We start from the raw sequence: 111,999 nt of genomic DNA, 5'->3' as shown, positions 1-111,999 counted from the left end.
TAGGAGACCACACGAAAGTATCTTCAAATTCTCCAAACAGTTCTATTCTCATCAAGAGTCCCCGTCAGCCACTGCTTTGTGTCAATTCCCTACTAGTCACTTACATCTGGTTTCACTGGACAGTACCATTCTAGCTCAGAAAAAATGAACTTTTGAACCATCCATATTTCTATATGAACCGTGGATGGCTTTGCCTTTCATAGACTTAGGTTTTTGGTTTTAAAATTGTCATCCTAGGGTCCTATCTTTTAATTTCACCAACACTGAGGAAAAAAGGAATGATTAAGAATATGACCTAAAAATAAAAATGAATCATCTATGGGCATTTTTCCTTATATCAGGCAGTGGATGTTACTGAAAATGTAAAGAATTCCAGCGACGTTTCAGGCCAACAGCACTGTAGGGAAGGAGACCTGCATGCTGCAACCCGGTGAAGTTAACTGATGTCTTGAAGAGGAAGAGATCCCTCAGCCAGGTCAGTTTATGACTGTGCCACAGGGTCCTGTATTGAGCACTGAAAAATAGACTTTGGATATCTCTTGTTTCAGTGGAAGTATGCATGGGAACAGAATGCCAGCTCTGTTTGTTGTCCTATTCTTGACAAGCTAACAAGTCCAGCCACCGGTACAGGATTTTCTGATTTAACTGAAAGTAAATTAAAAAATAGTGAAGAAAGAAACCTCTGGAGTCCATGAACAAATAGGGTTTTGCTACTGAAAGGGCTGAAGTATCAACCAAATGCTCCTTTAAAAGGTCAGTTATAGCGGCCAGTATAGATATTATGGCATGGAATTCAGATACAAAAAATAAGTGTATTTATAATTGCCTGTATAATATATACAACCTGTACATTAGATATCTATACATCCATCCCACTAATTTCATAGAAAGTTTACTTTATCAGTTTAATTTGTTACCATCTCACCCTTCAAGGGTGACCAAAATCCACTCCCCATGCAAATAGCTACTGATGCTGAACTCAACCTGGCTGAGAATTTCCTGGTTATTGTAACCTTAAAAGGAGAAATTCTAAGCAATAGAACAAATTTACTGTCACTTCCTGTCTGAATTCACCGCCATCTGTTGGAGTCAATTCTGCTAGATGCTCAGAGCCCTGAACTCCCTAACAGTGTCAGTCCTGCAGGAGGTGCCCAAGCACCTTGCATGGACAAATGCTACGGGTGTTGGGGAGGTATATATGCACCACAGCGATCTCTGGGGAGCAGCAGGAAACCTGTCACATCTACTTGTGCTGGACTGGGATTGAGATCGGGTTTTACTGAGTGAACAGTTGTGCTTGTGAAGGTCAAGGGGCTAGCAGCACTGGGAACGTGAATCCACACAGCCCCAGGCCAGAGAGCACAAAGAGCCACAACAGGAGTTCTCACCACACACATGCACACGCACATACACACTAGCCCAATCAATAACTTTGCTAGAGGTAAAAATGTGGTTCCATCTCCTATTTCCCTCAGGTCCTAGGTTTTTCCTGAGCAAAGACTGCCAGCCATGCTGAATGGCAGGATTGGTTTTAGACCTAGAGACTGTCCACTAGGACAGCGCTAAATGCACCAACACTCATGCCCCACTCTGCACTATAGGCTGAATTTGAACCAGAGTGCTAGAGGCAAAAGGCCAAGGTTACCCACACCAAGCAACTCCCCTCCTGCAAGAGGACAGCCCAGAGGTCACATCTGCAGAGTTCCCTCTGTGACCAATGAAGAGCAGCCCACGTTGGCCTTCGCTACAAAACAATCACGTCAGTATCGCAGCAGACAGCCTTCAGGTTCGGATTAGAAATGTTTTGACAACACCAACAATAGGTTTAAATTATTCACATTGTGGTAAACTTCATTTAAAAAAAGTCTGAGTTACAATAGGAATATCATGTGCAAAACTGTAAACCCGCCATCGGGTCCCAGTGAGCTGTTACTGCTCAATGCAAGTTTCTTGCCCCAGCTTCGTTGCATCACTCCAGAGCGACGACAGCAAAGAAAACACAAAACCAAAGAAAGTTCTAAGAAGTCAGAGGAAGGGACTTCGGTTCCATCACCCAACCCGGGTTTCCTCTCACACAGCACGCTCACCTGCACGAAGACACACGCATGCCTTCACAGTAAGAGGGCACCAGCCACCATCACAAAATGGGCACCAGTGAAGCCATTGACAAGGCGGGAAAAATAATCACATCCCAGTTCATCCTTGGAGCCTCTTTCAGACTGGAAGGTCAGGAAGACAGCAGCAAATGTTGCTGCAATTAGTACACGGGGGTGAAAGAGAACAATAAGCCCCTTTGAAAGGAGCTATCTTCTCATCCTCCCTCCCACAGCTGTGTCTCATGATGAATCCTGGTCCATGCTGCAGCCAAGAGCTTCAATGTCGTTGCTTATGTCAGAGATCATTCGGTCCCACTCGTCTCCCTCGGAAGGGGCAGACTGGTCATCCGAGCTCCCCGCAGCTCCATTCCCATTGCTCGTTGAATTGGAGGTAGTGCTCAGAGTCCGTCTGTACCTCCCGAAACTGTCTGTGATAATTCCCCGGCCATCCTTCACCCCGATGGTTTCTAGGAAGTTCTCAAAGTGTTGGCTGTCCTTTTCAGGAATGAACGGTCTAAGGCCTTCCCCAGAAAATAAACAAAGGAGGAAAAATTAGTCATTTGATACAGTTAGCATGACAACGTTACACTGATCAAGACTATATTTGTGATGTTCTTATCAGGGAGAGCTTTGCCCAAGTAAAGGCTTCAGGATTTGGTTGTAGGACACCAAGAAAGTCAAGATGCAGCAACTGAACTCATCCTGTCTCCTCTCCCCCCAATATTTGAGGCTCCAATAGCTGAGGTTTTTTTTGTTTAAACTAAAACTGAAGTCACCCAAACTGCTAGTGACTGTGTGTGACAGTGTCACGTCACCTCCTGCACTACAGCAGCTTCCCCATCTCTAAAACAGGGTCACTGGCTACACGTAATTAGTTCACATTAGTAAAGCTCAAGGAGATCTTCGGATGCCAGGGACCAGAGGAGTGTAGAGAACTACTGAGTTTAAAAAAGTCAAGAACAACTGCTCCGTATCTCTGAGACAACATACTCTCAAGCTCACACTCTTCAGTTCTGCACAGTCTGCAGGAGAAGATTCCCCTTTCAGTGCTGCCACCTTCTGCGGGTTCAGAGAGAGGTACTCCAGCGCCAATTATTTCCACTTTTGTCCCCATGCAGTATTAACCATCTCTCCTGGCCTGACCAGCAGGATTTGGGGTATCCAGAGCAGCTCTGACCCCTGGCCAGCTGAAGAACACTTAACAGCATACCCCTGGTTATTGTTTAGACTGTATAGAGCCAGCCCCAAAGACCATACAATCTAATTTGAAACCAGACAACAAGCAAATGCAAGAAACAGGAGATAGGGAGAGGGAGGAGAATACTAATGAGATTCGACAGACAAGGTGAGTGAGGTAGTATCTTTTACTGGACCTACTTCTGGCTTTCACCAACAGAAGTTGGTCCAGTAAGAGATACTACCTCACCAACCATGTCTGTATAATATCCTGGGACTAACATTGTAAACTAATGAGATCATGCAGTTACATGCTGTAGGCTCATTAGGGGACAAACTTAATTGTTTTAAAGCAAAAATCAATGGTCTGTGACTGCCATTCAGCCTCTCCAGCAGAGCCGATTTCTTGGTGGGTCTTCCAACCTGAGCTCATGGCAATATATTCCTTCTGTATAAAAGGAGGTCCCACCCTTTGACAGGGTTCAGTATTGAGTCCAACCATGACTCCATCCTAAGAGCCCTTCTACAACCACAGCTAGAGGACCTGAGACAAATAGGAACCAAAAGGCTGTTTAAAAGAGGACACAGAAAGCCAAGATCCCCCAAATCACTAACCGAACAGCCCAATTCAGCACTGACACAGAGGCACTCCCAGTGCCTCTAGTGGAGTTGCAATGGGGTGGAAGTCAGCACTGAACCAGGTCTATGCATTTTAAGACCATTTCCAAAGCAGTCTCCCCAGCCAGGACCAGAGTCTGGGGTTGTTTACAGGCGAGTCTCATCTTACGCTGGGGTTAGGTTCCGCTGTCAGCACGTAAAGTGAAAATTGTGTAGAGTCAAAATTACATTGAGTGTAATGGCGGGCAGAATTGCCTGCACTACAGGTACAGTATTTAAAATTGTTTTTTTTTTGTTTTTGCTGACTCACAAAGCTGAATTTGTGCATGTTAAGTGTGCGTAAGATGAGACTCGCCTGCATTTCACAGACAAGAGTTAACAGCATCAGCCTGATCAGTGTGGGGGTTGCTCTTCTGTAGGTACTGGTGGAAGCAAATCTTGCAAGGAGGAACATATTGCTGAACTCCTGGGTCCTGGCAAGAGAAAACCCATTTTGTTCACCTATGAGTCACGATCCTGCAGTAAACCACCCAAGGAGCAGGCTCAGGGCCTTAAGGCATCTCTGTAATTTGCAAGACTACTTGTGGATCCTGTGTAATGATTACAGGCCTCTCTGAATTTTGTCTCACTGTTGGAGGGGAATCTGGCAGGTTACACAGAAAACTGCGGGGGGGGGGGGGGAAGAAGAGGTAGACCTACTCATTACATACAGCCTCCCCACTCCCTCCAAAAAACTGCATTGTGCTTCTGAAGACTATTCACAGGAAAGAGATTTCATATTTTAGATGATTGCTGTGATTATGGTCAGGAGCAGAGAGGTTATTTTACCTCTGTATTTGGCACTGGTGCGACTGCAGCTGGAACACAGTGTCCAGATCTGGTGTCCACAATTCAAGAAGGATGTTGACAAATTGGAGAGGGGTCAGAGAAGAGTCACAAGACTGATTAAAGGTTTGGAAAACCTGCCTTATATAGCGTTGGACTCAAAGAGTTCAATCTATTTAGCTTCACAAGGAGAAGGTTGAGGGGTGACTTGATCACAATCTGTAAGTATCTACATGGGGAACAAACATTGAATAATGGGCTCTTCTAACAGAGAAACTTATAATAGTCCAATGGCTGGAACTTAAACCTAGACAAATTCACACCGGAGAGTAATTAACCACTGGAACATTTTACCAAAGGTCATGGTAGATTCGCCACCACTGATCAGACTGGATATATTTCTAAAAGCTCTGCTCCAGGAATATCATGGAGAAGTTCTCTGGCCTGTGTTCTACAGAACATCAGACTAGATGCCAGTGATCTCTTCTGGCCCTGGAATCTAGGAATCTATTAATTATCCTGCATTGATCCTTCTGGTAGAATCTGACTGTCAAGGCTAGGATCAAGAATCATACCCAAACTTCTCATGAAGAGTTAAGAACATAAGAATGGCCACACTGGGTCAAACCAATGGGCCATCTAGTCCAGTATCTTGTCTTCTGACAGTAGCCAGTACCAGAAGCTTCAGAGATGATGAACACAACAGGGCAATAATTGAGTGATCCATCTCGTCATCCAGTCCCAACATTCTGGCAGTCAGATTTACAGATATCCAAAGTATGAGGTTGCATCCCTGGCCATGCTAATGGCCACTGGTGGACCTATCTGACATGAACTTATCTAAACCTTTTCTCAACCAAGTTATACACAACATTTCCTGGCAACGAGTTCCACAGGTTTACTGTGTTGTATGAAGTACTTCCTTTTATTTTAAACCTGCTGCCTATTAATTTCATTGGGTAATTCTGGTTCTTGTATTACTGGAACGGTTAAACAACACTGCCCTATTCACTTTTTCCACACTGCTCATGATTTTATATGCCTCTATCATATCCCCCCCTTAATTGTCTCTTTTCTAAGTTGAATAGTCCCAGTCTTATTAATCTCTCCTAATATGGAAGCTGTTCCACACCCCTAATCATTTCTCTCCATCATAGCAGCAGATACATGGCATGACAGGACTTCACCTAAAATATCTCCTCCTTAACACTTTGGTAGGCTTGGGGTTTAACTACCTTATTTCACAGAATATTAGGATTGGAAGAGACCTCAGGAGGTCATCTAGTCCAACCCACCGTTCAAAGCAGGACCAACGCCAACTAAATCATTGCAGGAGGGCTTTGTCAAGCCTTAAAACCCTCTAAGGATGGAGATTCCACCACCTCCCTAGGTAACTCATTCTAGTGCTTCACCACCCTCCTACTGAAATAGTGTTTCCTAATATCCAACCTAGACCTCCCCCACTGCAGCTTGAGACCACTGCTCCTTGTTCTGTCATCCGCCACCACTGAGAACAACCAAGCTCCATCCTCTCAATCTATTAACGTAATCAATTAAACTATCTTTAATAAATATCTAATTTATGGAGCTAGTTATATCCAAACTGTAGGAAGCTTCTTGTTCTCCTTCACTTTGGCAGAGCAACACCACACAGTAGAGCTGTCCAATTTCTGGAGGGTTTTTCCCACTGATGTTGGCATGCACTGCCATGGAATACATGCCCTTCTCCTTAACTATTAATGTTTTCCTTGCAGTTCTCAATGAGGCAATATTGCACAGAGGAAATAACATGGGCTCCCTCTGATGGCTAACATAACACATTTGCAGTCCCATGGATGTGGAAGGAACACGTGTCACATGTTTGCTAATGAGAATTCATTAAAAAGAGAGTGGAGATAAAGCCCAAAAGATGATTCAGCACTGAGACACCCGGTGCAGCTTTACAGATCTTAATACATTAACAGCATCAACATGTAGATTAAAAACACATTGAGGAAAAGGCTCCGAGCTGCTTCTAGGAACATCTGTCACCATTCACTTCCCCATTCCATGAGAGGGGGCTGTTGTCTTGCAGTGGGACTACAAATACAACATTATGCTTCCCACCAGGAAGCTAAGTATCACTGCCCGTAAGACTGAGGCTGCAGATGTCATTTTAAAGCAATGAAAATCAAGACTTGCAGAGGTGCTGCGCTATATGTTAGGAACAGGAGTTGTTTTTTTCCTTTTAATAGCTCATTTAATCCAGGTAAAATTAAACCCATTCTAAAAACAGAACTTTCCTTACAATTCCCACTGGTCAGTGGGAGCAGAGTCCAATGGTGCATTGTTCAAATGGCAGGGTGGCAGCTTCCTGTCTGATTGTTAATTATTCTTTAAAACACTTCTTTGTAAGTGTTAGTATATAAGCTTATTTGCCAGCTTGAGATAGAATTTTGGGTTTGACGTTTTGATACTCTTCTATCTTATACTAATAAGTGTGAAGATCAATGAACAAAGACTGTGTTTGCATTTCCCACAACCAGATCAGGCTTTTAGTACAATGGGAAAAGATAAAGGGATACAGCTGAAGTGTTGCTGGGCATGGTGGGAATGTAATATATGAGCACACACTTGAAGACCGCCTCAACTCCTTATCTTTGTCTGTGTGATGAGAACCAGGGGAGAAGGTGAAGGGAAAGCCCTCTAACAGTAATTAGATGTAGGCATTAGAAACTTGACAGACATTGAAGGGTTCATTTAAAAACTAAGTCTGTTTAACCTAGAAGATAAAGGTCCTGCCTCCTAGCTCTGAGCAAAAGGGCCCAGCCCTGATCCTTTTCAAGTCAATGGGGACAGCAGTAGGCCTGTTGAGTTCCAATCCTACTGGTGTTGTACCCTGTTGCAGGACTGTCTCTCTCCCTAACCCTGCTGTCATACCATAGGAAAGATGATCTAGAGGACTGGGCAGTAGTAGTTGGTGACATAGGTTCCATTCCCTGCTCTGACACAGACTTCTTAAGTGACCGTGGGCAAGCCACTTAGGCCCAGATTCTCAAAAGGTATTTAGGTGCCTAACGCCCATTGATTTCAACACAAGTCAGGGGCCTAAGTATCAGTGAGGATCTGGCCTTTAGCAGCTCTGTTCTCAGTTCCCCGTGTGAACAACAGGGGGCAGTAGTACTGCCCTGCCTCATGGGGGATGTGAGGGTAAGTAGGTTAAACACTGTAAGGCTCAGATACCATGGTCATGCGGGCCATACAAGAACCTCAGGTAGATCAATCAATACATTTTCAGCACAGGGCTCAGACCTGCAGCCCATACTCATCTTAGGCCCACTGATATTAAATTAATCCACAAGGGGATATTATACCCTCTTCAGCAGCTGACCTGTTTCGAAACAACCCATAGACCACTTCTGGCAATATGTTCCCAGACTGTCTGGAACTCCTCAGGAATCTTTACTGCCTTTATCCATAGGCGCATTTATGCTACATTCAAGGAATTGAGTGGAATATATAGTGGTCTGCCAGTCCCCACCCACTCCCATTTTCATGGGTGCTGGGTATTCATACCATATCTAGTAATTTGTAATCATGGTGATAGAGTAATTCTTGCCTTTTTTCTGGTGCAAAGAAAAGACAGACCTCCAAAACAAAGACAGGCCTCCAACTGAATATTTCCCACGGGGGATTGGACTGGTAATGAGCTACAGAGCATTTCACTAATTTGACTCTGACCTAGATCAGTAGTAGCTTAAGTCATTACCATCCAGGGCTGTTCAGTGGGCTGCATGAGGGGTAACAGTCCAGAAAATGGGCATCCACATCACAACCACCACCACCACTTCGTCCTCTTGCTGGGCACGTTTCAGAGAAACCAAAATGGCTTTTGGAGACCAAACTACCCCATCTCTAGAGATCAGAGCTGAGGCACTTTGGTGGGAAGCTGCCACTTCCTGTGCTGTACTGGTTCTGTGGTTTGATCTACCAGACAGACACTTTTTGTGATCTCTAAATTCATTCATAAAACATACATCTCACGCACACTAAGACACAACTAAGGAGAGCTCAGCCACATAACGATGGGGTATCTAGTAAAGGCGATGGTGAAGGGAGTCTTCAACGATCAAAGTGGTAGCTATTTGTCTCGCTATCACATATTTATGTGGCCAAACTGTTCCCTTCAACTCCTTGTTTGCACTACAAAAATGTTTTATAAAACATTCAGACCACAGGAGCATTCAGACAGCAAAAGCAAGCAGGATCTGCCCTACAGTGATGCTGTCCAAACAATATCACTCCCAAAGTTGTAGAGGAGTCAATAGGTTTGCTAACATCCAAGTTAAATGCAGATGAGTTGCAAAACATTGATTAAACAGAGGCAGAGGTGCTGGGGAATAGGAGTCAAACCATTTTTTTTCCTAATTGGTTTCACTTCTGGGCACGTTACGGACAAAGGTAACAGAAGCCACTTGAAATGAGGTTGGAACCCAGCATATAACGCAATCATAAGTTGGCTCCCCTTTAAGGCCTAATGCCAGTGGTCCCTGATGCCATGGCGCCTGCCGGGACATTGATGTGCACCTACCTAGTGCCCAGCAGGGGAGAGAAGCTGCGGCCCCCCGCCTGCCGGGGACACAGAACTCCGAGGCTGCAGGCACCAGTGCTCACTGTCCCCAGCAGGCGCGGGGCCACGGCTTCTCTCCCCTGCTGAGCACTAGGGGCACTATGTGGCGCACATCAATGCACCGCATTGGGGACCACTGACTTAAACTGACCGGCTTGAAACCCCGCTATACCACGACCTCGCATTTATCACAATGGAATTTTTTGGACCCCAAACATCACTTTATAGCAGGGTTTCACTGTAGTTGAAAGCAGTTATCAACTCCCTGCTCATTCTTCTCTTCTGCAGACTAAATAATCCCAGTTCCCTCAGCCTCTCCTCATAAGTCATGTGCTCCAGCCCCCTAATCACTTTTGTTGCCCTCCACTGGACTTTCCAATTTTTCCACATCCTTCTTGTAGTGTGGGGGCCCCCAAAACTGGACACAGTACTCCAGATGAGGCCTCACCAATGCCAAATAGAGGGGAACTATCACGTCCCTCGATCTGCTGGCAATGCCCCTACTTATACAGCCCAAAATGCCGTTAGCCTTCTTGGCAACAAGGGCACACTGACTCATATCCAGCTTCCCGTCAACTGTAACCCGAGGTCCTTTTCTGCAGAACTGCTGCCTAGCCACTCAGTCCCTAGTCTGAAGCAGTGCATGGGATTCTTCCGTCCTAAGTGCAGGACTCTGCACTTGTCCTTGTTGAATCTCAGATTTCTTTTGGCCTATTTTGCTAATTTCTCTAGGTCCCTCTGTATCTTATCCCTACCTTCCAGCATATCTACCACTCCTCCCAGTTTAGTGTCATCTGCAAACTTCCCGAGGGTGCAATCCACACCATCCTACAGATCATTAATGAAGATATCTAACAAAAATGGCCCCAGGACCGACCCTTGGGGCGCATCGCTTCATACCGGCTGCCAACTAGACATGGAGCCGTTGATCACTACCCATTGAGCCCGACAATCTAACCAGCTTTCTATCCACCTTATAGTCCATTCATCCAGCCCATACTACTTTAACTTGCTGGCAAGAATACTATGGGAGACGGTATCAAAAGCTTTGCTAAAGTCAAGGAACAACATGTCCACTGCTTTCCCCTCATCCACGGAGCCAGTTATCTCCTCAAAGAAGGCAATTAGGTTAGTCAGCCATGATTTGCCCTTGGTGAATCTATGCTGCCTGTTCCTGATCACTTTCCTCAAAGCGCTTCAAAGACTGATTCCTTGAGGACCTGCTCCATGATTTTTCCAGGGACCAAGGTGAGGCTGACTAGCCTATAGTTCCCCAGATTCTCCTCCTTCCCTTTTTTTAAAAGATGGGCACTACATTAGCCTTTTTCCAGTCATCCAGGACCTCGTCTGATTGCCATGAGTTTTTAAAGATACTGGCCAACAGCTCTGCAATCACATCCACCAACTCCTTTAGCACCCTCGGACACAGTGCATCTGGCCCCATGGACTTGTGCTCTTCCAGCTTTTCTAAATAGTCCTGAACCACTTTTCTTCACAGAGGACTGGTCACCTCCCCTTCATACTGGGCTGCCAGTCTGGGACCAACCGACACTGCTTTCAAAATTCTCCAGCCTTGGGTGCATGCAGCAAATGCGTACTCACCCTGGAGTATGTGTAGGGACCAGCACTTGAAAAAGGGAGCGTTCATCTACATAGAGTTTAGAGGCAGAAGGGACTGCCTGATCATCTAGTCTGACCTCCTGTATTGACTGCCCCTCACACAGCTCTGCCAGCAGCTCGTATATCAAGCGGATCCCACCTCTGTACCTCCACTGACAGCAGCTGGGACAGTATCCATCTCAACAGACATGACCCAGCCTGCTCAGGGCTTTATGGGTCAAAAACTCTTTCCCCATCTGTGACGTTATTGACATGAACTGGGACCATATAGATCATTGTTGCAACCAAGGTCCCATTGTGGTACCAAATCTGTTATAAAGGGGGTCAAATAAGGTGTCTAAGACAAGATTATGGTTTGCTGGTTATGATTATGCTATCATTTTTGTAGTTGAACTTATGAATATTGGATCTATACTGTCTATTTCAAATTTGTGCTGTGCTTCTGGGTGACACCCCTGACAAGTTGGTGTCAGCACTGCCTAGCCTGCTTGATGGCCCATTAAGGACCATCAGCTGTACAACTGACCCACTGAGAGAAGGCAGATACCTTGGGACTCAAGATATGCAGGGACATGCCTACGGACAGAACTCTGAGGTTTTTCCATGCCACGTGATGGACAGCTTGTCTTTGGGACAAAGAAAGCAGAGACCACATGGCAAGAGAGACTATAAAAAGCTGCTCAGCTCCTCCATCTGGTCTTCAGTCCTGCTTCTTACCTCTGGAGGAACTTTGCTACAAACGAAAACTCTACACAAAGGACTGATGACCCATCCCAGCTGTGGATGTTCCAGAGTCTTGATTTGAACCTCCAGTTTATTCTATCACTGCTACAAGACTGAACCAAGAACTCTGGACTCAATTACATACAGTAATGGCATTTAACCAATTCTAGCTCTCATCTATATCTTTTTTCTTTTATGAATAATCCTTTAGATTCTAGAGGATTGGCAACAGTGTTATTTGTGGGTAAGATCTGATCTATATATTGACCTGAGTCTGGGGCTTGGTCCTCTGGGATTGAGAGAACATTTTTTCTTTTACTGAGGTATTGATTTTCATAACCATTCATCCCCACAACAATTGGCACTGGTGGTGATACTGGGAAACTGGAGTGTCTAAGGGAATTGCTTGTATGACGTGTAGTTAGCCAGTGGGGTAAAAACGAAGTCCTCTGTGTCTGGCTGGTCTGGTTTGCCTTAGAGGTGGAAAAACCCCAGCCTTGGGCTATAACTGCCCTGCTTTAAGCAAGTTGTCCTAAATTGGCACTCTCAGTTGGGTCTCACCAGAACCAGCATTGTTACACCATCAGCCTCCACCTGGAACTCAGCAGGCAGCCACTGTGGATCCCAGAGCACTGGTGTCATGGGCTCTCCAAAGATACACAGCTGGATAAGCTGCTGCTGAACTCTGCGCCAGCTTCAGTTTCCAGATGGATTTAAAGGCACAGACCCATATAGAGGCAGGGCAAAGTCCTTGGATTCTAAATATCTAGCTTTAAAAAAATATCTCCTTCACACTACCAAGACATTTTTAGATGCTATTTCTGTTGGACCAATGGGAAGGAGGTTATGTTCTCTCACTTCCCCTGTTTGTTCATTAGCAGAACCAATGTTATTCCTAGAGCTACGCAGACATTAGTGAAAACGATGCACCCTAACGTGACAAGGGCATGACATGGCCCAGACAGGCTCAAAATGGCTCTGTCAGGTTAAAAAGGCATTTTTAAAAACAAGGAGACAGATCTTCAGCTGTCGTCACTGGAGCCTTACTTCACTGATTTTAATGATGCTAAAGCGGGGGTTCTCAAACTGGGGGTTCGGACCCCTCGGGGGTCATGAGGTTATTACATGGGGGGGGGTCGCGAGCTGTCAGCCTCCACTACAAATCCCACTTTGCCTCCAACATTTATAATGGTGTTAAATACATTAAGAAGTGTTTTTCATTTATAAAAGGTGGGGGGGGGGGGGGGAAGAGTTGCATTCAGAGACTTGCTGTGTGGAAGGGGTCACCAGTGCAAAAGTTTGAGAACCACTGTGCTAAGCCAATCTACAGCAGCTGAGGAAGGACTTTAAATGTCTGATTATTAACAGTCTTGGACTATTAACATTGAAAAAAATTGACAATGCCGTTTGCTATTCATTATTTTTGCATTTCTTTTAGCTTGGATAATGAATTAAGCAGTCCGTTCACTTTCCAGTGAAGGATGGTGCAGTGTTTCGGTTGAAGACAATGCAAGGGGAGGTCTGAACGTAAACCACTTTTCCAATGGAATTTTAAAAACATTTCACAGAAATGTTGCTCTAGAGCTATTCCCAAGGCATCATTTTAATAGGGACAGGCTCATCTGCATGTGGCCCTGCTGCCCTCGACAGAATCGCATCAGAACTGTCCAAATGTGTCACAGGCCCTGTACTGCTACCAGCAAAACATCCCACCCATAGTTCACATGGTGGAGACCCGTACTTTGGAGCAGGAGGAACTAAGCTTGATCACCACTTTTTCCAGAGAACTGCTGGGGAGCCAGCGTGTACAGCATGGGATCATCACCAGCTGCCTACAGACTTCTCCCATTGCACTTCTGATCAATGGGGAAAGCAAGAGAAAGACAAGTTCACATTGAACTTTGAAGAGTACTGATGTCAGTGAACATTACTCAACCAAAGTGGGCAAGAACCACAGAGCATTTGCAGCTTTACTGCACAGTTTGACATATCAAACCCGAGTCTTGGGAGAAGGAAGGTTGCATCCTCCAGAATCCGCCCCCTTAGGATCCTGCATCAGTTCAAACTGTACTTCTCAGAAGGTCTGAGCATGATTTCCTTGGGCTTGACAGCAACACGCCCCAAGGGGTTCAGGATGAGAGAGTCTGATCCCCCACAGGCCATCTTTCCTCTCCCTCCCAGGTCTGTTATCTTTATGTTAGTCCAGCTTAGCTGAAACTTACCTAGTAACAGGAATTTCCTACTGTCCCCATAGAGCTGTCTCAGGTTGATGCAGAATTCGTGTATTGAAGCCCCATTGCGATATTCATGCAGGAGCATTGCAAACTGCTGGATCTCTTGGGAAGAGAGTTTGGTTCTTAGCTAAGGAGAAGAAGCACAACGCATGATTTGACCTCATTTCTAATAGTGGAGAAGCCACGGCTAGTGAGGAACAAAACATTCAATGGGCTCTGTTAAAAACAGCAAGTAAGGGTCACTCAGTGGCAGACAAAGCAGGGACTGACATTCTCCTAACATAAACTGACTGTTTAATCACATTAATGACTCAGCCCATGTCGTTGTTGGCAAAAGGGAGACAACATTGTAAGAAATCCACCCTCAAGCAGCACGGGGGTTAACCTAGAAATGCCGTTCCATCTTAGGGAGCTCAAGCTAATCAGTGTCTATGCTGACTATAAGTAGGTGTTTAGGAAACAGGAGCTAAGGCCCAAGTAGCAGGGTGGGGTCTTGAGCCTTTGCCCATCTGTCTTTGCAAAGCCACCAATATCCCTCTGACATCACCAAAACCCAGCAGAAACAGCCCTCGTGCACCCACCTTCCCAAACACACACCAAAGTCCTCTGGCTGACAGCAGAGTTCTCCTACAGGCTCCACGCAGTACTGCTCAATGCATCCACCAGAAAGGATGTGGCAGCTGCAGGCCATGGTGATAGCCAGATGCACTCCAGAGGAATCAGCTTGAGAGCAACACCATAGGCAACTGCAGCCAGGAGCTACACTCTGAGCATCAATCACCTGGTGTGCACAGGTACTAACAGCAACAGCAATTCATATTTTGCAAACTGTACCTAGTTCGTAGGCGAAAAACCCATTGCTCACAAAGGGACTCTCAGAAAGGAGGCAACCGATTAATATGCTTTATTTAAATCCTTCTTAGGTTATTTCTAACCCTATTAATTCAGTGACCAACTTCAGTGATTGCTCCTACAATTGTGCGCCAAATGTCAGTTTAATAGCATGCTCTATGGTCCTACCCATTCTGGCAGCATCACCACTTAAGCATTGTGCATCACAGGAATCAGGGAGCTTTTATCAAGACTGTTCTCATTCACAAGAGCCTTTGCTAGAAGGAGGGAGGGAGTAGCCCTGGGAAACTGTGCTCAAATCATTTGCTCCCAGAGCCAGCTTATGTTCAAACCCCATTTAGGTCCAAGTGGAAATTAGCTTGATGGCATCTAGCCAGAATCCCTACAATTCCTAAGTGACCATGAAGCAATGTTATACTAGAGAATAAAACAAACCAAGGTCGTTTATAGGACTGATGCCATCAGAGCTTGCCATGGGGGTCTGACTCCATGCTACGGGCACAAATGCATTCCCAAGAATGCTGGCCTGGCTGACACTACCGTAAAGAGATCACGTCACCCTGCACGCACAGCCACTCTTTGCTACGAACAGACAGCGCCTGGCCTCTGATGCAGGCATTCCTACCGTCATCATGTAGTCCTGGAGCAGCTCCGTTGCTGTGGTGCTCAGCTCACTTTCACTGACCGTCTTAACGTGTGGAGACTGAGGCGTCGAGAAGGAAGAAGGCGAGTTGCCGCCTGTATCCGAGGATTCCGGAAAGGAGCTGAAATGCAATGGATCTGTGAGCCACCTTGAGAGCGCCATTACTGTCTAGCAGAGACACACTGGAAGAGTGTCCTGGGGAAACTCATTTTAGCTGAGGCTGTCTTCCTATATCGGAAGGATCCTGGGGACTTGGATAAGGTGTTAGACCCCCACCAGATTTAGCCAGCTCGGAGGGAAGAGTTATGAGACAACTCTTGTACCCAACTGCTACGTGGGAGGGAAGCATATTCCATGGCAGAGGTGGCCAAACTATGGCTCGCGGGACCATCCTGCCTAGCCTTTGAGCTCCCAGCCGGAGAGGCTAGCCCCTGGCCTCTCCTGCACAGCCTCAGCTTGCCATGCCACCAGTGCTCTGGGCAGCAGGGCTGCAAGCTGCTGCCGGGCAGTGCAGCCGTGAGAGCCGCCAGGGTGTTAAACTGCTCCCTGTAGGAATGTGCTACTTACGGAGCACCAGGACTAGCTGCTGTAAGTAGTACACAGTGAGTATGGGGAGCAATACAATACACTACATCTGGCTAGGGAAGGCTGTGCCTCCCCCAACAGCCTGGCCCCTGCCCCCCTCAGAACCACCGACCCATCCAAACACCCCCTGCTCCTTGTCCCCTGACCACCTCTGCCCCAGAACCCCACCCCCATCCAACCCCCCTGCTCCTGTCCTCTGACCCCCCCATCTCCTCGCCACACCCCTGCCCCACCCCTGCCCCCTGACAGGCGCCCCCAGGGCCCTACCCCCAGCCAGCCGCCCCTGTTCCCTGCCCACCGGAAACCCTGCCCCTTATCCAACCCCCCCACTCCCTGCCCCCTTACCATGCCGTTCAGAGCACCTGGACTGGCATCCGTAAGTAGTACACTGTAAGTAGCACATTCCTACAGGGAGCAATTTGATACACTACACCTGCCCTCCATACACTTTCAAAACCACGATGTGGCCCTCAGGCCAAAGTTTGCCCACCCCGTTCTATGGACTTCTCTGGAATACTGTACTAAATGTAGCTCCAAAGCAAGGGAATTTGAGCAGGGACAGAGGGCTATATAGACAGCTGTATCACTGTCAAGTATTCCAGCTGTAATTATCAAAAGACATTCAGTGTGTGGTATCATAAAATTTCTCCCTTTTAGACTGTAAACCCGATGTCAGAGCTATATAAATAAGCTATCATCCATCTAAACCAAAGCACTGCCTTCCAGAACATGTACGATCAACTTACAAAGTGCTTGCTTCTGTTTCGTAAGATTCTTTAATGTCCACTTTTGTTGAAGAATCATCTGCAAGGAAGATATTCCGGTCAAGAGATTTACAGTCCCGAACGCTGTCTATTTCCTAACCCGCTAGTCATGGACATGGGTAGTCCCAATCTGAGCGTCCAGGGCTAGAGTCTGAAAAATAAGACCTACAGAACAGGAGTCGAGTGGGGGAGGGAGTCTTCTGTCACTTAAACAGTATCAGGCGGCCAAGAGCAGGACAATGCTGAATTGCAAAGCACCACTTTATTAAACTGCCTCCACTGATTAAAAAGGAAACAAAAATACAGAACGTCTGTGAAAAGGTGCAGGATAGCTACCATGTTTCAATCTCCTACGGCCCTGCATGCCCCGCAGCTATGGGAAAGCGACAGATCCAACTGATGATGATCAGGGAGGTGATAGTTCTTTGGGCCATTCAACTCCACACAAAGCTTAGATCAGGGCCGCAGCTGTCATGAAGCTGGTGGCATCTGAGATGCATTGCCCACTCGCAGTTCACAATACATTTAGTAGTAAGACAGGGCCCCAGGAAGCCCTATGGTTATTAAGGTCTCTGTTTGGATCCAGTTTCTCCGTCACAGAACCAGGAGTGTGAACAGGGAAGGGAAGCAAAGGGTATTGCTACACCAAGTGCTGTGGTTCATATGACAGCCTGAGGCAGAGCAAGCCTGGGTTGTAAGGGGGAGGGCGGAGGGGTGGATTCTCTCTAAAAGTGAAAGGAAATAGCATTTGACATACCACTGTGTAGGGACATATGGCGCGTTGGTGTGGAGGCCCCATCAAATATTGCTCTATCTAAGAAGTCTATTGTGGACTCAGTGTAAACAATCTGGAAGACTTGGCTGAGAAGTGAGCAGAGTTCCTCTGCAGTTACCTGGGAATGGAGAGAGAGAGAGAGAGAAAGAAGGGTCAGTCTGGGAGGTTATGGTGCAAGATGCCCTCAAAAGAGACAGCACTTGCTTCTGTTCATCCCCCAAAGGAGCTGCACCACAGGGCACACTCAGATGTATTCTCACCTGTATTTATAAGGGCACTACATCACCATTAAATAGAGAGAACCCCATGGTTCCAGAATTGGGGGCACCTCCTACTGCAGCCACCGGACAGTTTCCTCAGGACACTGCAGACCGGAGGAGCCTGTTCAGGGGGTTTCAGTACCTGTGCTAGTAAAAAGGCTTGGTAAAGAAGAAACCCTGGAATGTGAGCACAGTCGTGTGTGCTCAATTCTGTTATTTTATACCCCAGGATGGTCTCCAGTTTTTGAAGACTGACAGATTTCATGCAACCCAGATACACTCATCTGTTTCACAGATCTAACCTGAGGCCATATGATGGTAGGAATGTGGCGCATATTGAAAAACTGAATATTCAAGTATCCCTGACTAAGTACCTCATGGTCTTATTTCTATAACCTTGTCCTACTCTCCCACTCAGCCCACTGGGTCTGCAGCTACCGTCCCACATCTGTCACACGTTATCTTAGACTGTAAATGTTTTAGGACAGCAACCTGTGCCCCTCTGCACAGCCCTAGCACCCCTCTGGGAGCTGTACAAATAACAGAGTTTAAGACAAAGGAGGGCAAAACCTCTGCCCTTTAGGCAGTGGATTTATGCTGTGGCTGTTGCTCACCCTCTCTTTTTCCTGGGCAAGAGGAGATTATGAGAGAACCTTGCGGCGTATCATTACGCCCTCTTAGTGGCAAGCTCAGCAGCACTGTACGGGTGCAGCGGCCAAGCAGCTGCTTTCCCAGACTCCTGACTGCAGACGTGTGAGCTGGGCAGCAGACAGCAGCTGCAAGAAAGAGCTGTTCTCCAGTGCCTTTGAATTAGACTGTGAAGCTTGAGATGGGGACCACATTTCCTTATTTGTACAGTGCCTAATACACCACTGAAGCCTTAGCAATTCACTGAATAAATAGGTTATATACTATTCTTGCCTGCCAAGCTTACCCATCACAAGTTACTACAGGAGCAACTTATAGTTCACATCGGGATGGATTCTGATCTCATCTTACACAACTCCTGTGAAGTCAGTGGAGTAACTATAGCTTTGTGTGTAGTAACTGAGGGCCGGAGCAAGCGATTTATTGACACAGAATAATCCCATGCAGCCTTCCTGCTATTCGATTGGACAGGTAGCAGCAGCAATGCAAACCAAAGAGCTATTGTTCCATGGAATCTTGACTGAAATTACAATATCAGGACCCAAAATTAAGACCACCTGGATCTACAAGGTAATTAAGTCTCACTTTGTTCTCTGTAGCCAGGACCACCAAACAACAAGCTTCGACAGGTACCACTCCACTCTCAGACAACGATCCTGAAGTAAGTGCTTTGGAGCTTTCTGCACAAAGACTCTGGCTTGGGGAAATCCCAGGGTCCTGAGCTGAGAAACAGAGAAGCTATTAATGAATAGTGAGAGGAAAGGAGAGGAGGGGATATGGAAGTGATTAGCTCACTGATGAAGACTGAGGCATTGCACGTGGCCAACTGCCGTCCTGATTGGATTCCCATTGTTTGGGACAGAAGGAGTTTGTTTTTCAAATGCACTATCCCCTCACGTGTGTGGCCTGTGATTCGCCAGCATTTCCTCCATCTTTAGGAATAGGTTTGAGATGGCGACATAGTTCTGTTTCCCGCTCTCATTCTGGAGTTTGGCAACCAACTTGTCAGTTTGGCAATTCAATCCATTCAGAGCAAATCAGATTTTGCCAGTTGAAAAGTGTAAATTGACCCAGTTTTGCCACTGTAGTTGCCATTCCTGTATTTTGTAAGAAATTTCAATTAGGATCAGCCAAGTACGGTACATGGGCTAAGCTGCTTTGACTATTTTTCATGTCAGCTACAGCTGAGCTTAACTGGCCCATTATACTGTGAGAACGAAGGAATAATTCCATGTCTTCCTAAGCCCCTCTATATCATGTGCTTACAGTAAAGTGTCCTGTAAGAGTGCAAGGAAGGCTGAGTGAATTAAACCTGGAGTCAGCTCAGTCAGGCTATGGGAACTGCAAAGCTGCCAGAGAAGGAAGGCAATAGTCAGTGGCAAGCAGCAGTAGCTCGTGTAGAACATGGATCCAGGCCTCAGATCCACGCATTGTATAAAACAGAAAAATGTTCAGATTATGAGGCTCTCATTCAGTGAAGGGTTCCGACAACTTCATGTATCACTAGCTTCACAGTTGTGGTTTAAGCAGCTGCAAGAACCCACCAGTAGAGTTACAGCCTCATCATTGAGATATTCATTTATTCTCTCTATTGTCCATCTCGGTCAAAACAACAAATCGCTGCCATTAGATTCACCAGGAAGAAAAGTATCAGCTCCCAGAAACAACTACACCAAAAGATGCATTTAAATGTAGTAACCAGACCTGACGGAGAGATTCCTGAGCAGTTCCTGACTTTTACAGCAGTCTTGCATGCGAATTCAGGATGAACATGCAATGCACGCATTTCTCCTTAATGCTAAATGAGACCTGGGATGTCGATTCTAACTGAAGTGCACTATATAGAGCACATTTGCCACATCAGCGAGGTGAGCACTTCTAGGGAGCGACATCTGCAGGGAGTTTGGACACACTGCTGTAGTAGTTATTAGAAGCAAAAATCTTTCAAAACAGCCTTCTAATAGGAGGAGTGAGGGGGGAGGGAAACAATTTAACTCGTTTATGAATGGGATTATATGGCAGGGTTGGCTGTGACAGCAGGAAATCCCTTCCAGCCTTATGTTCCTATGTTAAAGGAAACCACAAACAAACACGCACCAGTTCTAGCCAAACTTACTGGTGCTTCTGAATGGATGAAATATCTTGTTCACATGCACTAGGAAAATTAACGGCTGTTCCCATTCACTAAGCCGATCTGAGCGCGAAGAGCCTTAAATTGGGTGTAAGCATGACGTATGTCCACTGTAAGGTTCCTTTACGCCACCAGAGAGGTGTAAGAAGGCCTCAGTGTAAATGAGACTCAGGCCCTTAGACTCCAAAATTGGAGAACAGATGCAACCTGCATTGCAATCCCTGTTCTGGCCACAACTTACCTGTTTTCAGCACTACCAGGTGTGAGGAGTCATCGCGGATGTATGACACAGATGCGATGTCATGGATGGGGACCCTGAGTATGATATCCTCTCCATCCCGCCACACCAGCTTGACGTTGTAGGCAGACAGACTAATCACAGCATCATGTTCCTGGGTCAGCTGCCCTGGAAGCTGATGTGCCCTCTACAAACAAAAAAAGGTAGAGTCATTTCTTGTTTCATTACCCTCAGGCGATCACAATGGCAGTACATCTCCCTGAGGAGGGGAACACCCACACACCACCCATCTGCAGTTCACATTTCCTGGGCACCTGGTAACTGGTCACGTACAAATCACCTTCATAGTAAAATACAAGGACTAAGATCATTTGAGAATAGGAACCAACACGATATGCATTTCAAACAATCCCACAATAACCCTCTTTGCTTAAGCTTAGTAGCAATGGGGCTAGCTTAGTGGTTTGAGCATTGACCTGCTAAACCCAGGGTTGTGAGTTCAATCCTTGAGGAGGCCAGTCAGGGATCTGGGGCAAAAATCTGTCTGGGGACAGGTCCTGCTTTGTGCAGGGGGTTGGACTAGATGATCTCCTGAGGCCCCTTCCAACCCTGACATTCTATGATCTACCCCTGCATTACATCGCATCCTAGTTCTTGGGCTGCAAGACTTCTCAGAAAAGGATCAGGACTTTAACCTCACTGCCCAGCAGCATCCATATCTATGTGCAAATATTGACTAAGAACAGTAGCAACTGTAGAGCTAGTATAGTTCATTCAGCAAGGGCTCGGGATACAGCTCTGGAATGGACTGGTACCCACCTTTGCATTGTCTATTAAATGCAATATTTCAGTACGACTGGAGGGATTCAGGTACCCTGGGATGGATGTTAGTTGGCCTAAATACTGGGAAGAAAAAACAGAAAAGAAAAAGGTTGATTACCATGTGATACGTAAACCGACACATTGAAATCCTTCCATCTGTACTCACAGAAATTGGGATAAACTGAAAGAAAAACACATAGTTGGAAATAACTTCTTGAGCCTGGTCTGGAGAGAAATATTGCCTGGTTGTTGCCTCAATGCCACCTTTAGTAGTCACCTGAAACCTACTCACGACAGAAGACAATGATGAAGCTACTCGAGGTGGTCACGATTTATACAGCTGACTTCTAGGAGCTGAAATTCTGCCTCTTTCTGCTGGTCAAAAGGTGAGCATCTAAGTCTAGTGGACAGCGGTTTTCAAACTTTTTAGTTTTCATACCCCTTCCTGAATAACGTAGTCTGCCACATACCCCTACTAGAGATAGGTATAGTTTGACCCTATGATTAGACTGCCAAGTCTTACTAAATAAAATAGGTTGTCTGCCATTATAGGCTTTTTCTCACATACCTCCCAATGACAGCTCATGTACCCCAGTTTGAAAAACAAAAAACCATTACTGACAGCTGTTATTCTCCAGCAAGCATCAACTTCCTTCCAACTAGATTTCTGTATGGTCAGAATATACAATATTCTATTTAGCATCTTTCATACAGGCTGTATCCCAAAGGCTTTACATGAGTTAAATATAGTTACAGAATTAACGAGTGACCAGAAATAGATCATTTTCAGCTGAAATGTCAGAGCAGACAGTCAATGAGGGGGAAAATACACAAGAGGGCTGTTCCAGATGGCAGGAGCTGCAGAGAAAATAGTCTTGTATTATGAGTGCTGAGATCATGTAAAGGGACGCTGACACACAGTTCATTAGGTCAGCCAGAGGAAGCCCCCTAGGGATTTGAAATTTTGAACTTGACCCTAAAATGAAGGGGGAGCCACTGGAGCGAGGCTGCTGTGCTCCTTCGTGTTTCCTGTGTCCACTGCACCCATTGCTGAGGAGCTAGAACACACATGGAGACAGACGTCGATCACCACAATTCACGGATACACTGGCATCTCCATATCAGCAGCTTTCCCCCTTGAAGAGATGCACAGAGAGAAGAGCGGAGAGCTGTGCGAGTGAATTCACGTAGGATTTCAAATGCAATTTAATGCCCAGGATCCCATTCTGCAATGTGCATTGCAGCAACGTAATCGACCAAACCATTTACTGAACCTGGCCACGAATTCGACAGGAGGAGGCAGGTGAAAGGTGAAAGAAAGACGGCTCCCCCTCCGGCCCAAAAGAGTTACCTTGACTTCCTTTTCAATGTAGTCATTCAACAATATGTCTGGTTCAACTCGATCAGGCAAGGACAGCAGTACTGTATGAAGAGGTCGTCTTTCCGTAACCTTTTCCTGGGCCTTTTTATCCCGACCCTTTTCGCCTTTCAGGAAGACACGTTTGAAAGGGGACACTATTCCAGGCTGCTGGCAGAGACAGAAAGGAGTGGCTAGTTAGGGTTATGTTCGGCATGATGTAGAATTAATGCACGTGACTGAGTCTTGTTAAAAGCTAGGCAGAGAGTTTGAGTGAATCAACTACCGGGCAACGAAAGGGAGTCAGAATCCACGAGCAGTACAACCGTGGACTGTGCGAGCTCTGTTGCAGTGTGCCAAGCAGTGAGTATGAGCATCCCAGCTCCTGGTGCCACTGTCTCTCTCCTGAAAGGGCTTATTATTCGCCTGATGGGCTGCATGGGATTATTCTGTGTAAATAACGAGCGTTCCCCGGCCCTCTGTTACTTACGCATAAAGCTCTAGTTACTCCACTGACTTCACAGTGTTGCATGAAGCCCATGATAATTCCACCCTCAAACCGTGAACACTTCTCAAGTGGCCTGGTCCACGTCAAGGCTAGTGTTCCACTTTTGCAAGAAGCTTCTCCCAAGAGTGCAGTTTCCCGAGTTTCCACCTTTTTCTCTCTCCCACACACCTTACTGACCACCACAGTTCTGTGCGGTGATACCCATCAACTCCACAACAGCCAAAAAAAAATGGATCAGGATAAATGTTTACTGAACTGCCCAGAACATAACCATCAGCAAAATGAATATAAGACAGACCAAATTACAGTGTGGCTTTAAAGCTCTGGATCAAATCTAAGACTTTATTGCCAATCATAGAACCACAGCGTTAGAAGGGTCCGCAAGGGTCATCTAGTCCAGGGGTTCTCAAACTTCATTGCACCATGATCCCTCTCTGAATTTTAGTTCTATCCTCCAAAGTACTGGCAACTCCCCCACCCCACCCCAGCTTTGTCTCATCTGCAAACTTGATCAGTACGCTCTGTGCCTACATCCAGGTCATTAATAAAGATGTTAAACACCGGACCCAGAACAGATCCCTGTGGAACCTCATTTGAAATCTCCCTCCAATCTGGTAACATTCCATTAACAGTTACTCTGTTTGTGGTTGTTTAACCAATTATGTATCCATTTAATGGTAGTTCTGTCCAGACTGCATTTCTCCAGCTTATTTATCAGAATGTCAAGTGGGACTATGTCAAAAGCCTTCCTGAAGTCCAGGTATACGTGTCCACTGCATTCCCCTCATTCACCAAATCAGTTACTCTTGTCAAAGAGTCAAATCTGGGAGAAATTATCTTTCCAATGACAGATGGCAACCTCAGAGTCAGAGTCGATCATTCATTCTGAATCGGGCTACATACAATATGACAAACAAAACCTTATAGTTTTATAAATGGTAACATAATGGTATATAACATTTATGGAACAGCCAAAGGGGGATTGTGTTCTCAAACACAACCAGAGCCTCATGTGTGTCTGGCTTTCACAGCCAAACTATTTCATTAATGCATTTTGAAGCAAGTCAGACAGACTTGGAACGTACTTTCCTCCTAACCCATTTCTTCCAAGAATCCTTCCTGCTTTACACTTCTCAATCTCCACACCTTATATTGTTGTCCATGTCCTTCCCATCCTAGCTTTAAATGTATTTATTTTTTGGTCTTGCCCTTCATTTGTAAAGTACAATATAAATTTACAGTGCTGGATATCAGTAAGCCGTTTATCACGACTGACCACCTTTCTTCAAAATGATAAACTACTACTGTATTCCCCTTTCAAGTATCTAAATATGTACACATAATTATAGAAGCAATTGTCCAACAGAAAAAAAGGACGTGCCTTCACATTTTTATTAGGAAGTATGCAACTTTATGATTCAACCCAACATCAACAGTGACAAATTAGTCCTAATGAGATCAGAGAATTAACATTGCTAGTTTCAATATTTATCTGCTCTCGGTGGTTTCCTTATGAAACTGAAGGTTTGAAAAATCAAAAGGAATTTCTGCAAGTTCAGCCTAGGGTCTGGAAGGAATAAAAACCTAGCTGAGTTCTTTCTGTTTTTTGACGTCACTAATGATAATGGCGACTCTGTGATCAGAGCTTAGCTGAATTATCCTGAAGATGTGCAAGGCAGAACAGAATCCAGCGTGTTCTTCCAACGCTGTACATGCACTGCAGGGCTAATGAGTGGTTTGTGTCAATAAAGTAAACAGCTCCGCCTCAGAGATGCAGCGAGAAGATAAGCAAGTGCTATTTTACAAAATAGCTTTGCAGACTCGGATGGCACTTTAACTTGCTGCCATCTGTTAGCAACACGCTTTTATGATCAAATGTAGTTTTATTCCTTGTTGTGTTCTGAGTTAGCACTATTAACATATGAATGTGCCAGCCAACAATTCAGATGAATAGTTTGAGAAGGAACCCAGTTGAAAAACAAACTGCACAAAGACTGTGAAAGTTACTGCTTTAGGAAAGAAAAAAATATCTAACACTCATCAGGACATGAATATAGTTAATACACTGGTAGGAACAAACAGTCTCACCCCATGTTCCGTAATTTCACCCATATTGTAATCTTCTCAGCAGCAAAACACACACACACACACACACACACACACACACACACACGTGTCAAATTTAGTAATCTCAGTTAATACCAACAAAGGCTTTAATCTAGCAAAAAAGGAAGGGAAGCAGCAGCGCCTTCAAAGTTAATACCGCTCTAATTTAAGGAGTCAGATAGAACCTTGAATTCATGCTTGAAAATGGGACTTGGGCTCCTATGTCACTGAGGCGCTTTTGAAAGTCTCATTGAACATACAGCCCAGCAGCTGAGTTTTCAATACTGACACCACAACAGGCCAGATAGCAAGGCACTGCCTGCGCACACACTTCCAGTGGGAGGACTGCCACCACCATTTGTGTGGCACAGTACATGAAACTGCACCACCAAACCACAAACAAATGCACTGCAGAGCCCATACTCACATAAGCATACATCCCTGCCAATGTCAGAGAGCAAGAGACACACAGAAGCTCTGAGTAAGCTGCCTTACTGTAAAATGGCCAGGTAGAGACACAAAAATGTGTTAACTAAAATGTTTAGCAAATGGTGCTGGAGTTTATAAATGCAGCACTTCCTGTCTGCACCAGCACAAGTGTCCATTTCTGTAGTTTGTACTAGAAGGGAAGAATTTTGGAACTGTGACCTCTCTCAGAGTAGGGCTACACTGCAAACCTTACAGCCACACAGCTGCAGTTGCTCTGCTATGACACTTCAGTGTAGACGCTACCTATGCCAATGGGAGGGGTTCTTCCATTGGTGTAGGCAATCCACTTCCTTGAGAGGCCATAGCTAGGTTAACTGAAGAATTCCTCTGTGGACCCAGCACTGTCTACACCAGGGGTTGGGTGGGCAAAGCTACATTCTCAGGAATGTGGATTTTTCAAATCCCTGAGAGAGACCGCTATGCTAAGGTAAGTTCCTAGCATAGACCAGCCCCCAGAAAAGTTATTTAGTTAGGTCTGCAGTTCAGGGCATGTCTATACTATACTCTTAAATCGACCTACTTTAGGTCAACTTTCAGTCACCACAGTAATTATCCCTCTACCCTGATATAACACAAATTCGGATATAACGTGGTAAAGCAGCACTCCGGAAGGGCATGGCTGTGCACTCTGGCAGATCAAAGCAAGTTCGATATAACACGGTTTCATCTATAACGCGGTAAGATTTTTTGGCTCCCAAAGACAGCGTTATATCGGGGTAGAGGTGTAGTGTGCTGGCTGATGTGATGTGTCCCTCCTTCTACCCTCCTTCTGTCAGTGATGTGTCCTCACCAAGAGCGCTTCCACCCACTGAAGAGGGGAAAAGTGGGGGGGCTGACAGCCACGGCTCTCAGCTCTGTGCAGCTCCCCAACAGGAGTCGGGGGAGGACAGCTGCCCAAGGCATCTCGCCTCCAGTGGGGAGATCCACACCTGGAGTCTGGCTGCCATGCTCATGGTAGGGAGCCAGGACCCTGGGGGGAGCAAGGCTCCAAGTGGGGAGTCCAGGTGGCAGCCCAAGGCAGGAGCCTGGGTGGCAGCCTGGCTTGGAGGAGAGACCAGGCAGCTGCCTGGCTGGGAGCCACGAGCTGACTTTCTTGTCTTGACAAGAATGAGAGCCAACAGCCAGAGGAAGGAACCATGTCTACAAAGACTCTGTGTCACCCTAACTACCTTGGCATAAGCCCGACCCTCTCGTGGAGATGGAGTTATGATGTTGGCGTAGTATGGCACTTACATGGCCGGGACCAAGGCTGTAGCATAGACACTGACATAGTTAGGTTGACATAAGGCGGTTTATGTTGAACTAACTCTGTAGTGTAGACCAAGCCTCGGAAACAGCACATGCTTCCCACTCTGGCTTCCCCCTCTCCTCTGGCTAAAGTGCAGGTCAGACAAGCTCCAGCTGGCTCAGCAAGCTCAGGTTTCAGTTTTCTTGTATAGTAGTCAGCCAGGAAGCTTTGTTTCCCCAATAGTAGACCTCTGAGTGCTTGGCCTTCCTGGGAGACCTAGGGCAGGTCAATTCATTTCTGATTCTTCACCTTTAAAAGGGGAAATACAAGCGGGGGAGGGCTTGGGTTTTTTTCCTTATTTTTCTGTCAAGCTCTATGCACCCCTAAGTGGGTGTAGAAGTTATTAGCTCAAATAGCAATGCTTAGCTACCTCCCAGGAGTGTGGTAAAGCACTGCCAGCATCTGAGACAGGGCAAAATATTATACAGCACTTTACATCTTGCTTCAGTAACATTAGCTAGTTCATTCCTCCACTTGTCTAATGCAAGCAGTGTCCGCTTCATAGCCTCTTTTCTAAGGAACCATGCTCATTAGGGTTGTATGCTACAGATCTTGTCTCTGATTTCCTTTGACCCTTGTGGTAATGTGTCATGTTTACTGTATATAATCAGTCTGTCATGTTTTCCTGATGTGCAGTCTGTGGTTAAGATTACTAAACAGTGCTGCAAGTTAGCGTCTGTAGACTTCATTATATTCCTTTTTTCATTTTAGACAGATATCTACTAAAAACAAGTTTGTCTTTCCTAAAACAACCACATGCAGATCCAAAATCATTAAAAAGAACATCCTCCAGATCAGTTCTAGAAAGTCCATGTTTAATAATATTTCCCAACCTCCAAACTGTGCTAGGCGCTATCCAGACATAAGATAGGATTTAGTCCCTGACCTGAAGAGCTTATATTCTCCATGAGCATGCCATGGAAAGGTAAATCTAAGAGAGGGGACAGGAGGAATGGGGACAAAGGTTACGAATACAAGATCATGTGTCTGCTTCAATGGATTCACACAAGCCTGTTCTTTCTTCCCAACAGTAGAAAACATGTGGGTGAATGTGAGAGACTGGTTGGATCCCTTAAGGTGCCACCTGACGTGCTGAGATACCACTGAGCCCGCCCGTTCTGCCTGCCAGGGCCCCCTTTTTACCTCTCTGGCTGAGCCAGGCTATTAAGCCTCCTCCAACACACACACAGTCAGGGCCACACTCAACTGCAGAATGACACAGACATGGAGATCAGCTCTGGGGACTTGCTCTAGCACTCGGTGTCCATCTCCCTGCGAGTGCAGACCCAAAAGGTATATTATGCCCAGTGCTTGTTGGTGGCCTGTGGTGCGGTGTGAGGCGTGGATTGCCAGGCACAGAGTTGGAAGGGTATGATTGAGGCAGAGGCAGCAGGTAGAGACACACTGAGGATGACCAGATGCGGTAGCTGTGGCATGTACATGGTCCTGGAGGGGACACCTGAAAGGAGTTTCGTCTGCATGAAGTGCCGCCTGATAGAGCTGCTGGAAGAAAAGATAAGAGGACTGGAGATGCAGGTGGAAACTCTGGCTGAGTTTAGAAGGGGGTTTGAGCAGATGATGGAACACAGACATGATGAGGCACAGGGGATAAGCTCAGACGAGCGGATAGAAGCAGGACCAAAGAACTCTGAGGAGGGGCTGCTGGGTGAGGAAAGTGGACAGTGGAAGCATGTGACTAGGAGAACCAGGCAGAGGAAAAGATGGACCAGCGATGGAGAAATAGAACTCAGGAACAGGTTTGCTGAGTTGGAAAATGAAGATGGAGCACAGCAGGCTGCTGAAGGAGAGAGGGCAAGGAAAAAGAGACGAGCAGCTAGTCCTGCAGAAGGAGGGGAGGAGTCAATGGAGGCGACACCAAGTATGAGCCCTAGGAGGATTGTAAGGGCGAATACAAATCGAGAGGACTTGCGGCCAGCTGGTGTGGGGGATAGACCGGAGAATCACACTGTCGCCAGGAAAAGGCAAGTCATGTGATTGGAGACTCTTTACTGAGAAGAATAGACAGGCCTGTAACTAGACCTGATCGGGAGAACAGAAGGGTGTGCTGTCTGCCAGGGGCTAAGATACAGGATGTGGACCTGAGGCTGAATAGGATCCTAGCGGGAGCGGGAAAGAATCCGTTGATTGTCCTTCACGTGGGAACGAATGATACGGCTAGTTACTTGCTGGACTGTATCAAGGAGGACTATGCCAGACTGGGGAAGACTCTCAAAGAAATCGAGGCTCAGGTGATCTTCAGCGGGATTCTGCCGGTTCCTAGAGCAGGGCGACAAAGGAGTGACAAGATTATGGCGATCAACAGATGGCTCAGGCATTAGTGTTATAAGGAGGGCTTTGGGATGTACGGTCATTGGGAAGCATTTACGGATAGACAACTGTTCGCTCAGGATGGACTTCATCTAAGTAAGGAGGGAAATAGAATTCTAGGATGGAGGCTCGCCGACCTCATCAAGAGAGCTTTAAACTAGGAAGTTGGGGGAGATGGTTGGGAGATGTTCAGGAGATCTCCACGCCGGAATATAACCTGGAGAGGGAAGTAAACAAAGTGAGAGGGGATACCCTTGCGGACCAAAGAATTGATCCAAGGAGGAATAGTGGAGTAGAAACCAGATTAACGGGTGATGCTGGTGGTAGAAGGTCTGTGCACGACGGGGGAAAGAACGTCACTGATGCCAAACGCCAAAAATTAAAATGTCTGTACACTAATGCAAGGAGCCTAGGTAACAAGATGGAGGAACTGGAGCTACTGGTGCAGGAAGTGAAACCGGATATTATAGGGATAACAGAAACCTGGTGGAATAGTACTCATGACTGGAGTGCAAGTATTGAAGGCTATGTGCTGTTTAGAAAAGACAGGAAGAAAGGCAAAGGTGGTGGAGTAGCCTTGTACATCAATTATGAGATTAACTGTAATGAAATAAGAAGCGATGGAATGGATAAGACAGAGTCTGTCTGGGCAAAAATTACACTGGGTAAAAAAGCAACTAGAGCTTCCCCTGAGATAGTGCTTGGGGTGTGCTATAGACCACCGGGATCCGATTTGGATATGGATAGAGACCTCTTTAATGTCTTTAATGAAGTAAACACAAAGGGGAAATGTGTGATTATGGGAGACTTCAACTTCCCGGATATAGACTGGAGGACGAGTGCTTGCAAGAACAACAGGGGTCAGATTTTTCTGGATGTAATAACAGATGGATTTCTTCATCAAGTAGTTGAAGTACCTACGAGAGGGGATGCCATTTTAGATTTGGTGTTGGTGAGCAGTGAGGACCTCACAGAAGAAATGGTGGTAGGGGACAACCTTGGTTCGAGTGATCATGAGCTGATTCAGTTCAAACTAGATGGAAGGATAAACGAATGTAGATCTGGGATTAGGGTTTTTGACTTCGAGGGCTAATTTTAAAGAGTTAAGGAAATTAGTTAGGGAAGTGGATTGGACGGAGGAACTTGTGGATTTAAATGCGGAGGAGGCCTGGAATTACTTTAAGTCGCAGCTGCGGAAATTGTCGGAAGCCTGCATCCCAAGAAAGGGGAAAAAAAACATGGGCAGGAGTTGTAGGCCAAGCTGGATGAGCAAGCAACTCAGAGAGGGGATTAGGAAAAAGCAGAAGGCTTACAGGGAGTGGAAGAAAGGCGGGATTAGCAAGGGAAGCTACCTTGGTGAGGTCAGAACATGTAGGGATAAAGTGAGGAAGGCTAAAAGCCGCATTGAACTGGACCTTGCAAAGGGAATCAAAACCAATAGTAAAAGGTTCTACAGCCACATAAATAAGAAGAAAACAAAGAAAGAAGAAGTGGGGCCGCTATACACTGAGGATGGAATGGAGGTTAAGGATAACCTAGGCATGGCCCAATATCTAAATAAGTACTTTGCCTCAGTTTTTAATAAGACTAGTGAGGAGTTTAGGGATGATAAACGGGAATGTGGATATGGAGGTGGATATTACCGCAACTGAGGTAGTGGCCAAACTTGAACAGTTTAATGGGACAAAATCAGAGGGCCCGGACAATCTCCATCCGAGGATATTAAAGGAACTGGCGCGTGAAATTGCGAGCCCGTTAGCGAGAATTTTTAAGCAATCGATAAACTCGGGGGTTGTGCCGTACGACTGGAGAATTGCTAACGTAGTTCCTATTTTTAAGAAAGGGAATAAAAGTGATCCGGGTAATTAAAGGCCTGTTAGCTTGACGTCTGTAGTATGTAAAGTCTTGGAAAAAATTTTAAGGGAGAAAGTAGTTAAGGACATAGAGGTCAGTGGTAATTGGGATGAATTGCAACATGGATTTACTAAAGGTAGATCGTGCCAAACCAATCTGATCTCCTTCTTTGAGAAGGTGACGGATTACTTAGATAAAGGAAATGCGGTAGATCTAATTTACCTCGATTTCAGTAAGGCGTTTGACACGGTTCCACATGGGGAACTGTTAGTTAAATTGGAAAAGATGGGGGTGAATATGAAAGTTGTAAGGTGGATAAGGAACTGGTTAAAGGGGAGACTCCAGCGGGTCGTATTGAAGGGTGAACTGTCAGGCTGGAAGGAGGTTACTAGTGGAGTCCCTCAAGGATCGGTTTTGGGACCGATCTTATTTAACCTTTTTATTACTGACCTTGGCACAAAGAGCGGGAATGTGCTAATAAATTTTGCGGATGACACAAAGCTGGGGGGTATTGCTAACACGGAGAAGGACAGGGATACTATTCAGGAAGATCTGGACCACCTTGTAAACTGGAGTAATAGTAATAGGATGAAATTTAATAGTGAAAAGTGCAAGGTCATGCACTTAGGGATTAATAATAAGAATTTTAGATATACGTTGGGGACGCATCAGTTGGAAGCGACAGAGGAGGAGAAGGACCTTGGGGTATTGGTTGATAGCAGGATGACTATGAGCCGCCAATGTGATACGGCTGTTAAAAAAGCAAATGCGATTTTAGGATGCATCAGGCGAGGTATTTCCAGCAAGGATAAGGAGGTGTTAGTACCGTTATATAAGGCACTGGTGAGACCCCATCTGGAATATTGTGTGCAGTTCTGGTGTCCCATGTTCAAGAAGGATGAATTCAAACTGGAAAAGGTCCAGAGACGGGCTACTAGGATGATCCGAGGAATGGAAAACCTGCCTTACGAAAGGAGACTCAAAGAGCTTGGCTTGTTTAGCCTGGCCAAAAGAAGGCTGTGGGGGGATATGCTTGCTCTATATAAATATATCAGGGGGGTTAAAGTTAAGTAGGGAGAGGAATTATTTAAGTTTAGTACTAATGTAGGCACGAGGACGAATGGGTACAAACTGGATATTAGGAAGTTTAGACTTGAAATTAGACGAAGGTTTCTAACCATTAGGGGAGTGAAGTTCTGGAACAGCCTTCCGAGGGAAGTAGTGGGGGCAAAAGACTTATCTGGCTTTAAAACTAAGCTTGATAAGTATATGGAGGGGATGTTATGATAGGATAGTTTAATTTGGGCAATTGATCTTGGATTATCACCAGAAAAGTCTGCTCAGTGGTCTGCGGGGAGATGTTGGATGGGATGGGAACTGAGTTACTGCAGAGAATTCCTTCTTGGGTGCTGACTGGTGAGTCTTGCCCACATGCTCAGGGTTTAGCTGATCGCCATATTTGGGGTCGGGAAGGAATTTTCCTCCAGGGCAGATTGGCAGGGGCCCTAGAGGTTTTTCGCCTTCCCCTGCAGCATGGGGCATGGGTCGCTTGCTGGTGGATTCTCTGCAGCTTGAGGTCTTCAAACCAATTTTGAGGATTTCAATAACTCAGTCCTGGGTTAGGGGTTGTTATAAAAGTGGACGGGTAGGGTTCTGTGGCCTGCCTTGTGCAGGAGGTCAGACTAGATGATCATATTGGTTCCTTCTGACCTATGAGTCTATGAAACCCACCTTCTCCCTCAATGTGGAGGAAGGTATGCACAGCCTCTCCTCCCCCGCCCCTCATTATGAATTGCATAAATGGGTTATATTATAAATAAGAAATAAGTTTATTAACTATAAAAGGCAGGTTTTAAGTGGTTAAGGTAGCAAACAGAGCAAAGCAGATTACTAAGCAAATAAAACAAAAAACAGACTAAATTTGATTCACTAAAGAAACAGGTTATAAAATGTAATTGCTCACCCTAAATATTGTCACAGGTAGATTACTGAGTCTTGAAAAGCAGCTGCACTGGCCTGCAGCCTGAGACTTCAGGTAATTCCACTCCCAGCCTGGACACCCTCCCAGCCTGGGTTCAATCTTCTCCCCCTCAGTTCAGTTCTTACTTCCCACCCAAAGAGACACCAAAACACCTGGGAGGCAGAGGAGAACCACAATGAAGTCACTCCCTGCCATATATAGCTCTTGTGTATGGTGGGAATCGCTCACCTCCCAATGGAAGAACACTAGCACTCCAAGGGGTGGGTCCAGTACCAGGTGACTTAGATCCACGTCTCTGCAGGGCTGGGGCAGCCATTATTCGTAGCTCTCTGGAGTGTCCACAGGAAGACTAAAGCTCTTTCACAGTCTATAGTCTTTGCTAATGGGCCATTAGCCCTGTTTGGCTTTTCCACTGTTACATCTGAAGGGCTAGTTCGGGGTGACACCCAAAGTAACACATTTGAAATACAGATACATAGTCAATATTCTTAACTCCAGATACAGATATGATACAGGCATACAGATTGGATAACCACATTCAGTAAATCATAACCTTTCCAATGATATCTTACACGAGCCATCTTGCATAAAGTACATTTTAGGTCATATCCATATCATAAGCATATTTCATAAAGAATATGGAGTGTAATGTCACAATGTGATCAAGCCAGTCCTGACTTTTAAAAAAGAACTATTACCCACCCCCTCTTTTCTACTGACTAAACTCCGAGAGAGGAACAGCAACCTCTGCAGCAAGTAGCAGCGCAGAGCCCAGCAGAAGGAACCAGCTACGCTTTCTCAGTCTGAGCGGTTTAAAGACCTGAAGTCAGCAGTTTCGCCTGAGTATGGACTGCAGCATTTAGCACTTCGATTCTATTAAATTATATAAAACACCAGAAATAGAGTAGCTGGCCTCTATAGCTTACTTCTGGTGAAATGAGAAAAAAAATCCCCAAGATTACTTTAGAGAAATCCAACTACACCTGCATCTTTAGAAATAACAGTTGAAAGTAAATTTAAGGGAAGAGAAATAAAAATCCGCAAGTCATTTTCAATATGGCACCCAAAGTGATCTCTCAGACTAACATGGATTCCCCCCGTCCCCATGTCCCCCTGCTCCATGCAGGGCTCTGGTGGCTTTGAAAATATTAGAGCTCCTATGTGACACGTACAACTATTTGACCTAAAACTACATCTAAACACCCCAGAAAAGATTTTTGGTTCTATCTTCACAACTTCCTCCAGGCTACAGAGAAGTATGAGGACACACAAGAAACACGCTTGTTCCCAAATAACCTGCACAACCTAATGCAATGAACTGATCTCCCTCTTTTAAGTTCAGAGCTCCACAAAATTCATTATCAGCAGAGAGTTTGGATTTTGCTTTCCGAAAACTTCAGAGAAACGGAAGTAAGACAGCAACCTACAATGCAGAACTGAGAACTACTGAACTCTGAAGGCCATTTCTGTTAAGAGTCAATACAAAACCTACACCTACCTCGTTCTCCATTTATGAACCCAGCTAGGAAGAGAAGAAGCAAAACGTGTTGTGGTGCTACTTTTGCAGCTCCAAAAAAGGCCTGTTTCACCTGCAGTGCAGCTAGTTATTGTAATCTTACAGGCTTTCCACTTGCTGTTGGATCACGTGGAGGAGCAAGAAATAACTGTTAGTTTTCACTCTTCAACAATAAAATGAGCAGGAAGTGGAGTAACCACAGTTTCCTCCTGCTAAACACACTTGTACTGAAAAACAGTGAAAAATCTAGTTGATGTGAACAAAAAAAGGTCCCAGTGGGGTGGGGGGGGGGAAGTCAGATGAAAATTTAACAGTAGCATCTTCAGTGCTGCCACTGATCAAAGGGAATTCTCTTGGGGAAGTTCTATGGGCGGTGTTCTGGAGGTCAGGCTAGATTATCACAAAGGTCCCCTCTGGCCTTGGAATCTATGAATCAGCAAAGCACTGCTTTCCACTTAGCAGGTACTCATTAGTCTGAGGGACTCCAAAGTCTAGCATGGAGTAAGGCGATACTAGAAATACCAAAGAAACCACATTGTACTAACTGCTCAGGATCCATTTCCAGCACTATCAGTCACCTGTGGCTTTCCTTGATCTGCGCCACCAAGACAGTGGAAATCAGCTGGGGAACTCTTGCTAGTAGTCCCTACGTTTGTAGATAGATACTTATGCAAGGAGTTGTAAATGGAGATACCCCCCAAATATGAGACTTTTAAAAAACCAGCTCCCCTCCCTGCTTTCACCTGTGTTACAGCCACTTAATACTTTAAGACCCTACACCAAGCTTTTTAAAATCAAGACTTGGAAAGTTCTGACAGGGATTAATTCATAATTTATGGCAAGAGAACTTTTAAATAAGGCCCATGTAGATATGACAAAAAATTGCCAGCCCTTGAAAACCAGGTCAGGAAGAGTGTGCCAGACAAGGCATTCCAGAAGACAGTCCTGCAAAGAAGACCATGAAAGGAGAGTTCAAATAAGCTTTGCAAGGCTTGGACATAAACTGCAGAATATGGGATCAAAAGAGTAATTAGAATTAGCTGCAAGCAATTTCACATACAGCAATAAAATTAAAAAGCCCAACATGATTATTCCCTAATGTGACAGACTTGTTAAACAGGGACAACACAATTTATAATTTAAGGGGAAAGTATTTTATAATTTAATCAGACAAATTTGTTAAGCTTCAGAACTCTATACTCCCTTAAGTGTTTATGTGTATCATGTACCATTGACCGTTTACACATAAACACCTCGGGCTGGCTTCTTAACTGGGTGTATCTTGGGTGATGGATAACTGGCTGCCAGCAGCAGTACTATGATAGGTGTAGCCAGGTACAGAAGGAAACTGATGAGGACTAGGACCCCGGGGGGTCACCTTTACAGCTGGACTCAGGTCAAGTTGCCCCTTGCAGCCAGTACAGGACATGAATGAAGACAATTCTCCATTCTTGCTGGATACAATTAGCAATTTCTAAGTATTAGATGCAATACTTCTCGTGTGTCAGGCTAGATATAGCAGAAACATACACACTTTGGGGCAGCAGGACACAATTTTTCCTTGAGATTTGTAAAGCAGCCAATGTGGCCAGTCTTCATTACAAAATGAACGCTCCTTTGTCATCATCTGCTATTAGAATCTCCAGAGGTGTCACTTCCTAGTCCTCCTCCCTTTGTTCCTTCCTGATCATTGTGGTGCCATAGCCTAGGATAAGTCAGCGTGCAGCAACAGAAAGGAATTCAAATAAATGGCTGTTACAAAAGGCATTGGACTGGGACCAAGAGATCTGCTGAGAAGACTCAACTGTAGAGATGACAATAGTTTTGAAAGGCTGCGTTTACTTTTGGAAAAATTAAAACTGCCACTGGCACTAATAAGAAAAAACACACATACACACGCGCACCCAGGAATTTAAGGTTCAGACAATTAGTAATACAAAATATTGAACATTTTACTCCTAGGTAATTAGTTTTAGTGTGGAACTAGGTTAGAAGGCAAACACCAAAAGCGAGCTGGTGGTTTGTGTGAAAGAAATGGTTGTCTTAATCCAACTCCTAACAGTAGTCAGGTATTCCCACTGAAAACATCTCAGTCCAGATCCTTAGAAGTATTTAAGCACCTAACTCCCAATATCTTTGGGGATCTGGGCCTTTACTTAAAGTGGCAACTAGGATGTAAAGTGGAGAGGCCATGGGAGATTGAACTATATCCTCTTGTCCTAGGCCTGTCCTGCCAGCTCACACTGAAGGCCCATGAGTGGGCTTGCACGTTTGGGCAAGTAGGCAGGAAGGAAGTGCTCCCTGCCAGTAGCCGATGCTGTAGGGACTCTGGATAAAGTGAGTGTCTCTTCTCCAGAGAGTTCAAGCCATTTCATGGCTCCTTTTTTAAAAACATTCCCATTTTAAACCAAGATCATGACAGACAGGGAAACAGTCAGACAAGTGGCACCGTGCGTTTCAGACTTTGCACACTGCAGAGATCTGCAGTTACTGGTAACGAAAGGATGGGATGGACTGTATTTAGAGCTGCCCCCTAGCAATCCGAGAACTGTTTTCAGGCCAATTCTTCACACTGAGCAACTGGTAGTACAACACTGACACTGTTAAAGGGGTGATGGAAGAGTTGCTAGTGGAAAAAGTAACTCACCCAACCACAATGAAATCAGTGATCATGGCAAAATTGTAATTGATATTTGCATTCTACCCATCTAGAATTCCCCCTGCAGCTTGAAGTGGAAAAGCCTCTTTCACTTCCTGATCCAAAGTGCTGCATCTATCATTGCTGTGCTGTTAAACAGTGGCTGACATCACCCCACATAGGGCTGCACTTTAGTGATGGTGAAGGGAGACAAGGGTTTAAAGCTGGAGGGATTCTTTGGGATGAAAGACACCACACAAATGCCCCTCTTTCCAAATGTCTAGGCCGTTTATCCAAGCCTCGTGGATTTGGCACATTCTGCCCCTTCCCCCTAGTTTTAGCACGTTCCAATTCAGTTTGTTGTATCTGGGTGGTTTGCAACAGTAAATCCATCTACCAGATGGATAGTTTAGACTCAACCGCAATCTGTTCTTAATGGATAGAGAAGAGAACATTTTATTTTTGGAGTTAGCACACGAAGCCAGATCCATTCAGAAATATTCATGGGGCACACATCCAATGATGCTGCTTTTCAAATAGTTGTGGTTGGTTTGTTTTTTTTTTTAAAAAAAATGCAAGCAGTCAGCTCGCTGGATAATGTATATATGCAAACAAGTTTTGCCAAGGGAAACAGCGGGAGGTTGGCGAGCAATCAGTATGTGCATCAGAAATAGCCTGTATTAGTGAACATTGGGAATACATTAAAAACAGTCTACATTGATTTTGAGAGCACTGCTTGGCATTACCTAACATCAGAAAGATATCCAGTCTGGCTGATTTAGCACAGACAGAACTCAAACTAGCTAAGGAAAATTGCACTTTTGTCAACGTCCTATAGCAGCTACAGAGAAAATCCCTAACTGATGAACATTTCTATGATCAGCCTCAAAGGCTGCTGAAGTAAAACTTTCCTATTGTTTATACTGCAGCTGTGCCTGGAAGCCCCCAGTAGAATTAAGACACCCCCTCCCCTTTAGGCACAATAACATGAACACAAAAGAAAACAAACCATCTCGTGCCCTATGAATTTACCATCCATTTTAAAAACACAAAGCACATTCCTCTGCCCTGTGCATCCTCTCCCCTCCCTTCAGTGGAAGGCAGTCAGTTCAGAAACTAAACAGACAACATATTTCTGTAGCATCTCTCATTTAAAGTCTCCACACACTTCGCGAAAGGTAGTTATGTTTCATTCCCATTTTACAGCGGGGGCGGACTGAAGCACAGATATTAGGTTGAATTATGATGAATGCTCTCATTGAGGAATTCATGACTTATACAAGAACAACAACACAGTTTGGGTTAAATAAGGAAAATTATCCTTCAGCTGACTACAGCAACATCACCAGTAATGTACAGAAATACTTCTTGGATTTGCCCTCTAGAACTATTCAATATAAAATAACCCATAAGATTTACTGAACCCAACATGATTTCAATTCCTGGAGTGCTGGAGGTTTGGTACAGACAATGCAACATTCATACACTTGCTTCAAGTACAGCCTCATAACCATGCAGGGCTTTACCAAGAGGCAGCAGCATGGACATAATTGCAGTCACTTTCACACAGCTTTCCACAAGGGTCCAATTGGCACAGTGGCTCAAACTTTTTTACTGGTGACCCCTGTCACATAGCAAGGCTGAGTGTGACCCCCCTTATAAATTAAACACTTTTTTACCATATTTAACACCATTATAAATGCTGAAGACAAAGAGGGGCTTGGGGTGGAGGTTGACAGCTCGTGACCACCCCCCCCATGTAATAACCTCATGACCCCCTAAGGGGTCCCTAACCCCCAGTTTGAGAACCCCTGAATTAGCAGCAGTGAAGTGAACCAAGTCTTGTCAAACTCACTCTGCGGCTGGAGAAAAACAGGGAACACCATCTGACTGCAGACTCAGGGTGACAGCAATGAAATGCTTCATATACAGTAGATCTCTTCACTCCCAATTAAATACAAGCTGACATTCCGCAATAACAGAGCGGGATCCCCTCTCATGAAAGAAAGCTTCCTATGTACCATTGGTGAGGGGATTTTTAAGCCACAATCTGTTACATAAAGCACTCCTTGTACACTAAACTGCAATTTATCTTCAATTAAAATCCCAGGTAGACTACTAGGCAAACTAGGTACAGCCATCAGTACAAAAAAGAGTTTACATTCACGAATTTAGATTCTCCAGTCAAGCACACAGACTTTACGTACAAGCAAGCGTAACACGCCATTTTCACCTAAAAACAAAAAAAAAAAACAAGACCAGAAGATTGAACTCTTGCCAACTGCAGTGTCTGTCTCCCGTCAAGCTGACCCCAAAGTACTTGTCAAAAATATTAGCAGCATATAAAAGGCTTATGAGAGGCTCATGAAAAATCATTACTGATTGTTCAGAGGCCAAAACCATCAAGACAAACACAAAAGTTAGACCCTTCTAACAATAAACTCCTTAAGTGACCCAGTTTAGACTAGATAACAAGGAAAGAGACTCCAGGCAAAATACTGGAATGGGTCTATTGGGGAGCAAAGCGGGGAATGAAAGCCACAAACCCCAGGAACTCATGAAATGAACTATCCATGGCACCATAGGCACCAACTCTGTGGGTGCTCTGGCGCTGGAGCATCCACAGAGAAAAATTGGTGGGTGCTCTGCACTCACGGGCAGCTCCCTGCCAAGCTCACTTCTGCCTCCGCCTCCTCCCCTGGGCGCACTGTGTGCCCACTTTTTCCCCTGGCTCCCAGCACTTGCGCTGCGAAACAGCTGATTCGCAAGGCAAGCACGGGGGGGGGGGGCACACGGTGCGCTGGGGGAAGAGGCAGGGCCAGGGCAGGGATTTGGAGAAGGGGTCGAATAGGGGCAGAGTTGGGGTGGGGACTATGGGGAAGGGGTTGGAATTGGATCAGGGAAAGGGTGGAGTTGGGGCAGGGTAGGGCACGAGCACCCACCGGCACCAGGGAAAGTTGGCACCTATGCATGGCATATTTGTCCAGGGACTGGCAAACCATCAATGGGGGCTGAATGGGAACACTGGATCCTCATGTGAAATGGCTGCCTGTAGAACCTCTACATACCACAATCTACACCAGGACAGAACTACAGTCACTGAACAATAGAAGTTGCATCCAACACTTCCGAAGTACTGTTCTCTCAGATTAGAGGAGGAACGCACCATAAAAACTACAAAAGAACATTATTTTGACACCTCCCTGAAGCTGAAGGACAAGTATGCAACACCCAGCACCAAGACTACCACAGCAGTATTAAGGAGTGGCAGCTCCTCTATTCCATTCAACAAGCTTGACACAGATGTTAGTTCTAAGGCCTACTCTGCCCACATATTCTTTTGTACCCATAAAACTAATCTGTCACAGGTGGGGTGTGTTCCCCCCTCACCCCATACAGTCATACTGATATAAAGGTGCCTTATGCCAGCATAGTTATACCCCCTGCCATACAGAAATAAGCAATACTGGTATAAGACACTCTTATGTATCAGAGTAACTGCATCCAGACTAGGTGGGTCCTCTCACTTTAACTTATGTGTTTAAACAATCCTTAGGCCAGTTTGTTTTTTATGGCAGCAACTGAGGAGTTAAATCCTCCCAGCTGTTTCCTTCTGATGAAGTTGGGCGGTGACTTGTGTGTGATGACCTTTTACACTTTGCAGCGGAAATAAAATCTTACCAGAGAAACACTTTTCCTTTTTCTCCTTTAAGTGATTCTAAGCAAACACTACGCCCTCTGCTGGAAGAATCAGCTATGGACTATTAAAACGGCAACAGCTGGGTAGAGAATATTTCTTGAATGTGTTACCTATGAGCTTCTTTGGCATAGCTGACCTGCAAGGGTAAAGATATTGGCACAGCACTGGAAAGCTGCTAGTGGTTTGCTAACATAGCCTGCTCCATCAGCCTGTGTCACTTCTATGGGTCCCTGTACAGGAAGATCAGAGATGTGCTAGCCCAACTGTATTCTAGACCAGAAGTTCTCAAACTAGGGTAGGGGGTGAAATGTATTCTGGGGTGGGGGGGGGGGGAGAAAGAAACCTTACTGCACACATTTTACCCACAGCAATGAATAACTAGCAAAAGCTGATTCCTCCAGACATATCAGGCCCTCAGATGATGCTGTGCATTTGACTCTAGATGGCACTGAGCATTTTGATGGATTTCTGCATAGTATTATACAAAGTCATAGAATCTCAAGGTTGGAAGGGACCTTAGGAGGTCATCCAGTCCAACCCCCTGCTCAAAGTAGGACCAACCCCCAACTGTTGTTGCCATCTGTACGTCAATCCGTTTGCTATGACAGGCAGTGCACATTTAATTGTGAGCATTGACCACAATCGCAGTTTTGCTCTTATTACAATGGATCATTGGCTCATTCATGCAACAGAAAAAAAATAAAAGTGAAAAACAAAGAAGCTGAAACTGATTCAAGTGACGCACCGCTGCCACATATATATCAGACTTTAAAGGTCAGAAAGCACCATTATGATCATCTAGTCTGATCTCTTGCACAACACAGGCCACAGAATCTCACTCACCCACTCACTCCTGTATCAAACCTGTGTCTGAGCCAGTGAAGTCCTCAAATCATGGTTTAAAAGACTTCAGGATGCAGAGAACCTTCCAGCAAGTGACCCATGCCCCACGCTGCAGAGGAAGGCAAAAAAACATGGCCTCTACCAATCTGCCCTGGAGGAAAATTCCTTCCTGACCCCAAATATGGCGATTAGCTAAACCCTGAGCGTGTGGGCAAGACTCACGAGCCAGACACTCAGGAAAGAATTCTCTGTAGTAACTCAGCTCCCATCCCCATCTAACATCCGTATAAGCACTTGTGGGGCATGAAGGGGAGAGGCTATAGACTATCCAGTACACATAGGCTTACCAAGACTTGTCAGACCCAAAAAAACCCACGTTCACCCTAGTGACGGAAACTGTGCTAGAGACACTTTTGTGATGAACAACTCTCTGTCCTGATTTTTCTCTATTCAGTAATAGAACTGCACTTCTGTCTGGCTCAGAGGAGAGATCTGATGCTCTGTCTGAGAAATAGTGCAACACCACAAGCATCACTGACCTATATGAATATTCAGTTCAGACCTTTACTACACTGGGGTATTTGCACCAGTACAGCCACACTAGTGGCTGGACACCAACGGTTGCAACCAGGGTAAACTCCAAGTGAAAACAAGCAAAACTGTACAAAATCATGGTTTGCATCAGTGCAGATAACCGTGGCTTGAAATCAGCCTAAAGCTGCAATAGGGCCAAACTGTGGCTGTGTGTCTACACCAGGGGCTTGCACCAGTGGCTGCCATCCCCACCCCATCCCCTAATGGCTGAAAATCCTCAGTACAGATAAACCCCTAGAGGTGGAGGAGGAGATGGAGGGTGAGTATAAGCAAATATGTGACCATGCAGTAAACTGATCACAAACTATTTTCCAAGTTAGAACATAATCACACAGAATTGAACAGATAACCGAGCCAGAAAGTTCTGTGCTTTCCTCCCCTCCATGGGTTGCAGAGATACATGGTAACTGCAGGAGTTAAGCCAACATGGTTTGCAGTGTCATCGGAACTCAGAAGTATTTACAGCTTTCACTGCTTTCCCAGCATTTCAGATCACATAAGAGTTTTATTTTCAATCCCATAGGAAGTGTCCCCCACCCTTTACCCAGTTTATTTTAGGGAGATTTGACTTAGTTACAGAAGAAAAACCGTTACAGACCGGATTTGTGGGTTTCATGAAGAGCTCATTGTTTGTGTTGTGATGAGCAGGCGACTGCCAATTACAGTCTGCACACCACAGACCTCAGCCCTAATCCTGTAATCACATCCGTGTGGTAGACTCCCCAACTGGGCCGAGGCCCACTGACTTCAGTGGCCTCCACATGGGTGTAAGGGTCTGTCTGTGTTCTGGTTGCAAGATCAAGGCTCTAATCGCATAAGAAAAGCGGTCCGGTTTCCTTACACAAGAGTTAAACTTTAGTTAGTTGGTAATTCCATACCAGGCAGACTCCGTTACTCTCCAGATCCAATCAGTAGAAAACATGTGCCTTCCGTTTATCATCACACGGACAGCAAACAAGAGACCCCAGCACTGTTCTGTAATCCTTCCTCTGGATCTGGACATTGTCCCACTCCGACCTCCCTCGTGCCTTCCCCTCCCAACCTCCACCAGTCAGACTTCTGGCTAATGTCACCTATTAGCTTCACTGTGCCACCTCCTACCCCGTCTGCCTGTAGGCCCCGTCTCCCACTGCCTTTTATCTGGACATACTGGACAAAATATCCATAGGAAGAGAAGGTATTAACCCTTCCTTTTCTCCTGATTATTCACATGGTAACATTAAGTTATTTATTCAAACAAGTGTAATGCCAAACTTTAAAAAGCATCAGCTGAAGCGACAGCCCCTCACCTGTTTGCAGCAGGGTTAACAATATAAACAAAGCAGAAGGGGTCGGTTCGATTTTCAGTCAGAAGGTGATTTGTAAAGCATTGATAGGGTACATCTAGACCAGGACTTTGCAGTGCTTTGCTCACCATTGGTCTAGCACCAGTGCAAATGCTAGGGGCTGATCCACATGCTGTTTTTGTACCAGTATCACTATTTTGGTTATAAATGTCACACCTAACGAACAAGGCTGAGATCACACCCCAGCACTGCCTGGACCAACAAAGTTATGCAGGCAGAAGCCTGTAATGTAGATCTGACCGGTGGCAGGGGTGAGATACAATGTGTCTAGGTGAACCCTTGACAAGGTGCAGGTGTCATTACCACCATGTTGCTAATGCTGACTGGGGTCAAGCACTGTGGTGAAGATGCCTGTGCCCTATCTCCACTAGCACATCCCCAGTCCAACACTGGGAAGAGTGCTAGCAAAGTGCCAGCGTAAACAAGATTTAAGATGCAGACACAGGTAAGACAAGATGCTCCAGGAAAGCCAGAGGAACATGCAAGGTCAGAGGGGTTGTTTCTTTTTCTACTCTTGCGCTTCTATTCCAAGATAAGCTAGTAGGGGGACTGTGGTCTCAGTATATTGGTGGCAGAGCTCGGAATTAAAGCCAGATCTCCCAAATCCCATATTTAACCATAAGACCATCCTTCCATTCATTGGAAGAGCTACACAAAAGTCTTGATCTTTTATTATTTGTATTACTATAGAGCCTAATAGCCTCAGTCATGGACCAGGACCCGAAAATATCAGAGGGGTAGCTGTGTTAGTCTGTATCCACAAAAACAAGGAGTCCGGTGGCACATTAGAGACTAATAGATTTATTTGGGCATAAACTTGTGGGTAAAACCCACACTTCTTCAGATATGTATTTGGGGAGAGGATGCTATTGCTAGCATCTAGGCCCAACTACTCGACACAGCAGTTAGGGCATTGCCATAGTGGATGAAACCATTTCTATCATGGCATCTGTGGGCTCTGAACACAGTTGTTATGGTTGCATACTGCTCGCCTATTGCAAGCCTGTTCTCACACACACTTAGCTACCAGTCTCCTTTGTGATTTCTGTCAGTCACAGAGTGAATACTGTTTTGGACAGCCTGATAAAAGGCCATTCAGCCCTTTGAGTGAAGTGTGGGGGAAAAATGCAGCCCAACTGAAAAGCAGTGCAGGTTGGTTTTGTATATGAACAAGAATTAGATTAACTTGAATGCAAACTAATGGGACTAATTCTCATTTACTGCATTATAAAGCATGGGCCTGTCAGTGTTCTGAATGTGAATTATCTAAGCTATACAGTGCCATTGATACCCAGCATCCTGCTTTTTTCCTCTTCTCACATCATATCTCAAGTACATGTATCCTGGTTCTCAGGGTAGGATGTGCCAGTATGACCAGCATCTAAGGGCTTGTCTACAATAGCCATTTATATCACTGCAACTTCCTGGCTCAGGGGGTGTGAAAAACACAGTTCTGTAAAGTGCCAGGGTAGACAGTGCCCCAGCTCTGGTAGCCACACCCCTCGTGGAGGTGGGTTTTTTAGAGCTGTGCCGTGACCACACAAGCCGTGTTAAAGCATTGCCAGTATAGACTAGCCATAAAACCAGCATGTTTATGTTCGCTATATGGAGGTTGCTTCCATAATTCTGGACATGATTGCTGGGCAGATGCAGAGTCAGAGTCATTCTTGAATATGTTGAAGTAACTTAATGGGTAACGTGTTATCTCGGTGAATGCAAATATTTGCGGTAGCAAAGTTTTCGAATCAGTTACCAAGTACATGACAGCAGCAGTGCAACAGGTAAAAAACTGAACAGTTAAAAGAAATGCTAAAGTAGCTCCAAGCATCTTATGGTCAATGTGAGAATCAGGTAAATGCAATCAAGAGAGGGCAGCCAGATTTACTCTGAGACGTTAAACCAACCCAGCTACACTGGATTTTTCATCCCAAGCTTACTCCTGCATATGTAGTTAACCTGACCTAACCCCAGCATACACAGCGCTAGATGGACGGAAGAATTCTTCTGTAGACCTACTACGGTGACAGGAGATGCCTCCCATCATTGTAGTGAATAGCTACACAGATCAGCGCTACAGCTGTGCCACTGCAGCATTTCAAACAAACTAGCCGACTGTCACTTGGAGGTGGTCTTCTTGCAGTGATCAAGAAGACCTTCAGACTATACTACGGATAATACCAGTGTAGACATACCCTATGACAAAACTAGGGCTAGTTTAGAGCCCTTAGAATAAGTGGGTGTCAAACAGTAAGCTAGTCTCACTAACTATATTGGTACTGCTGCCCCACTATAATCTGGAGAAATGCAGTCGTTACGGATTTGGTTTTGCATAGATGCAGTGTGAGAAGAGCTGTTGCCGCTACCTTGGAAAAGCTTGTTCTATCTCCAGGAGCAAACTCAGAAGCAGGAAGAGTCAGCATATGAGCATGTAGAACCTTCGCTGCCGTGAATCGTCAGGGACTGAAGTTAGCAACAACTGCTGTGGGCAAGTGTGACGTACTGTAGGAAGGAGACATGCCTGGCCAGTATATAATCAGAACAATTTTGTATCTCAAAGTGTGAATGTGTATCACGGGACAAAAGCAGGAACTGACTTTGTTCTCTTCTGTTTGCTCCAGACTCAGGAACACACACCAAACTCTTGGACCACAGAGCAGCAGTTTCATTGCTCAGTTACAGAGAAACCCACATAGAAAAGGCAATCAAAAAGATGTACCTGCTTTACATCAATCCTTGTACTGGATTCTGACAGATTTATGCACATATCAAATTGTAAACATAGAAGGCAAACATCAGAATTTTGATGCCAAATGTAGATCTGTTTGAGTTACTGCCTATACGTATTCTGCTGATACAGTGAAATCAAAATGGCCTTGTTTTGCGGCCAGTAGTCACAATTTACACCATCTAGTAGAATCTTTCACGGTTAGAGGTCGGTTTCTCAAACTGTCTTCAGCAGTTTTCACTAGTCTCAAAATATTAAACTAGGAGGAGAACTGATGCTTTAAGACATGTCCTCATTCAGATGGTGGCTGTTTAAAAACACTCTGCATCGAAGAGCCTGATGCACCCGAGCAAAAGTCTAGCTCAGCACAGAACATGCTGCAGTGCAATCCCCTTTACAACCTGCTGCTCCTGTATTTTCTAGCTCTCCAGCCTTTACTGGTTATATTTGTGAAGCAGCAGTAAAAGTTAACATGCAATGGAATGAGAGACTCAAGCATTAGCTCCTACCATATGTTTCACATTCCTATTAGAATGTGCTGTCATCACAAGCAGATGGGCGTAGATGCTCTGAAGACAGAAATGTTTCCTTCCCCTTCCCTGGGAAGTGCTGAACACTGCACTGGGTGACAAAGGCAGAGTCACCCTCCCATCAGAGATCCATGTCTAATTCGGTTGAGCTCCATACAGAGGATCGTCTTTAATCAATTTTAATATGATTATGCAAATCAGAACCATAAGTAGGTTTTGTGACTCAAGTGTACGCTGACTAACCAATCAAATGAAATCAATACTACCTGACAGAAGACATGGTAAACAGTAGCTCTGGCAGCATGAAAGGTAATGTGTATGTAGTCAGCCAAGGAACTCCCAAATTCTAGAACTCCTCTACAAGGGGACTGTCTGTAAAATGAGGCAACATGTCTAACTCCCAGGGGTGCGAGTGATCAGTCAGTGTTTGAAGGAGCACTGTGAGCAGGGTGGATTGATTTAAACGAAGTGGAAAGCCTTGACTAAGATCAACTTTTCCATTTGTATTTCAATTATTTTCGAAAGATAGATGCAGTCTCACTGGTTGATACCACCTCTAAAATGTTGATTTACAAACTAAAGCCTTTAGAGTAGGTTTGGTACATCTTTTTGCTACCTAGGAGGGTACAATATACATTTAAGCAATCAAATTTCATATTTTGAGATTTTTATGAATTGTGCATATGTAGTATGTCAGAAACTGGTGAACGATGGGTGGAGTTATATTCGTAATTTGAGAACTGAGCCAGCCAGAGTTGAAGTAGGGAGAAGCTATAAAATAGGAGTCTGAGACCTTAACAGAGGTGCTCAGTGGATGACCCTGATGAGTTATGTGAGGGTGTGTCATGGAGTGTAGGGGAGTCAGGGCCCTGCACCCCCCACTTCCTGCGATTCACCATGACTCTCAGCCAGCCAATAAAAACAGAAGGTTTATCAGACGACAGGAACACAGTCCCAAGCAGGGCTTGTAAGTAAAACCAGGACCACTCAGCCAGGTCCCTCTGGGGGGCAAGGATCTTAGACCCCAGACTTGGGGTTCCCTGCCTCTTCCCAGCCAGCACCAAAATGAAACCAAAAACTCCTCCAGCAGGCTCTCTCCTTCCTCTGTCCAGTTTCCCGGGCAAAGGTGTCGACTCACCCCACCCACCTTCCTGGCTCAGGTTACAGGCTCAAAAAGAACAGGAGTACTTGTGGCATCTTCGGGCTTGGCTACACTCACACTTTACAGCGGTGCAACTGGGGTGTGAAAAAACACCCCCCTGAGCGCTGCAAGATACAGCGCTGTAAAGCGTCAGTGTAATCAGGGCAGCAGCGCTGGGAGCGCGGCTCCCAGCGCTGCACGCTACACCCATAAGGGATGTGGTTTACATGCAGCGCTGGGAGAGCTCTCTCCCAGCGCTGCCACTCTGACTACACTCACACGTCGCAGCGCTGCCGCGGCAGCGCTTTGAAATTCCAAATGTAGCCATACCGTCAGAGACTAACTAATTTATTTGAGCATAAGCTTTCGTGGGCTATAGCCCACTTTTTTGGATGCATAGAGTGGAACATATAGTGAGGAGATATACACACACACACAGATCATGAAAAGGTGAGAATTGTCTTACTAACTGAGAGGCCAAATTAAGTAAGAGAAAAAACTTTTGAAGTGATAATCAAGATAGCCCAGTACAGACAGTTTGATTAGAAGTGTGAGAATACTTACATGGGGAGACAGATTCAATGTTTGTAATGGCTCAGCCATTCCCAGTCTCTATTCAAGCCTAAACTGATTGTATCTAATTTGCATATCAATTAGAGTTCAGCGGTTTCTCATCGCAGTCTATTTTTGAAGCTTTTCTGTTGTGAAATTGCCACCCTCAGGTCTGTTACTGAGTGACCAGACAGGTTAAAGTGTTCTCCTACTGGTTTCTGAATGTTATGATTCCTGATGTCAGATTTGTGTCCATTTATTCTTTTGCGTAGAGACTGTCCGGTTTGGCCAATGTATATGGCAGAAGGGCATTGCTGGCACATAATGGCATATATCACATTGGTAGATGTGCAGGTGAATGAGCCCCTGATGGCATGGCTGATGTGATTAGGTCCTATGATGATATCACTTGAATAGAGGTAGACAGAGCTGGCATCAGGCTTTGACCCAGGAACCTATCCTTGCAACAGTGTTCTGGTACCTTCCCTCACCTAAAGTCATCCCCTGCTCTCCCCTCCCCCATGCAGACAGTCCCAGTAAAACTAAACAACATTCCCAGGTCAATCCACCCTGCTCCATACTGCATCACATGGTGTCCCCTGGGGCTAAAAGCCAGGCTCCAATAAAATATAGGGCTAAATATAAGTCTCTGAAGTTTGAACATGTCCTGAAACAAATACTGTAAACAGAGCATCGTACAGGCGCCTGGGGTACACTGAACTAAGGATGGCCTTAGTATTTGCAGGATCCCAAGCTATCATGCCATTCACAATCCACTTCACCCACAGTTTCCTCTTTCAGGCCTACTGAGCAGCAGATCAACAGTACAGCTAAGGCCAGCCTGCAACCTGCAGAGCATATTCAGGACCCCAGAACCTGGGCTGCAGCTTGGTTTTAATTGTGCCCTGACCACTAAAGCTGACTTTGCTCTGCTTATCACAACCACTGACTTGCACCAGCAAGACAGAGCCTTCTTGAATCACAGCACATTGCAACGTCTCCTAGGGAAAAAGTGAAATCAGTGGAACAGAGAGGCCTTTTCCACACTCAACTTGGTGTGCAGAAAGGCTGCTCTTTACAGAGATTCCATCAATTTGTTTTTTAATAAAAAATTAAAATCAGGTTTTTTGATAGAGTGATACTTCAGTAGCACAGTACATCCAGAAATTTTTCAAAATCGTAGCATAAGGAGTTTCTTTTGGGCAACCAAGGTGCAACATGAAACTCAGGTTCACCCTCCTACCTCTTTCATTCCTCCATGTATGTATCTCCCTGTTGCCTCTTCAGTTTTGCTGCTGCAGTCACTAATAAACCTCGAATACTACAGGAGATTCCCACTAGTGCAGGAGACAAGAACAATTCCAACTTGAATGGTTACTTGTAACAGCAGGTTCAAAGTTTTCAAATGGAAGTGTGACTTCAAATTTATGATTTATTTTGGTGATCTGCAGATACCTGGAGAATCAAAGGTTGTTCTGTATTTAAACTCCCCAGGGCGGGGGAGAGGACCATAGATTAACAAAGTTTCAGACCAGAGGATTTGGGGTATAATCTGGAGATGTAAGGAACACGGCCTTGTCTAGGTTAATTACAGGTGTTTCAGGTAGTGAAAGCATCACTATAAAAGTGCTATTTGCTGCACTACTGTGCACTGAAAGCCTGGGGGGGGGGGTTTTAAGCATTTTCAGAAACAGTCTTTAAGAACAGAACTTCACAGTCCTTCCCATATCCTATATGTACTTGAGAACGTCACACATCACAGCTATCCGAAAACCCTGGTGGAGAACCAGGCAGTTTTAGAAGATCTCAAGCAAGATATTTAAAGCTTATAAACACACAGCACACACTTAACGGAAAACTATATCCACTAAAAGAACGCCATTTACCTTCACCCCCACTGGCTTCCTTGATTTTCAAACCAAAGTTTGCTGGTAGCAGTGATGTGTCAGCAAAACCAGAATGCAAAATTTTGCATGAACTGAACTTTAAGACAGTTTATTTGACAAGCCCCTTCTATTTTGGTTAGCAGGCAGCAATCAGCAAACAACCTGGATTGAAAGGCATTTATTTGTATGCTCAGTTTGCTTTTTTCACTTATACCAGAGCATACAGCCAGTTCTAGATAAGGGTGTGTCAGTATTTGCTTCAAACTATGTGTTTGAGAAAAACTTATAACTAAGTGAGCTTGGGCTGAAGGCTGAAATTTGGCAGTTAACCACAAAAAACCAACTCCCAGACTGAGATGTTAACTTGCTCTCCTTCCCCAAAATTTTCCCTTTTAAAAAATTGGATGTCAGTAAAAGCAAAAAGGGAAACACAGGATTTATAAGCCAGAGGAGTGAAAAATGCTCAACCAGGTTTTTATCAAGTTGATAAAACTGCTATAAAAAGGTTTTAGAAACATGGTTCCAAAGAATGACGTTGCCATGCAAAAGTTCTGAAGTAATTAAGAACAAAGCTCTAGGCACCACACCAAAGATGTGTGGGGTAAGTTCAGTGCTTTGAAGCTCTTGATAAACACCAGGAGAATAGCCAGTGTTTGGCCCTTCTGCAAACCCAATAAGAACAAGCAGAAGTTAACCCTTCCTAGGCATATGGGTGGGGTACACAGGCTCTTCTTTGGGGGAAGGGGTTTAATTAACATAGTAGTGCAAACATAGGACACAACTGTCTATATTTAAGGCTACGTTTTAGTCCTGGGTATTTTTAGTACAAGTCATGGGCAGTAAACAAAAATTTACAGCCAATGACCGGTCCATGACTTACTATAGATCCTTAACTAAAACTTGGCCAATGGGAGCTGCGGGTGTGGCACCTGCAGGCAGCCCACGGAGGCCCCTGGCCTCTCTGCCTGGGAGCTGCAGGGACATGCCAGTGGGAACTGAGCAGGCCTTGTCTACACTAGAGAGTTGCAGCGCTGGTGAGGGGGTTACAGCATTGCAACTTAGGATGTGTACACACTTGCACAGCACGGGCAGCGCTGCAACTCCCTGGTTGCAGCGCTGGCTGTACACCCGGTCGAGCCTTGGGTGTAGAGGATCCAGCGCTGGTCAGCAAGTGTAGACACCCACCAGCGTTTTTATTGACCTCCGTGGCATAAGCAGGTATCCCAGCATACCTTAGAAGCCTCTCTGGTAATCATGCAAACTCCACTGCCCTGGGCTCACCTGACCCCTCCTTTAAATGCCCCGGGAATTTAAAAAATCCCCTTCCTGGTTGCTCAGCCAGGTGTGGAGTGCAATCAATCACTCAGCGACCATGCCTCCACGCACCAAACAAGCCCCAGCATGGACCAATGCAGAGCTGCAGGACCTCATAAGTGTTTGGGGAGAGGAGGCTGTGCAAGCACAGCTGCGCTCCAGAAGGAGAAATTATGATACCTATGGGCAGATATCGCAGTCCTTGATGAGAAGGGGCCATGAACGGGACACGTTGCAGTGCAGGGTCAAAATTAAAGAGCTGAGGAGTGCTTACTGCAAAGCTCGTGAGGGAAATTGCCGCTCAGGAGCTGCCCCCACGACCTGCCGTTTTTACCAGGAGCTGGATGCCATTCTTGGGTGTGACCCCACTGCCAATCCTACAAGCACGATGGAGAGTTCAGAGCAGGGAGAAGTGGGGGATGTTGTAGAGGACGGTGACAGTGAGGCTACTGGTGTGGAGGGAGACACCCCGGAGTCCCAGTACACAGGCAGCCAGGAGCTCTTCTCAAGCCAGGAGGAGGCTAGCCAGTCGCAGCAGCAGGAAGTTGATGGTGAGGAAGAAACTAAGGATCGTGCTCGGGGTAAGTAGATTTTTATGTTTTGGGAGAGGAGGGTTTTGGGTATGGCTGCCTGCATGCATGCCTAAACGTGGAATAGCCCATTGATTTGCTCTATCACGTCCCTGTAATCTGCCTCGGTAATCTCTTGAAAAGTTGCAGCAAGAGCGTTTGCAATTTGCTTTCTCAAGTTGATCGGGAGAGCCACCGTGGTCCCTGTCCCGGTCAGGCTAACTCGTCCGATCCACTGTGCAGCGAGGGGTGGGGGGACCATGGCTGCACACAGGCAAGCTGCATAGGGGCCAGGGCGGTATCCACATTCCTGTAGAAGACCCTCCCTCTCTTCCCAGGTAACACGCAGCAATGATATGTCTGGCAGTAGGAAACCCTGTTGAGAATTTAGGGATACTTGAGTGCAGGGCGCCAGATTCGCGTTTCCCCAGCCCATTGCACTCTGTTATTAACCCCTCCCCCCCCCAGCACGTAGCCAGCCACGCGGTGTGCTCTGGTGTTCCCCCCACCACCCCCCCAGCACATAGGCATCCACGCGGTGTGCTCCGGTGTTATGCACCCCCCTCCAGGCAGGCATCCAGCACTGCGGTGTGCTCCCGTATTCCCCACCCCCCCGCCAAGCAAGCATGCAGCACCGCGGTGCTTCTCCGCCCCCCCCCCCACCAGCAGGACGGCGTGAACGCGGACCAAAGCCCAACCCCCCTCCCCCAGCAGCTCACCACCTTCCTGTTCACTACTGTCCCCTTTTCAGGACACCAGCTACCTCCTGTACCCATTGCAAATAAACTCCAGTGACCCATTGGTCAATTCCCACTCCCAAGGGGAAATCAGGGGAAAACCACTCACCCCATTGCTCGCCATGACTTAGCTTCCCTGCCCTCTCTGTGTTATGTGAGGTATCTGAGAAGGATGCTACCAAAAGTCTAAAAAGTCCTTCACTGTGTGATAAACAATGTAGCCTCTGTGTATTACATGGTTCTCTCTCTCTTTTTTCTAGTGACCTTGACTACTGCAGCCGGATCACCGGCCTCACGTAGGTTGCAGAACTTGAGAAGGAATCCCAGAAAATCAAAAGAGGAATTGATCAAATCAGTTATGAGTCACTACAACAGAGAAAGTAGGAAGACACAGGAATGGAGAGAGAAAATGTATGAATGGAGACAGAGTGTACATGAATGGAGGCAAACAGAAAGCAGGAGAAAGGAATTGTCTGCCAAAAAAAACACAAAGCAGATGATAAGCCTCCTGGCTCGCCAAACTGAGTCTTTCAAGTCTCTCGTAGCCATGCAGACAAATACGTACCGTTGTAACCCACAGCCCTCCCAAAGCTCTTTCTTGTTCCCCAGTGTTTCCACAAAACAACTTTCTCCAGCAGCCAGTTTCTTATTATCCCCAGCTGCCCCCACACCTGTATGATCACCTACCAGCCCTGATAACTATAATTCTTACCCTGTTCACTCCACCCCCATTATCCTGCAGCATAGTAATCCTGAAGTGCAGCAGACATTGAATAGTGATCAAAATAGGACATATTCAAACCTGTGAATGTACGGTCCACCACCCAAACCCCCTTGCCTTTTATGTACTGTATGTTGAGTAAAGGATTTTTTTTCTTTTTCACTATGTTATATTATTGCTGGAAGTGGTAAATATTGTACACCAAGGTAAAGCAAAGCACACCAAATGCATCAAACATTACTGTTGGCCTCTCAGCATCAAATTGCTCCCTTAAAGCATCCCTAATCCTTGAAGCCCTTTCCTGGGCCTCCCTATTAGCCCTGCTCTCTGGCTGAGCAAACTCATCCTCTAGGCGTCGAACCTCGGAGGTCCATTCCTCACTGAATCTTTCACCCTTCCCTTCACAATTATGATGGAGGGTACAGCACGCGGATATAACAGCGGAGATGCTGCTTTCCCCCAAATCTAGCTTCCCATAAAGACACCTCCAGCGGGCTTTCAAACAGCCAAAAGCACACTCCACAGTCATTCTGCACCGGCTCAGCCTGTAGTTGAACCGGTCCTTGCTCCTGTCAAGCTTCCCTGTATATGGTTTCATGAGCCAGGGCATTAAGGGGTAAGCGGGGTCTCCAAGGATCACAGTGGGCATTTCGACGTCCCCTACTGTGATCTTGCGGTCTGGGAAAAAAGTCCCAGCCCTCAGCCTCCTGAACAGCGAACTGTTCCTAAAGATGCGTGCATTGTACACCTTTCCAGGCCATCCTGAGTAAATGTCAGTGAAACGCCCACGGTGATCCACAAGAGCTTGCAGAACCACGGAGAAATACCCCTTGCGATTAACGTACTCTGATGCCAGTTGGGGTGGTGACAGAATAGGAATATGTGTCCCATCTATTGCCCCTCCACAGTTAGGGAAACCCATTTCTGCAAAGCCATCCACAATGTCCTGCACGTTCCCAAGAGTCACGGTTCTTCTTAGCAGGGTGCCATTGATGGCTGTGCAAACTTGCATGAGCACCATTCCAACAGTGGACTTTCCCACTCCAAACTGGTTCGCCACTGATCTGAAGCAGTCTGGAGTTGCCAGCTTCCAGACTGCAATAGCCACCTGCTTCTCCACTGGCAGGGCAGCTCTCAATCTCGTGTCCCTGCGCCGCAGGGTAGGGGCGAGCTCAGCACACAGTGCCATGAAAGTGGCTTTTCTCATCCGAAAGTTCTGCAGCCACTGCTCGTCGTCCCAGGATTGCAGGACAATGTGATCCCACCACTGAGTGCTGGCTTCCCGAGCCCAAACGCACCGTTCCACGGAGCTGAGCACGTCTGTTACTGCCACAAGCAATTTACTGTCTTCACAGTGAGGCGATTCAATATCATCGTCTGACTCCTCACTGTCACTCTCACTTTGCAGCTGAAGGAATAGCTCCACTGCCATGCGTGATGTGCTGGCAACATTCATCAGCAAGGTCGTCAGCAGCTCAGGCTCCATTTATAACAAAAACCGCAGAAATCGCGCTGCAGAATCACAATGCCACCGAACTGCTCGAAATGTGTAGCAAAGCACCACGGGGCGTTGGAACAGGAAGCAGAAAGACCCTCACACTTCCTTCCCCTTCCCACAAGCCACAGCGCCGAAATGGGACGAGGTGATCTGTGCGATAGCTGCCCACAATGCACCACTCCCAACAGCGCTGCAAGTGCTGTAAATGTGGCCACTCTGCAGTGCTGGCCCTACACAGCTGTACTAACACAGCTGTAACTACCAGCGCTGCAAAACTGTAAGTGTAGACAAGCCCTGAGGAGTCCCCCTTCCCCCCTCACCCAAGGTAAGCACCGACTCACACCCCAAACCCACTGCCCCAGCCCTGAACACCCCCCCCCCCAAACACCCAAACTGCTGCTGTTGGCCAGCACCATAGGCAGCTTGGGCAGGCCCTGAGCCAGCATCAGCTGCTGCAGAAGTCACAGAATCTGTGACAGACACACAGCCTTATCTGTATTTGGTCTGTCTCTGGTGCCAAAGATCATTCAGCTGAAATAGCTATTCCTTTGTAAAATTCCTTAGTACAGACATTATCAAAGATGGCGCCAAACCAAGTCTGGTGAGAGTTTGTTTGGTTTTTTTTTTTCCTGGGGGGGGGGGGAAGAATGGGAACTAGAGGCTAAAAGTTACCATTCTGAATTTAATCTACACATGAATTTGATTAGTCTCAAACCTGAAGTCCCTCCTGAGGTGTTGGTGATAAGGGGGAGCATATGGCACCAATAAGAGCCTCGTTCCCACATAAGCTTTAACACATCTATCACTGCCAGAGTAGGGAGAAGACTTCATGCCACTGCATATTCACAGAAGGTTCTGCACAAGAACTGAATGGAGCAGCATTCCTGGCAAGTTTTCCAAACCCTGTGTTTGAAGCAATCCGACTTCATGTTTGAGAGAAAAGGAACGGGGAAGAGATGTCCATGTGTATAACAACAACTCTGTTTAGAACAGAGGTTCTCAAACGGTGATCTGTGGACCACCAGAGCTCCACAAGCTCCATTCAGGTGGTCTGTGGATAGTTTCCTCTAAGGTGTGGACCTGGGAGGCCGCATACTAGAGAATGAAGGGCCACCCATGTAATTAGAGGAGCCACACATGCGTGGCTCCATGAATTAGGTGCCTGGACCTCGGAGAAGATGCACATGTAAATAGGGGGTAGGTGGGAGGGGACGGTGGGGGGAATTTGAGACATGCAGGGCTGCGGGTGGCCAGAGAAAGGTGACTTTTCCGAGCTCCAGGGCTGCGGCTGCCGGGGAGAGACCCCCGCATCCTTCCAAGCTCCAGGGCTGCTGTGGCAGGGGAGGGGGGCACAATCCATCGCATTAGAAAGGTAAGACTTCCAATATTAAAAAAAATGAGCTGTGTGCTTTTATTTGTAGAACAAAAAAACCTTATCTTCTTTTGATATAGTGCTTTTATCCAAAGTGCTTTACAATAGTTAACAAATGGTACAAAACATTTGGAAAGATCATTAAGTGGCCTGCTGAGACCCTCAGTAATTTTCAAGTGGGCTGCAATAAAAAAAAAAGTTTGAGAACCACTGGTTTAGAAGATGAAACAAAGAAGGGTGCAGTAGAAACAGAAGGCAGAGACTGGATCATTTGCCTCCTTCCAAATGAGTGCCTTTGTTTGCATCACGGGCCTGTTGATGCTGGGCCTGCCATTAGAAGTTGAGGGAGTCCTACTAGATTAGAAGAAGGCTGGTAAAGCCCCTGTGATTTTAGGATTATGCTGGAGCTTTTCAGTGTCTGTTCTTTCACCTGAAAGCAGAGCAGAGAGCAGCAGCTGCTGGCTGGGTGCCCAGCTCTGAAGGCAGCACAGAAGCAAAGGTGGCATTGCTGTAGGTAAAACATGCACACTACATTCCCCCCACCCCTCTAAAGCTTCTCACACATACCCAAAATATATTCCCCTCCCCCTCAGTTTGAGAACCTCTGCATATAAGCCACAAAGCCCGCTAAAGGATTTGGCTGCAGGTGCTGGAAGAATTCAAATCAATCTAAGGGACCGTGTCATCCTGTCCACCTCTATGTTCATAGGAAGGCAGAAGACGTCAGTATCTGTCAAGTCCGCTGCTGGTTCTATAAGGCTTTCCTTCATGGGTACTCCAACCCAGACACCTGTAACTGAATTGGCTACTCATTATGCCTAGGTAGTGGCCCATTACCTGCATCCTTCTCACTTTAACCTGCTTCTAACAGACTGTCTGTAGAATCAGCAAAAAATCCTGTGGCACCTTATAGACTAACAGACGTTTTGGAGCATGAGCTTTCGTGGGTGAATACCCACTTCTTCAGATGCATGTGGTGGAAATATCCAGGCGCAGGTATATATATATGCTAGCAAGCAAGCTAGAGATAACAAGGTCAAGTTCAATCAGGGAGGATGAGGCCCTGTTCTAGCAGTTGAGGTGTGAAAACCAAGGGAACAGAAACTGGTTTTGTAGTTGGTACACACTGTATTGTCTATTGCCATTCAGATATTAGGAAAGGCAATATACAAAAACCTGTAGGACAACACTTCAACATCCCTGGCCACACTATAGCAGACCTTAAGGTGGCCATCCTACAGCAAAAAAACTTCAGGACCAGGCTTCAAAGAGAAACTGCTGAGCTTCAGTTCATCTGCAAATTTGACACCATCAGCTCAGGATTGAACAAAGACTGTGAATGGCTTGCCAACTACAGAACCAGTTTCTCCTCTCTTGGTTTTCACACCTCAACTGCTAGAACAGGGCCTCATCCTCCCTGATTGAACTTGACCTCGTTATCTCTAGCTTGCTTGCTAGCATATTATATACATATATACACACACACACACACACACACACACACACACACCTGCCCCTGGATATTTCCACCACATGCATCTGAAGAAGTGGGTATTCACCCACGAAAGCTCATGCTCCAAAACGTCTGTTAGTCTATAAGGTGCCACAGGATTCTTTGCTGCTTTTACAGATCCAGACTAACAAGGCTACCCCTCTGATACTTGTCTGCAGAATCTACATCTGTGTTGTCGACACTCTATGGTGTTTAATATATAGATATCAACAGACTGAGTTATTCACAGGTGACTCCCAGAAGTAGGCTACATTTTATTTTAAAGCTATTTCTGTACACAATACAACAGGGGTAGGCAACCTATGGCACGGGTGCCGAAGGTGGCATGCGAGCTGATTTTCAGGGGCACTCACACTGCCCGGGTCCTGGCCACTGGTCTGGGGGGCTCTGCATTTTAATTTAGTTTAAAATGTTTAAGAAGCTTCATTTAAAAAACCTTATTTACTTTACATACAACAATAGTTTAGTTATATATTATAGACTTAGAGAAACAGACCTTCTAAAACATTAAAATGTATTACTGACATGCGAAACCTTAACTTAGAGTGAATAAATGAAGACTCGGCACAGCACTGCTGAGAGGTTGCCGACCCCTGCAATAGAGCTTCATTAATGTAAATGATGCAGAAAAGCTTCGTTTGCCAGCTCCCTAAAACCGATCTTATGGCCAAATCCCAGGTCTCAAAAGAAACATTCCAAGACTAACAAAGCAAAAAAGCTACATGGAAGAGCCAAGCGCAGAACAGGACAAAGCCCAGCCCTCCTGTGCTTCAGTCTTATCTGCTGAATGCTCTCCAGGGCCCAGTAAGTGGAAACCAACAGAACAACAGGCTGAAGTTTTCAGTTCACATAGGATACCTGGACCAGGGCACACAACGTCTCCAAGTTCAGTGTTGCAGAATGCATAGTACCAGCCCATTGGTGTTAAAACATTGTTTTGATGTTGCCTGAATAACTGGGACCAAGCCACATTCTAACAGGACTACGGAGCTGCACTACAGCCTTGAGTTGGTTCTGGAAGACTGCTAAATACCATAGGAGTTACACAGCCTAGCAGTAAGATAACTAGCACATATCCTGAACTTTGTCCTGGCCCTCTGAACATCCAGGCCTAATTATGCCTGGTGGTTTTGAAATGGGAGTTTCTATGGGGAACTAACTCAAGCAATGCACCCAAGGCCATGTCTACACTACAGGATGCATAGCAGAACAGCTGTGGCATCATAGCTATGCCAGCACAACACCATAGCATAGACAAACAGGGATGGAAGAGGGGGTTCCCGTCACTGTTGGAACACCTCCTCCTCGAGCAACAGTTGCTAGAAGAATGCTTCTGTCAACCTGTTCATATAGTCTACACAGTGGATTAGCTCAGCATAGTTATGTCGCTCCTGGGTGCGGATTTTTCACACCCCTGAGCAATATAGCAACACCACTCTAATTTTTAAGTGAACATAAGAACAGCCATACTGGGTCAGACTAATGGTCCACACCGCTCACGATTTTATAGATCTATAATATCCCCCCCTTAGTCATCTCTTCTCCAAGCTGAAAAGTTCATCTTTTTAATCTCTCCTCATATGGAGATTGTCCCATATGCCTAATCATTTCAGTTGCCCTTCTCTGTACCTTTTCCCATTCTAATCTTTTGTGACTGGGTGACCAGTACTGTGTGCAGTTCTGAAGGTGTAACCAGGCCTAAGACATCAGGCTGGATTTCAACATGAATCACTGATAAGTCTGTTAGCCAAAAAGCTACAAGCTACATTTTAGAGCTAGGAAGTATATAGACGCGTTTACCAATTTTACCTCCACAAAGTGTCCTGTATTGCACGTCGATTTTAAAAAAGTGCCATCTGACAATGGCTAAAGCAACTGGTATATAGATTTCTCTTATTAGGCAAAAAACATGCTAGTTTTCCTCATACCACCCCCCTCAGGCTGGCTGTTTCCCCCATCTGGTTTATCTATCAACTCTAAATTGTAAGCTCTCTGGGACAGGAACTGTCCTTCGACAAGCATAGACAAGCACCAAGCATAAAGGGCCTCAATCCCAGAAAGGGGTTGTCTAGGTGTTATTGTAATAGAACTAACAGCCTTAGATTTTAATCTTTACCTTTTAAAGCTATTCCTGAAAAGTTTCAGTACTATTAAACTAGAGTCTTACTAACTCCAGAATGTGCTCAAGTGCCAATTCCTGAAAGCCTAAGTGTACTGAGGCTTCTGCAACAATGCCAGTGGGTGTTGCCATCTTTTAGAAATCAAGGGTCCCTGGTTAACAGTACGAGTTTTTGAAACCAAGACTAGAAAGTGTTAAATAGACTAGTGAAACAAAATATTAAATCACATCTTCTGGAACTATATTTTCCATTTACCTTTGGGGAGCAGGCAAGCAACACTAATTTCTTTCCTTGCATTTCACGCTGACTGTAGATTCCAAACTCCAGAGACTCTGTAGGATACCATGATAACTGCCAAGTGCAAGGACTCGAGACAGCATCTGTGACAAAGACTGCGATAGAGATTGCAAGTGGAAAACAGTTTCTTCTTCTCCCCACCACCATACAGGTTTCAGTGGCAAGTGTAATGTGAGATCTAACATCCTATCACTGGAATAGCTAAATTTTAATTTTAATAAACACTTCTCAAAATTAGCAATTTAAATGACACATTATGTAAATCACCAAGGACTGGAGGCTTGTCATAGGGATTTATAAGGAGTCCTTTACTGTCTTATTTATAAAGCATGTACACAGATAGTCTTTCCAACCTCAAGTGTTCAAAAATCAGAGTCAGCCCCATACCCCCACCCCCACTCTGATTTTTAAGTTTGAGGGCTTGTCATCATTGAATTTGGAGGGGACACTTCACTTGCTTAAAGCTGGTAGTATTTTTAAAAAATGAAAGCTGAGTTGTTTGTGCAATCTCTTGATTTCAGCAGCTGGAGCTTTAAGAAAAAAACAAATATTGCAAGACGCTCAAACGTGAGAGTTGGCAACAAAGACAGCTCCACTTCTCCCTTAATTTACCAGGGCAGTGAATGGAAGAATCTTGCCATGCCCCAAAAGTCAGACTCAAGCTATTCATCTGTTTTGAAATTTAACAAAATTAAAATCCTGAACAGACTTAAATCTAAGGAAAGTAGCTCAGATTTAAGTCCCAAAATCTTGTGAGCTTTACACACTACAGTTACATTTAACCAAGTGCCAATTTCTTTGCTTCTGCATAAGAATATGCAAGAACCAATAATGCAATGTTACAGCAAAAGTTTTCCAGCATAAAGCACTGTCTGAAAGCAGTGAAACAAACTTAAGTACAACTATACATACCATGGTGGAGATGACAAATGCTCCTAAAGTGGTCCCATGCCAGAGCAGCCTTCAGCCATTGCTAGGCTCCTAATCATCTGGAAATCAGTGAAACACCAAGGGCTTGGTTTGCTCCAGCCTATAGCAAGCATCTGAAATATCAGACCCTCCCAGTGCTTGTTTAATGGAAAAAGCCATTCCCAGGAACTGTCCATTCTATTCACCGTTTCAAATTCCCCATCTCAGACAGGATTTGGAGAAAGTTTTTTTTTCTTCCAAAAAGGACTGACTCCACCCCGACAGGGTGTGGTTTTCCTTTCTTACAGGCAGGAAGTCTTAGCAATAAAAGCAGAAGATGACAGAACAGAGTGAGGCTAGATGTTTCTTGCACATGAATATTTGAAATGGCAGGTGTTAGACTTGCCATTTGCTTTAGGTAAATCTTACTTCAGTAATGGCAGCATTGGTACCTCTCATTGTAAAAAATATTGATTTAACTAGCTATTTATGGCATCCACTCAAAATCCAGTTCACAGAGCTCTAAGGTTATGTCTCCATAGCCTGCTAATGCAGATTCAGCACACAGCTGACAGGATATGTGCGTGCCTAGAGAGGTCTGCAGTAGAAACACTGCAGCTGCGCTGCTGTATTACTGTCTAGATACTTACTACAGCTATGGAAGGGTTCTTCCATTGCTGTAGTAGATCCACCTCTCCAAGGAGGTGGTAGCTAGGTCGATAGAAGGATTTTTCCAATCCACCTAGTGCTGTCTACTCTGGGGCAGCAAAGAATCCTGTGGCACCTTATAGACTAACAGACGTTTTGGAGCATGAGCTTTTGTGGGTGAATACCCACTTCCTCAGATGCATGCATACTCTGGGGCGTACGCCAGTTTAGTCTCTCAGGCTGTGAATTTTTCACATCCCTGAACATCGTTGCTAGACTGATCTTACTTTCCAGTGGCAGCAAGCCTGATGTTCTGCAGGTATAAGAACTCCGCTACATCAAAGAAGCCCTTTTCTGCCAGCACAGCTGTGTCTACACAGGGGGTTGTGTTGGCATAGCCATGTCACAAGAGGGCATGTTTTTTTCACACCACTGACTGACAAAACTTGGATGGGAAGAGCTATAAATATAGACCAGGCCTTAATGTTCAAACTGGGGTTGAGTTTATAGTTAAAGTTGATTGCATTCTCTTATGCTATGTGACTGAAGGCAGGGTTGTGCCCCCAACGAGGTCAGTCTAAGGCCATCCAGCCACCCCCACACCAAGACCAACAATCAGAATTGAACCAAAAAAGCATTGCAGCCCTCCAGATTAAACTACTGTGTGCCACAGGCAGGGATCAGGAGGTATCAAAGGGTACAATGCCCGTGGCCCCTGCAATGGTAGGAAATTGAATTAGTGAGATACAAGATGATCACAGCAAGTGACCCACGTGGCCATGCCCCATGCTGCAGAGGAAGGTGGAAAATCTCCCTACGGCCATCACAGATCCCTGCCAATCTCACCTCGGGGAAAATTCTTTCAACACAGAATATGGTTAGATCAGTTAGACCCTGACCAAGGCAACAGCTAAGCACTTGAGAATTCTCAGTACCACCTTAGAGCACCAACCAACCCCCGTGTTGGATCTCTGCTTCCAAAGCAGGGGGAAAAAAACCCAGAATCTACCATCTAAATTCAGCTGACCCTAGTAAAATGACAGCACCATTTGTTTTGTGGAGATAACTCAATGGATTAACCTCAGTCAGTGGCATTATGCAAGCCATCTTAATTAGTGAACCTGTGTATTTATTGGATCTGTTATGTTAAGGGAAAATCTGCTTTGTGGATTTTTAGTTAAGAACATCTGGAAGATTTTGCTGTTGTGCTAGCGCTTGGCTAACTAATGGTTAAGCTAAAAATACCCAGCAGATAACACATAAAAAGGCTTTGACTGCAAGTCTGAACATACATGTCAGACTAAGCAAAGAATCTGAAGTGTCTTCCCGTGCCAGTCTCTTTACTAGATTATCCAACAGCCAAAAAACAGACTATGGGCAGAGCTACCAAAGGGATCTTTTAAACTACAGGATCACCTGAGTTTGAGATCTGCACATTTCAGCTTTCCCAAAGACACTTCAAAATGCACCCTAGTTTTTCTGAAGAAAGAGAGCATATTGTTATTGCTGTTAAAGTTCTGACCTAGACAATGAGATCTCCAAGGAACACTTTGGTGAAGCACAAGCAATGTTATGATTCAGCAGGTTGAACCCTTCCGTGTAAGTCAGCATTGGCCAACTGGAGCTGCTTTCAGATGAGTGGGAGGAGAGGGGTCCTGTTTCTGTGCTCATCACAAGAGGCCAGATCTCAGGGGTATCATCACAATCATAGAAGTTAGGTCTTCGTGTACAGTCCACCCTACAAATGCAGGGATTAGGGGGAGGGAGTGTTTTAATGCTTAATATTCCAAGGCACCTTCTGCCAAAGATGGGACATTAGGTCTGATGCACTAGCTAAATTCCAACTCTGCTAGTTTCATTCTGCATCCTAGAGTTAAAACTTTACCTTTTCAAATGGATACAGCATTCTCCTCCTGCCCTAAACTGTGGTGCTAGTCTATGCCAGAACATAAGATCGCCCAGCATGTCTCAGGGTGTGAAACAGCCACATATCCGAGACACTGCTAAGTCCCCTGCATAAACGATGCTAGATCAATAGAAGAATTCTTCTGCCAACCTATCTACCAACTCTCATGGAGGTGGGTTACCTGCAAATGATGGGAAAGCCCCTCCCATTGCTCAAGTGTCTATGCTGAAGTGCTGCAGCAGTGCAGCTGTAGCAGTTTAAGTGTAGACATGGCCGGTTTAGTTCTACCCTGGAATCCCAGAGTTATTACAGAGGTGGCCAATGTAATCTTTAAATGAAGTATTATACCTCAGGTACTATGAGGTTCAATCCCCTTGACACTAGGATAATAGGTACTCTGCAGCATTTCTGGAGTAGCTTCTTCTGTCAGGTCAAGGTCCTATGACAGCCACCACTTGGCAGCAATATCAAGGTCAATCTGAGTTACAAAGCAACCACTGGAGCTTATTTTTGTACTTGAAAGCCTCTCCCCAAGTTAGAGAAACCCGTTATTTTGGTTTGTTTGGAAATCTTTCTACCATCAGTGTTCCTGTGCCAGTTCATTCAATTCTGAGGAGATACAAGAGAATCGATCTCCCTTATTACACCCTGTCTAAGGATGGGTCCATTACACTTTGACCTTTGTTCTTCACATATTTTAACTGTTGGAATATACTTGGCAGTCTTACTAGCGTTCATGAATCCTTTCACTTCCTTTCACTGTTTTACAGCCAAAGTACATTTCAGAAGTTTTGCAGCTTTCTGCTTACAGAAATACAGAGTCAGGCTTAGCAGAAATGCTGGCTACCTCCAAAGAAGCACAACTGAGAGCTCACCAGCCACAGTCATGCAGATCTACAGAATGTTCCAAGCGACACTGATCACAATCCTACTAGTCACGTCCAAACTCAGATTTTATGTACTTTGGTACCTCTAACAATACTTTCTGGGACTATCCCATAGCCGTCAGAGTGATGCTTTTTACTGCATGAACTCTTCTTGGGTCCACGATGGAAGAAAATTCCAGCCATGTTCGAGGGCTTGGCTATGAAGAAACTAACTTGCATCTTCAGTTCTGATTGTAAATCTGTGCAAGGACACTTTTTTGACTGACTGTCCTATTTACCAAAGCAGGACGCTTGTATTCAGAAATAAGTGTCTTTACACAAACTGGCAAAGAGTTCTGTGGCACCTTAGGGTACATCCAGACTACCCGCCAGATCGACAGGTAGCAATCGATTTATTGGGGATCAATATCACGTCTCGTCTAGACGCGATATATCGATCCCTGAACGTGCTCCCATCGACTCCAGAATTCCCCCAGGGCGAGCAGCAGTAGCAGAGTCAACAGGGGGAGCCATGGCCATCGATCCTGTGCTGTGAGGATGGGAGGTAAGTCAAAATAAGATAGCACAGCTGAAGTAGACATATTCCCGTAGCTGAAGTTGCGCATCTTACAATTGACACCTTCCCCCCCCCACACACACACACTGTGTACACCAGGCCTTATAGACTAACGAACATATTGAAGCATGAGCTTTCACGGGTGAATACCCACTTCATCAGATGCAGCATCCGAGAAAGTGGGTATTCACCCACAAAAGCTCATGCTCCAATACGTCTGTTAGTCTATAAGGTGCCACAGGACTCTGCTGCTTTTACAGATCCAGACTTACAGGGCTACCCCTCTGATACTTCACATAAACTGGCCCTGACATAACTGAAGGTGTGAATTACAAGTGATGTAGTTATTTTAGTTCCAGTTGCAATGCGGTTAAGACTATACAGGTAACATAGGCATTGCCATTCCTTGGTCAGACCCAAGGTCTATCCAGCACAGTATCCTGTCTAACCGGGGCCAGAACCAGAAGCTTTAGAAAAAGCTTTAAGAACCCGGCAGTAAGCAGATGTGGGATCTGTACCACCACCCCACCCATCGTCTGATTCTGATCTAACAGGTTAAAAATAAATAAATTGGATATATACCTATCTCCTAGAACTGGAAGTGACCTTTCAAGGTCACTGAGTCCTGCCCCCTGCCTTCACTAGCAGGACCAAGTACCCCCCTCAAGGACTGAGCTCACAACCCTGGGTTTAGCAGGCCAATGCTCAAGTCACTGAGCTATCCCTCCTCCTGCTGAAGATTGGCTGGTCTGTGTTAAGCTGTGAAGAATGAGGTTTAATATACCTTCAGAAAAACCCATTCCTAGCTCTATACTGAAGCCTTCATCTAACTCACATCCTGCAGCTTTTCAGCAGTCTCTTGGAGGAGCCCTGTCAGTGTGCCAGACCCGCAAAGGGGGTCTCACTCTTTTACAAGGGGGATAGACTTTTACACAGCTGCAACATCTAAGCCTTAGCATCTAGGCTCTATACCATGAGCTCTGCCCAGTGAGTTCAACAGAGAGAGAGAGAGACTCTGTTCAGAGACTTTTTGCCCTCTTCAGAGATCAAAGCACCTCAGCAAATATTTACAGTGACACCAGGCAGCCTTTTCTAAACAGAGTAGGATTTGCTAGTCAACAGGAACATAACACTGGGGATTCCTCAGGCCAGCACAAAGGCATGGTCCATGCTGACTAAAGCCCCCTTGAGCCAAGCTTCTCTAGGCATCACTTGGTTTCCTCTCTCTACCCCCCCTCCCTTGCCCGTCATCAGTCCCAGGTCACAGCTGCTGTCTCTCCCAAGCCCAGTTCTTATCCTAGCCTCCTGTAACCTCTCAGTCCAGTGTCTTCCTCCTGCAGACCCATGTTGAGTTCACTTTTTCCACCTGCCCAAGTTTCTTGTTGATAGGTGTCAGCTATTCAGACCTTGGGGTTCTCATTGTCTTCCCGGAACCTCCATTGATAGGGGTTGGTTTCAGACAGTCCTGGAAGACCCAGTTACACTACCCCAGACAGTTACATGACACAAATCCTTATCTCCTGCTGTGCACCAGGACAGCATTTTAACCTTTCTATATTCAATAGCAGCCCTTTGTCAAGTCTGTGCAATGCTTGAGACAAGGTGGGTGAGGTAGTATCCTTTATTGGACCAACTTCTGATCATAAGACAGGCAAGCTTTCAAGTTTACACAGAGCTCTTCAACACTGCATTCTGCCATGCATATCATTCCTAAAAATTACAGAAGAGTCCCACTTTCATCAGACCAAATACACCCAACACTTCTAGGCCCCCCCAACAAACATATCGTGATCTTTTGTTTGCAGTGTTACTGTAGCCATGTTAGTCTGAGGATACTAGAGAGTCATGGTGGGAGAGGCAATATATTTTATTGGACCAGCTTCTGTGGGTGAAAGAGACAAGCTTTCAAGCTACACAGAGCTCTTCTTCAGCTTTTTGGGTGCCCAATTTGAGACACACAAGACCCGATTTTTCAGAGTACTTAGAATAATATAACACAATGTTCAAAGCACAGTTCTCACTGACTTCAGCTGCCCCTGTGAGTGCTCAGTACTCCTGCAAATCACACCCCAGGGTATCAACTCAGGCCCCCAGAAAGTGAGACACAGTTAGTGACCAGCAGTGAAAAGTTTGATTTCAGTGACATATCAGCATCACGTAGGAACTCCATGGCAGAGGCAAGGATAAAACAGAGTTCCCCAGGGAAGCACTCAACAACCTTAACCAGGAGATCATCCTCTCTTCCTGCAGTCCCATCTCATTCGCTACATACCTTCCAACTGCTGCAAGAAATGAGGCAGGGGTCCCACAGACACTCACTCCATTACACAACCTTGATTCATCCCCAAAGCAGGTTCATCCTGTATCTCCCTGCAGTATCTTTCTTATAAGCCTATTCGTCTCACGTCCATCCATGTTCTTTCATTGACTCCATACTCTTGTTTTCTGGACTTAACAGTTCCTCTCCTTGGTTGAGGGGGCAGGCTTTTGGTTCTGGGTGGGCCTAGATCAAGGATATAAACAGGCTTGTGCACCAAATGAACCCAGGATCCTGTGGGGAAAAAGTCTGATCATATAATTAAAGGGTATAATGCATTCACACAAAGGGGTTAAATTCAGGTTGTACAAGCAACTCTTGTAGATTTGTCTATGATTTCTTAGGTTTTTAAAAAGTAAAGTGAAAAAAAATCCATCATGTGGCATATTGAATCCACGTGCTTCATTAGCTGCACTGGAACATTTAGATCCACCCCAAAGTCCTCTGCCACTTGAGCTGATTGAGTGGCTGACAGCAGTAACAGGTTATCATCCTGTATGTGGAGCAGAGTTAGAGACGAAGGAAGTACTTTGCCAGAGGGTTTCACAGCTATTTGCTGACAGCAGAGGAATGGCGAGACTCAGGACTCCTGGTTCCAGTCCAAGCTTCGGTGGGGAGTGGGCTTGCGCTACTGGACACATTCTTTTGCCTATTTCTCCACTCATCTGTCCCACCTCTTCCTCACCCACAGCTCCTCATCTCAATCCCCTCACCTAGCCAGTCCCAGTCTCCACTCCTCAGGCTTCTTGTCCCACTCTTTATCCAGCCAGTCTCCCCATTCCTGGGTCCTCAGCCAATCAGTCTTCTCATTCCCCACCCAGCTCCACCAAATCTCTGCATTTGCCCTTCCCCTGGCTCCTTGTCCCAATTTCTTTGCCCAGCCAGTCCCAGTTCTCTACTGCGCTCAGGCTCCTTGGCAGATTTTGGTCTCTCCTCACCCACCATTTCCCGCTCTGGCACCTAATCCCAGATTCCTTGCCCAGCCAATCCTCTTCTCCCTTCCCCTCCCAACTCCGTGCCCCAAATTACTCCGGCCCCAACTCCCCAGGTCTTGTCCCTTCTGCACGATTCAGGCAGTTTCGTCTCCCCTGCTAACTGGGCCCAGTGGGGGTACGGAATGAGAGCACAGGAGAGACAAGCTCCCAGATATTAATTCTGGTGCATAGACCCAGCACAGTCCAGAACAGCAAGGAATTGCAATTGCAGGGAAAGTCCTGTTCAGCCCTGGGCTGGAGCACACAATTACAGAAATCTCAAAAGGTCATCTAGTCTCATCCCATGCACTTAGGCAGGGGGCTAAGTATTATCTCTAGACCAGCCCTGACAGGTGTTTGTGTAACCTGTTCGTCAAAACCTCCAGTGATAGAGCTGTCACAGTCTTCCCAGGTAATTTTTCTGGTGCTTAATTGCCCTTAGAGTTAGGAAGTTTTTCTAACAAGCCTCCTTTGCTGCTATTTAAGCCTATTATTTCTTGTCCTATCCTCAGTGAATAAGGTGAACAATTTATCACCCTCCTCTTTACAACAACCTTTTACATACTTGAAGACTGTTTTGTCCCCCCTCAGTCTTCTCCAGACTATACCAATCAGTTTTTTCAATCTTTCCTCTTAGGTCACATTTTCTAGACCTTTAGTCCAGAAGAGAGCAACAAAAATGATTCTCCAATTTGTCTACATCTTTCCTAAAGTGTGGTGCCCAGAACAGGGCACCGTACGCCAGCTGAGACCTGATCAGTGCTGAGCCGAGTGGAAGATTACTTCTGTCTTACAACACTCCTGCTAATACATCTCAGAATGATGATCACTTTTCCGCAACAGTATTACATTGATGACTCATATTCAGTTTGTGATCCACTATAATCCACAGATCCTTTTCTACAATACTCCTTCCTAGGCAAGGATTTCCCATTTTGTATTAGTGCAATTCATTATTCCTTCCTAAGTTATCAATGCCCCCTCAATACACCTTTCAAGATCCTCCTACACATGCCTATCACAACATGTACACCTCATTCAGCACACTAAATGTAGTGTACACTTCATCCAGCACACTAAATGTCCCAATAACTATGCAGGTGAAACCAGACAGCCACTATGCTGTCAAATGAACTTGCATAGAAAAATAAGACAAAAAAGCCACCATATCACCAGTGGGTGAACACTTTTCACAGAGCGCTCACTCTATATCTGACCTCTCAGTTCTCATCCTCAAAGGAAACATGCACAACACCACCTTCTAATGATGAGCCTGGGAGATTAGATACTGAAATTCATTGACTGAATGGAGAGCCTGGATTTATGGTTTATTACAACAACCTATAACTCACTTAAACTCCCTCAACTTCCCACCCATGACTGGAGAAGTAATAATGGGCTACTTCAACTTCACTTGAAATGCATGTTAATGATTTATGCTAAACAATCTGTTCCACCTTTGTGATAGAGAGTACATTTCCCAGACCTGAAGAAGAGCTCTGTGTAAGCTCAAAAACTTCTCTCTCACCAAAAGAAGTTGGTCCAATATCATTTTGTCGTCCCAATATCCAAGGACAGCACAACTACAACAATACTTCATATAGAGGTGGCACAGAAGTTTCAGCTGCCTTGGGTCTAGTCCACACTACAGATATAAAATGATATAACTACATTGCTCAGGGTATTAAAAATCCACACCTCTGAGCAACTGAGGCATAGTCTACACTACAGAATTAGGTCGACATAAGACAGCTTACGCTGACTTAACGCTGTAAGAGTCCACACTCAAACGTAGCGTCCACCGATATAACTCATCCACTACACTGACTTAACGCCCCGTCTGCAAGATGCATAGCACTTAGGTTGATGTAGTTCAGTCAATGCAGCGTCAGTGTAGACATTGCATTGCTTACATTGACCCTTGCTGCCTTTCAGAAGCCATCCCACAATGACAGTTAAAGCACGCCTGTTGAGGACATGCCCCACTGACACAAAGAGTGTAGTGTGGATATACAAAAGCAGTCTCTGTACGTCAATGCAACTTATGTCAATTGTGTAGCGTAGATTTGCCTGCATTTATACTAACCTAACTCTGCGTATATGTTGACAGGAGAGCTTCTCCTGTCAACATAACCTACCTCCCTGAGAGATGGTAGCTAACTACACTGATGGGAGTGCTCTCTCCCATCGGTGTCAGAGCATTTTCACTTAAGCACTACAGCTGCATCAGTGCAGCTGAGCCAGTGAAGCATTTTAAGTATAGACCCAATCTTAGCATCCACTGTAGTTGAGTATCTTTTGTTCTCTAACCGAAGTGGCTCCTCAAAGCTTAATCTTTGTTTGCGACCAGCAAATCTAATGTAGTCAAAATGGCAAATTTTAAAAGAGTCCTTAAACTTAGTGTCTTGTGGTAACGCATTTCACATGTTATGCATTGCATTTCTTGGTTTTAAAATTGTTGCCTCTCAATAGCACTGAAATTCCCCTATTCACATTAGGAAAATAAATACAAGTGCACGACATAACTTTTAATACCATATATTATTCTGTACCACAATTATGTCATCCTATCTGAAGTCAGTCCTAATCTCTTCCTTCCCCGTTCATAAGGTTGCAACCAAGAAGTTTCATGTAGAAATTGCATAACACTAAGGAGATTTTTCCATGTGACTAAGTTAGATTCCCTGATAGAATTGGTTTTACATCTTCTTCCTTGTTAATATATTTCATATTGCAGCCTGACTGATGCTTCTATATGTATTTAAGGGTGATCATGATGGTGGTTTGATTTCTTGAGCAGGGTTGTGTTTTCAAGAGATGTTTTTTCTCCTAGCAAAAACCACCCAGTAACTTTTCACCTTCATTTTAACTTTCATGTCACACAGCCATTTATATTAACAGTTCTAGATGAAATTATTAGCTTCTTATTTTTCAGTCCTTGGAGTGCTGAATCCATTAGTTTCTCCATCTAAAATGTAATAAATATGAAGGCTGCTGATCAATATTGTAAGCGAGTGATTAGACAAGATGAATATCTGAATCAACATCTCATGTTGTAGTAGGAGGAAAGCACTTTATTACTTCAGTTCATTTAAACTGCAAACATTGTCAAGACTTAAGTAGCAAGATAAAAAGGCTTCCTGCTTCCCCAAGTGCAGAAAATGTGTGTGTAAATTGTACAGCATCAAGGTATGCTATTGAATGATACAGTCTTAAGTGGGAGATCAGAGCATGAATTTAATCCTGCAAGTAAGATGTCTTTTCAATGACTGCAAGGGCAATGTAGCTGCAACAACAGATTCCTGTCCCAGGCCTTCCTGCAGCTATTCAAGAGCATTTTTGGGGGGGGTCCAAAAAAAGAAAAAAGGAGCAAAGATCAATGACTATGTCATAAGAACAACTGAAAGGCAAATAACTGAACTGAAAGTCTGGATTTTTTTTAAACTAACATCACTTTGAAATGTAGCACAAGATGAGCTATTTAATAAGGAAAGATTGAAGTACTTTCTCCAGAATACAATTTCTCCAGACATCAACTTGCAGGTTTATTAAAACTAGATGCTGCAAGTGACTAAAGAGGAAATATTAATAGTCAGTCCTAGAAGAATCAACATTGGCATTAATGCAAAATGGTTGGTCATAGAGGACAAGCAGTTAATTGTTACAAGCATATACACACAGGGAGAGGAAACATTCCTATTTCGTGCTACTCCTTCAGCAGCAACAAAAAACAAAAAACACAAACTACAAAGTGTCAGTTTCTGAAGATGTGAGCATATCACAAGATCTTTGAAGTTTTTGTTTTGAGAAAATTTAAGTGAAATCATCCTAAACATCAGATGGGTTCTCAGCCATTTTTCCAGGAAGAGTTAAATAATACCACTGAACAGTTCTAATGCATGCTGTGGAAGTTCAGGCATCAGTCCTTTACAGTCCCACAGCAGGTAAGCGCCTGACCTTCCTGTTGGTGTCACTAAGCATAACCCTACGTAACTCGGGAGGGTGGAAGGCCACAAGAGTATGGAGCCTTCCTGGTTTTAGGCCTCAGCAGACAAGAGTCCCTCCATGTTTGGACTTTAATCGACCTAAAAGGCCAGGTGTAACAGCCGTTATCAGTTGCAACAGTTCTAACTGGTTTAAAGCAAAAATAATGAGGCCTGTGCACCTTTAGCAGAAGGACAAGATAACTTGTAGAAGGAAAACCTACTAACGAGCTGTCGCAGCCAAGATTACTTAATGCACCTGCGCTTACGTAACTGCTACAGGGGGAGGAAGGAGGAGGAGAGGGGAAACGGGGGATTGCTAGTCAGTGAGAAAAGTTCTCATGGATATAAAGGAACAGACTGCTTGTTTTAGGTGTGCTTGATCTGAGTCAATCTCCCTGCACCGCTTTGAGATCTCAAATAAACTTGGTTTGCTTCTCCACCCTGGTGTGTTTATTGGCGCGGCACACCAGGCGACGGACCCCCCCCCCGCTGTTGCTTGGCCTCAGGCAGTTATCTGCCGGCAACAGTTCTTGGCGCCCAACGTGGGGCATTGAGGCTAAAATTAGCCTTGCCTGGATCCCTTCTGGTGGTCGACGGATTGCGGTGACAACCGACGCCCAGCGCGCACCGGTGACTTCACCGGGGGCCTCGGTGGAGACACAGTTCGACTGACCCCAGAGGGCACAACGGTGCAACGCGCTCGAGTAGTGGAGAAGCAGTTGAGGGCGACGGTGAGGAACCGGTCCCTTGGATAAGGTAGGAACAGTCCAGTGGTCTGAATTTTTGCCTGTTATGACCTGGGGACGCCCAGTGTCACCCTAGGATATGGGGCAGGGACGGAGTACAGGCAGGGCACGGTGTACACCCTTAGAATGCATTCTAGCGAATTGGGAAGTGCTTGGATCAGATCCACTAACTAAAAGCAAATTAAAAAGTTCTGTATAGTAGACTGGCCTCAATATCAACTAGAGGACCAGAAAGGTGGCCACCGGAAGGATCACTTAATTATAACATGATCCTCCAATTACTCCTGTTTTGTCAGTAAATGGGTAGCTTCTGAAGCTGTTTGCATGGAGAGCTCTTGTAAAAATACCCCACTGTAGCTCCAGTTCTTCCCTCTGTCTGGCAGAGTGCAAGGATCCAAAAGCAGGTTAGGGATAGTGCAGGGACAAAGGAGGGACCTGTCTAGAAAAGGGAGACCCTATGTCCTAGTGCACTCTCTCCCTGTTGTAGCTAAAAAGCAAGATCAGATGCAGAATGGTACTGGGGGCCAGTGTGAGTGACTGTTACCGGAAGACGCCCAGAGTACCCTGTGAAGCAAAAGCTCGTGACCAGGACTACTCTAACGCAAGCCCGGTAACTAGTGGATCTTTAGGAGGTCCGACCCATGGTGGGCTGACTTGGCCTGGCATCGTCTGGTGAGGAAGCTGCCTGGGTCTAGGAGTGTGTGTACCCATCTTCCCTTCCCCTTTCCTTTCCGTGTGGGCTACTGACAGTCTGATCATCTCACTGGATGCAATCAGAGTAAGCGGCGCCGTCTCCGAGAGACTAGCCGACGCTCTTTGCTGAAGGGAGGTGTAGGAGGGTCGTGGCCATCCTCGTTAGCCTCTCCTGTGTAAGTACCCTGTAGGGAAAAATCCTTAGTTTATGAGCCGCTAGCGCGGACAGGGCACCCTCCCTGTGTGTGTAAGTGGAAAATGGGGGGGGGGGGCAGTCTAAACATTCCACCTCACCCCCTAGGGTACCCCAGCATATTACATGTACGTACATTATGGTTCAACAACCTGCAGGTATTTAAAAAAATGGAATATTTACATGCATGAAAATCCATCTAAACAATGCCCACTAGAAGGTACTTCAATCTAAATAAGATCATACATCTAAGAGGATCGTTTAATCACCAAAAAGCCCTGACACAGGGTGAGCAAATTTGTCTATTGAGAAAAGGAACGGGTTAATTTAAAAATCATCTTGGCCCAGGGATGGAAGGGGGGGATTGCTCTGCGTTCAAGGTCCAGAATCAAAGCAGACTATGCTAAGTACAAAGAAAAACTGCTTTCGGCCCCAGCTGGCTGTGAAGGAAAAAATATAGACAGAGGCAAACCAAAGGCAATACAAGTTACAGAACTAAGATTACATTTGCAAAGCTTAACTGTCCAGTAAGATCCAACAGTGTGCCTTTGTGACCCCGGAGCCGGTGTGGCTTGGTGACACTAAAAAAGCCGCAGGCAGCTGACCTGGACTGGAATCTCTGAAAGAGACGCTGCAGAAGATTCCAGGGTGCAAGAGAACAGCCCTCCAAAGAGTGGAAGCATGTTAGAAATTCTGGACAAGCTGTATACAGGATAATCTCCAGTCCACCTCTCCCCCCCTCTCTGAACATTATACACAGAAGTGGCCAGTCTGGACGTACGTGTGTGGGTATGAAAGGGGCTTGGGGCATTAATGTTTTCCTGAGTAATGAGGGAGCGTTCCCAACACTCTCCGTTGTTGTTTTATTATTTTATTAATGGAGCTTTAAAATAAAGAAAACACACCATATAACTGTATCTTCCCCCAACGATCCTGTAGTGTCAGCCTGATCACCTGACACGAAGGATAGATTGGTAACAGAAATTTGTCACAGTTTGGTGAGCAATTAAGAAGGGGGAGGGGCCTGCAGAATTTACACCATCTATTTGTTTTACCCTTGTTATTTTGTGTTTGCTTTGCTTGGTACTGTTGGTGTTATATGTTGAGAACTGCATGAGTAAAAGTGAGTCCTAATAGGATAAGAAAACGCTATCTGGTTCTGGTTCTGTTCTGTTTAACCGGTTACTGTTGTTTTCCTGCTCTGTTCATTTGGGCGTTAGAAGTGTGGGCGGAACTGAACCTCTCGTTCGTAATTCCTCGGAGTGGAAGCCATGCGTGCGAAAAAGCTCTGAGGTTGAATTGAGATCCTTCTGTCCCATCCCTTGTAGTGGTCAGTGTATAAAAGTGGAAAAGTTTGGCTTAGATTGTAATTCCCTCTGCTCTCTGTGTAATTCTCTTTTCTGTTTAAGTGTCAAACAAATGAATAAGTCTCTGGGTAAACCCTCTAAGAATAGTCCTTTAAATTATATGTTAAGTAAATGGCCTTTGCCCAATGGGCCATGTGTTTTTGTCCAGGTGGCAAGCCTCATGAAGGAGGACTCGGGTAGTCTTGTGAGTAAAAAATGTTTAAGGGAAGAGACCAGGAGGGGTGGGGGCTAGATGAGAAGCCCACCCTCCTAGCTAAACTGGTAGTGGAACAACTTGGTGCCCATGAAAGGGACGGTTCAGCAAGAAAAGCAGAATTGGGCCCAGGCAGGCAGGCAACAGACAGAGATTGGAAAACAGGTTGGAAAACTTTAAGGGTGTAGTGGAAGGAAGAAGTCAGTAAGTGTAAGCATGGAGATTTCAAATACCCAGAACTTACTTGAAATGGTAATTTAAGTTGATAAAAGTGGCTGTTGGGAGACAAGCAAGTGATTTAAGGGAGAGTGAAAAGTTAACTCTGTAGTTGCTGAAAACGGCAGTTAAACTTTGTAAAAATGCTAAAGAAAAAAAGTTTTTGGTGTCTGTGAAATGTTTGTAAATAAATTCAGGCAAAGAAGTTATTGGATTGCAATCATTTGGTATGGCTATGAACAATTTAGTTGAATTAGCTAAAAATGTATACAGTGTTATGTAATTGAAAACCTAGGCTGCTTATGAAACAAATACAAGAAAATATGGGGTAATTCCTCTGTTTTTGCCTGAAGTCAACAAGTGTATTTGTATATTTCAAGTGATAATTGTCTGCCCAAAAAGGGTGGGTAAACCTCTCTTTTTCTGTCTTTCAGATAATCAGAGAAAACTGATGCCAGCTAAACAGCATTCAACGTACCATGCATTTACTGGCACAATAGGAATCATGTTTTCTGTTCTATGTTCTGTCCTGTGGTGTTTGTCTTGTGGCCGGAATTTTTGTGTTTAATATTTTTATAAAATAGTCTAGTTTAAAATCAAACAAAAAGGTTAAATTAAAATGCAGATATTTGTTTTGTTCAACTTAAAATACAAAATGTTTGAATAAATCAGAAGAATGTGATATACTAAAGTCTAATGCATTTCCTCAAAAAAAAATTTCATTGGCCAAACTGTTAATTGCAAAAATTGTTGTTAAAATTTGCATACCAACAGTCTTTAAAAGCAAAGACATGAAAAGTTAACCCACTCCCCATATTGTACATGAAATCTTTCTGGCTACCTCAGATTTCTAGCCAGAGGGCTGGGGATGGTGCAAGGCTATTGGACTAAAGGTTGTATTAAGTGAACTCCTCAAAGTGGGTGTGCTTGTCCTGGCTTGTTGCTCCAAAGCTCTGTAATAAGGTTATTTTAGTAAAAGGGTGTGTGTGGCATATATTAAATAATAAGACAAATTATTGTATAATGACAATGTGTATGTCTTCATTGTTGGGAAAAAGGTGTATAAGTGGAAGTTTCCTTTGCAGGTTAAAAAAAAAAAGAAAGAAAGAAAGAACAAAGCACATAATAAGTTAATGGGAAAAAAAAATTAGCTAGCAAGCTCAGGCTATAGATAAAACACTAACTCCATTCAAGAACACTGCTCACAGTTAAAACTTGGCTAACAACTAGAAAAAGAAGGGCTTAAATTTGCCCACACAGCTATAAGATCTAAAAAACATTGCAAGGCACTAATAAAATGAGTTAAGTTTCTTTTATCACAGGTAAAAAAGGGCTACCCAAAAACCCTAGCAGCCCTGCCACTCCTTGGAACCAGGAGACGGAATTGATGTAAAGGTCCACCGACAAAAAACTGCCTTGGCTCCATGCTAAAAAGGCCCTTAAGTCCTGCTACCTACCAACACCGCTGTGAAGTGCCAAAGACTGACTGGTTGGACCCAAAATTCTCACTGCAAAAAGACCCCTCCACATCGGGAGAATTCTCCTACCGATGATTAGCCTACTTCACCTTCTAGCTCCACTGTGCCTTCTGAACAGTAGGGAAAAAGTACAAGGATGCTGCACCACAACTGGTTTGGAAAAAAAAAGAAACACTCGCTCCACTAAAATTGCCAAAGTCCAGAAATTCCTAACTAAAAAGAACATTAAAAACTAACCCTGGTAAAAAAACAAAAAATTATACACTGGTGGAAGGACATTTGTGGGACCCATGTTCGGAAATGTGGTATTAATTGGATTTTGGGGTTTATTCTACAGGCTGCGCCCTGTGTTTTGGATAAATCCTTCAGCATCTCTCTCTCTCTCTAATTGGATTTTAAACAACAAGTACCCAAAAAGTTTGTTCTGCTACTAGAAATTTTACCTGTATTAAAACCATTCCAGTAACTAATAATATATGCTATTAATGGAAATGCCTTTTAACAGTACTTGAAAATAGTTAAATAACAGGTGTATTGTAGTACTACACCAAGAAAAGATGGTATTAAATATAACTGAGGCTGGGAAGGCATTGCAGTGGGATCTAGTATGTTTAGGAATTCGCGATTTCCTAAATAACCAGCTAATGGCCATTCGAAGTAATCTTGAGTACCAGACTTGGCCCACTGCCCTTACAGACGCATCAGAAATACCATCTGATCTGTAATCATGAAAAACATACTTGGACACTTCCTGGGTGGAAGTGTGGCTCCCAGGGCTGGGTGTGCGCCCTTATAGGGAATGAATGCTGTACTTATGTCCCAGAAAGCGCACAGAATATTAACAAGCACATCCTGTCAGCCAAACAGGCTTTTAAACAGTGAAAGGCCCAGGAAAGGAAACCTACTCTGATTCCCTCTGGGGCTGGTTACTCAACCTGGAAAAACTAGGAAAAGGCATTGTTCACCTCCTGCTCACTGGTGTGGTGTTGTGTATTGTTACTCTTCTCTTGCTTGCTTGCTGTAAAGCACTCCAGCTCCCTAGAGCTTAATCACATGTTATCCTTTAAATGTGAAAACACTCAGCCAAAAGTCTGTTGAGTATTCTCAAAGAAGGGAGTTGTTGGTGTCACTAAGCATAACCCTACGTAACTCGAGAGGGTGGAAGGCCACAAGAGTATGGAGCCTTCCTGGTTTTAGGCCTCAGACGACAAGAGTCCCTCCATGTTTGAACTTTAATCGACCTAAAAGGCCAGGTGTAACAGCCGTTATCAGTTGCAACAGTTCTAACTGGTCTAAAGCAGAAATAATGAGGCCTGTGCACCTTTAGCAGAAGGACAAGATAACTTGCAGAAGGAAAAACTTACTAACGAGCTGCCGCAGCCAAGATTACTTAATGCACCTGCGCTTACGTAACTGCTACAGGGGGAGGAAGGAGGAGGAGGGGAGGGGAAACGGGGGATTGCTAGTCAGTGAGAAAAGTTCTCATGAATATAAAGGAACAGACTGCTTGTTTTAGGTGTGCTTGATCTGAGTACAGGGGGAGGAAGGAGGAGGGGGGAGGGGAAACGGGGGATTGCTAGTCAGTGAGAAAAGTTCTCATGAATATAAAGGAACAGACTGCTTGTTTTAGGTGTGCTTGATCTGAGTCAATCTCCCTGCACCGCTTTGAGATCTCAAATAAACTTGGTTTGCTTCTCCACCCTGGTGTGTTTATTGGCGCGGCACACCAGGCGACGGACCCCCCCGCTGTTGCTTGGCCTCAGGCAGTTATCTGCCGGCAACATTCCCAATGACTATAGAATACTCAGTATCTACATTTCTATCCTCCCAACTACCATAAAAGTATCAATATTTGCACTGGTTTCAGAGTAGCAGCCGTGTTAGTCTGTATCCGCAAAAAGAACAGGAGTACATGTGGCACCTTGGCAACTAACAAATTTATTTGAGTGTAAGTTTTCGTGGGCTACAGCCCATTTCTTCAGATGCACTGAGGTCTGATCAAAATACAACACACACTCAGCATGAGGGGCTCTGCAGAGAAAAGTTCACAGAAGCAACTGAAGGCTTCCAACAGACTTGATGGAGTACAGCTGGCAACACTTGCTGCAGTATTGGTAAAATCTAGATCGACCTAGTAAGAACTGGACCACCACAAGGACAGGAGAGAGGCAACAGAACCTTCCTTCCACTTGCTCCTAAACACAAAGACAATCTGTTGAGCCCAAAATAGGAAGAGGCCCTTGAAACAAAGCTGCTGGAATCCAAGCCTCATGTCATCCCTTCTCCTAGCATTTTAATTGGAGATCCAGATATCTACCCAAATCTGTTCCCAAGGAGGCGGACATATATCACTGCCATCCAAATAGTGGAAGATTGTGAACAGTCACTGAAGACAAGACAGTTGCATTCAAGTGTCAGCTCTCTACAGTACTCAAACTTTTATGCAATCAACTCAGCCTCCATCATGTTTGGATGGGTATGGGCGATATTCAGAATTAAAATAAGTGTTGAAAAAAATGCAAGTAAGTTGAAAGAGTAGGAAAGAACAAAAGCTGGAGGCCTAGCCAGTCAAACTGGGAACATTAATGTTTCTATCACATTTCAAACTTTCCATTTCGGAGAGCGTGCCATTTGTTTCATGAATATGATTACAATGTAAGCACACATTATGCAATTGAAACAAGACAGCCTGTTTTCACTCAGATAGGATTCTCCCAATAAGAAATTGTAATGACCCTTGCTCTATCTCAATTTCTGAGTTTAAACAATTTAAAATCCAACCTGCACCTCTCTCTAATACACATTATACAATAAAACACAGGAAGGACAATGCTGCACCTAACAGCTAAAGTCTCCCCATCAGTGATTTCATTAGCTCAGCGCTGCTGTGGATTTTACAGTACACGATGGAGTAATATGCCCATTTCACCAGCCAAACAGGCTCAGAAGCTGTGACTTGTCCCAAGTCATGGGAAACAAGTGGCACATATGAATATACTCCAGAAGTCATTGTTTAATTCCATAGTGACAGGAAATGCCTAATCTCCATGCTCTAACCGCTGAGACTGCTTCAAACATTACTCAAAATGAAATCACAGCCTTATGATTTGTGGCAAGAACTTGGCCCTGCTGCAGTACCATTGTGGCTGTATCTAGGTTCTGGACTTTAGAATAGTCATGGCTCAAATTATAGGAATTATTTTGGGAAAGTTCTATGGCCCGTGTTATACAGGAGGTCAGACTAGACAATCACACTGGTCCCTTCCAATCTTGGACTCTATGAAAAGCCAAGCCCATATATATTATATAAATGGTGTGGAGTTTGACACTGCTAGCCAGAGACTAAGGACGGGTCTATGGATGGATATATTCCTGACGAACTCCATGTGTGGAGACTTATTCCAGAACAGGAGTGCTTTTTTTCTGCTGTGCTCACCTTCATTTCAGGTGAAGAGAACAGAAAGAAGAAACTTTTTTCTGGAATAAGAGTGTCCATCCATTGCATTCATCAGGAATAAGTCCATGTGCAGACCAGCCCAAGGGTGGTGAGCAGCTCACCTAAAAGCAACAACCGAGCCGCCCCCAACTGGGGCAGCAACAACTAGATGTGTAGTAGGTCGTAAGACGCCTGTTTATACTGGTCAAGGAAGCCCTCTTAGCAACCAAATACGCATCTAGTACCATTTCAACTTTACATGGGCCCTAGTCTATGGCATTTTAAAGCTGCTTCATATGCTGTAATGAGATTTTATATTGCATCCTCTCCTGTCCTTAAGATCCTACTCACTGCTGGATCTAGGCTTGAACAGCTACTTTGCCTTAGCAAAGCTGCTAGAAGGCAATGGAATGCACACAGTATGTAGCTTCAAAAGGGTACAATACAGTCATAGGGTAAAACACCCTACAGACTGGAACAGCAGTTTAGTTAACTGACACTATTTGTTTTGCAATTATAACCCTTAGCTGGGGGGTTAGATACTGAATACAGCTCCAGAGCATTTCCTGACAACACTACAGGTACCCCCATTTAGAAGGATAGCAGGTCACTTGTAACATTAAGAGGCTTGTGCTAGCACTGATCATTTCCTGGATTCTTTCTGAAAAGGTTTTCCTCACTCTCCCCCTTCACCAGAAGGGTTTTATCAAATGCAGAAGTGACCAGATTGATGTGTTCTCACACTTAAAGTACCCAAAATAACTGTGCTTTAGACAGCTTTTTTTTTTTTGGAACAAGCTCAAAAAAATTTATAATCAGCCTCTGAGCATTAATGTTACATATAGAATACTATGAAAGGAAAGTGATCTAGTGACAGGAGCACACGAACAGGAAGCGGGGCTTGGATTTTGTTTCCAGCTCTGCTACTCAACTTTCTGTAGGACCTTGGGCAAGTCACTGAACCTGTTTCTCAGGTTCCCCATCTGAAAGGTATTCCTATTTTACAGGGATGTCATGAGGTTTGTTAGTAAACAGCTTTTAGGTCAGAATGAAAAGCCCTATCAGTGCAGAACAAAGTGAAATATTACTGGATTTGAGTTTCGAAAGACTAAAGAATTCCAGACTAGCAGGAAAAGTTAGTGTTTCTAAACATGTTAACACCCTGATCACTAATGAAGAGTATCTGCATATTTGACTGGGAAACTCTGCTGCCACCTTCTGAAATAATGATTACTGCAGGTATCTACAGCCAAAATACTGGACTAAAAATAACTTCTTTTCCCACATGTTATGACATCACAAGCCTGAGGGGTAATTGTTTCCCTCTTCCTGGTCAGTTAGATGCCATAGTCAACAGAGTCTTCACTATTGCTCTGAACAGCATGTATGCTGGTATTAAAGAGACAAGATTGGTGAGGCAATACCTTTTATTGGACCAACTTCTATTGGCGAGACACAAGTGTTCCAACTTACGCAGAGCTCTTCTTCAGCTCTGGGAAAGGTACTAAAAGTGTCATCGCTAAATATAAGTAAAAGTTTTGTTTGATCTCTTTCACCATCCCCTCTTTCACCCCAGGGAGAGGGACAGCTCAGTGGTTTGAGCATTGGCCTGCTAAACCCAGGGTTCTGAGGTCAATCCTTGAGGGGGCCACCTGGAGATCTGGGGCAAAATCAGTACTTGGCCCTGCTAGTGAAGGAAGGGGGCTGGACTCAATGACCTTTCAAGGTCCCTTCCAGTTCTAAGAGATAGGTATATCATCAATTACTATCACACCCCAAAACACTGGGTGGATTTGACAACATCAAAAGCCAAGACTTTCCATCCCAGGTCAGTGCTAAGATAGGTTTGCTTAAGTTCACCACTTAAACAGCCAACCTACCTTTGTGGGAGTCACACCCTTAATTTTTTCCATTTCTTTTTTAAAAGGCATGGGGAGTTGAATCATTAATCTTGTACTATGTATTGATCATTAAATGAGTTACAGTAACAGGTTACAACACAGATGAAGTACATTGCTCTTGTAGGAATATACAGTTCTAAGACATCTTGGCATGAATTGGTTGTCTTGTTGGCAGTTTCAGCAAAGAGGCAGAAGACCGAGTAGGCCACAAAGACTAAGCTATCCTCTGACCCTTAGATGTGGTCTCTAGGTGTTTGGTGACATTGGTGAAGCAGTGTGGAGAGCCTTGTACTGCTGCTGTACTCGGTCTAGAGGACTGCAGGCTCCAGGGCTGTCAAGTTGGCACCTTTCACGAGCACTATAGCCACACAAAGAAAGAAGACATGTCTTTTCTGAAACTGAACTGCAAGTCTGAGTCTAGATTTTATTTAGAAAGACTGTGAAAAATGGAAGCCATAGTACAAATCTAATGCTGTATTCTAAAGAGCCTTCTAAAACTACTACATAGACAAGGCAAACACCTCTACAAGCAGACATGGTTTCCATGAACATTTTGGATTGGATATTTACAATAAATAGGTCAATCTACCTCTACCACATTAACTCAATCATACAGACTTGCAGGAATAGTGGCACAGTTTGCAGCTCTTTCATTAAACCCAGTTAGGAAAGTTATTAGCTGCAAGTGTTAGCTAGCACCATACTCTTGGGAAGTAACAGTCTCAAGAGCACAAGGCACTTCATGGGGGAGAGATTAAAAAACCCACACACCATTAGAAAGGTATAACATTCACACAGCATTTCAGCCACATATAAGGTATTGTAATCTAAACAGGTAAGGGTCCCATGCATTCTCCTAGTCCATCACAGGCTGCTTCCTTCGCTGGCCTGTAACAGCTCTTAGCTGTGATTTTGCTATGTATCCACTTGCTGTGTTATGCTAGATCTGTCCAAGTCCCATTCACCTGGGAGACAGACTCCCACAAGCAAGGCTCATTTAAAGGAAGATTTTTAGCTCTTTCCATTTTGCAAGAACAGATTTGGGGGGCATTAGGTCACTCATCCCCACCCATGGGTCATTCATGGTGCCCCAGCTGGAGCGCAGCAGTGGAGCAAGACTGGCCAGGGACAGATCAGGTTTGAGAGCAGCCTGGGGCATACGAGGGCAGCAAGAAATAGGCTTCATGCTGTTGAAAAACAGAGGGTCTGCCTGGAGACAGTAAGTCTCATGGGAGGGGGGAGAAGGACAGAAAGGAAGTGCACCCTACAGAGGCCCCAGTCCCTGCTGCCTCAGGGGCAGCGATGGGGAGGGGAAGAGTTTACCAACGCCGTACTGGGGAGGAGGAACAGACTCAAGCTGGCCAGAGAGGAGATACAGCAGCCTCGGGATAATGCTGGGCAGCGTCCGGGGAGGGTTAGCAGACCGGCAATACGGAGGGAAGCGCCAGGGTTCAGCAGCCCCGGCGTGGGGAAGGGCTGGGGAGGAAGGAATACAGCAGCCAGGCGGCAGAGGGTGGCCGCGTCGGAGCCCCCGGGGGGGGGGGGGGAGACCACAGCTTAGGGGGAGGGCAGCAGTGTCAGCGCCCCCCAGCATGGAGGGGGCGGCGGGGCCAGGGCGAGTCCAGCACCCCGGGGGTGGGATCAGCGTCAGCGCAGCTTGGGGGTCCCGTCCCCAGGGTGCAGGGACCCGGCCCGGCCCCGCTCTCACCTTCTTGCCCTTCTTGCCCTCCTCCTCCATGTCTCAGGCGGGGGGGGGCGGCGGCTGCCCCGGGCTCCTGCTGCCTCCTGCGGCCCCGGCCCCCCGGGGGCATCCCCGCGGCCGAGCGCCCCCTCACCGGGCCCCCATGGCCGGCGCGCGCCCCGCCAGCCGCGCGCGCTCCCGCCGCGGACTCAGCAGCAGCAGCCGCGGCAACAACTTTTCAATCCTGCCGCCATCTTGGGCGTCGGCTTCCCGGCGTGCTCAGCGCGGGGCCGGCGCTCCCCACCCCCCGCGCCCGGAGGGCTGACGTCAGTCCTCCAAGAAAGGAAAAGGGACGGCGCATGTGCGGAGCGTCGAGGGGGGGGGTGGAGGTAGAGGGAGAGGGAGTGGATAGAGTTGCGCATGCGCTAGTTCCTCACTCCCACACCGTGCAGTGGAGGCTCTTGTGACTGTCACCCCACCCCCACACGTGGGCCCCTGCCCCGCCCCGTCCATGCCCAGCATTGCCCTTCACACACCCCCTGCTACCCAGCTGGGGGCTGGGCCCTTCTCCCCTGACTCCCACCCAGCCACCCCCTGGCTGCTGCACCAGTGCCAGCCATGGACCCCCTGAGTGCAGCCCCCCAGCCTGGCCAGGCAGAATCCAGGGAGCTGGGAAAAGCCACAGGGGTGAGGGAAGCAGGCTCAACTCCGGGCTGGTGCGGTGACCTGTGGGTCACTGGCCTAGCCCAGAGCAACGCCACACCCAGAGTCTGAACCAGGCCCTTGGATCAGCACAGCAGCTTTATACCTGCCATGGAAAACTAGTGTTAGGCCTGAATAAAGATATAGCAGACAAAACCAGGTATGCCAACCTGACCAAAGTCAGGCTAACAGGGGTTTGTGGGTAATCCCTGAGTGGAAAACACTGAGAAGCAGCAGCATGTCTCACAAGCGCTGGGAAAAAGTGAGATAAAAGAGAAGCTGCATTCCTGGCATAGTACAAAATGTGCTGTGTTCGGGCAGCTCCTTCGAAGAACTGATAAGAGCCCTAGTTTCCCAGCCTCCTTGTTTTCACTCCCTGGTTTTGTTCTTTGTTTGTTTTTAACTCCCCTACATTTCTAACTTTAGGCATGCATGTATACTAAAGGTGTCTAGTTTCTAGTTGTTAGAAAAAGGGGGTGGGTTGCTCCAGTGAATAATTTATGATGCGATGGAACTGTCTATATAGGCTTATACTAAGATGTAAAGAGGGGGCTGGTTCTCTCTGGAGACGAGCTGCTCTCTATTGATGCGTGCACTTGTCAATAAAGAGCTTTTGATCGAACCTTGCTGGTGTTGCCTGTCTCTCTTGCGGTCAGACAACGAACTTTGCCGTCGGGGTTAGAGTCCCTAACACTAGCACATCAGTTACCCTCTTCCACCCCTGCCCCAAGGATCCCAGCTCCCTACAGACAGCTACTCTACTGGCTGCTTGCCTGAGTTGCCCTGCTCCAGCTGTCATACCCCCACACAAGCCCCAGGGTCTCCTACAGGGGCCTTCCCTGCAACCAACTTAGCCACTTGCTGGCATTTAGAATCACCTGCTCTCTCGCCAAGCTCACTCTTAGATGAGAGGCAGTTTGTCCCTCACAGGTGAGGCTATGCCCAGCTCCCCTTACAGGGCCAGCCGCCCTGTGACCCCGGGTAAGTAGTTTGCAACAGTACTGCCCTTTGCCTTCAGTAAATGTGATGGGTTGCATGGCCCAGCAACTGTCCAAGCCAAAGCCACATAGGAACTGTTGCCAATTCACACACTTTGATCACGAGTCTTGTGATATTTGGTGGCATGTGATTATTGGAGAATTTCAGATTTTCTTTTTAAAAGTCGAGCAGATAAAAGCTTGCCACTATGAACCCTGAAAGCTCAAAAAAACAGACACCTCATTTAAAAAAAACATGATTTTTAAGCCAATCTCATGATTTGTAAACCGATTTCATGATTTTTGTTCACTTACTTTTGGCAATACTGTATAAGGCACAAAAAACAACTTTGTAGCTGCTTGCTAGCTTAGGTGTTTTGTAGATCTCTTGTAACCTGCATATTGAAATGTTGGATGAAGTTGATAAAGATAAGAGTGTAATAAAGCCTATCAGTTTTCAGGTTTGAGCTTTTAGTTTGGTTACAGAACATTTATTTAATAGAAGACCACTAGGTGACACTTTGAATGATACAACCAAAGTTTATTAAAAAGAAAAATGATTAATTAAGCAAGCATGCAATCACCACTTACACAGTACTATGATCATACACTCAAAGATGAAATGGTGTATCAATGGGTGATCAGTCCACTGACAACAGAATGATGTACAGCTGTATAATCCAGGAACCTAACAATAGCCTTTGCATGTTCATTGGAGCTCTCCTGCAGTTTAGCAAAACTACTCCTTTTATATTCTAATACTAATTAATATTAAACTGCCCTTTTCCATCATTATTTTTCTGCCACCTTCTTATTGGCTCTTTACATTACACATTATTTAAATTAACCTTTACACCAGTGTCCTTCCCATACTAGCAATAGAGATATATTAAAAAACATACACAGTCCTCAATAATACTGATTAAAAACCTTGCTTAACCCAGTTATAACCAAAACAAAATGGTAACATATCCCTGGGTCATGGCTTTGATAACTCTGACTTTCCCATAACACTCTGTCTCCAATTTAGCTTGAACTTTTCTTATGCTAGCAACTCCAATTTCACATACCCCTCTAGGCTTAGGCCAATTTAGGCCCCAAACCATACTTCTACTTCTTTCTTAACCCAAACCACCCTATAGACTTTGGCCATGAACCTGTAAAAAGTTGCACAGATCAGGTGCCTAACTTTACCACTCTGTGTGTTTGCACATTAAGACAACTAGGATTATAACTAGGGAGAGTTAACTGGCTCTCTGCAATGTGTGGAGTGTGTGCTCATGTGTGGCTTATTATACTGACTGGCCTTTTCTATAGAGAGGAGTTGCCCTCATTCCAGCCATGAGGTGCCTGCTACCAGTGGAGCTGAACCAATGCAGATGTCCTAAGGTAAACAAGAAAAACTGTCATTTGCCCAGTGCAGTGTGAAATCAGGATAACTTGCTCTAGCAGCAATCACAAGTTTACCAGTCTACCGACTACCCTGTATGCAGCATGTGTGTACATGCCAGGTCCACATGGCATATGTATGAGCGTGCAGTCTGAATTTGCATATGACAGGTGTGCAAGTTGCAGAGTATGTTGATGCTTTTGTACCCGCATTGTGTGTGTTTTATGCAGTGTGGTAGCCATGTTGGTCCCAAGATATTAGAGAGCTAAGGTGAGTGAGGTAACATCTTTCATCGGACCAACTTCTGTTGGTAAGAGAGAGAAGCTTTTGAGCTTCCACAGAGCTCTTCTTCGGGTCATTGTGTGTGTTTGGCACACGCACGGTACCATAGGTGACCACGTAGGTGGAATAAATATGCACAATAGGTGATTAGACGGCACATGTGTACATGCAGTCACGCGTGGTGCTTGTGGGCCAATTTTGTGTAGGGTGACCAGACGTCCCGTTTGGGCTGGGACACAGTAGTAGCTGGAGGGGAGAGCGGGGGAGAGTGAGACCGTCCCTTTTTTTAATCCCTGTCCCGACTTTTTTGGCAAAACTGGGCATTTGTCCCATTTCCTCTTGCCAACTTGATCAGTTGCAAGAAGTGTCCAAACAGCAGACTGCGGGGGAACGTGTTGGGGGCCAGCGATGCCAGCTGAGGGGGGAGAGAAGGACTGTGGCGCGGGGGCAGGCAGAGTTTAGGCGAGCAGCGACACCAGCCCCAGCCTTTGGGAAAGAGGGTAACCCGCCCCTCTCCCGAGCCCTGCCTCCTCCCCGCCGCTAGGTGACACCATCGCCCCGCAAGGGAAGTGGGGGGCGGAGTTGGGGGAGGGACGCGCTGATACGCGAGGCACGCGCCGGGCGCTTAGTGCGCAGGCGCAGAAGACATGGCAGGGCGAGGTTGCGAGTAGTGGCTGCAGGGGCGCCGGTGAGTCTCTAATCCGCCTCCATCCGGGGCCTGGGCTGCCCTGGGAGCCCTGTGCGGGTAGCAGGCGGGGAGCCGCCCGCTGTGTTGGGGGCGGGAGTCGGGGGCTGTGCCCGGGGTTCAGCCCCACGTGGAGTGAGAGAAGAGTCGGTGCCTTCCCACGGCCATCGGCCATGAGGGGACTACAAGTCCCAGGAGCCAGCGTTCCCTGCTGAGCCCAGCCGCCACTGCCGTTGGGGGAGCGATGCATGTCGGGAGCTGTAGTCTCAGAGAGGCGGCTGCACGTGTGCTGCAGCTGGAGAGGGCCCGCCTGGCGTGGCAGTGCGCCCCTCTCCGCGGGGTCTGACCCTCCCTTCCCGATGGGCACGCGCCGGGCTGTGCAGCACGGGCCTTGCCGCGCCAGGGGCTCCGGGCACGGGGCTGGTGACGGACCCACGGGGGGATCTAGGGCAGCGGGTAGCTGGGATCGGTGCCTTGCCGTGAGCAGCGTGGCCAGTGTGCTGTATGGGCCGCACGCCCTGTTTGCTGCTGTATGTCTAAGGGATAGGCTGACTCAAGGGCATCTCCCAGCCTGGGGGGGATCCTGGTCAGAGCATCCGGCTTCATCTCTCAGGGTGCAGATCCCAGCAGAGTGGGTTCCACTCCCTACTCTCCAGGCAGATCAGCTGCTCTCTGTGCGGGTTACTGTGTGCCTCCTTCAGACAGTGCCACAGAACTAACCCTCTCTTTGGAACAGGCTGGGGCTGCTCTGATTCCACCCTTGCCTGCTCCATAGTGTTGCTCGCTTTAGGGTGGCTGCCTGCCTTAGGAGTGAGTGATGCACGTGTGGCTTGAAAAACACTTGAGACGACAAGGGCATAAATATCTCAGAAGCATCCTATGACTGACCTGCCTGGTTAAGTAGATTCTCCATCGTCTTCCGCTAACTAATATGACTCTTTGTTTTTATTTTATTTTTTTTCCTCTTGTCATTTTCCTGCCTGTAGAAAAGATCTCCGGTCTGTGGTTGGAGGAGCTGGGCCTGCGGAGTGCACGATGCTGCGGAGCTAGAAAGGTAAAGATTTCTGTGTGTTTGAATTGCATCAAAGAAATATAACCTCCCAATATGAGTCTTCCCCAGTTCCTTTGCCTTCCCCAGGTGAGCAAGCCTTCCAGCATGGCTGGGTCTGTGGTGACCCTGGACATTCCTGTAGCGCTTGCGAGAGCAGCCCTGAGATGGTTAGAGGCCTCACTCGACCCCTTTTCAGAGTGAGGTTGTTAAAATTTCAGACAGGCTGAATCGCATCAAGGCAGAACCACCCAAAGCCTACAACAGGGGTAGCTAATTATTTTTTGTCAAGGTCCAAATTTCTTGGTCAAGGTCTAGACTCCAGAGGAGAGCAATAAACAACCAAACAATCCCACCAACAACGACACACCAACACCAGTAAAGACAAAGATTTTGGGGTCTGTTCAAGAGTGGCCAGCGGTCGAGATTTGGCCTGTTGTCCACCTGTTGACTACCTCTGCCTGAAACATGCATGATAGGCCCTTAGCTTGGCTTTCCGCTTTCTTCCCCAGCCATTAAGAATCTGTGAGCATAAGTAGTATGAAAAGCCATGATGCGTGAACATAGCAAAATCTGTTCTAAGCTCTCCTTTGGTCTCACATTCCCCTTTCATTCTGGATTATTGTGTTAGGAGTCACAGGATGGACCTTGCGCTGGTTGTTTTTTTGTTCCACGTTCACATTTAATACATTTCCATTTCTAAAGCTGCATTTCCGGTGTTACCATATCTTGTCTTCCTGCCTGCAGCTTGTGACTTCCCTGTCTCTGCGCTGGTCACATGGAAGTGTTCATGCTATGGAAAGTGGAATTAGTAGGTAAGCTAAAAACCAGACCAGTTCTGGGCTGAAATGTGTGTTCCTCTCCGCATCCCAGCCCTGCTCCAGAGAAATCAGAGTGTCCCAAAGCAACACCCGCTTTAAAAGAACCTAAACAAAACCTTGGAGCTTGATGAGCAGCGATGGAGCCATCTGGGGGAGCTATACTCCCCTGAACAAAACAGAGCCTTGCATGTTGATACCTGCCAGAAAACGGCAAGGGCATGCAAGGAGTGGGCCTAAAATCCAGCCGTTGTATTTGGTGCTGGTATTTGTGTTCAGCACGTTCTCTTTGGCCAGGCTGCCCAAGTCTGATCTCTGCATCTTACGAGTTAAGCATAGCTGGGTTGGACTGTGGCTGGGTAGGAGATGTCCAAAAGAAATCCCAGAATGGTATCGGCTCGGTCAGAACTCCTGAGTTGGTTTTGAGCAGTGCCCCAGAATGATTCTTTGCTGCATGTAAAATGAGGAGCTGAGGCTTTGACCACTTGGCATGTCCTCAAGGGGTGGGATCATGTTCTAAGCATCCGGCTTCAGCTGTCAGGGTGCAGGTCCCAGCAGAGTAGGTTCCACTTCCTACTCTCCAGGCAGATGAGCTGCTCTCTGTGCGGGTTACTGTGTGCCTCCTTCAGACAGTGCCACAGAACTAACCCTCTCTTGGGAACAGGCTGGGGCTGCTCTGATTCCACCCTTGCCTGCTCCATAGTGTCGCTCTCTTTAGGGTGCTGCCTGCCTTAGGAGTGAGTGATGCACGTGTGGCTTGTAAAACACTTTGAGACGACAAGGGCATAAATATCTCAGAAGCATCCTATGACTGACCTGCCTGGTTAAGTAGATTCTCCATCGTCTTCCCCTAACTAATCTGACTCTTTTGTTTTTATTTTTTTTTCATTTGTCATTTTCCTGCCTGTAGAAAGGATCTCTAGTCTGCAGTTGGAGGGGCTGGGCCTGAGGAGTGCGTGATGCTGCGGAGCTAGAAAGGTAAAGATTTCTGTGTGTTTGAACTGCACCAAAGAAATTTAACCTCCCATATGAGTCTTCCCCAATTCCTTTGCCTTCCCCAGGTGAGCAAGCCTTCCAGCATGGCTGGGTCTGTGGTGACCCTGGACATTCCTGTAGCGCTTGCGAGAGCAGCCCTGAGATGGTTTGTGGCCTCACTCTGCTCCTTTTCAGAGTGAGGTTGTAAAATTTCAGACAGGCTGAATCAGGAGGCCAAATCGCATCAAGGCAGAACCACACAGAGCCTAAAACATGCATGACAAGCCCTTAACCTGGCCTCCCAGTGACTGCCACACCTGGTGATCCGTGAGCATAAGAAGTGTGAAAAGCAGTGAGGCATGAACAATGTTTATTACATAAAGATGGTCATTCTTAGGTCAGAGAAGGGAGTTTACTTACAGGTAGAGAACCAGTGTTGAGGAGGCCAATTGAGTCAGATCCACGATACCGCATCCACCCTGACTGAATTGGCCTTGTCAGCACTGGTTCTCTGCTTGTAAGGTAACTCCCTTTTCTTCATGTGCAGGTATATTTATGCCTGGGTCTGTAATTGTCACTCCATGCATCTGAAGAAGTAGGTTTGTTTACCCACAAAACCTCGTGCCCAAATAAATCTGTTAGTCTTTAAGGTGCCACCGGACTCCTTCTTTTTTTATTGATACTGACTAACACGGCTACCCCTCTGATACTTTTCTGAACCCTGTAATAGTCTTATCCTTCACTACATCTTCTGGCCAAGAGTTCCACCGGTTGACTGTGCATTGTGTGAAGAAATATTTCCTTTTGTGTGTTTTAAACCTGCTGCCTATTCATTTCATTCGGTGGCTGCTAGTTCTTGTGTTATCAGAAGGCATAAATAACACTTCCTTATTAACTTTCTCCACACCAGTCATGATTTTATAGATCTCTATCATATCCCCCTTTTTTCCAAGATGAAAAGTCCCAGTCTTATTAATCTTTCCTCATTTGGCAGCCATTCCATACCCCTAATCATTTTTGTTGCCCTTTTCTGAGTCCAATATTTCTTTTTTGAGATGAGGCGACCACGTCTGCGCACAGTATTCAGGATCTAGGCCTGCCATTGATTTATATAGAAGCAATATGATATTTTTTGTCCTGTCCTTTTCTTAATGATTCCCATCATTCCATAGCAAAACCTGTTCTACGCCCTCCTTTAGTCTTCTGCCCCCCCTTTCATTCTGGATCATTGTGTTAGGATCTGTAGGACAGATCTTGCACTTGTAATTTTTTGCTCCACAATAACAAATCATACATTTCTAAAGTTGCTTTTCCAGTGTTACCATATCTTGTCTTCCTGCCTGCAACTTGTGGCTTCCCTGTCTCTGTGCTGGTCACATGGAAGGGCTCATGCTATGGAAAGTGGAACTGGTAGGTAAGCTAAAAACCAGACTAATTCTGGGCTGAAATGTCTGATCTTCTTGCCTAACCCCCACTCCCAGACCTGCCTTGGAGAAACCAGAGTGTCCCAAAGCCAACACCCGCTTTAAAAGAACCTAAACAAACCCTTGGAGCTTGATGAGCAGAGATGGAGCCATCCGGGGGAACTATACTCCCCTGAACAAAACAGAGCCTTGCATGTTGATACCTGTCAGAAAACAGGGCAAGGCCATGCAAGGAGTGGACCTAAAATCTAGCCGTTGTGTTTGGTGCTGGTATTTGTGTTCAGCACGTTCTCTTTGGCCAGGCTGCCCAAGTCTGATCTCCGCATCTTACGAGTTAAGCATAGCTGGGTTGGACTGTGGCTGGGTAGGAGATGTCCAAAAGAAGCCCCAGAATGGTATCGGCTCAGTCAGAACTCCTGAGTTGGTTTTGAGCAGTGCCCCAGAATGATGCTTTGCTGCATGTAAAATGGGGAGCTGAGGCTTTGACCACTTGGCATGTCCTCAAGGGGTGGGATCATGTTTTAAGCATCCAGCTTCAGCTGTCAGGGTGCAGATCCCAGCAGAGTGGGTTCCACTCCCTACTCTCCAGGCAGATGAGCTGCTCTCTGTGCAGGTTACTGTGTGCCTCCTTCAGACAGTGCCACAGAACTAACCCTCTCTTGGGAACAGGCCGGGGCTGCTCTGATTCCACCCTTGCCTGCTCCATAGTGTTGCTCGCTTTAGGGTGGCTGCCTGCCTTAGGAGTGAGTGATGCACGTGTGGCTTGAAAAACACTTGAGACGACAAGGGCATAAATATCTCAGAAGCATCCTATGACTGACCTGCCTGGTTAAGTAGATTCTCCATCGTCTTCCGCTAACTAATATGACTCTTTGTTTTTATTTTATTTTTTTTCCTCTTGTCATTTTCCTGCCTGTAGAAAAGATCTCCGGTCTGTGGTTGGAGGAGCTGGGCCTGCGGAGTGCACGATGCTGCGGAGCTAGAAAGGTAAAGATTTCTGTGTGTTTGAATTGCATCAAAGAAATATAACCTCCCAATATGAGTCTTCCCCGGTTCCTTTGCCTTCCCCAGGTGAGCAAGCCTTCCAGCATGGCTGGGTCTGTGGTGACCCTGGACATTCCTGTAGCGCTTGCGAGAGCAGCCCTGAGATGGTTAGAGGCCTCACTCGACCCCTTTTCAGAGTGAGGTTGTTAAAATTTCAGACAGGCTGAATCGCATCAAGGCAGAACCACCCAAAGCCTACAACAGGGGTAGCTAATTATTTTTTGTCAAGGTCCAAATTTCTTGGTCAAGGTCTAGACTCCAGAGGAGAGCAATAAACAACCAAACAATCCCACCAACAACGACACACCAACACCAGTAAAGACAAAGATTTTGGGGTCTGTTCAAGAGTGGCCAGCGGTCGAGATTTGGCCTGTTGTCCACCTGTTGACTACCTCTGCCTGAAACATGCATGATAGGCCCTTAGCTTGGCTTTCCGCTTTCTTCCCCAGCCATTAAGAATCTGTGAGCATAAGTAGTATGAAAAGCCATGATGCGTGAACATAGCAAAATCTGTTCTAAGCTCTCCTTTGGTCTCACATTCCCCTTTCATTCTGGATTATTGTGTTAGGAGTCACAGGATGGACCTTGCGCTGGTTGTTTTTTTGTTCCACGTTCACATTTAATACATTTCCATTTCTAAAGCTGCATTTCCGGTGTTACCATATCTTGTCTTCCTGCCTGCAGCTTGTGACTTCCCTGTCTCTGCGCTGGTCATATGGAAGTGTTCATGCTATGGAAAGTGGAATTAGTAGGTAAGCTAAAAACCAGACCAGTTCTGGGCTGAAATGTGTGTTCCTCTCCGCATCCCAGCCCTGCTCCAGAGAAATCAGAGTGTCCCAAAGCAACACCCGCTTTAAAAGAACCTAAACAAAACCTTGGAGCTTGATGAGCAGCGATGGAGCCATCTGGGGGAGCTATACTCCCCTGAACAAAACAGAGCCTTGCATGTTGATACCTGCCAGAAAACGGCAAGGGCATGCAAGGAGTGGGCCTAAAATCCAGCCGTTGTATTTGGTGCTGGTATTTGTGTTCAGCACGTTCTCTTTGGCCAGGCTGCCCAAGTCTGATCTCTGCATCTTACGAGTTAAGCATAGCTGGGTTGGACTGTGGCTGGGTAGGAGATGTCCAAAAGAAATCCCAGAATGGTATCGGCTCGGTCAGAACTCCTGAGTTGGTTTTGAGCAGTGCCCCAGAATGATGCTTTGCTGCATGTAAAATGAGGAGCTGAGGCTTTGACCACTTGGCATGTCCTCAAGGGGTGGGATCATGTTCTAAGCATCCGGCTTCAGCTGTCAGGGTGCAGGTCCCAGCAGAGTAGGTTCCACTTCCTACTCTCCAGGCAGATGAGCTGCTCTCTGTGCGGGTTACTGTGTGCCTCCTTCAGACAGTGCCACAGAACTAACCCTCTCTTGGGAACAGGCTGGGGCTGCTCTGATTCCACCCTTGCCTGCTCCATAGTGTCGCTCTCTTTAGGGTGCTGCCTGCCTTAGGAGTGAGTGATGCACGTGTGGCTTGTAAAACACTTTGAGACGACAAGGGCATAAATATCTCAGAAGCATCCTATGACTGACCTGCCTGGTTAAGTAGATTCTCCATCGTCTTCCCCTAACTAATCTGACTCTTTTGTTTTTATTTTTTTTTCATTTGTCATTTTCCTGCCTGTAGAAAGGATCTCTAGTCTGCAGTTGGAGGGGCTGGGCCTGAGGAGTGCGTGATGCTGCGGAGCTAGAAAGGTAAAGATTTCTGTGTGTTTGAACTGCACCAAAGAAATTTAACCTCCCATATGAGTCTTCCCCAATTCCTTTGCCTTCCCCAGGTGAGCAAGCCTTCCAGCATGGCTGGGTCTGTGGTGACCCTGGACATTCCTGTAGCGCTTGCGAGAGCAGCCCTGAGATGGTTTGTGGCCTCACTCTGCTCCTTTTCAGAGTGAGGTTGTAAAATTTCAGACAGGCTGAATCAGGAGGCCAAATCGCATCAAGGCAGAACCACACAGAGCCTAAAACATGCATGACAAGCCCTTAACCTGGCCTCCCAGTGACTGCCCCACCTGGTGATCCGTGAGCATAAGAAGTGTGAAAAGCAGTGAGGCATGAACAATGTTTATTACATAAAGATGGTCATTCTTAGGTCAGAGAAGGGAGTTTACTTACAGGTAGAGAACCAGTGTTGAGGAGGCCAATTGAGTCAGATCCACGATACCGCATCCACCCTGACTGAATTGGCCTTGTCAGCACTGGTTCTCTGCTTGTAAGGTAACTCCCTTTTCTTCATGTGCAGGTATATTTATGCCTGGGTCTGTAATTGTCACTCCATGCATCTGAAGAAGTAGGTTTGTTTACCCACAAAACCTTGTGCCCAAATAAATCTGTTAGTCTTTAAGGTGCCACCGGACTCCTTCTTTTTTTATTGATACTGACTAACACGGCTACCCCTCTGATACTTTTCTGAACCCTGTAATAGTCTTATCCTTCACTACATCTTCTGGCCAAGAGTTCCACCGGTTGACTGTGCATTGTGTGAAGAAATATTTCCTTTTGTGTGTTTTAAACCTGCTGCCTATTCATTTCATTCGGTGGCTGCTAGTTCTTGTGTTATCAGAAGGCATAAATAACACTTCCTTATTAACTTTCTCCACACCAGTCATGATTTTATAGATCTCTATCATATCCCCCTTTTTTCCAAGATGAAAAGTCCCAGTCTTATTAATCTTTCCTCATTTGGCAGCCATTCCATACCCCTAATCATTTTTGTTGCCCTTTTCTGAGTCCAATATTTCTTTTTTGAGATGAGGCGACCACGTCTGCGCACAGTATTCAGGATCTAGGCCTGCCATTGATTTATATAGAAGCAATATGATATTTTTTGTCCTGTCCTTTTCTTAATGATTCCCATCATTCCATAGCAAAACCTGTTCTACGCCCTCCTTTAGTCTTCTGCCCCCCCTTTCATTCTGGATCATTGTGTTAGGATCTGTAGGACAGATCTTGCACTTGTAATTTTTTGCTCCACAATAACAAATCATACATTTCTAAAGTTGCTTTTCCAGTGTTACCATATCTTGTCTTCCTGCCTGCAACTTGTGGCTTCCCTGTCTCTGTGCTGGTCACATGGAAGGGCTCATGCTATGGAAAGTGGAACTGGTAGGTAAGCTAAAAACCAGACTAATTCTGGGCTGAAATGTCTGATCTTCTTGCCTAACCCCCACTCCCAGACCTGCCTTGGAGAAACCAGAGTGTCCCAAAGCCAACACCCGCTTTAAAAGAACCTAAACAAACCCTTGGAGCTTGATGAGCAGAGATGGAGCCATCCGGGGGAACTATACTCCCCTGAACAAAACAGAGCCTTGCATGTTGATACCTGTCAGAAAACAGGGCAAGGCCATGCAAGGAGTGGACCTAAAATCTAGCCGTTGTGTTTGGTGCTGGTATTTGTGTTCAGCACGTTTTCTTTGGCCAGGCTGCCCAAGTCTGATCTCCGCATCTTACGAGTTAAGCATAGCTGGGTTGGACTGTGGCTGGGTAGGAGATGTCCAAAAGAAGCCCCAGAATGGTATCGGCTCAGTCAGAACTCCTGAGTTGGTTTTGAGCAGTGCCCCAGAATGATGCTTTGCTGCATGTAAAATGGGGAGCTGAGGCTTTGACCACTTGGCATGTCCTCAAGGGGTGGGATCATGTTTTAAGCATCCAGCTTCAGCTGTCAGGGTGCAGATCCCAGCAGAGTGGGTTCCACTCCCTACTCTCCAGGCAGATGAGCTGCTCTCTGTGCAGGTTACTGTGTGCCTCCTTCAGACAGTGCCACAGAACTAACCCTCTCTTGGGAACAGGCCGGGGCTGCTCTGATTCCACCCTTGCCTGCTCCATAGTGTTGCTCGCTTTAGGGTGGCTGCCTGCCTTAGGAGTGAGTGATGCACGTGTGGCTTGAAAAACACTTGAGACGACAAGGGCATAAATATCTCAGAAGCATCCTATGACTGACCTGCCTGGTTAAGTAGATTCTCCATCGTCTTCCGCTAACTAATATGACTCTTTGTTTTTATTTTATTTTTTTTCCTCTTGTCATTTTCCTGCCTGTAGAAAAGATCTCCGGTCTGTGGTTGGAGGAGCTGGGCCTGCGGAGTGCACGATGCTGCGGAGCTAGAAAGGTAAAGATTTCTGTGTGTTTGAATTGCATCAAAGAAATATAACCTCCCAATATGAGTCTTCCCCGGTTCCTTTGCCTTCCCCAGGTGAGCAAGCCTTCCAGCATGGCTGGGTCTGTGGTGACCCTGGACATTCCTGTAGCGCTTGCGAGAGCAGCCCTGAGATGGTTAGAGGCCTCACTCGACCCCTTTTCAGAGTGAGGTTGTTAAAATTTCAGACAGGCTGAATCGCATCAAGGCAGAACCACCCAAAGCCTACAACAGGGGTAGCTAATTATTTTTTGTCAAGGTCCAAATTTCTTGGTCAAGGTCTAGACTCCAGAGGAGAGCAATAAACAACCAAACAATCCCACCAACAACGACACACCAACACCAGTAAAGACAAAGATTTTGGGGTCTGTTCAAGAGTGGCCAGCGGTCGAGATTTGGCCTGTTGTCCACCTGTTGACTACCTCTGCCTGAAACATGCATGATAGGCCCTTAGCTTGGCTTTCCGCTTTCTTCCCCAGCCATTAAGAATCTGTGAGCATAAGTAGTATGAAAAGCCATGATGCGTGAACATAGCAAAATCTGTTCTAAGCTCTCCTTTGGTCTCACATTCCCCTTTCATTCTGGATTATTGTGTTAGGAGTCACAGGATGGACCTTGCGCTGGTTGTTTTTTTGTTCCACGTTCACATTTAATACATTTCCATTTCTAAAGCTGCATTTCCGGTGTTACCATATCTTGTCTTCCTGCCTGCAGCTTGTGACTTCCCTGTCTCTGCGCTGGTCACATGGAAGTGTTCATGCTATGGAAAGTGGAATTAGTAGGTAAGCTAAAAACCAGACCAGTTCTGGGCTGAAATGTGTGTTCCTCTCCGCATCCCAGCCCTGCTCCAGAGAAATCAGAGTGTCCCAAAGCAACACCCGCTTTAAAAGAACCTAAACAAAACCTTGGAGCCTGATGAGCAGCGATGGAGCCATCTGGGGGAGCTATACTCCCCTGAACAAAACAGAGCCTTGCATGTTGATACCTGCCAGAAAACGGCAAGGGCATGCAAGGAGTGGGCCTAAAATCCAGCCGTTGTATTTGGTGCTGGTATTTGTGTTCAGCACGTTCTCTTTGGCCAGGCTGCCCAAGTCTGATCTCCGCATCTTACGAGTTAAGCATAGCTGGGTTGGACTGTGGCTGGGTAGGAGATGTCCAAAAGAAATCCCAGAATGGTATCGGCTCGGTCAGAACTCCTGAGTTGGTTTTGAGCAGTGCCCCAGAATGATGCTTTGCTGCATGTAAAATGGGGAGCTGAGGCTTTGACCACTTGGCATGTCCTCAAGGGGTGGGATCATGTTCTAAGCATCCAGCTTCAGCTGTCAGGGTGCAGATCCCAGCAGAGTAGGTTCCACTCCTACTCTCCAGGCAGATGAGCTGCTCTCTGTGCAGGTTACTGTGTGCCTCCTTCAGACAGTGCCACAGAACTAACCCTCTCTTGGGAACAGGCTGGGGCTGCTCTGATTCCACCCTTGCCTGCTCCATAGTGTTGCTCGCTTTAGGGTGGCTGCCTGCCTTAGGAGTGAGTGATGCACGTGTGGCTTGAAAAACACTTGAGACGACAAGGGCATAAATATCTCAGAAGCATCCTATGACTGACCTGCCTGGTTAAGTAGATTCTCCATCGTCTTCCGCTAACTAATATGACTCTTTGTTTTTATTTATTTTTTTCATCTTGTCATTTTCCTGCCTGTAGAAAAGATCTCCGGTCTGTGGTTGGAGGAGCTGGGCCTGCGGAGTGCACGATGCTGCGGAGCTAGAAAGGTAAAGATTTCTGTGTGTTTGAATTGCATCAAAGAAATATAACCTCCCAATATGAGTCTTCCCCAGTTCCTTTGCCTTCCCCAGGTGAGCAAGCCTTCCAGCATGGCTGGGTCTGTGGTGACCCTGGACATTCCTGTAGCGCTTGCGAGAGCAGCCCTGAGATGGTTAGAGGCCTCACTCGACCCCTTTTCAGAGTGAGGTTGTTAAAATTTCAGACAGGCTGAATCGCATCAAGGCAGAACCACCCAAAGCCTACAACAGGGGTAGCTAATTATTTTTTGTCAAGGTCTAGGCTCCAGAGGAAAGCAATAAACAACCAAACAATCCCACCAACAACGACACACCACCACCACCAGTAAAGACAAAGATTTTGGAGTCTGTTCAAGAGTGTCCAGCGGTCGAGATTTGACCTGTTGTCCATTGTTAACTACCGCTGCCTGAAACATGCATGACAAGCTCTTAAGCTGGCTTCCCGCTTTCTTCCCCAGCCATTAAGCATCTGTGAGCATAAGTAACGTGAAAAGCCATGATGCATGAACATAGCAAAATCTGTTGTAAGCCCTCCCTTGGTCTCACGTTCCCCTTTCATTCTGGATTATTGTGTTAGGAGTCACAGGATGGATCTTGTGCTGGTTATTTTTGTGTTCCACATTCACATTTAATACATTTCCATTTCTAAAGCTGCATTTCCGGTGTTACCATATCTTTTCTTCCTGCCTGCAGCTTGTGGCTTCCCTGTCTCTGCCTAGTCACATGGAAGTGTTCATGCTATGGAAAGTGGAATTAGTAGGTAAGCTAAAAACCAGACCAGTTCTGGGCTGAAATGTCTGTTCCTCTCCACACCCCAGCCCTGCTCCAGAGAAATCAGAGTGTCCCAAAGCCATTGGCTTGAAAAAAAAACAAACAGAAACCCTTGGAGCTTGATGAGCAGAATGGTATGGGCTCAGTCAGAACTCCCGAGTTGGTTTTGAGCAGTGCCCCAGAATGATGCTTTGCTGCGTGTGAAATGTGGATCTGAGGCTTTGACCGCTTATAATACAGTAACTGGTCCCATTCTGGCACTTGTCTCGGGAGTGTGTGTTGACCCCAGTGTGCTGGCCAGGTTCCACCGTGGGGAATTCTGGGATGGCGCAATGTAACTAAGCCTGTAATGTCAGTGAACTCATTCTTCCCACAGACTGTTGTATTGCTGATGGAAAATAGCTGCTGCGTGTTAGTGCTGCAGGTCATCTCTGTATAAAAATCACACCCGTGAGAGGGTCTTTGGGGTTCAGATGATGCAGCATAAATGCTGTTGATCATTAGAAGTAGGAATCACGAGACTGCAGCCTTAGTTACGCATGCACTGATCTGTGGCAAAGTCCATATGAATAAATATATCAGCTTGTGAGCGTCTGGCTGGCTGATGCCGCTTGCCACAGCATCTGTTTCTATTGTTAAATGGTGCTGTTTTCCTTGAATAAGAGGATCTATTGTGTGCTTGACAGGCCAAGTGCTTTCCCGCAAGCCTTCCAGCATGGCTGGGTCTGCCTTGTGACCCTGCTCATTCCTGTAGAGCTTGCAAGAGCAGACCTGAGATGGTTTGAGGCCTTGCTCTGCTCCCACTTCGGAGTGAGGTTATAGAAATTTCAGACACTCCTAGGCCGCTCACAGGAGCGTGGAGATCCCAAAGCAAAGGGTGGGGTGATATTCTTTAGAGTACTCGTAGAGCTGTGGATTGAGTCTGTCTGATGGAGTAATAACCCTGAGACGATGGCTCCTTGTGAAAGGATCCTCTAAAACACCATTTCTCAAATGTGGCCACCAGTGGATTTTTTTGCAGCCATGACAGCCTCCAAAGAGCCCCAACAATCGCTGAGATGTTAAGTATTAAAGTTGTCTTGTGAATGTCATGAATCATAATGTGCACTGATGCCCTTCTAAATATTACAGTACAGTGCAGGGAGAACTGAACTACGCAGGGGTGGCTTTCTTTCAAGTCACAGAGCATATTGATTGGCTAATAACTATGTTTACATCTCGCACTACTGTAGCTCCGTAAGTGGCTATTGGCCAGCATCCTCGGCAAGATCACTGCGTGGTGTTTGGGTAGGTTAAGATTGTTCGTGGCAGATGGCGAAAGAGTTACAAATGGAAATGGATATCAGAAAGGTTTTCAAACAACCAGTGCCAGAAGATGCCCCTGCATGTGATATAGAAATGGTCCTGGAGGAGCTCCCTGTTGCTAAGAAAAGCAGAACATGGAAGGAAGAAAATCGAAAATTTCAGGAGCAGTGGGAAACACGGTTTCTTGTGTTTCTCAAGCCATCTCATTTCATTTCTGAGCAAGTTGCTGTGTGTGCTGTTTGTAAGAAGGAAATTCGTCAGATTAAAATGTACGCAATGCAGCGTCACTATAAGACGCATGCAGAGGAAGTTGAACAGAATTACCATGGTGAGTTTCAGAGGCGCAAGCTGTTACATGATGCAAAAACCGAGCTCGAAAGACAACAGCGACTGCCCAGAGATTTCCTGAGGAAAGCGGATCAGATCTGGGTAGCTACTATTAAAGCGGCACTGCTTTTGGGGCAAGCAAGGAAATCTCTCCAAGACGGAGAACTCGTGAAGAAAATTGTTCTGGCTGTTCAACCAGAAAATACGCTTTTCAGAGAGCTACCACTGAGCAATGACACGTTGCAGAGGAGCACAAGAGATCTAGCGAACTTTCTACAAAACGAAATAGCCGATAAAGTCGCAGCGAGCCCTTTCTGCAGCCTGTGCTTGGTTGAGAGCCTTGATGTCATGAAGAATCCTCAGATAATCGTGTGCGTTCGCTTTTTTGACTCTTCTCACTGTTTTACTGAAGGCGTTTTATGTCAGGTGACCCTCACTGATAGGCCAACTGGCAAACACGTTTTTCGGTGTGTTCAGGCGAGAATGCCGGGTTAGCTTTGACAATCTGTGCGGCTTGACAGCTGATGGGGCAGTGGCCAGGCAAGGTGCCCAAGCAGAGGTGTTGAATTGCTTCCAAGAAAGCTGCCCTCAGACACTTTTTCTGTTTCGCTGGTTTGTCCACCAAGAAGTACTTGCCAGCAAGGCTTCAATGGAAAGTATGGATGAGGTCGAATCTATAGTGAAAAAGTGCATCCGTGCCGTGAACACCAGCGGTGTCAATAAAGAGAGATTCACGACTTTGTGTGACACGGGCTCTGAGACACGCAAGGTGCTGCTGAATAACAACCTGGTCCACTGGCTTAGTTTTAATGACAATGTACAGTGGCTGTTTTGAGCTCCGGGGGGGGAGCTCATTGATGTTTTGAACACAGTTTCACCGGAACTGTCCCAAAAGCTACAAGATCCAGAAGTACATGGTTGTTTGCTCTTTTTGAAGGAGTTTTTACCGAAGCTTGCGTCCTTGAACCTGGAGCTCCAGATACCTCAGCTAACAATATTTGACCGTGTTGAAGTAGTTCATACATTCTGAATGACCATCGCTGACATCATCCAGCAACTACAAGAGAAATGGGACTTTTCTGTTTTTTCTGAGCTTAGTGGGTTTCTCAGCTGTCAGGATGAGCGCGTGCAGCGCAGGGTCGGCTCAGCTGTAACCAAATACCTGCGTATCCTCTCGGAAGATCTTGAAAATTGTTTCAGCGAGGGACACTTTTTCCGTCAGTACACTTTTGTGACGGACCCATTCAGCAATTCTGGTTCAGGGTTTTGGCTGCAGACAAACTAACGGTCTTGCAAGACAGATTAGCTTCCTTTGCCTCTTTGGATTTAAGGAATCTCCCGTATCTCATGGTGCACATGCGTAATAATGCAAAGCTGAAAACATACTTCAGTCAGCCCGGTGTTACAGTGCAGCAATTCTGGCTCAAAGTGTACCTGTCTGAGGATGCCTACAGGCCTCTAGCTAAAATTGCTCTGCTTTTCTTGTCCCTGTTTTCAACTACTGTGCTGTGTGAGAGGGCATTTGGTGCACTGCACTGTCTGAAGAGCAAGTACCAAAACGGCCTCACTGATGCTAGCCTGGAAGCTTCCCTTCTAGTTTCACAGGAGACCCGAGGTCCTGCTGACTTTCCATTCCAAGAGCTGCTGAACTTCTGCAGGTAGTCTGAGCCACACAATGGCTGTGTTAATGAAATTAAAATTCTGGGGTTTATCACCCTGTATTGGTAAAGGACAGTACAACAAGATTGTTTGTTTGTTACTATTATTATTGCTAGATTGGACTGATCTCTTTTGTCCAGGAAAGAGAACGTTTGCGCACATTTGCAGATTATTTTTTTCATTATTTGGACTTTTAATTATGTCAAACCATTTTTCAATGTAGTTCCAAACTGTTGTACAGACATCCACCTTTCAGCAAACAAGTCAGGAATGTGCCACGCATCTTATTAGTGTTCTGTTATATTGAGCTCCAGTAAAGGATAGAGACAGCTGGGCATTTTTATTACTGAGTTTGAAGAAGGAGGGGGGGAACCCTACATAAATAAATGACAGTGCCCAGGATCTGTGCATGTGCGTACTTGTTTTTCCTATAGTTCGTTAAGTGTTTTAGGAAAAATTGTTAGAGTGGCCACCAGCAGGAGCGAGAGTGGCTGCACTCTCAGGCCAGCAGAGATCAGTTGGGCCCCAGGTTAGCTGGGATCTAGTGGGAAATGGGTTCCCTCCAGTTGCAGTATTTAGGTTTCCCCCTTCCCCTGGGGAAGTTATTCGATGGGCCAGTTGCTGGGAAGCTTGAGCTAGTCCTAAGTCTCTGCACTGCAGTCCGGGAGATCTGCCTTTGATCACCTGTGTCTCGCTTCCTGAGGTGGTGGAGGCAGCACTTCCCCCACATGGGTATAAATTTGGGGCGAGGAGCCAGGAACCTCTGAATTTTAAAACCAGCTGCCTGGCTGGCTGTGGACAGGCCTTTTATTGTGCCTCGGTTTCCCTTTCTGAACCACTGGGGATAACACTGCCTTTCGGGGGGGGGGGGGGGGAGATTACCTGATGTCATCTACAACCCCTGGAAGATAGCTGAGCACCAGCTGTTTCCACTGTAGCAGCCCCTCTGACCTGTTGCCAGAGCACTGAGATGCTGCAGTATCCTGGCCTAAGTTCCCTCTAAGCTGCACGGGAGTCCTCGTTCCCTGCCGCAGCCCCTGGACAGCCTGCACCCAACCCCTCATCCCTGGCTCCACCCCAACCCTCTGCCCCAGCCCTGAGCTCCCTCAGTCCCGGCCCCCCCCAGAGCCTGCACCCCAACCTTCTGCCCCAGCCCTGAGCTCCCTCAGTCCCGGCCCCCCCCCAGAGCCTGCACCCCAACCTTCTGCCCCAGCCCTGAGCTCCCTCCCACACCTCAAACCCCTCCTCCCCAGCCCCACCCCAGAGCTGCTGGTCCTGCGGCTTTGGTGGACCTCCCGCAGCAAACCACCGAAGGCAGCCTGCTTGGGGCGGCAAAATCCCTAGAGTCGCCCCTGGCCCGCACCCTTAGCTAGAGTCCTCATTTCCCCCCCCTACACCTCAACCCTCTGCCCCAGTCCTGAGCCCCCTCGCACGCTCCAACCCCCTCAGCCCCACCCCACCCACATGAATTTTATTAAGTGCACTCAAATGAAGGTCACATGTCACACACAACCTCCCTACTGGTACACAGAGCAAAATTCATTCTGCACGTGAACATAAAGAATGAGAGGAAGGGCTGGTCCTGGCCCGCACGCTGGTGGCCGCATGGAGCGAGGCGGGAGAGTTGGTCTCTCAGCTGAGTTGGTCCTTCGTCTTTCGTGCTCACTGAGTTAGGATCACCCTGATGATGGTCAAAGCTGCAGCTGTCTAATGACCGTTCCTGCTCTCTCCTTTGCAGTCCTGGACCTGACAGCAGCCATACTGGCCCCAGATCTGTCTAGTTAGTGACATGCCAGGAGGAGTGATCTCGGCTGGGGAATCCTCTGAGGCATGGGAGGTCCTGCTTAAAGCACCTGGCATAGTCATAACCTCCTCCTCCATAGTGTCGGATAAGAATTGGGGAAGGCCCCTGCTCTTTCTGGGGGACAGGGCCAGAGTCTGGTTCTTAAAGCCCTTTGCATGTGATGAGTGGCCCTGTTTGAACCCTCTGGGGTTAGACAACCACCCCTCCCATTCAGAGTCTTTCCAGAAGTGGCCCCTAGCCTCTGCCACTCGCTGCCTCTGGGCACCTCCCCATTTGGCTGTTCTCCTTAAAATAGACAAGAGGCTGGTGAAGGGCAGTAGCTGCAGTGTTCCCTGGCCCAGCCTCCCACTGGGTCGTTCGGTAATAGTTAAGCAGTTGGTGTGACCAATGGAGCCCACACCAGCCTGGGCCTTTCCTAGGGGGGAGAACACCTCATCGTGGGCTGCCAGTGGCAGTGGGGCCTCAGCTGGATTCTCAGATTAAGAGGGGGCTGGCCCCAGCGTTTTCTGCGAGGGGGGCTCTGCGAGAAGTGTCCCCATCCACAGTGGCCGGTGTGTCTCCGCCTTCAGGGCCTGTGGCAAGGTGCCTCCATGGGAGTTGGTTCTTCCTGGGGGAGGGTATTGAAGGGGGATGAGCCCTGGGGGGAGGGAGGTGGGTTGTAGCTTTGGTCCTGGCAGGGACACCTACAGCCTTGCCTTAGCCACCCTCACCTCAGTGAACCATCTGATCCTTGGTTAGCAGCAGAAGCCCTCTTGGTTTCCTTAGTCAGTATCCACGGAACTACGCCAAGGCCAGGAGCCTTTCGCACTGCCATCCGTGAACGCTCCCTGGTAGCTGTTCTGGAGAGGGGTGGCCAGTAGCTGACCAGCCATGACCCCAGGGGGAGCTGTGGGTGCTCAGCAGCACTGAAAACCAGCACCCCAAAGTCTTACCAGATGCTGCTGTGCTGGGGTCCTGCTCCCACTGTGTGCCCTGCTGCGCTGAGCCAGAGGCTGTGCCGGCCCCTGGAGTCGGCACTCAGATGAGGGGAATGCACCAAGAGCTGGTTTGACTTCCCAGTATTTCCTCTGGTTCTGCTCTGCTGTGGAGGGCTGAGGGATGTGTGGGCTCCACCTGCCAAGCAGATGCACCTTGCGCACCTGCTGGGAAGTTCCCTTCCTGCATTGACTCAGCAGGGAGCTCCACCATGCTGCAGTACTTGGATACAGGTTTAATGCTCCCCAGAGCAGAGCTGCAGCCCCAGATGGCTCTGTCAGTGGGGCTCAGCTCCCCTCATGTGGTGCTCCACAAGGAACGCACAGCGACATCGTCCACTGCTGCTTTAGTAGTACGCCAAGGGCTCGCGCCCTTCTTGTTCCTTACCTGCTCTCCCAAAGTGTCGTTCCCCATCACCACTCTGGCAGCTTCCTGTTCTACTGGAGCTAGCCCCGAAGGGAGGCTTGCAGCCTCCCAGCGTTGTGTGTAGTCACAGATCTCCCCCTGTTCGTGTAGCCTGCAGATTTTCCTTACATGGGCAAGTACTGATATTAACAAGGTGTGATTTGTGCGGCTGCTCGGTGAAAAGGAGCCATCGCTCTCCATGCTGTCTTGGGGCTGCTGGGCCTCAAGGAAGCAGCGTGGCTTGAGTGCAGGCATGGAAATAGGGACTTGGTTCCAGGGGTGAAAGTAAAATTGAACTCTTACCAGTACGGGGGCTGCCTCTGTGCCCCTCCCCCAGAAGGGGCGGGGCCTCGGTGGAAGGGGGCAGGGCCGGGGGTCAGCATCCCCCAGCCAGCTTATCTGAGCTGCCTGACCTGCACCCCCCGGGACTCCAGCCGCTACTGCGGCAGCACTTTAAAGTCAGCTGTACAGGCCGGTACTGGCGACCCCTTTTTACTGGGACGCCGTCCCGACCTGTACTGCCTTACTTTACCCCTGCTTGGTTCTGAGTTCCAGTCCCAGTGCTGCTGGGGTCTCCCTCCTTGGGCAAGTCCCAGGGGGCACGACTAAGCATGCCACAGGCCTGTCCTTCCCGTTGTGGCTGCTCAGCATGTCTGGTAGGCAGCCGCTGGCCTCCCTGTCTTGGCTCTGCCTGTACGGTGGAATGGCTGCGGAGCATGCTGGGAGAAGGACACTGCTCAGACCCAAGGTGGAAAAGGTCCCTGAGTGCTGTTAGGCCGTCTGTCTAATCCCTCCCCGGCGCTGTGAATGCGCTACACCCCTGCTGCTCTCTGCAGTGTGAGTCAAAGACCTGCCAGCAGAGGGAGCGCAGGCAGGGAATACAGGGGAAGAGGAAGTTGCTACAGCTATCTTAATCTCAAACACTTCTGTAAATGAAAATACCGTTCAGGGGGTAGCGGTGGTAGCTGCTGCAGGGTCTGCAGCTGTGGGAACGTGTAATGGGGACCCTCAGTCCTGGAGCGCCCCCTCGTGGCCCACTACAGTACCGCCTTTGCATCTCTGCCTCAGTTTCCCCTCAGTGGCAGTAAGTCCAATGAGGCTTATTTATATTGAACTGTGCCCCTTGGGGGCTCTGCTTTGTCTAACCCCCAGGTGGAGCACTGTACAAATAGGCATCCCCCTAGCAGCTCCAGCTAGAAGGAGTGGGGGGCTGAGTTAACCTTAGTCCAGGTCCCTTACCAGCAAGCCCCTCTTGTCATCAGCAGGGGAGGGGTCTCCTCTTGGGTCACAGTCCCTGCAGAGGTTAAAGTGCAAGGGCCTTCCAGACAGCCCGTGATTCCTGTGCTCTGGGGCTTTTGCTGCCACCTGGTGAAGGCCTTCCGGGGGGGGCCAGGCTCCCCTGAGACTCGCTATTCATAGTGTCCCCTGTTTGGAGCCCTCTGTCTCCCCCAGCAGCATTCTTCCTTGGGCCTTTTCCTGGGGCACCCTCTTGAGACGTCCTCCCCTTGGGAGCTTTCTCTTTGTGTGGCCTGGGGACTGTTCCTTGCCCCAGGAGCCTCCCTCCTCTTAGGTTCCCCCCCCCCACAAGGCATAGCCTGTCCGAGGTAGGCTGAGCCCCTCTGTCAAACCCCTCTGTGGCCTCATGTTTGAACAAGGCCTTGTAAGCCATGGGCTCCTTGGGATATTCTGCTGTGCAAGGCAGAAACAGGCCTCTGTGGCTGTCCTGTGATGGGAGAGGGGGAAAGGACAAAGCAACATGAGCTCCAGACACCGCCCTTCTCTCAGGCCACCGCTGCTAGGCTGCTTGCAATCCCCACTAGTCCATGGTGCCCTCTGCTGCTGCCCACTCAGCAGGTCTTTCCTTGGGGAGCTGGCGGGAAGGAGGGACAGGAAGGCAGAGAGGCAAGGTAGGACACTGCACTGCTTTGGGTTGGCTGGCAGTGCCCTTGAACTGCGGGCCTGGGTAGGTGGCTTAGCCAAGCCGGCCGTTGGCATGAAGAACTCAAAGTGACGGGGTTACTCAGTCCCGGAACGCAGTGCCAGGGCTGGGTGCCCGCTGCTGCTGGCAGCGAGGCATAGTGCAAACGGGACATTCCCTGCCCGGATGCTGCTTGCTGAGTTCCAGCGCTGACTGGCCCCGCAGGCTTCTTTGTCAGGGGTCCGTTTTCCAGGTTGGCGCAGGTCTCAGGCTGCTGCATGCAGTGATGGCAAAGCAACTCGGGGTCAGCGGCATTGGGCAAATGATGGCTGTCGTGCTGCGCGGGTGATTCCCTCCTCGGTTGATGCTCAGAGCTCTGTCGTTCCCATGGACCTGCCACGGCATCGTCTCACCTGGATGGGCTGGTGCCTCTGTCCCTGCACCCTGGTGATGTGTCCCCGATGACACATGCTGCGAGCCGCCAAGGATCACACAGAATTAGTTTACACGCTAGCCAAGCCGACCCGCACCACGGAACCCTTTGCTCCACCTGGCACTGAGAATTGGCATCTGGAATGAGGGTGCTGCCCACACCTGTTCTGTGGGACGCAGGAGCGCCCGCTAAAGGCCATTGTGTGTGCGGTAAGCGTGGCACCCAAGGGGCTGAGAAGGTAAGACTACGGTAGTGCATGTTAAGCCAGAGGTGGGCATGGAGCGATTTCTCATCACTTGTGTGACATCCCCAAGGGAAAAACCCGCCTGGCAGTGAGCAAAACCTCCATGACCACTAGGAAACCCCCAGGGACCATGCTCCCCTCCCCTTCCAGAAGGGCTTTGGCAGAGGCTGCAGCAGTTGGGCCAGTTAGCCGCAGGGCGGGCAGGCAGGATGCCCTGCGGTCCCATCCAAGCATGTAAGTGGCTCGCACTGGGAGGAAGTGATGTCACCCGGCCACAGGCCGGGCCCGGGAGTCGCACAATGACAAAGCAGGGAGAAGTGAGACGAGCAGCCAACCCAACACGCTTTCCACTGCAGCTATTTCAGTGTAGCAGCATGAGTGCAAAAACCCGCTGCTCTGACTCCAGTGGGCAGGGCAGAGTCTGGGCATGCTTCCCACCACACCCAGCAATGGGTGGGGGGCATCTCGTCCCTGCCCCAGAGCCCCCTGCTATCCCAGCCTTGACCATGGCCTCTGCCTCCTGACCCACAGCCCCCTGCTATGCCAGCCCTGACCCCACCCAGCTCTGCCCATGGCCTCTGCCTCCTGTCCCACAGCCCCCTGATATCCCAGCCCTGACCCCACCCAGCTCTGCCCATGACCTCTGCCTCCTGACCCACAGCCCCCTGCTATGCCAGCCCTGACCCCACCCAGCTCTGCCCATGGCCTCTGCCTCCTGTTCCACAGCCCCCTGCTATCCCAGCCTTGACCATGGCCTCTGCCTCCTGACCCACAGCCCCCTGCTATGACAGCCCTGACCCCACCCAGCTCTGCCCATGGCCTCTGCCTCCTGTTCCACAGCCCCCTGATATCCCAGCCCTGACCCCACCCAGCTCTGCCCATGACCTCTGCATCCTGACCCACAGCCCCATGCTATGCCAGCCCTGACCCCACCCAGCTCTGCCCATGGCCTCTGCCTCCTGTCCCACAGCCCCCTGATATCCCAGCCCTGACCCCACCCAGCTCTGCCCATGACCTCTGCATCCTGACCCACAGCCCCCTGCTATCCCAGCTCTGATCCCACCCAGCTCTGCACATGGCCCTGCCTGGTGACCCACAGCCCCCTGCTATGCCAGCCTTGACCCCACTCAGCTCTGCCCATGGCCCTTCCTGCTGACTCACAGCCCCCTGCTATCCCAGCTCTGATCCCACCCAGCTCTGCCCATGGCCCTGCCTGCTGCCCCACAGCCCCCTGCTATCCCAGCCCTGACCCCACCCAGCTCTGCCCATGGCCCTGCTTCCTGCCCCATAGCCCCCTGCTATGCCAGCCCTCACCCCACCCAGCTCTGCCCATGGCCCTGCCTGCTGCCCCACAGCCCCCTGCTATCCCAGCCCTCACCCCACCCAGCTCTGCCCATGGCCCTGCCTCCTGCCCCACAGCCCCCTGCTATGCCAGCCCTGACCCCACCCAGCTGGGCCAGTGCCCTGTAGGATTCCTGCTTGATGGGCTGGATCACAAACCTGCCTTGGGAGCTGCTACCCGATGTGCCAAGACTACTGCCCCTGCTTTCTTGCCCTGTCAACTTAGGACTTCAGTGCCCTGCCTGGTTTGAGCCAGACCCGCTAGCCTGCTGCAAACCAGA

The 111,999-nt window shown here is 46.7% G+C and overlaps 1 protein-coding gene, 7 non-coding genes and 1 pseudogene across 17 annotated transcripts; 8 read left to right on the top strand and 1 right to left on the bottom strand.

Annotated features, from left to right (window-relative positions):
* Positions 1-728: 728 nt before the first annotated feature.
* Positions 729-85,358, bottom strand: CCM2 (CCM2 scaffold protein). 10 transcript variants are annotated; one of them, XM_030549787.1, is made up of 11 exons: positions 62,055-62,131; positions 61,101-61,237; positions 22,971-23,147; positions 21,617-21,700; positions 20,801-20,984; positions 19,014-19,150; positions 17,503-17,638; positions 16,728-16,785; positions 15,379-15,517; positions 13,890-14,028; positions 729-2,617 (listed from the first exon to the last, which is right to left on the bottom strand). In XM_030549787.1, exons 2-11 carry the CDS (start codon positions 61,140-61,142, stop codon positions 2,337-2,339), a joined length of 1,377 nt encoding a protein of 458 aa, XP_030405647.1. In that variant the 5' UTR covers positions 61,143-61,237; positions 62,055-62,131; the 3' UTR covers positions 729-2,336. The 10 variants fall into 10 exon arrangements, with proteins under 10 accessions (XP_030405647.1, XP_030405648.1, XP_030405649.1 ...); XM_030549788.1 differs by having other exon boundaries at positions 61,101-61,225; XM_030549789.1 differs by lacking the exons at positions 61,101-61,237; positions 62,055-62,131 and adding an exon at positions 85,257-85,358.
* A 4,500-nt stretch (positions 85,359-89,858) lies between these two features.
* LOC115645321 lies at positions 89,859-105,000 on the top strand (annotated as a pseudogene).
* On the top strand, positions 90,406-90,540 carry LOC115647325. Its single transcript, XR_003999281.1, has one exon. It is a non-coding gene; the product is annotated as a small nucleolar RNA SNORA9 (small nucleolar RNA).
* LOC115647320 lies at positions 92,195-92,328 on the top strand. Its single transcript, XR_003999276.1, has one exon. It is a non-coding gene; the product is annotated as a small nucleolar RNA SNORA9 (small nucleolar RNA).
* On the top strand, positions 94,604-94,738 carry LOC115647324. Its single transcript, XR_003999280.1, has one exon. It is a non-coding gene; the product is annotated as a small nucleolar RNA SNORA9 (small nucleolar RNA).
* On the top strand, positions 96,393-96,526 carry LOC115647319. Its single transcript, XR_003999275.1, has one exon. It is a non-coding gene; the product is annotated as a small nucleolar RNA SNORA9 (small nucleolar RNA).
* On the top strand, positions 98,802-98,936 carry LOC115647323. The gene has a single exon (XR_003999279.1). It is a non-coding gene; the product is annotated as a small nucleolar RNA SNORA9 (small nucleolar RNA).
* LOC115647322 lies at positions 100,593-100,727 on the top strand. Its single transcript, XR_003999278.1, has one exon. It is a non-coding gene; the product is annotated as a small nucleolar RNA SNORA9 (small nucleolar RNA).
* On the top strand, positions 102,007-102,144 carry LOC115647318. The gene has a single exon (XR_003999274.1). It is a non-coding gene; the product is annotated as a small nucleolar RNA SNORA9 (small nucleolar RNA).
* Positions 105,001-111,999: the final 6,999 nt, after the last annotated feature.

This window comes from Gopherus evgoodei, chromosome 2 (genome assembly GCF_007399415.2).
Source record: "Gopherus evgoodei ecotype Sinaloan lineage chromosome 2, rGopEvg1_v1.p, whole genome shotgun sequence".
Lineage (NCBI taxonomy): Eukaryota > Metazoa > Chordata > Testudines > Testudinidae > Gopherus > Gopherus evgoodei.
This window is presented reverse-complemented; position numbering and strand designations above follow the sequence as displayed.

Bases quoted from the DNA above. Each gene is read 5' to 3' on its own strand.
- CCM2 (XM_030549787.1), bottom strand. From the start codon at position 61,142: ATGCAAGGAAAGAAATTAGTGTTGCTTGCCTGCTCCCCAAAG. The intron at 23,148-61,100 runs GTAAATGGAAAA...TGTCTCTGCCAG, and splicing joins TGCTTGCCTGCTCCCCAAAG to CAGCCTGGAATAGTGTCCCC. The intron at 15,518-16,727 runs GTAAGTTGATCG...ATTGCATTTCAG, and splicing joins GAAACAGAAGCAAGCACTTT to CTCCTTTCCGGAATCCTCGG.